Source organism: Rhamphochromis longiceps, linkage group LG12 (genome assembly GCF_057381845.1).
Source record: "Rhamphochromis longiceps isolate RC_006_pf linkage group LG12, R_longiceps_female_GT1.1, whole genome shotgun sequence".
Taxonomy (NCBI): Eukaryota; Metazoa; Chordata; class Actinopteri; order Cichliformes; family Cichlidae; genus Rhamphochromis; species Rhamphochromis longiceps.
Genome location: NC_140568.1, coordinates 35741757 through 35843762, shown reverse-complemented (window position 1 = coordinate 35843762; position 102006 = coordinate 35741757). Strand labels below are relative to the sequence as shown.

The following is a 102006-nucleotide window of genomic DNA, read 5'->3' as shown; positions in this document are numbered from 1 at the left end:
GAAGAAATCAACTGTAAATTATATAAACATTACTCTGAATTTGCAAGTTTAATTCCCTTAAAAGCTCAGTTTTACACTCTTTCTAAAGCCCATATTTAATCAGCATCAACTATTCATCAAATCACTGCCCAGTCAACCAGGCACAGAATCTCTCTGAATCAAATAAAATCCATTGGGGGTGGGGGGGATCTACCAATAAATAAACAAGGCTCAGCATATTAGCAATCAGCACTGCCTGGCAGAGGAACCTTGTTTGTCATCATTGCTTCGTAATTCTCCTAAGTGAGCTGTTAATACATTCCTGGCGTAAAACAATCTCTTAAATTTAATATTCTGTCATCAGGTTTTTCTCCTTATCAGCAGGAAGTTATTGATCGTGCTCAAGGCTGGTCTCACAACAATACATCTGCATTTTTCCATTATATATTTTTCTTATCATCAGGTGTATTTACATTTCTATGCTTGCTTAGTTCTTTATTATTTGGCTGCAACTGAAGAAAATATGTGCACCTATATGGTGTTGTTTCTTTGTCTTTTTTTTTTCTTGTCCAGCATAGAACAATAGATGACCAAGCCGCTGGGGTTTTCTGGGTACATTTATGTTGTTAGAGATGCAGGAGGTCTCTGTCTCGCTCTCTCTTTTCTCTCTGTGTGTGTTTTACTCCTTCAAGTCAATCTATGTGAAGCTGCTGCTGTCTCTAGTTTCATTTGTCGACAGGCCTGGCAGCACGGAGGAAGGGAGGGAGTAAGAGTGAGGGGGGAACTGGTGGAGAGAAGGATGGAGGTGGAGAGAAGGAGGGTGAGCAGTAATGTAAGAAAATTGGAGGATTAGACGGCGAGCTCTCTTCCTGTCTGCTGTATCCCCCTCACCACCACTGCCTCTCTCATCTCCTCCTCCTCCTCTTCCTCCACTCTTCTTTCTTCTTGTGCCTCCATCCAACCCTCAGACTATAATAACACAGTCTAACATAGCGATGCCCCCCCAACACACCCACAACACACCCACAAACACCCACACACATTCCTTCCTTTATCCCTACCAGATCTATCATCCCTTTCTAATTCTTCTAAACTTGCATGTCTCTCTTCTTACTTTGTCCTTTTCAGTTAAAAGCACTGTTGCCTGCAATTTGTGTATCTCTGCACCTTGCTCTATCTTTCCTACTCTCCTTCTCAGTTACTTTTCTTCCTCTCCCGAAATCATCAGCTCCGCTAATCTTAAACGAAGGACGTGAACGATCTCTATTTCTGAGGGTTAGTACGTTTCTTTGCGTGTGAGTAACAGAGGGCAAAAATCTGGCGCTGACACCACACGAGGCAAAGAAATAGTAGTAGTAGTGATGGTGGAGGGTGTGTGGGGAGGGTAGAGGGGTGAGCTATGAGTGAGAGTTTCAGAGTGTACATGGAGGGGTCTGAAAGAGTCTAAATGGATCTGCGATTGGACTCTCTGAGGTCGTCATCAGCCCAGATTGGAGGCCATTAGGGCCTATTTAAAAGAATTACTTCCAGGATGCAATCAAAAACCCTGATAGGTAATCAATGGCAACTAGATCAGGGCACAACGGCAGTCCATGTGTCTCAATCAGCCACCATTCAGTAGGACAGGGAGATCATTCCTTGCCACACGCTGCATTCAGTTGTAGTGTATGCCTGGACACAGAAGCTGCACATAATATACAATCAGGAGTACCTGAGACGCGTGTACGCGATCATGCACACAAGGGCGCAATGGTAAAATACTTGGGACAATACTGTGCATTGTCAGAATATCCACATGCACATATGCAACAGTAAGTTGATCTGCCGATGGCCATGTTACTTTTCACTGTTCTGCTCTGCTCTGCTCGCAGACAGTGATCTATTAGGAGGCGCATAATGCCTCCAACACCACCCTCTGAGCTTTAAAAGAAGAATTACAGGACATAAAGGAGGGAGCGATGGAGAGAGCAGAGAAGGAAGAAAGAGAGAAAGCAGGGAGCAAAAAGAGGACTGTGAGGAAGGAGGAGGGAGGAGTAATAGGGGGAACAGATAAGAGCAAAGAATGGGCGGAGGCTGTGGACAGACAGGTTGATTTATTAGACCTTCTAGTTAACGGGCCCTCTACACGAACACATCTTGTACAGACATCAGCACACACACACGCACAGACCTGCAGCATTTAGTGGGAGTGATGAGTCGGGAGAGGCTGGTAATGCTGCTCAATGATGCGGGTGCCGTTTAGTTCAGACCGAGCGAGCCCGTCTCGCCAACCGTGCAGGCTCCCAATATGTGCCGGCAGGTGGACAAAGAGAGAGACAGAGGGAGAAAGAGATGAGAGAGAAAGCGCCAAGGCCTTAAATTGGGTCAATATGCCTGGTTCATAAACAGAGCAGAACCCTCAATGCAGCACGGCATGCTGAGGGGCAAAATTAGCACCCACATGCGAGCTGGAGAGACTTCTGGATGCACGCAAACATGCACACATACATATGCAAACAGAGACAGATGCTCAAGAATGTGCAATAACGCGATTTATTAGGTTATATACACGAGTGCATATAAATGGAGAAATACATATACCAATAGGAACAATAATAGTCTTGACATGATAAAAAACTATCAGGAAGGGGATATGAAATACACCGCGCTCCCTGCAATAAGATTACAGGCTATCAGCCCTCAGTAGATTTGCCAGCGGGAGTCCCCAGTATAATAAAATCAGATTAAAGGACAATCATATTTATTTCTAGTATATACAATATATCAAGGCTGCTCAGCAGCTCTTATTGTGATAGGTTGTGAAAAGGCGAGCCTCTGTGTACTCTCCTTCTTCTAAGTTGACATTAGGCTGTGTTTAATGAGCTTCAGGTGTCAAGGAGTCGCGAATGTAACAGGAATTGTTGGCAAGGCTTATTGATTTATTGTTTTTCAAAGAAGTTTTTGTACTTTTGTTATTGCCTGGCTGTCACTGGTAATGTCATTTCAGAATCATTGCAGGTGAATAAAAGTTGAGGGACTGTGTGTAAATGTGAGCGTCTGCACCAGGATAAATTATTAGAAAATAAGATGACTTGGAGAGGTTAATATGACTTCTGACAAATAAATCTCCTACTCTGGGAATAAAAAGAGGTATGTGAACATATGCAAGGGTTTTAATTTATGGGGATTTAAAACAGTAGAAGATAAATGATAAATTGAACTTGGAAACAACAAGTCTTGAGTTTTGATTCTTCACTGCTGCCACGTCTGCTGACACCAATACACACGGTGCGACTGAGAAGAATATCAAATCACACCATAAAATTACTTGAATAGAAAAAATAAAAATAAATTGCTTCACCGGAAAATTTCTTTTGGGTGAGACGTAGATGGCAAGATTTGTATGGCTAGTGTGTGGAAGTAAGAATCTTGTGTGGATACTTCCACAAAAGGGATTTAATTAGGAATCCTATATGATTCCACTGCTTGTATAAATGTTACTGATTAAAATAGTTTTTGTCCAGATGTCCTTTCTCATTAATTACAACCACACAAGGCTACCAAACCAAAGATCCATCCATCCATCCTTTTTCTTCCACTTATCCGGGGCCGGGTCGCGGGGGCAGCAGCCCAAGCAGAGAAGCCCAGACCTCCCTCTCCCCAGCCACCTCCTCCAGCTTGTCTGGGGGAACACCAAGGCGTTCCCAGGCCAGCCAAGAGATATAATCTCTCCAGCGTGTCCTGGGTCTGCCCTGGGGCCTCCTCCCAGTGGGACATGCCCGGAAAACCTCACCCAGGAGGCATCCTCGTCAGATACCCAAACCACCTCAACTGGCTCCTTTCGGCCCTTAGTCCATGGGGCCCGGCCGGGTACAGCCTGAAAAAGGGACATGGGCCCACCTTCCTGCAGGCCCACCACTCGCAAGAGGTACCGTAGGGGTCGGGTGCAATGTGAGCCGGGCGGCGGCCAGGAGTTGAGGTCCTGGCGGACCGATCCCCAGCTACCAAGACCAAACCAAAGAACACTACAAAACTACTACAAAACAAAGGGCAGACCTTTACAAACCCAACGTTTATCATTATGCATGCTGTACAAAAATGTGCTACAGGAAAGCCAATAAACAATGATTGCATCATCTTCCTTTTTTTCTAAATAAACCCTGAAATACTGTCAACATATCAATACAGCAGTCAACAAATGTGCATGAGTATGAGTGCCAATCCCAGCTGGACTCTAATGAACTTATTTTCTTACTCCTGTTATTCTTGTGAAGGTAGATGTTTTCCTGTTTGAGAAAACAGCTCCTCAAAGCTACTTCACTCTGCATCCTCAGTATCAGATGGGCAAAGCTGCTACAAAGAGGCAGCCATTTCCCTTCAGAAGTTGAGAATGAATAAAATACTGCAAAAGAAGGTAGTTACAGAAATAGCAACTACTGGCCTTTTCCTACTAGTTTATAGTGTTAGTTCATCCATATCTGCACTGCAGGGTTTGCACTTAATTTCCGTCAGTGGACACCTTTCACTGATACCTCATTTTAGACCTGGGAGCTTTTTTCTCTTCATACTTTTGCTACCGCTGAGTACAGGAGGCCCCGTGTATCTGCCCCCAGCCTGCTTCGTGCTTATGCAACCAGCTGTTTGTTTTGCTCGTCCTGTCCAGGGAAAGCAACTGTCTAAACAACACTTGGATGATTGGATCAGAGAGCTTATTATCAGAGCCTGATAACACAAAAAAGGTTAAAATCCCAACTAGAATTGATTGATTTGACCAAAAAGATTATCACGTTTTTTGCAGTACTTAATAGGGTTTTATTTTATTAACGTCACGGCTAATCAATAGTCATCCAGTTAAAATAAATAAGATACTTCAATTAAGTAAGACGACAAGCTGCATCACTCTATGTATATTATATGGTGCTACAGTAGTGCTTTTATTTATTTTTTTAAGAAGAAGATGGAGGTGGGGGGTTGTAGTAATCTTAAAAAATATGAGCTCTATTCAGGGTTGCAACACTTATAAAGCACCTTTTTTTTCGCTTGGGTAATTTGCGGCTGTCCCTAATCACTCTAAAATAACCCCCTCAAATGTAGAACTGAGCGGTGGGCGGCTCAGACTTTTCAGTGGACCACTCGCCCACACGACTAGATGTCCCTTCCCTCTGCCTAAATGCCACACAATTATGAGTGACTCCAGGTTTGGCAGGCCAAGATAGTTGGGGGCTATTGAGGAGCGAGATTGCATGCGTGAGTGCATAAGCGTGTGTGTGTGTTTGTGCGTGTGTACATTGTGTGAACAGAGAAGTCATCTTATTTACCCACCTTGGTGTTAGGGGTGGCCATCGCCCGCCCAGCTAAATGCCATGCAAATGCTGCTGCTGCCGTCAAGCTGCCAATCACGCCGGTGTTGGCATTCACGGCATGCCGCCGGAGCATTTACAGCGTCTGTGATCTTTACTAAATGAGAAATAACCCTAGCCTGTCCAAGCTGGCCACGACGTTTAAACAACGCTATCCCCAAATTCCCATTGGAAAAGGCTGTGAAGTGAAGACATCATATTGTGTCAGAGGAATGATAAAGAAAACAAAGATGGTCGAGGGGGGTGGGTAGATGTGTAGGCGGTGAGGAAGGTGTCTTACTCCCATAGTACAGCCTCATTATGATGATGTGATTTGCTGGAATGGCAGCAGTGGCTCTCGTCACTAATACCAGCTCCCCTGAGCCACGAAACAGCGCTTTATTAAACTTTATGAAAGGCTTAGCTGCCCAATTTATGAGCCTGCCTGCTGAGGACATGAGCGTGCAGAGACAGAGGAAACACTGCAGCACTACGACAGATGAGATTACACGGAACAAAAAGTTTTACCCCTGACAGTAGCCTACTTTTTCCTCTCGCTTTATTCAGAAATGTAAACACAACACACAATGCTAGACTGTTCTTACAATAAGTGAAGGATCAGCTCTCAACTAAAATACAGCCCTACCATTACACATTTATAAAAAATATGCAAAGTGAAGCTCTAATAAAAAAAGCATTTCATTCAAGTATATTAAAAAACAGAAAAGTGGTTGTTAATGCGTTATCTGTTAGAGTGCTTTAGCAATACTATTTAAAGTTAAAAAAAATCTTTACATAGAAAATGTTTGCAGATTTTTTTTGTAAAACAGGTTGCAAACTGCTGTAATTACTCTACATAATATTAAGAAAGTATAAGCACATAATCCTGGATCTACTACATCAAATGTTAGTATGCAGGGAGGCAAATGTTGATTGATGTTAATAGTTGACGTCACTCATTCGCTTCAAATTTGCATCCAATTAGACAGCAAACATGTTTAAATTAAATACATGATTGGTCTTATTTTCTTAAAGTTGCGTGGCAACTGCTCCCTAAATTTTGAAAATCTTGAAAATTCACAGTGCACCTTGAAGTGAATTATTGGATAATGATTATTTATGTATTTTATTTATGTACATATTATATATGCTGGTTCAATCAAAAAAGATTCACAACCGTCTCTTGAAAAGGTAAAATTTGATCTCCATTCCTTTTAAGTTTGAAGCTTCACTGCAAACCTTGCTACATATGGATTGCTCCCTGGAAACACTATTCTGGCAGTGTACTACATCTCCACTGTGTTAAAATAGCAATGTAAGATTTAGTATGCTTTCATAACATTTTTTTCCTTAGTTTTCATTAATAGGAAACTAAAGTCCATGGTTTACAATTATTTTTTAAGTTCACGGTAACAGGTTAAAATTAGCCTTTCAGTTATTGTTAACTGTAGCAGACATTACCTTATCTTTTAAGTTGTTCCAGAGAGCATCAGGTGACAGGTCAGTACTGCCTAGCAGGGATAGTGACAGCTTGTCCTCAGAGAAGAAAGTTTCCATTTTCTTTAAAGAAAAATATCCATTTTGTTGCATGTGGGAGACATAATTTATATAGTAATTACCCAGTATAGCTCCACATTTATTAAATATAGTTAATGCAGGTGTATCATAAACTGTTTCATGTACATCTAGAAATGTTGTATTTTGTATTTGTCATCTCTTGTCATATAGAAGGAGCTCCTATCAAGGCACTGCTCAAAGATGTTGTTTATTGCGTACGTAGCAAATAGGCAGGTGTAGCACAAATCATGATGGCGCCATTCCCACACAGCCATGCTCTGATATAATTTAAGATTTTAAGGCATATGTTTTGTGTGTAATTTTAATCCTTAGTAAGTTTTCTAGGTAACACAATGATCATAATACATGAAAGTTCTCTGGGTTTAATTACATGTTAATATCTTGAAATTAAATTCATACTATGCTTTTATAAGTTGCTGTAGGTGCAGAAATGCTACTTGGGTCATTTCCCTAGGTAGCTGGTTGCTAGGTAACGTGATGACATAATAAGATCTGATATAGGTAGGAACCTTCAGGAGCTTAAGACCAGTTTTAGTTGCCCAACTTCTGATCCTGAAAGAGGAGTTCACAAACAAAGATTTTGTGCATTATAGTTAGATATTTTAATATAATGGGTTTTCTGTGTTAGCACTGTGTTTTATTAGGTGGGATTGCAGTTTATTCTGTTTATATTGCTAATGGTGTTTGTCGATGCCAATTTCCTTGAGAACAGAATTAAATAAGTAGGACTGCAGTGTGGTACATAATATTGCACATATAACTGAGATTTATTTGTGTTCATTTTTTTATTGTTGAAGAAACACACATCAAGAGACAACACTACTACTGTCTGGAAGTATTACGGTTACATCGAGTGCAGAGTTTAAAACGAAGTTCACTGATGACGAAACCACCTGGTGCCGTAGGGTGATCACATTATCTGACCACAACTTTAGTCACAGCCAAGTACACATCACTTAAGTTGATTTATTACAGGTGATATTTAGATGGAATTTCATTTTGAGGAAAAGGACATGGGGAGCCAAATCTAGCAAATATTGCAGGTGATGAATGATAATGTGCTTGCACATAATGGTACAGGCCACAGTTCAGGTCATTTGCACCTAAATGTTTTTCCTCAGCACTTTATAGTTAAAGTTGAAATTGACAATACTACCCTCGGAGACCGGTGCCTGCTCAGTGTCAGTAAAACATAGAACCAATGCACCTTCGTTAGACTGCCGTATGGTCTCCAGTTCATGTGTTGTCACCAGTAATAATAATAATCATGTAAATATGAAGATTAGGTTAATTTTCAGAATACATACCACACTATATGTGTTGAACAGACTAATAGTTTATCATGTTGATGATTAATTTGAGTATCCATTCTTTTACTCTACACCGTGGTTGCACAGATTACCCACAGCAGTCATGATTATACACAGAAATAGTGCTCACAGAGCTTTGTGCACCTTGTCCAATCCACTCCTCATGGCAAAAAAAGGCCTCATTAACTCTTCTGTCTTTGCTGACATTCTGTTATCACACACTGACAGGCACACACAGACAAACACATGCATTAAATATTCACTAAACTGTTTATATTGGCAGAGACGCAGCCGGGGACACACAGTATACACACACAGGTACACACGAACACAGATCCCCAGGCAGCAATTAGTCGTGCCCAATAAGAGTTCCCTCCCTCATCTCACTCAGCTGTAGGTGCAAATTAAATTTGTCTTAATGCACTGTCACTGGTCTTTCATCATACGAGAACATGTCAGGGTCACACGGAGACAAAGATAGGTGCTTTCATTTACTCACAGGCACAGTTACAGATTGTTTTTTCCTGCTGTAAGCTGTAGAATCGAGGAAAATAGCTCCGGAATTTTGATCGGTTACACATACCCCCCAAAATTGTATTCAGTTAGCCAGCTTGGAGCTTTTTTTGCAGCAGTGGTAGCACATTAAGCCTTTAAAGTTAATCCACACAATTATTTGAAGTGCACCAGTGTTTGCTGATAGCTTTAAAAATCCCAGACTGTAAAAAATTTGTGTCATAGTCTCTGAACCAATTATGGGCACTACATGTCTGGATAGAGTCGTATCTATTGCTAGCATAACTGTATACTAACACGTTGCCCGTGTAAATGTCCTTTCCTTTAGATGAATGCTAAAGAAAACCTATTCTCTGTCCTAAACACAATATTTTCTGGAAAGAGTGGAAAACTGACAGGAAGAGGTCAGGCAAATCTAAAGCCACAAAAGAAAGGAGGTTTCAGTCAGCAAGTTGGATGATGTGTAGCTTACAGGGCAACAGATTCAAGCACAGTTTAACATTGGGTGAAATAAGCAAGTATCAAGTATTTCGAATTTGTAGAGAAGGCTTCAAATAGCTGGTTTTACAGGTCAAGTGGGTGTAAGAAACCTAATGCTAAAATAGCAAAATATGAAAAACAGACTAACCTGTGCCATAAAGTACTGCCAGCTCCTTTCCTACCATGAATGGAAACCAGCAGAATAGAGGAGCTGAGAAACAAACCACTGACTTGCCTTTTAGCAGACAACCAGCTCAAAGTCCTGAGTCACAGCCGACACGATCAGCCCCATTTTCCAGCAAAACCTGCTTACAGGACCTTTCATGCTTCACTGGTTCTCATTGGCCAGACTCAACAAGGGAACAAGCTTTCAAGCCATGAGACGTGTGGAATAATGAAAAGTGTCCATTGGAGTGGATGTTTGAAGACACATTTGTGGCAAACAAAACATCTGAAAACGTGACACCAGGCCAGAGCAGAGACGTATTCTGCAGAAAATTGCTGTAGACTGCTGGTAACACAGATAACACAGCTAGCGAAACTTGAAAACATCCAATGCAAACTTGAAATAGAGAATACTCACCTTCAAAGTAAGCTATGTGCCTCACCACTGCAACTAACATGCTTTAAAAAGGGCTAAATGTATGCGTTTTCAGTTTGCATTGCACTTTTCACAGTTTCACTAGTGCTTGCCAAGCGTTTGCAGAGAAGTGTTTTTCACTTGGAACTCATCCACTGTATCAAATGGTAACTATTTAATTAGGATGACATTTTAGCAAAAAGGTTAAAGTCACAGGAAACTAAATCTTATTAGAGCATCAGGTGCTAGTGAGGCCAAAAAAACTCCTCTGAGGACACGAGATGTAACACTGAGGACTCTTTCACTAAAGAGTCCTCAGTGTCTGGGAACCGCCGGACACTGAAGTTAATGTTTGCTTTCTGCAGATAAATGCGGTAAGATCACAGATGGACATGAGGTCGTAGTCAGAGCCAGACTTCCAGAGAGGAAGTCTCTTTCAAGCTTCTTTACATTTTAAATTTGTGTATTTTTTTGTTTTGTTTTGGGGTTTTTATTTAACCTTTATTAGATGGACACAAAGCAGCTGTACAGATTAACTTAAAATGAAAGTCTAGCTTAAAAATGGGTATAGTCTGACCTATTGAGTATTGGAGAAAGTGGACCAGTGGGCCCATTCTTTTAATTTGTAATGTATTTGTAATTCACCATATGAGCTACCTTTACATATTTTATAATGACACAATATGTTCAGGGGTTTGGTTTTCATTGGTCTCTATTTGCACAATGTTATCACTTTGAGTTAACTTATGGTTAAAGAATTTATGGAAACCCGATTACCTTAGGTGTGCAGTCAAAGGGCAAGAGGTGAGGTACAGCTTGGAGAGATCACCATCTATCCTCAAACAGCTATTTGTTCATGTAAACTGGTTTTTGTTGTTTCAGCAGAAAGGTTTGGATTACAGTAAAGGAATAGGAAAAATGTATTAATTTAGAATAATCAGAATTTAATACATTCATAACCTGATTTCATGCATTACTATAACTTAATTTATCACAGTAATGTGGCTTCCACATATAGCGAGTGACTCAGCACAAGCCAAATGTGCATTGAGGCCATGCCATGATTTTGAATGAGTTAAGCACTTGCACCTAGGTGGTTCAGATTGGATGAATGGCAAAATGACAATGTAACACTCAAATGAATGGCACTCTGCTGGTAATGAATGACAAGGCTAATTGCAGGAACGGCTTGTTGCTCTTTGGTTTAGATAAATACTCCGACAAGTGAAGTGCTTTAATTATCCCCAGTGTGTTTGTGCCTGAGCGCCGTCGCCACTGCTTCACTGGAGATGCCTGCCGAATGAGACAAGCTAATTAAGAGTGATTTCCCCGCTCCCCACTCATTAATAACACAACAGCAATTAAGAGGAGCTAGCGGAACATGGCGCATTTGGTGCTAACAAGATTAGCCTTGTGGAGCAATGAGTTTACGAGGGAGACAGACATACACACACACATACACAGGCAAAGAAAATGAACGCTGGGAAGGAGATTCAGCTGAGACAGAAATATATTAGATGGTGTTGGAGGGAAGAAGAGATGGTGTGGATATGAGGATCTGAAAAGAAAGTGAAGAGAAATAAGACTACGATTAGGCAAGAGTAGGAAGGCAGAGACATGAAAAACAACAAAGGATTCTAAATAAAGAATGGACTAAAAGAAAAAGAAACTAAATGGACTGAAGACACAATAGTTAAAGAGAAAGAAAGGGAGGTAGAGGTTCTATGATGATCACTCAAGATGAGAGACATGAGATGTTGAGGTAGGCCTTCATTTTAACGGCAGCTACCTGAAGCGTTTCATGACAGCATGTTGCGTGGTTCCGGCAATATCGCTAAATCCATTTACAGAAAAACGTATAAACATTCATCAAAGCGTTTAAAATCATATTTGTGTAGTTCCTGGTACAGTTGGTGTCTCCAAGACCTCGTTTTGTTAAAGTAACAGACACACAAATTCACAAGCTGAAAATAATAACAGCCACGCTGTCACAGCTGGTAAAAATGGTGTCCTTCAGTTTCAAGTTTTTTTTTTTCTTTTTTAGTTTCCTTCATTTTCCTTTTCATTACCAGCGTGGCCTTTAAATTAACTGTTGCATAAAGGACATTCAGCTTTATGGGCTCACTAAATAATAACAGGCAGGGAAGAGACGTGCAGTTCTGGTCATGTTTAATTATCAGGCATGGTTGAGGCTGTAAGAGCAAGCTTATAGAAGTAATAAATAAATACAAGATGTAAAAAAAAGTCGTCCTGCATGTATTCATCAGATAGCTTTTTTTATAGGTAAAACAATTGGCAAATGGAACTCAATCTGCCAGTGAGTCACATGGATGTTGTTATACAGTAGAATGACAGGCTTCAAGGGATTTCTTTACTACAAAAGTACAAAGGTTCATGGTCTAAAGCCTTGATTTTTCTGCTGTTCTGCTCCAAATAAACAGATCTGACCAACCAGACCACTGCACTTGGTAACCATTACCCTGTGGCTTAAAACGCACACAAATACTGATTTATAAAAATATTAAAATAGTACTATTTTACCTCAGACAAATAGCTACACATCTGCTATCTGCTCACAAAAACGATTTCTCACCTCCTTGGATGTCGTCCCAACTCTGCCAACAAGAGTTCAAAATGTCGCATTGACATCCTGAAGTATGTATGAACGCATCCTTAATATAGCTTCAACTTCTGGACCAAACATCAGGACCAGCTCATTACCCCCCTAATCGTTTCTGTCTTTGAGGTTTGGATTGTTGTGTTTTGTAGGTTAAATTCTGAATTCCTGTGGGGTTTCTCAGAAATAAAGTTCAACCTGGTTGGGCATTATTTGCCTTAGCTGGCTGAACAAAACCTAAACGCCAGTCAAAGATAATCACAACAGTGTTTATTAGCTCTCTCCATTTAGGCGGACTTATCACTTCAGGCTGTGTGCAGTCTAACATAAAAATGGGTCATATGATTGCTAGCAGTGCAGGAATCATACCATAAAAAAGTGTAATTACTGCAATTAGCACAAGGAATGCTGGTACTTGGTGTCTAAAAGCTGTTTTAAAGAGTAGCCTGAAATCATTTAAACCAGGCTATGTTGGCTAAGTTTTAAGCCAAAAAATTCTAGCTCTGCTGCCTGTATCACCACCAGTCCCGTTACATTTCCAGTAGGCTAGATGCGGTGTACAGCGCACCTACCAGAATGGTGTCCTCATAACCACCCAAAATGTGCAGTTCAAAATGCTACCATGCAGCCAGTAGGTGGAGGATCGCTATCAACAATCGTGCTAGCTAGTTAACTAGCTAACTAGCTAAAAATGTAAACACGTGTGCAAGGCCTAGAAGTTCTTGAGACATTTCATCCAAAAACAAAAGGGATAATGGGAGTCATTCTAAAGCTGTAAGTACAATAGTTTTTGTTGTCGTAGTTCATTAAGCCACACATTGCTATGCCTTTAAAGTAACTGAAATTAAAAGAGAAAATACTATTTCCTCCTGCTAATTTATTTAGTTTGTACAGGTTTGAGGTCCAGGTTTGTTGTGCAGCATTAAAATAAATTTGAAATGAAAATCCTTTCTTTCTGTGGCATCTGAGTGGTGGCAGATGTCCCATTATCATCAAAAACCTTTGCCCAATTCAACATTACAGCTGCTTTCTGAATGTTGGTCTCAAACTCTGAACTTTATCATTAAAACACAAGCGTGTTTTGTGTTGTTATCAACCTTGCAGGAGCAATTTTGCACAAACTCCTTCATTTTAAATATGCAGACAATTGTCTTTCCTGTGAATTGCACTGGTGTACGTGAGAATCGGAAAGGAAACAAGAAAACAGTATGGCCAGTGTTTGAAATATTTCATTTAACCTTTATATATCAGTGTTGTTTCTTGAACTTATCACCCTGCCAAAAAAACAACAACAACAAATAATCAAAAGCATAAATACATACATAAAATCTCTATTCTGTTCTCTTCCAGCTATCAGCTACCTGAGCAGACTTTTTCTTCTGTGTGCAGTGTTGTGGCAACATAAATTCTGGGGAGAAACGCAATCTTTAAAATTGTACTAAAGGTTCTGCACTGCACACTGAGCAGATCCAAGGAAAAGGAATAAACTTCAAGTATACATTCGAAATTCAGCGATGTTCCTCTTAAGGCAGGCAGCATATACAGTATCTATAGAAAACAGATTCTGAGTGTGTATGTGTAGGTCTGACTGTATAAAGAATGTCAGTCACAGTAACTGTTCATGCTAGAAGCATGGAGCTCTTGACATGAGACTCAATCAGCAGCACTAAAGCCTGCCTCTGCCTCCTCTGCTGCTACCACCCTACTTTTGTGTCGACTAATCTGCACTGTAGGATGTAGAAGAGCCATTTGATATTGTCTTCCCTGGTGTTTTTCATTATCACCGTCTTACTGCAGCCTGCCGGCGGCATTACCTCGACATTAGTGGGCTTGACAGGACGAGAATCACCACACAATCCTGTCACAACCTCCCATCTCTGCTATAACCCTACTGGCATTTCAAAGCCCCTCTACCTCTTCTTATCTCTCACTTGCTTTTTTCAGCTTTCAGGTGGATCTGCAGCAGGGTCATGGACAATATTTTTAGGAAAATTACTGAGAGGTTTGGTATTTTGTCAGAATCTTTGTGGCATCTTGGCAGAAGGCAGAGTATAAAGAACTGTCACCTGATAAAGACAAAAGAGCAGAATCTTCACTGGAAAGACGATATTGTATAATGCTATGTTCTAGCTCAAACATCTCTTTTCAGATATAGTTTTACAGAGATATAGAAATGAGCTTAATTTAGCAACATGTAATACATTCTGGTTTTCGTAAAGTATGACTGAAGTAGTGTTATAGTAGTAGTATATATTTATGTATTCCTGTGGAAAGAAAATCAAATTAACATAGCTCATTTTAAACACTCTACACTTGCAATCCTAGAGTCCTACACAGAATATGTTGTATGGCTCAGCTTTTTAAACTAGTGATCCTGAGCTGAGATAGATAGATAGCATCAGTTTTCAGACAACTGGGGATACACTCACTGGCAACTTTATTAGGCTACATCCATATAACTGCTCATTAATGCCTAATTTGCCAGTAATTTGACAGCAACTCAGTGCACTTAGCTGAGTAAACATAGTAATATTGGCCTGCTAAAGTTCAAGGCCTTTATCAGAATTTGGCATAAAGGTGATTTACATTATATTACTTAAAGCTGTCCAGACACTTTTTTTCCAAATTCCTTAGACTACGATGACCTGGATGACTGAAAGCCTTCACAGACATAAATTATATTACATTATACTAATTGTTGTTTGTGTCAGGTGGGCTGGTCTAAATATTTCAGAAGCTGTTGATCTACTGGAATTTTCCCAAACAACCATATATAGGATTTACAGAGTGAACTGAAAAAGCCAAAATATCCCATGAACCGAGATGTCCTGATGATGTCAGAGGTCAGAGGAAAATGACTACACTGCTTTGAGCTTTTAGGAGGGCAACAGTAACTCTCATTGCAATCAAAGTATACAGACGTGTAATAGCACAACATGTCAAACTTGTAAGTAGTTGGTCTACAAGCAGAAGACCACACAAGGTGCAGTTTCTGTCAGCTAAGAAAATGAGCCTATGTGAATTCCGACTGAGGCAACTGGGAAAACTCTGATACTAAAAATATCTCAACTTTTATTGTATCACTCTGACAGAACAGTAAAAAAATTGGCATAAACAACATGGAAGCATGGATCCATCCTGCTTTGCATCAATATATTACGCACCATGTCGCAAAGCTCATAAAGATCATCTCAAACTGGTTTCTTCAAGATGACACTCAGTAGTCAAATGAGGACTGTTTCCTGCACCTTGTTGAATCTAAAAAATTACCTCAGTTCAGAAGGCCAAAGGGTGTCTGGATGGGTACCTAAAAACCTGTCTTGTGAGTGTATGTCCATCACTGACTGCGTTTACAGGGGATTTCAAGGGGAAATCCTTCTCATCCCTTTTTGAATTTACATTTCGGGATTTGTTTCATTTTTTTTTCCTAAAGCTTTAGTCCCAAGTGCTTTGCAAGGTTTAAAGGTCTCTTGGATTTGCAATAAGAGACCTGTTCAGTTTTTCATTTCGGAAACATAACTCATGTTGTAGACACACAAATACAGAAAGGAAATGTCTCTCACTGATCCCTTTGCATTATTTACACTACCTTTCTTGCTTCAGGCAACGGTTGATATTATTGTACTTGAGCCCAAACAGAAATTTAAAACCCAATCACATGGACTTTCAAATATTTCACCAAACGCTTGCATTATTATAGATATTCATATTTCCTTTCCTTTCTAAGCAAATTAATATCAATTTCCAAGCAAATCAGTAATATTTTGTATTTCAACCTCTTTTCAGCATCTGTTTGATAATTATAATGTTACTGTGTCTGTTTTTTTGTTGAACTTTGGTTATTTTTTGTTTTCTCTCTTACCTTGCTTGTCTGAGTCTTTTACACTTTGTCGTCATTTCTTTCCAGCCTTTTGTGTTTGTCTGCCCTGCCCGCATTAGTTTCCCCCCGTGTTGAGTCAATTAGTTTTCTGCATTGCCTATTTATAGCCCTGCCCTTCTCATCATAGTGTGTATGCTTACCCATGTTCTTTACCAGTGTTCTTCCTTGTGCTTGTTCTTATTTTTGTGTTTTCTTGAACTTTTTTCACCTCCACTAAATCAGCTTTACGTTAAAGCTCACTTTTGTTTTTGCAGTGTGGCCTCCTGTGTCCTGCATTCTGTGCTCATTTTTTCTTAATATAGCATAAACTTGATATACAGGCAGCTATGTGATAGCTTGCCATCAAAATTACTACATATCTTGATGTTTCATTCAAATGTGTGCCTCTAAGTTTCCTTTTACAGCCATTACCTAAGTAAAATAGAAATATAATCACACAATAAATATGCTGAAAACAAAAGTAGCCTAATTAAACACTAATCCTCATCCACCAAGTGTCAGAGCTTAGATGGCCTCTGCAATTAGCAAAAGTCAATTGATCTCTAGAGAAAAACCAGGATGATACCTGTAGCTAATGACATCATTACTGTGATCTTCAAAGCAAAAATTGAAAATAACTGTAAATTATAAAAAGCTGAAAGACTTACATCGTCTTAAGCTGCAGGTGGAAATGTAAAGAATGATTTAAGGCAGTTTCCTATTATACTGACAGGGCTGACTTAAAGCAATACCTCACTCAGGTAGATAATTTTTACCTCTCAGCACACAAACCTTAGCAGCAGGTCCAACATCTCCCACCCCGGAGAGCCACAGTCAACAGCAGCATTCAGACTTTCTCCCCTGCTTTTGGTATTGATATTTGCTAACAGCCAAAATTACTTTTTGGAAAGAATCACCTGGGATGTTATATAAAATAATAACTCCTGGATCAACTTTGCCTTGTGTTTCATTACATTTCAAAATGAAAGTAAGAAAATGGCAAGTTGATTTTTTTTTCAGTGGTCACCAGGTGGACTCTGAAACACAGCTTCAGCTCTTACACTTCATCCTCCATAGCTTTCAGATACGGTTCTGTGCAAAGGTTCTAGGCACTAAAACTAAAGTAAGGATGTTTTTTTTAAAAAAAAATGATGTTATAAAAATATATTTTTTTGGTTTTTGAAATTGACTCTGCATTAAAAATACAAATAAGAAATAGATTTAGACTTAAGAAAAAATTATTGTTTGTTCTTAAAAAATTTGCAAGGTGCGGTATATATTAGGGGTGCAACGATACACAAAATTCACGGTTCGGTTCGGTTCGATACTTTGGTGTTACGGTTCGATATTTTTTCGATACAAAAAAATGTTCATGCATTTTTAATTTGTCATTTATTAAAATTATAAATATATATTTTAACTCAAAAGTACAGTTTTTAAATTTAACCCTAACCCTTGTGCGTGTTTTTTATTTTGACAGCGAATGCGCACCTGCGGACCACTTATGTGCAGCCCTGGTTATTTAGCTCATCATATCGCAGCCACAGAAATTCTTTTGTCCATGAAACCATAAAGCTGCACTTTCTTTTTGCCTTATAGTCTGATTTGTCATAACTTCTCCGTTTTGTGGTAAGCTTTTCTTTGGCTGTCACTTCTTCACCCTGACCTGTCTTATTTGGCTCAGCAGAACTGAAATGCTTTTACATGCTCACTCACATAAGCTCAGCGATTCTCTGCGCGATCAACCTCTCACATGTTTAAGCTTGCTGCGGGAGATTTCACTTGTCATGTTTGCATAGTAAGCTAACGATTAATAAGACGATGTCAGAGGAATTGGTGCACAAATTATCATCACTCACAGATCAGTGCTGTCGCTCTCTATACACAGTTCGCACGATTGCAAAGTGAAAGCAAAAAAACAAGCGCAAATTCAAACGCGACTTCAATATGTCACATATTGACAGTGGCTCACCGATGCCAATGACATAATTACCCAGCTACATTTCTGAAAGAATGCAAAAGCATTGACATATATTTTTCCTACAATAGCCCGACGGGCAGGGAAGAGAAAGATTTTGGTAGCCCGACTGAAAAAATCGCTAGCTCCAGGACGTCGGGCTAGCGATATTGCAAGCCCTGTATCTGATTGAGGAATCACTCATCTTTGGAAAAGAGAGTTTATTACAGAGAAATGTCTCTTTCCAAAATAAAAGCTATACTATCCGCTTCTTCCGGGCTATATTCTCAGCAGCATAAGGAGAATCATGTGCTAACAGCTGTCTAAATGACTCGGCTAAAGTTAGTAGCATGCTTGTTGTTTTTGTCTTTGCACTAGGATGATGTCGGCGTAAATGTGCAGTCATATTCGTTGTGTTCCCACTAGTGCTTTCAGGTTAATCTCGTTGAAATGACCTTAACGCCACAACACGGCAAATCTCCGTTAACGAGCTACCGCCGATTGCTCCGTGCATGGGGCTAGACGGCCAACACGTTAACGAGCTAACTGCGCTAACACACTAGTTCACACCAATGTAATTGAGCATTGCATGGCACATCCAACATACTGTTTTACTTTAGTCCATGACTCGCTTACCTTCAGGGTCATACGTCACATGAAAACCAAAATAATTCCAAACGCCAGATCTGAATGAGGTTCAATTTGCCTGTTGCAAGTAGAGCTTAACTTCTGTCTCGCTAGCTTGCCCTGCGCTCTTCCTTCTGACTATGCTGTCTGTGTTGAGCGCTCAGTGGATCTGCGCTCGACAGTGCAGCCTAGGCGGAGTAGTCGAACACAGATTCACTGAGCGCTCAACACAGACAGCATCGTCAGAAGGAAAATTGATAAAATAAATTACAAATGTTGTATTGTTCGATACATATGCGTACCGAACCGAAAGCACTGTATCGAACGGTTCAATATCGATACGAATATCGTTGCACCCCTAGTATATATATAATACATAAAATATCTAAATGATCTTAATTTTACAAAAAGGAGTTTGCAGTATTGTGCACATCATAAGCAGGCTGTCTTTTGAAGTACAAAGATAAGAGTACATTATGTAATAAATGTAACTTAGAATAAAAGGAGAGAGAGTTATCCGACCTCCTGGAATATGAATTATCTTATGCATCTTACAGCAATAACTGTAAACTGTGATACACATTTATTGTGTCTAATACTGATGTACTTTTTCTTCAGGAAGCCCGGAGAACTTATTACTTTTTTTTATCCTGTCTTCCTTCTCTCTCCCCAACCGGTCGTAGCAGATGGCCCCGCCCCTCCCTGAGCCTGGTTCTGCCGGAGGTTTCTTCCTGTTAAAAGGGAGTTTTTCCTTCCCACTGTCGCCACAGTGCTTGCTCATAGGGGATCATATGATTGTTGGGTTTTTCTCTGTATGTATTATTGTAGGGTGCACCTTACAATATAAAACATCTTGAGGCGACAGTTGTTGTGATTTGGCGCTATATAAATAAAACTGATTTGAATTGAATTACTTTCAGGGTTCCAAGCACTCATGTATATATCTTTCTACGTAGCACTCTTAATTCTAATTCTTATTCTCATGTATATATCTCATGTATAGCTCATGCACATATCTTTCTACGTAGCACTTTTAATTCTTATCCCTACTTTTATTTTTTCATGTCTATTTAAGTGCTATTTATGACACTATGTTTGCACTGAAGCACCGCAGCAATTTCCTAATGTTGTAAACCTGCTCAACATTTGGCAATAAACCCCTTTCTGATTCTGATTCTGAAGTAGAGATGTATGCTTTCTTTCTTCAGCTGAGAATGCTTCACCTATGATGCTCAGTTGACCCTATGAGAGTAAACAATACCATGAACATGCATTTATGTATGCATGTGTTTGTGTCTAGACAGGAGAACAAGACTATAATCCAAATTCTTTTTCTGAGGAGATTACTTGTTTCAGTTGTCTCTATTCTTTTGTGCCACAATATCATACTAACACTATAATTTTTGTTGTGTAATATGCCAATCTTGGCTGTGTGATTACAAGATAACATATCACTAAAGACTAATAATTAAATGGGATGGGCAAAGCTTGAAAGACTCCATTCAATCATGCCTGGGTTATGCAAAATAAGTTTCTTGATGAACACTTCCACCTAGAGGATAATTGGTGCTAAAACATCTAGTTTTATTTTGTTGACGCTTATAGGGAGCAGTACACATGGGTGAGAGAACATATTAAGGAAAAAACACAGTTATTTAAAAATCTCTTCTTCCTTCCTATTTGAGATTTTTCTTCTTCTTTTTTTAGTGTTATAGAGTTTGATGGCTACGATATCCAGGGAGCATCTACGAGAACTACTCCTGAAATCTTTATCCCCTACCCTTTTGTAAGAGTTAATAGTACCAGTGGAAAGAAGGTCCAACTGTCTGCTTTAAACTTGGCCACTGAAAAATACTAGAATCTGTTTGTCTTAATGCTGAATCTGTTTAAATCAGTTTTGTTTTTATTCTTATACTGCAAATAATTTTTCTTAATGTGTTTTGTTTTTCCTCTCTTGTTTGGTGAGCTTTCACAGGGCTTATTAGGTCACAGTTGCTGTTTGCAGATTTTATGGATGGGTTAAAAAAAATCAGTCATAGTACATTCTAGCTTTGCACTGTTTACACAATTCATGTTCAACTAAAAATCAAGACTGTAAACCAAGACTACATTTAAATGTATTTTTAGTTGGCCTAAGGATACATGATACAATCTATTGCTGTAATATAATTCTCATTTTCCCCATAGGTCAAAGGTCAGGGTGAAATGCACTGCAGCGCCGTCCCGATAGACGTTAGCAGGGCAAAGGCGGCAATGAACAGGCCTCTGGACACCCACATGGAGCACAGTCTCTCTGATGCTGACACAGTCCTTATACAGACCTGTTAACTCCTACATACAGAGCTGCTCTGGCTTTCAGCAGCCAGTTAGTTAGTAGTACGTGACTGTTTAACCTCACAGGCAAAAGAGTAACTCTGCTTATGGCTGCACTGCACATTGTTACTTAAGAGTAAATTGTTGCAAGGTTAAACTTTTACTGCACTGTTTGACTGAAAATGTTAAGTCTGTTGCACCAGAGCACACCTCATTTCACTGCAGGGGTGATTCACAGCTGATTCTTTCCTGGCTAATATAGCTTATGTGTGTTTATGATATCATTTTTTGTCCTTAATCTCTCACTGATGAAGTGTAAAAAGATATAGGCTGCCCCTGGTTAAAACTTTTTAGATATGCAAAAGGTTAATTTGCTTTATGTACCCAAATTTTCTGTTTCTGCTTTCTCCCCTGAACATTCATCAAACAGAAAAAACATCAGCAATGCAAAGCAGTTTAAAAAAAAGTAGCTTAAAAAAAATAAACAACAACTGCAAAATGAAAGTAATGTCAAGTTAATTTTTACTGGAATGTAAGTACAGGTTTTACAAATAACAAGATTCACCTAGAACATTTACACATATAAGTCCTGTTAGAATTACTATTTTTAATTCGTTTACTGGCTATGTTACATACATATATAACTAGCAAAGGCAGTAGCTTATTAGGAACAATGCCAGGTTGTTATAAAAGGCATGTAAAAAGGTGCAACTTTCCAACGTGGATCTCAACGAGATTAAAAGAAGAGTTACAAGTTGTTGTTTTTTTCCCTCTTTGAAAAACTGTATTAACATAATGAAACTGCCCCTCTGGGATCAGGCAGCATTCAGTAGGAGAGGCTTCATTGGTGATCTTTGAGGAACTCCTTCATGTAGTCAGCGAGTGCTTTAGTGTCCTCCAGTGTTACAGCGTTGTAAAGTGATGCGCGAATTCCTCCAACTGACCTGCAGGGTGAGAAAAAAAAAAAAAAAGTGTGTTTCGTACTCTGCCTTCTCTGTCTTTACAAAATTACAAAGCAAATCCAACATCTGTGCTCCTGGCTAAAGTTATTGTTTCCACTTCCATCCATGGGGTCTGCTTGATCCATCCTAGTAGTTATGAGGTAAGAGTCAGGCTTTACCGTGGACAGATCACCAGTCTATTACAGGGCCAATACAGAGAACCATTCAAATCATATTCACACCAACCACCAATTTTGAATTGTCAGTTAGTCCAGGTCCCAAGCACCAGCACTAACCAATGTGCCACCCTGTTTCTATAACCTTAAAAGGGAAATTAATTCTACTAGGTTGCAAAATCTACATCTAAAAATCAGATTTAATTGAGCAACACTATACACACAAAATGTTTGTCAAACGAACCTGTGTCCTTTCAGTGAGATCATTCCACGTTTGGAAGCACCATCCAGAAACTCCTTTTCCAAGGCTTCATCTCCCTCTTTCTTCCCCACACGAAATGGTACATTCATCCGGCTCCGACAGGCTGTGTCTACAGGACACCTGAGCAGGTGGACACATGTTACAGCTCGTGGCCATAAGAAGTCTGTGTGAGCTGCTGTGTTTCTGTCTCTTTACTGTGTCTTAAGACTCTCTGCAGATCCTTCCCCTAATGAAGAGTAGTGAGCTGCTGATTGGACCATGGAGCACGTGACTGCGTTCAAAAAGCCGCTCTGACAGCTGCCGGGAGAGAGAGAAGCGAGCGAGCAGTTTTTGACTGCAGACATGGACCTGGCCCTGGTTTCCAACTTTTTGGGTTACTTTGTATCTGTGTAAGCATGCTTGTGGGTAAACTCAGTGCTTATGCGTGCATAGGCTGAAGCTGAAGGGGTGAGCCGCCTTTTCTTTTGAACAGTTTTCTCCTGTTTCTGGACTAGGAAGCGAGGGATAGTATTGTCATTTGTTTGTTTTGTTTCGTTCTTAGGGTTTAGTTAGTTTCCTCTGGCAGGACTTAGTTGGTTTTGTTTATTATTTTGGCCTGGGTTGACCCTGGAGCTATGCTTCCTGACATTAAAGAAAATCACCTTTTTTTTACTCATAGCCGGTTTCGGATGTTAGGTTTGAGACCCAGGGTGGGTACTTGCTTCTCTCTCCTCAAATCTTATGTGCGTCTCTACATGCCTAGACTCGGGGCGTAACAACACAGCACACAGCTCTGGGTTGAACTCCTTATTGCACTCCTAATATGTAGGTTTGGTAGAGTTTTACTTCCTGACCCATTTGTTCATTATCATTTTGCTTTTTCCTCTGAATTCTCGTATTTAAATGCCGATGTGATACTTACACATAGAAACCATTAGAAGCATTGATGATGTCATAAATCATGGAGGACTTCTGCTTGTTGAGCATCTCCATGGCAGCACTGCCGCCATTGTTCTTTATCCACTCCAGAACCAGGCTCATGATGTAGATGCTGAACCCAGTGACGAAAAAGATTAAAGTTTGTGACAAATTGACATATTGATCATCTTCAGTCTGGAGGATAAAGATTAACTTCTTACACTGGTGAGTTTTTACCTGAAACATGGGGGTGTGTTGTACAGGGAGTTCATCTCAGCCTGGACCTTGTAGTCCAGGACAATGGGACACTCTTTCAGAGCGTGACCTAACAAGTCCTCCCGCACAATGACCACGGTTACACCGGCACAGCCCACATTCTTCTGAGCCCCAGCGAAAATGAGCCCAAACTGCAGATTGCAGGAGAGCACAATAAATACAGCCTTGCCTACAACTACGGGTCTACTTTGAGACAAAAAAAATGCCTTTGATTTGGCGAGAGGGAACTTATAAGTTCAAAAAGAAGCTAAGAACTTTTGGACATGTTCCCCACTCAAAATTCCCCGGTAGCCAATATGGCAATACAGAACTTAAATACATATTTAAGAACAGGGTCCCAGAGGCACAAGAGTTAAATATATACATTTTTCAGTCGCATTTTTCCAGCTCACCTTAGAGACGTCCACAGGTCGGGACAGGAAGTTGGAGGACATGTCGCTCACCAAGACCACCCCATTTGTTTCTGGGGTAAAGTTATATTCAACACCATGGACTGTCTCATTGGAGCAGTAGTACACGTAGGAGGCTGAGGGGTTCAGGGTCCAGCTGCTGGGGTCAGGGATTTCTACACACACAAAACCCAGCATAATAAAATCAAAACAAGACTTAACAAAGCATCTATAGCCATGCTAGCAGCACAGTGAGAGCAATCAAAAACTTAAAATAAAACTTCATGGCGATAGCATAATGTGAAGAAAGTCGTATCAGGTAAGAAGGCTCTTAGGCAAGCTTTCTTGTAATTTTTTCAAGTAGTCTTCAGGTATAGTTCTCCAGGTTTCCTGAAGGACATCCAAAACTCTTTTTTGGATGTTGGCTGCCTTTTATTTTGCTCACTTTCAAGGTGATTCCACACTGCTTCAATAATGTGTGTTTGGGAATACTGCCATGCTGAAAAATGAAAACTACCTTTCCACTGTATCCATTTCTGATGATGCTTTGGTGAACAGTGATCAGCTGAAGGGCCAGATGTATCTCTTGAACCTCGTTTCAGGTTTTTGTTTGATTTTCTGCCATTTATTGAGGTCATGACTTTCAGATACTATTTTGCTGCTGTAGATAATTTTTAGGCCTCTTACTTCTTTTCCTAGATTTTTCCAGTTTCCTCAAATTTTTTAAAGGACACACTGCACACCATACCGAGATATGCCAATATCTATATTGGTAGCGAGACATAACAATATAATAGCACTTTGGGAATCAGCTTACTGGTGCAAAAATACAATTTTACATCTGTCAAACAGTGTTATCTTTGTCTGTGAAGATTCTCACTCATCCAGGTCATCGTAGTCTAAGGAGTTCGGAAAGAAAATCTTCTGGACTTATTTAAGTTTCCTTGAAGATGTTTCACCTCTCATCGGAGAAGCTTCTTCAGCTCTGACAGCAATTGGTGGAGAGTCCCAGATTTTAAGCCATATGGGAGTGTCCCCAAGAAGGTCATGTTATCTTTGTTTTTTCCCATAGATTCAATTAAAGAAACGGGAGAAAATGTATGTTTGCAATATGCAGATAGAGTCTAAATATAATTCAATTAAAATTGTTCTTTGTCAGCTTTTACTACTTTGTGTAGACGCAACACTGGTTAATCCCTGGAGTTACATGGCTTTTTTAAAGTTTGAATGATTAACGCCTCTAAAAATGGTCAGGTGGAGTAACTGAATTGAAAATAAGTGAAAAAGTCGCCAATTTAAAAAAAAAAAAACCTTTGAAAGACCTTCAGAAAGCCTGAAAAACTACTTCTCAAAACCGCTGCAAAAAATTAGAAGAAAGTCTGTTTTCCTGGCACAAAATATAAAGAAATGAAGGGTGGCTTAAGACTTTTGCACAGCACTGTAATTCAAAGCACCGTAGCGTTGATTCTAAATATTACGCCCAACCATGTGGAAATGACCACTTGCATACCAGAGTCTTTCACTGGTGCTTGGCTCTATTGTTTATTATGCAACCGCCCGGGTACACAGCCAGATTTTGTAGACTCACTGTCCTGATGCAGTCAGAATAACAATTACTGACTATTTCAGCTTATACTAGTTTTTCCTTTTTTTCCTGTTTTAATGTCATGGCAGGAAAAAATAAATAAAAGAAAAAACTTGCCAGTCTGCACACTTACTCGTGTAACTATCCAGTTTTGGGTGAACAACATTCACTTTGCCATATTTTTCCGCTTCCTTTGCTGCTTTGGCCGACCACGTGCCCGTCACCAGGTAATCGGCACACCTATCCTCCTTAAGACCAATCAGGTTGAGAGGAACACTGCTGAACTGTCCAGACCCACCACCCTGCAGGAACAGCACCTTGTAGTTGTCTGGAATATTTCTGAGAAAAAAAAATACCAGTGTGTGTTAAAGGCAATCCAGACATAATCACGTGCAGATGTAAACTTACAGGAAGTCTGATTCTTAAACCAAGCAAAGGTACAGTTTGAAAGCAAAAAGCATCTCTTTACTCAGCTGAGACACTAGTGTGGTTTAAATGTGATAGGTAAAATATGCAGCTATCTCTTGTACATCTCTGCCTCCATCGGATTGACAGCAATGTGACTGTCTAAGAATAACTTCGAAGAAAAGGTGCACAACCATCTCGTTTGACCGGTTTGCCTGTCATTAGCGCTGTTGTACAAAAGAGGAAAAAAGGGTACGAGTGTTTATGCATTAAAAGAAGTCTGACTATGATTACAACACGTTATGTACTGTCAGCTGAAACTACAAGAAAAAAAATGAACACCTTTGTTAGGAGACGTGATTATAGTGCAGCATATCTGAAGAAACACAACAGAGCAACAAAAGTTACTTACAACAGCTCTCGCAGGAGGCTCTCTGTTTTGTTGATAATTTTATTGAAGTCTGATGATCGGTGACTCATCTCTAGTACAAAAAGAACATTTTGGGGGATTTTATTTCACTGTATATGACGTACACACACCTTTGATGAAAATGTGATATTTGTGATGTTTAATATTTCACAGATTCCAGAGACTGAGGAAGCAGTGATCAGCTATGAAATATCTGGACGTATGGAAATCTCTCAAGGTTTATTAATCTGGACACAGTACAGTAAACACACACTCTGTATGAAATGTCAGCTACAGGCCACAATTAACAAGAGGTCACAAAGGATCCATCTCAACAGAGTCATCCTTTACTGAAAAATCTAGAGACAATACATTAACATGTTTGTGTACTGATCTGTTTTTCTACTCACCGAGGACACTGATGCCAGTGCCGCTGTAGTTTAGGAGCTCATTCTGAGCTTGAAGCAGCACCTGCAACACATCGTGTAAGTATCTCTTCAAAACGTCTTGATGCATTCTCAATCATCCAGGAAAGTAGATCTCCAAAAGTTGATACTGTTCATCTGGACGTAGCGTTTTGTGGGAGAAACGTTTCGTCACTCATCCAAATGACTTCTTCATTCTCCCCAAACTTCCCCAAACAGTACATTTGCATAATGACTGAAACCAGCCCACTGAGGAACAATGGGCTGGGAGGTCAGTTCCTTAATCTTAGTATAATCTTACTAAGATCTTAGTAAGATCTTAGTATAAATCTTATAAAGCATAATCTTTATAAGATTTGGGGAAACCTGCAGTCAGCTAAGACTGAAGAAGTCGCTTGGATGAGTGACGAAACGTTTCTCCCACAAAACGCTACGTCCAGATGAACAGAATCAACTTTTGGATATCTCTTCAGAAACTATGATGGTAGCTGAACACGTTTTTTTTTCATTGCACTAAAAATAAAGTTTGGACTGCAACAAGAAAACAGCTGTTAATGAAACCACATAGATGTTTTTGGTATTTGTTACTAACCAACATGTTGGTTTGTAAATTAAAATTAAAAATGTGTTGCACCTCTGATCACTATCTTATAAATAGGACTGCTATTAATAACTAATGAATACACATTTTAGCTCCACAAATCTTATTTGACCTAAAAAATAAAAAATAAAAATAAAAATCATACAATGACCAACTGATGCTCCTAAACGTAAACTTTGCTATCACATTAAGGTTTTTCTAGTCTAGAAAAAGGGCTTTTAGTAAATGACTAATGCAGAGTCACTGCTAAGAGAAGTTTGTACATGTGTTTTGTATATATGCTGTTTCTGGCCATTTGATAAACTCCAGTGTTTTTAAGCATGAGTAAATTAAACCACATTTTGAAAAAATGTTGGAAAGCCAAAATCTTGGTGGGCTGCAAAATAGCAAAAAACAAACTTGCCTAAGCACTAAAACAGTCGATAATCAGAATTGCGACTGTACACCGGTGAGTTTACTTGTCAGTCTCTTTCCGTTTCACAATTTTTTATTTTGTTTTGACCATTTAAACGCCTCATGACTAAATCCTTACAGTTCATTGGGTTTATTGGGCTCTACAAAGCCCCGCAGGCAGCAGTACAAACCACTCAGAGTACATTAAGTCTGCAGTCAACCAAAAAGACCTCGCGGGAGGCGTCAGTGTTATCTGGGAGCTGTGATTTGTTCTCATCTAAGCGTGTTTCTTCTGCCATCTAGAGGTTCTCTCTGCCGCTGCCAGTGAACCACAAAGGAGCAGGTTTCCACATGAATGAATGAGGCTGATGCAACTCAACACACTGTTGACAAATGCCAAGCTGACAATGGCATTAAACCAAAGTCCTTTTCATCATACAGTGTCTCTCTTTACGAAAATGAAAGGAAAATTAGGCCATCGCGTCCGCGACCCGCCTGCGGTTAAACAAATTATAAAGTGGCAATTTGCTTTAAAGCAGTTTGCAATTAGCTCGCTTTTTTTCTGCACATTATTAACGTTACACAAGCAAGAGAGGGATACCAACTTACAGAGGGGGGAAGTTTTGCAGGTCCGGCTCCAAAGTTGATGGTTTGTTTGTGTTCCATGGTGTAAAGCGAGCTCGAAACTCCGGCTGGTGGATGCTGTCCCTGCCTGCTGTCTCTACCAGATTCAGCGCTGTGAAAGCCTCAGCTTCGGCCGTGTCTTTGCTCTCCTCCTCGAGCACTGGTTGGCTTGGATGCCAGTTATGTATATAGCATGTTGCGTTTGGGAACGCCACGTAAATTTGTAGCCTCAATTGACAAAATAGAGTCATGCGATCTAGGTTACAATGCATAGTTGACCAAGTAAGGGAGTATTAATGCATGATGCATCCTCAAAAAGTTGATTCTGATCATATGGACGCAGCGTTTTTGGAAAACGTTAACTCCAGTAATTACTGATTATAATTATTTTTTAGTAGTTATTGTCAATCGTTCAAACAGGCGGATTAACCTTTTAGGCTGTCCGAGTGGATAAGCTCCAATTCAAATATTAAACAATTATTTTATATATAAAAAAAACCTCTGTGGCTCCTGTTTTAAATTGAAAGCATAATTAAACATTGTTCTCAAAGCACCTTGTACTCAAATGTTCCCCTAAGTCAATATTAGAGTAAGAGTACTCTGGGTTAGTGTTATTATATTTAAACTATTGTGAAATAACTACTGTGAAATTTTCCCAGACTGTTTTCCCTTTGATCTTAAGTACCGTAACAACTTGATTTTAAAAGATTTACAACATTGTAAAATATTTAACTTAAATTATTTATTAAATTAGATCATGCAGAAACTTCTTAACTGAGATCAAATTATTTTTTTCCTCATTTCAATTATTTCACATATATAATAAACTATACATTGATCTTACACTTGCCTCTTTTTTTTTTGACCAGTTCACGCCAACGAAGTTACTTACTTACTTGGCAGCACTTGAAGGCACCACCAGGACCCAAACTAGGACCCGTTGTCACGTGACTGGCTGAGTGCACTAGTGATGGGATTTCCGGCTCTTTTTAGAGATCCGGCTCTTTCGGTTCGACTCACTAAAATGAGCCGACTCTTTCGGCTCCGAACCGGCTCTTCAGGTTGTTTTGTTGCTTTAATTAATTTATTATTCACAATAATATAAAATTATGCACAAAAGGAATTACTAACGTAAAAAAAAGTGGTTTTATTTATATATGTTTATATATAAATATATGCGGTGGCCCCTAGAGACAAAACACGTACAAACTCCAAAACACATTTCTAGCATGAACTGAACTTCCAAAGCAGAGCTACTAGATCACTTAAATTACACAATTGAAAGCATGTGTGTATTGTTTGTGTATTTATACACAGGCACTCAAATATATTCAAATAATTTAAAAAAAAGTTCATCTACCTGTTACTATCACACACCAAATCCGGTCGTTGGTACTTGCTGGCTTGTGTAGCCACAAGATAACAAAAGCTCAACACTGCGCCCAGCATCCTGGAGCACTTCTGTTGTCTTTTGTACGTGTTTTGAGTTTTTATGTGCTTCTGAGTTTTTACGTGCTTCGGAGTTTGTACGTGTTTTGGAGTTTTTTCGTGTTTTGGAGTTTGTACGTGTTTTTACGTGTTTTGGAGTTTGTACATGCTTCAGAGTTCGTACGTGATTTGAAGTTTGTATGTGCTTTGTCTCTAGGGACCACTGTAAATATACTTTTATTTATTCACGCCACATAAAATGTAATAAATAAATCATATAATACAAAAATCAACTATTCACATTTCAACTTTTAACTATTTAAATTTTCAGCTGTTTCCTTTTACAAATTTAAAGTGAAAACAACACAAAACACTGCAAACCACAACGCAATTAAATATAAATTAAAATATGAAAACAAAAAGAAGATGCACATTCTCTGTCATATGGGCCCGCATGAATCCGCACTTTCTGAATCCTTTATCATCTGCAACCGAAAATAGTTGTGGATGATTACTATACCTTTCTAATGTGACGTTGTTGTCCCTGGCTCTCTTTCTCTCTCTCTCCCTCTGGCTCTGTTCCTGTGCTACTGAGTGTAACTACCGCCCCTCCCCCCTCTGCCCAGCGTAAAGCACAAGGCTCGCGTGCAGAGTGAAGCGGAAAAAAAGTGCGAGAGAGAGGGTGAGAGAAAGAAAAAAAAAACCCACGTGACGGCTCGCGATAAGGAGCCGGCTCTAGTCGTTCACGTCAAAGAACCGGCTCTAAGAGCCATTTCGTTCGCGAACGACCCATCACTAGAGTGCACCGTCACGCCACCGAAAATGTGAGCGAGCAAAACTTCAAGTCTCAAGTAATTTGAAAGCACTTTACACGATAGCAGGAAGAGCACTGGTTGCTCTTTCGCAGTATCCTGTTTATTCAATGATCAATTAATCAATGCTGCAGGAATTTGGAATATTGCTTGCCAGCATGAATTGATTCTGCAAAGTTATGGCATTGAGAAGAGGAGGAATAACAACATCCCATAGAGCTTATATGGAACCTCTCATATTGTGTCTGTGCCTGGATAAGAAAGAAAGAGTTTCAACATTTAGACACATTTTGATCAAATGTTTTCTTATTATCCTGATAGCTTCTGATTACTTTTCATAGAACTATGTTTCAGCGTTCTATTTTTTTCCTATTTTGATGTATTGTGTCTAACTGCACACTATAGAAGGAGAAAAACACACTTTCCACTTATAAATACCACTGAACAGATTATTTCCCCCCACAACAGCAAAACATCTGAAGAGCAGAATATTAACGGGGTTTAATGGAGACAAGTCGCATGCGCTCACAGCTGCTTCCTCAAAAAGTCAACATCAAAAGAGACTACATAGGGTAGCATCGTGGAAAAAAAACAAAATATAATATATCCGAGCAAACAAACGCAACATATTGTGTTTTCCTTCAGATTTGATTCTGTCTAATATCTGCAATGATAGAGAAAATGAACATCCCACAGTGTCTTTTACACATCTGCTCTCTGTAAGGATGGACGTAAAGACGTAAATGCCCTTCGTCTGAAGTCACTCTCACCAGTAGCTGCACACTGTACCACCTTGTCACACACAATTGACAAAAAAGACACGGTTTTCACTATTTGAATCTAAACTTTGATCTCTTCTTAATCCTAACCAAACTCAAACGCAGACTGATATGTATTTGTTATATATTTGTCCTCAAAATAACAACATTTCCCACAGTCAAAGGTGGAAGTGTGAACATGAGCATTTTTAAAAAAGATGAGATGAAAGTAAACAAACGTTTGAAAATGTAAGCACAACAGACTAAATTGAGTCAGTTTGAGTGTTTACTGCACAGTATTGCACAGAGTGTTGTGTTACCAAAGATTCAGCAAGACAATTTTCTATCAAATGGAAATAGTCCATTGCAGTTGCTGTTGGCACAGTTTGGGTTTTTTTCTACGAAGTTGTAACAAAGGTAAAACCAGAAGCTCTAGCAGTCAGGCTGACAGCATTAATTTAACCGTAACTTAGAAAAGCGTGACAGAGATAATTGTATTTCAGCAGCTCGTGAAACACACGAGACTCGCTTGACCGGTTTGTCCCTTTTTAGAGATCACATGGAATTATACAATGTTTCAGTGTGTGTGTGTGGGTGTGTGCATGTCCAAGCAAACATACACTACAGTGATCAGACTGCTCTCATCTCAGGAGAAAGTATAAATAAACAATGAGTGCACCGTGTCCAAATGCTCAGCATGGCCTTTAGGGGCCAGATGAAAGAAAGTGCATCTCTGCTTCTCCTTTGGGTGCCTGATGATCCGTCTCTACTCCTTCCTCTGCGTCTGTGTTTCCCACTCTGACTCTCCCTCTTGAGCGCCACAGCAAAATGGCAGGGAAGGCATGCTTGAAAGCCTTTCTAAAGTTGTTGCCCGTGAAAGCATACACAAACGGGTTTACAGAGGAGTTGGAGCAAGACATGCAGTGACCCCAAATCTTCAGCTGTGAATGCAAAATTAAGGCGCACTCGATTTTCAAGTTTTTCAATTCAAATCACAACACCAGTCAGCTCAAGGTGCTTAATATTGTAAAGAACCTACAATAATGTTGGACTATTGGAAGGAAAAACTCCGTCTTAACAGGAAGAAACCTGTGGCAGATGAAAATAATCGAACGCTGTCGCTGTTTTTAAAGCGACAGCATCGGTTTCTGTCATCACAGTACTTTTGTTCACTGTCACACCTTTAAGAGCTACACTAAGACTGTATACTCACCTAGTGACACCCTGAAAATGACACTCCCTAGCACTCCCCACCCCTGGCATTTGATAGACATAGATCCTGAGAAAAAAAAGTAAATTCTGGGTGTATTTGACTTTGTTCTGAGGTTCTAGCGAGGAGCCAAGGGTTAGCTGCACCAGCGATGACACCTGTTAGGGGTTTTGCAAACTTCCCTACATCTGGATCTTCTTGTCATTTCTTGCTAGATATTTTCACAACAACAAACTTCAATGGGATAACCAAACATCTGAGTAATAGTTTTGTAGTTGTAGTTTTCCCAAAACCTTGACAACAATAAAAAAAATTGCGGTCTTCCTGTTAAAAGGGAGCTCTTCCTCCCCATCACCCTGCTTGACAGCTGGTTGTTTGGGTTTTCTTTTTAATACTGTAGGATATTGATTTTGCATTTATTGTATTGAGCTGGTGTTACATATAAAACAAAAATGAAACGATGACCATCTAATCAGTAATAAAAGAGATCACCTTATATAGGATGTAACTCTGGAGGCCAAAAGCTTGCAGGAGGATGCAAACCTGGATCGGCCCCCAACAGACGAGGAATAGAGACACCATCACCACCACCATGCGAGAGACTCGCGCCCATACTGCTACTGCACGATTTAACTGGAATAAAGGAGGCATTGCCAAGTCTTTGTAATTAAAAGGAATATTTGAAATTCTCTGTGGATTTAATATGTGAAAAATAAATAATTTCCTACTTGGTAGCCACTGCCAATGGGATTCATGCTGGGCTGGCCCATCCGCTTGAGCATGATGGCATAACACACAGTGATGGTAAGCAGGGGTAAGAGGTAGACAGCTAGAAAGCTGTAGATGGTGAAAGCTCTCTGGAGATGGGCAGAGGGAAAAACATCATTGCAGTATGTCTGAGGACCGAACCAGCAGTATCCCACCTCCAGCGACAGGGATGGACAGAAGAGGGGACATGGCATGTAGTTTCCCTTCTTATACTGTGGCAAATAAAAAATAACAAGAAGCACTCAGAGAAGTGCAAACCTTCGCGAAGGCAGCTCACTCTCTGGACAGGATTTACCTTTGAGGGAACAGTACTGCATTTTGTGTATATTCATTTTGTTGTATTTGTTCTTTGAAATGTACTTTAAGATGTTTGTAATCCAAGTAAAATCCTATAAGTGTAGCAGATGTTTGTTTTGATTACACAAACCTTATATAGGAGAAGATAATGGATAATAGGTCATCTCTTTCCCGTAGTATATTTTCATTCTTTTCTATCCTATAAGATGTTTTGGGGTCCTAAATTATAAAACTTTTTGACAAAGTTTTATCAGAATTAATTAAAAACTTTTTGAGAATGGTGTTTATAGACAGAAAAACAAGCACACACCAATTATTGGATAATTAATTGTCCATTAAATTCATGGATTAAATAACTAGAGTCCTATTTGTGATGTGGGTGCACATGTGTGCATGGTATGTTTGTATGATACCTATTCAGATAGACAGGGAGATGGCCAGAGCCCTCCGAGGCGTCCGATGTCTCAGAGATTGCAGAGGGTACAAAGTCACGTAGCAGCAGTCGACACTCATTGCTGACAGAGTGACACATGTCGCCTGTGCAGTCACCTGAAAACCAGGAACACAAGGTATGTCTGTTACTAGGCAAGGCAAGGCAAGTTTATTTGTATAGCACAATTCAACAACAAGGTGGTTCAAAGTGCTTTACAGAGACATTAGAAACAAAAACAAATAAAAAGCATGATTTAAAATTGATTAAAACAAGCAAACAAACTAACTAACTAAATAACAAACAAACAAAACAGTATGTAAAAAAAAAAAAATCAAAACAGATAAAATCAGAACAACAGATAAAATCAGTAGTTAAAATGTAAGTTTTGAAGTTTAAGCTTAAAAGTGTGGATTTGGTGTTACTATCACTGTGCAACAAAACATTTTTAAATCTGTGGTGTCTGGTGTATTTTATTGTGTTATATCTTGTAGAAAGTGAAACTACGAGAAATATATGCAATTAATGTGTTGGGAATTTTGAGTATTTGTGTTCATACAGGGAGTGCAGAATTATTAGGCAAATGAGTATTTTGTCCACATCATCCTCTTCATGCATGTTGTCTTACTCCAAGCTGTATAGGCTCGAAAGCCTACTACCAATTAAGCATATTAGGTGATGTGCATCTCTGTAATGAGAAGGGGTGTGGTCTAATGACATCAACAGCCTATATCAGGTGTGCATAATTATTAGGCAACGTCCTTTCCTTTGGCAAAATGGGTCAAAAGAAGGACTTGACAGGCTCAGAAAAGTCAAAAATAGTGAGATATCTTGCAGAGGGATGCAGCAGTCTCAAACTTGCAAAGCTTCTGAAGCGTGATCATCGAACAATCAAGCGTTTCATTCAAAATAGTCAACAGGGTCGCAAGAAGCGTGTGGAAAAACCAAGGCGCAAAATAACTGCCCATGAACTGAGAAAAGTCAAGCGTGCAGCTGCCAAGATGCCACTTGCCACCAGTTTGGCCATATTTCAGAGCTGCAACATCACTGGAGTGCCCAAAAGCACAAGGTGTGCAATACTCAGAGACATGGCCAAGGTAAGAAAGGCTGAAAGACGACCACCACTGAACAAGACACACAAGCTGAAACGTCAAGACTGGTTTTTCTAAGGTTTTATGGACTGATGAAATGAGAGTGAGTCTTGATGGGCCAGATGGATGGGCCCGTGGCTGGATTGGTAAAGGGCAGAGAGCTCCAGTCCGACTCAGACGCCAGCAAGGTGGAGGTGGAGTACTGGTTTGGGCTGGTATCATCAAAGATGAGCTTGTGGGGCCTTTTCGGGTTGAGGATGGAGTCAAGCTCAACTCCCAGTCCTACTGCCAGTTTCTGGAAGACACCTTCTTCAAGCAGTGGTACAGGAAGAAGTCTGCATCCTTCAAGAAAAACATGATTTTCATGCAGGACAATGCTCCATCACTCACGTCCAAGTACTCCACAGCGTGGCTGGCAAGAAAGGGTATAAAAGAAGAAAAACTAATGACATGGCCTCCTTGTTCACCTGATCTGAACCCCATTGAGAACCTGTGGTCCATCATCAAATGTGAGATTTACAAGGAGGGAAAACAGTACACCTCTCTGAACAGAGAGGTGTACTGTTGGTTGCTGTGGTTGCTGCTGCACGCAATGTTGATGGTGAACAGATCAAAACACAGACAGAATCCATGGATGGCAGGCTTTTGAGTGTCCTTGCAAAGAAAGGTGGCTATATTAGTCGCTGATTTGTTTTTGAATGTCAGAAATGTATATTTGTGAATGTGGAGATGTTATATTGGTGTCACTGGTAAAAATAAATAATTGAAATGGGTATATATTTGTTTTTTGTTAAGTTGCCTAATAATTATGCACAGTAATAGTCACCTGCACACACAGATATCCCCCTAAAATAGCTAAAACTAAAAACAAACTACAAACTACTTTCAAAAGCATTCAGCTTTGATATTAATGAGTTTTTTGGGTTCATTGAGAACATGGTTGTTGTTCAATAATAAAATTATTCCTCAAAAATACAACTTGCCTAATAATTCTGCACTCCCTGTAATATCGAGGAGCTTATCTGGGCACTAAATAGACCTTTGCTCAATGTGACAGTCTTCTTTTCAGATGAAGGTAAATTTGGCATTTTATTTGGAAATCAAGGTCCTAGAGTCTGGAGGAAGAGTAGAGAGGCCCAGAAACCAAGGTGTTCAGCATGCTATGTCGTCTTCTGATGTTGTAGCTGGTCTCAGCCAGAAGAACATTTCATTCTTTGATCTGCTAACAAGCATTATGGAGATCCAGTTTTCCTTTTCGAGCAGCACCTGCCCACAGTACTAAACATCTAATAACATAACATGCTGACCATGTTATTACTGCTTGATTTGATAGATAACTGACCTGACCTGGCCTAACTGGCCTCACAGGATCTATGGGGTATTGTCAGGAAGAACGGGAAAAATATACAACCCCAAAAAAGGAGCCGAATGCTGCCATCAAAGCAACCCAGGCTTTAAAAAAAACACAGCAGTGCCACAAGCTGATTGAGCCGTGCTATGCTGCACAAATGGGGGTTATATGGTAGGATGTTTCTTAACAAGTGGTTCAAGCGGTATAACCTTATTTACAGCTATGATTTACTTATGTAGTTTAATCAGATGCCTCATGTGTAATCATCTGATGTGTCTTAGAAAGTTGGGGATGTCTACAGATAGTAATGCCATTGCCAAAGAGACTGGATGGCTATGCTACATAACTGATAGTTATGGGTATTCATTCAGTGGTGATTCTGGGCATTTTTCAAAGACAGAAGGAAGTTGAACTAACAGGCATGAAGCTGTGCTCCTCATCAGCTTGTGTAAGTAAAGAACTTTTAAACTTGAAAAATCTGTCAAGGAAGACTTATCTTTCACAGAAATTTCAACTGCATGAGCAACACAAAGGACATAAACCAGGAATTTTTAATGTAACTTTGACAGCCTTATTTATTATTTTTATTAATTTGATGTTAACCTGGATGTTATGGCAGTGCTTTTTTATTAGCAGTATTTTAATTTTAGCCAATTATTAAACTGATATTGTGTACCAGCTATCAAAGTGCAAATTTTTTTTTATTTTTATAAGTGTAAATTCAAAAAAGTATTTTTTTTTTCAGTATTTTTCTTTCTCTTTTTTTTTTTTGCATTATTTGGAAGCTGCACATTAGTTATCTGATGTACTTTGTATAATGAGCTAATGTCTCACTGGACTTTTCAATTATATTATTATTGCAGAACACTTACATGGTGTTTGAATTAACATCTGTTGAAGTCATTAACATCATTAATGTTGAACAGTTAATGGTGACTGATATTCTGTTTCAATTCTGTTGCCACTCTCATTTTTCCAGCCTGTCATAGTTTCTGTGTAGTGTATCTCACTTGCTGAAGAAGTCTTTTACATGTCTTAGCATTTATTTTTATTTCATTGTTAATGGCTTTTCATGGTAAATATTTAAATTAAAGGAATCAAAGGGACAGAACAGCAGAGTTACTGTTTTGTTTTTTTATTCAATCATATGTTAAACAAATTTTTGTTTTATTTACATTTGAAAAAATAAAACATTTCATGGAACAGTTAAAACAAGCAAACATATGAGAGCTTCTTTCTAAAAACTGCAGTGTTTCAGAGATATTTACCTATAAAGAAATTGGCAACAGTCTTCATCTTCTGGTGATAACATGGATCACTAAAGAGTTCCCAACTAGACCGACCAGCATGATGAAGCCAAAGAAAGTGGGGACCAGCCAGGCATTAACCAGCACCGGTGGCCCTTGGCCTGTCAGAGTTGCAGACTTGTTGCATACAGACAAACACTCTGGACCGTGATCAGAGTCTGATTCCACCATCATCTTCACGCATCAAAGCCAATGATATTTCTGCAATAAATATAAACATATCAGTGTATAATTCTCAATATAAAAGCAGAGTGCAAGAAACGCAAAAGAACAAAGACAACAGAGATTTTAAATCAAATAACCAAGACGTGAATGAAAACTATCAGCTTCAATTTAGGTGGTTTAACAAAAGTATTAGATGACATGTTTTGACATTTGAGATACTTTTATACATTTGTATTTATTTTTAGAAAACTGAAAATAATTGGACAGGACTGTATGGCATCAAGTAAAGATAAACTAATATATAAGCAAATTTAGTGATTTTTTTTTTAACAATAAGCTTCTCTTACCTGTGATGTGCTTATTTGCTTCGGCAGTGCTCCTCTCTTTGCGTTCTAAACCAAGGTGCAGCACTGCTGTCGATGGATTCTCTGCAGGTCTGACATGAAAAGACTGTTATACACCACTAGACCTGGTGGGTTGGCATGTAGGAAATGATGGGCGATTTGTTTTGCTTTGCGTCATTTATGTGTGTGTGTGTGTGTGTGTGTGTGTTTGTGTGTGTGTGTGTGTGTAAGAGTGAGAGAGACTCAATATCATTACCTGTAATTAACCAGGACTGGGTGACCTTGTAAAAGCTAAAATTGTTTCTATTTCCTCGTCAGGTTAATGTTAATAAGCTGTTGCCTCTGTGCCAAGTGAAAAGAGTCACTATGCTCAAAATTTGTGTCTTATGAGCAAGTCTGTTGAGTCCAGATAAGTGGAAGAGAATGGATCTATCATTATCAAACTTTCTGAAAGTCTTTCAGAAATGTTATTTAGATATTGCCACACATTTTCAGTCAAGCTGATAAATCTGACCATTTTCAGTTTTCTTTTTATTACTAATGTTTTCAAACCACTAAACACTGACCTATGAATCATTCAAATATATAAAAATGGATGAAAAAAGTAATTTGCTTCTACATACAATAGATAAGTACAGTTTTAAATTGTATCTTTAGGTTCTTTGTTATTAGCAGCCTACTGTAAAAGTACATAACTTGTTTCCAATTCATTAGTTAAATCTGCAAAAACATAAACGATAATACAGATTGATAGTCAGTGTAATATTACTTATTCACCAAAAAGTTGATTCCTGAAGAACTATTAGCTAAAAATGTGGCATATATTGGTGTGGTGTGTACTGTGCTTAAAATAACGGACAAATGGAGGACAAAAAGAAGCAGGGCTAAAAAAACAACAACAAAAAAACAAAAAGACCCAGAAACGTTCTCAGGTGACAGGTGAGTATTAAGAAGCCACTCTTGAGGAAGGTAAACAGGGAGACAATGCTGAGGTACGCCACTTTACACAAGATCTGCACAGCTTGATCTCTCGCCACCTCCGGTACAATTAACTGTTATTGGAGCTCTCATTAGAACCTTTGAAGCCTTGGCTGAAAAGTAACAAGTAAACCTTGCCAGTTTCACAATGTCATACACAGAAAAAGATGCATTTGAGTATATAATCCATGTCTGTTTTTGTTGTTTGACATATTAACCTGGCCACTAAACACTTAAAAATTATTTTTGCATGAAACAATAAGAAACATGTTTGTGCTGAGATGTCTTTATAAATCTGCATATTTTATTTTTACTTTTTGGGTGAAAAAAATATCTAACTTTATTCCCTGCATATCTAATAATGATTTTAGTGGATATTTCATATTATTAGGACTATGCTTTTCAAGTCTCAGAATGCTTTATGGAACATGGTACCATTCTGACACGTAATTATACATTTCTTGCCTCAATGACCACTCTGCCACTGAGTGTTAGTGCTAGTTTCATTTGCAGTTTATTTCTTCTGTCAGTCTTGAACTTTCCTAAGCATTAAAGAAGAACATTCTGACTGGTGGTGTGAAGTTTTCCAAGGTGTCTGAGATTTCCTCAGGGCTCCAGATTTCTTTGAGGCACCCAAAAACAGCTTCCTCTGGAGGTCCAGTAAATCCTTGAAGAACCATTTGTTGGTTGTCCCTGAACCAGGATGAAGCAACAGTCAGTGAAGGATCTATCGCTGATCTAGTAATTATATGTATCAAAATATTTCCAATTTTTATTAAAAATTTTTCTGATTTTTTGATAAGTCTGGAGTTCCATCATGTGAATCATCTCCCATTCTTAATCTCACTGGGAATTTACAAACATTTTAACATCTCACATTTATTATTATTTATTATGATTTTCAACAAATATTTGCTCATGAAAAATCCATGAGAAACTAGTTTTCAGATCTTAGATATTCTTTTGTCAGTTTCAATAAAGTATGCATCTTTGCCTAGGTTTGTGGCTAACCAAATGTATGTCAGTGTATGGAAAGTTATAAAAACTGCTCTCCTGCAGTTTTTCATTAAAAAATGGAATACTCAAAATCTAGATGTCCACCCAACTAATACTGATATATAACACACTTAACTAAGCTGTAACTGCATAATAGCCATGGCTACTACTCAACCTTAGAGCAGTTAAGAGCAGTGAACTTGTTCAGCCTAGTTCACCCTAACCTACATGTGACAGTTGCAGCTACAACTGTTTACTGACCAGTTTGGGGAAACTGTTTAGGCAGCAGACATTGTGGTTCACGTTGCTCCCGTTTCCTCCAAGCCTGCACTCCTAGGATGTACGGATATATCTCTTGCTTTTCAAGCTGTTCTGAGTCAGAGGCAAAGATCTCTGATTTTTCCACCAGGTGTGCAAAGAGGACTGGATCTGGGAATGATAACGTGGGTTGCTTTTGTCCCGCCTGAGATGCAGGGATGCAGGCAAGAACGAGTACCGGAGCACTGAAGCTTTCTCTCAGATGATCTTGCCTCTCATACTGACACGTGGACAGCTGACAGAGTTTTTTTAGGGAGGACAGCTCTAGATCTGAAGTTCCCATGGTTGTAAGAAGTTCCTGGCTCTGTGATGGAGAGGCTGATGTTAGCATGAATGCTCTCATTGGGTGATGTTTTCCTCTCAGCTAAACCCTTTAATAACTCTGAAATCTAAGACACACAAAAGACACTGGTACATGAGGGGTTTCACAAAAAAAAATGCACAAGGCAATCAAATATTTCAGCCATCATTCATGACCCATAGCTAGAGCCTAGCCCAGCTACTGTTCCAATTCATTTGTGATGTAGAACTTTACTGGGAGCTGTTCTTGAGTCTTTCTGACAAAGAGCAGTTGTTTCCTGATGAGTTTCAGAAATTCTTTCAGTGTTCATGTTATTTTAAGTAACACTTAAGACTAGGACCATTTAGATTTGGCAATGGTTAATGAAAAATCATGGACTGATGCTGGTGTTTGGGAAACACCTCAGAGAAATCAGGGGAAACTAGAACTAGATAAAAAGGCAATCTTTCTACACATACTGATTTTTAATACCTTGAGCTCATAAGACTCTCTGCTGCCATCCTTGTTTTGACTGTCCATGACTGTAGAACACCTACAATATAAGCAACAATAAAGTGAACTGAAATTGCATCATTTCACTGTTAAAGCTCTAAAATAGAGTTGAATCTTTCACAATGACAGTACCTCCCTCTCTGTCTCCAGCCTGGCTACAAAATGTAGGCAAAAAAAAGGCCAAAGGCAGGTGGGCAGCAGGCTCAAGTAACTGGACTCTGTGGCACAGCAGTGACACAGAATCACATCTCCATGACAACTGTGATGATTCTGACAGTAACAGGTGGTCAGAGTCCTACATGCAAACAGAACATGAAGCACAGGCTGCGGTGTGATCCATTTAATCTTCTTTCATATATACACTGACATATTGCACAGGTTACAAATCTTAAGAGCATCTATACAAACAAAATCCTGGCTTTCATCAAGCAAAAAGAAAAAACAGAAACCTCATGTTTCACTTGAGGGATGCATATTTTGTGCGGGTTTTTTTGTGCGTATATTGTTGTTGTTCAAGGGATTTAAAATCTTAGTTATTTACACACAGAGATAAATACATACTTTTCAAAAAGCTTTTACAAACTGATAAAACAGTTTCAAGACACTCAAGCTCTTCCACTTCTGCATACTACTGGTACATGACCCTGGATAATAGCACACCTTAAAGGCGTGTTTGTCAAACAGCTGATTGTTGGCTTTCTGCAAGTTTTGGAGGACAGATTCAAACGTTGAAACATCATGCTTCATCCTTTTGTTTAACAGTGTAAATCCCATCTGATCTCAGCTTTAGTGAACATGTTCTCAGGACATGTATCATTTTCTCCTCACACAAGCCATGGCAGGACCTGACTGAATTTATGAAATAACATAGCTTTAACCTAAAAAGTCATTTCTTTTGAGGTCCTAAGAGATTTTTTTTTTTTAAAGTTGCAGAGCCGAGTATAAACAGTTGTCTACATCAGAGGTATCTGAACCTAAAAATCGTTTTTGTCAAGATGGTTCTGACTACATCAATTGCATTACAATCTTCTAAGCATCAATATGCATACATGGATTTCATGACTACATATGCACGAGTGGTTTGCAGGAGAGCAGTGGTAGTAACTCAAGGATGCCCACATCTCAAAGGTTCCCTTACATCAGACTTCCTTGTCAGTCTTTATCAGTGAGACAGGGTCTGGAGCAGGGAAGGGGGACTGAGGCTCCATAGTGCTCATATGTTGAAGCTTTCTCCACAACCACATGTGCCTTTGATGTTAGGGTTGTTGAAGACAAATTCACTAGACAGCTTTGACTCCACAAAGTCCATCTCAGTTCCCAGAAGGGTCAGCTGGGCCTTCTTCGCTATAAACACTCTTACACCTGAAAAAAGGTCAGAACAATGTCATCACTACTATCAGGTTACAGCCTTATGGTCGGCCCCTATCTAAGAAGTTTAGGGTTGGATTGTTTACAGGCAGTGAAACACAAATAGTACAATCTGTGATAATGTTACAGAAATGGTCTTCTGAAAATGCTCAACTTAACCTAATGTAGATTTCCCTGCATCTCAAGAAGGAAAGCTGTGGAGTTGATGTTAACCAGATTAACCCAGGTTAATATGGCTAAAAGAAAAAATAAATCCTTTGTAAATGACTGAGTTGCTGCCATGCACCACAGTCTGTGTGATGATTATTCACACCAAATTTGGATTGGTTTGAAACAGAAGTTGTACGTGGTGAAATTGGAGTGTGCACAGTACAAGTGGTCAAAATGGGACTTTCATTGAGAGACTTACAAACCAAACTATGCTGAAAGGAGTCGAGAGGGGTCCAAGAAGATAAATGGGAGCTCAATGTGAGATCATCTAAATTTAGTTTTGGTTTTTTTTTTTTAATCTTATTTTTAATCCTGGAACATTTTAAAAATTGCACTTGCTGAACCTGGAAACACACAAAAACCTTAAACTTTTTCAATCAATTACCTTACCCAAGAACCTAGTGTGGCAAACACAATCAGTCTTACAACAAAGTCCTTTCTCAGCTTGGATTCATTATAAAACAAAGCTTACCATCCTGTACTACTTCCTCGTCAGACTTTTCTTTCTCCTTGGTGTAGTCCAGTGTGTAAGTCAGCCCATTACACCCACGTGTTCTCACCCCAACCTTCAAACCAATCTGATGGAGAACCAGATATATGTTAACAGACTTTCCCCCCCCTATTTTTTTGTAATATATGCACTAAAGGAAGGATGAATGATACAAGAAAAAAAATACATCTTCATAGTTTTATTTTTAAACATTATTATACTTCTCAGTAAAATGTTGCAGTTTAATTAGTAAACCGTCTTGACACTACTCATATCTCAAAATGCTTCTTTTGTTCCTGTGAATTTAATGGTAGCAATAATACTTTCTACAGAGGCAAAGCTCACTCTGAATGCTTGAATGTCCCTGTTTTAATTAAATAACTGACAGTTTGAGCTGTAATTCAAAAACCAATTTGCTGACATTAGTAGTCTACTCCCCACAGATATTCCTTATAACATTTTTAAATTTAATTTCAAGTCAAATGATTCATAAAAAAAAGAAGGAAACTTTAGCAAATGAAAAAATAAGGTGAACATGTTGCTGTTTAATCCATACAGACAAAGCTCATTTAGTGATGGGGGTGTATCTATACTGATATGGATTGTGTGCGGTGTTAGGAAGAAAAGAATTTCACACAACATGATGGATATGAAAATTAGCAACCTACAGAAGACTGAATTCAAAGACACCCTGAATATCAAAGTGTAAAAGTTATGCGGCAGGGTAGCCCATTTGGCTGAAATTTCATTGCAGCAACTCAAAATGCTGCTCAGTAGTTTGTATTGCCCCCGCAAGCTTGTATGCATGCTTGACAACGTCGCGCCAGGCTCCCGGGGATCTTATCCCAGATCTGGACAGGGCATCACTGAGCTCCTGGACAGTCTAGGATGGATGTGCCTCCCCAGACAATCACTAACTGACTGCCAAACCGGACATGCTAAAAAAGCAGCATAATGCTCTCCATGGTTTCCTCAAACCCTTTTACATCAGTACATATGTTCAATGAACATACTGAAAAGCACGGGTGGAATTGGGTATGCATTCCTATTCTGTTGCAAATGCCAATCAGTGTGCACAGCGCCCAACAGACGATGTTGGGTCCACCCTCATGAAGTCTGTTTCTGATGGTTTGATCAGAGACATTGACATCAGTGGCCTCATTTTGTAGGGTTGTGGCCATGCTCAATCTGTTCCTCCTTGCACAAAGGAGCAGATACCCACATTGCTAATGAGTTAAGAACTTTTTAAGGCCCCGTCCAGCTCTCCTAGAATCTTATCAATCCTCTTGAGACTGTGCTGGGAGACACTGCAATGGCATACATTAATGTGCCATCCTGGAGGAGTTTAACTACCTGTGCAACCTCTGGAGGGTCCAGGTATATCCTCATCACCTCCCCACTAGTGACACTAACCCTAGTCAAATGCAAAAGTAGTGAAAAATTGTCAGAAAACACGGGAGGGGGAAAAAAATGTCAGTGGACTCCACCTATAAAACTATTCCTGATTTGGAAGTCGCCTCATTGTTGCTCTTCTAGTGCACCTGCTGTTAATTTCATTAACACCAAAGCAGCTGAAACTGATTAACAACCCTGTCCGCTACCTAACTGACTAGATCAATATGACAGAATTTTATTTTATTTGGTGCTATAATAAAGGAACACTTTTAATCAATGTATAAAGAAGCTTTGACTTCTTAATTGGATGATGTTTTATTGGCCATATTCATTACTTACATATTCTGGTCTGTCCTGCAACAACAATCTGATCTTGCTCACTGCTGCTGGAGTCTAAAAGGAGGCAATAGAAGGTTAAAATGTTACTGGCATCAGCTACAATTTACACTGCATTCAGATGCAAACAATTCATTTGGCAAAGGATTGTTTCTAAAAACAACAGAGAAAAATAATGTTTAGCTGCTGTTGAAATAAAATCCACTCTTTACCCCCCCCCCCCCCCCAAAAGGACAGCAGTGTCATAAAATAACCAGAACTTCTGCAACCTCAGCTGTAGCAGTAGTTGCTGAAAGTATCAATGCCAGTGTGTGAGTTCTAATGTGGAGGCATTTGTGACACAAAATACCAATTTCTGTACGCCATTAAATTGTGATCATCTGCATGTGTTGCTGTGTCACAACCCAGAGTTCTTTTAAAATACAAAGTTATGTACTTATAGGTGTATTTATTGTGCTGGTGTATTTATTACCACACCAGCACAAGGTTAAAAATAACTCATCGTGCCATAGTAATGTATACAGTAAAGAGCAGTGGTAGTAACTCAAGGATGCCCACATCTCAAAGGTTCCCTTACATCAGACTTCCTTGTCAGTCTTTATCAGTGGGTTTTGTGGGTAACGGCAGTCCCCTTATGTAAGGCACCATTTGCAATTGCATTACTGAAGGATGTCCCACTATTTTAAGTACACTTCAGTACACTAATGTTATCAGCAGAAACCACCATGCAAGTACATTATCTTGCAACAGCACTGTTACTAGAGCTCATCAGCTGAAACACCAATAGCTGAGCATATTCATCCCACCCACGAAAACAAGTAATGACTCTGGCCTGTACTGAGAGCTTACTACACGCCAAGTGCACTCTCAGAATTTTATTTACATTAACATTAAATATCACACTAGGTACTTTAAATTTGTCATACATTTATGTACAATTACCTAGTCTGGGAACCCACCCTCCGCTTTGGGGGGATTTTGGTTACAGTATATAATGCAAGCAAAAACCAGAACATGAGCTAAATAGCTATAAAATTGCAATTATTTTGAAAACTACTTCAAAATAATAATTTTACAAGTAATATAAAATTTGTTAACTACTTAAAGTTTATTGGCCAAAAACAGCGAAACCAGACTCGACCCATCTATTTTCTGAGCATGTAGAGTTTACACAGCAAACGAACCAGTGTTACCATTTGGCTTATGGGAAATGTGTCCACTGTTCTTTAGGACTGATACGGGATATGATTCGGGGTGGTTTTTATTCACTGGCGATGCTGCCAACTCTTTGCGAGCCTCAATAATCAAACCTGAGGCTGCAATCAAACCTGTTACAACTTTTACTCCATAATCCACAACATAATAAGGCCAGACACTTTTTTTTCTAAATCCCAAAAGAAGCTTAACTTTATACCGTATGACTTGAAATGGTGACTCTGCTTGATATTACGAACGTCCGGTTTGCTGTCAAGGTACAGAAACTTCAGCAGCACACTAACAAAAGGCGTCTTGACTAGCCACTTATCAGCGTTAGCATCTAGCTGAGCCCAACGTCGTGCTTGCAGAACCGCCACAGTGTTTACTCTAAATATTGTGAATGTCAACGCAACATGAAAAAGTGCAGCGTTACAATAAGGGTCAAGAAAAGTTGATATTAAGTTGATCTGCGTGTAACAGATGATTAGCTAGCTTAGCCAACTTACACAACTAACATCATACCGGACGCAGCCGTTAACCCCAGCCTTATTCGAGCACTATGTACTCACAGCACATAAAGTGCTTCACATGCATGTATAACCAAAAAATTATTAACATACCAGTGTCAACGCCGCTTTTGTGGCCAGTATCTTTCTTTTGCTGACCGCTCGAACGGTCGCTCGCACCACGGATGCAGACATGTTGCTCGCAACTGTAGAAATCACAACATAGGATTGCGCAAGCGTATAAAAACTTAGCAAACGCCCCCAAAGAAATATCCGTCCATCTGATTGGCTACTATTGCGACGGACAGTTGTGGCTGCAAACAGGCTTAGGGGTTAAAATGACAGGATGTCACTGTTATGCAACCTTCTCTTACAGACACGAGCCTTGTGTAAAATCCATAGGTAATACGTACTTCTGCGGCGATGCTCATGCGTGGACAATTTTCACCTTATTATTTACACCCATTGTTATTAAATAGTTATTTGTACCGTCAAACAGCTTGGTTTTCCAGGCTTACTAGATTTTCTAGAACTTAAGTTGTGGGGTGGTACTACACAAAAAGGGAAAAAGTGAAATTCTTTCATCGTTTTAAACTATTTCAGCTTTGGTGACACCTGCAGGATTTGCAGTATAGGATCTAACACATTTTGAAGACTCCTGGCATTACTGCTTCATATACTTTAAATATTTTGAGGAGGAAAGGGGAGGGGGGGATAAATAAAAAAAAATACATTTTAAAAAAAGCACACTGGAATTTGACTTCAGTTTAATTCTTTGAGACAAACTGGACAATGAGCAAACCTTTCCTAACACAATCAGGGGTCCCTGACACCAAATTAAATCCTCCATTTAATCCTAGTAAAAATAAAAATACAGCTGGTATTAAAGCAATTAAAGCACACATCCTTTAAAATAAGAAATATGATTACAATACCAACATTTATTTTTATTATAAAAATCAGTAAGAGTAAGATATAATAAAGCCAGACACCCTACATAAGTTGAATTATAAGCAGGCCTTTGAGACATTAGCAGCAACATAATCCAAGGGCCTGGACACCCACCCACCCCACAGTGCAGCTACCAATCTGTGGCAACATTACAATGAAATGAAGCCTTTGTGGCAAATAAATACATTTCGCTCTCCAATGAACTAACTGAGATTACCTCTAGTTGGAGCGCAGTGTGTGCAGCCAGCCAGAACAGCTTTTCATTTTTTTCCCCTTCTTCCTTTTTAAAATATCAATTTTAAGAGTCTGCACAGGAAGTTTTTTTTTACCCAACTTCCCTCAAGCATGTGATCCTCTACCATCGTTACAACACATCCTAGCAGTGTGAAGACATATAGAAAATTGAGAGGTAATGAGCTTTTACCTTCCCTCTACTAACATCTGCAGGCAGTTTTAGAGCAGTATGTATCCATGAAGCTTGAGTGGACCAGCAGTCTAGGAATAAAACTGTGATCCTGAGAAACATATCTACATGGTGGTTTCTCTAACAAAAAGGCACACAAACATGGAGACACCTTGCAGGTAGTTCTGTCTTCAAGAACACCAGAGACATGGACAGATGGTCATCAGTGCAGAGGACAAACACATGATTTTATAATTAAAAATAAAATAAAAAATACAGATCCAGGCCATTAAAAAGGTATACTGCCATTAAGAAACATCTTTTCCCCAAATCTCTAAAACAACACTTAAGGGAAAAAAAAAAAGAAAAAAAAAAAAAAAGAACGCATATGAATTGAAACCTTTTTGGTTTAATGTGAAATAGCCTTGACGTTTTGATGTTGAGTAGCAGACTAATATCATAATCAGTTTATCATTTCAATCTGACTCACAGCTGTAACAGTGTTTATAAACGCTGGTCTACCAAATTAAAGGACGGTTGAACCTTCAAGTGTCCACCAAAACAATTAAAAATAAAATTTAGCATTAAAGATACAGTATGATGTCAAAAGATACCCTACTGGGATCTAAGCTATTAGTCGTCTAGGAGACTGTTATTTACATTCCAATTTTAAGAGATTTTACACCAAATTTGCAGTAATATTGCTTTAAATGTAAAAATTTTATATATACAAAAAACCAAACAAAAAAAACAAAACAAGGGAAAACCTCTTGACTGGCAAAGTATTTTAAGACATCACATGCATCACATGCATGCTTACTTGCTTATTTTCTTTAAATGAAAGCTTTAAAAAAAAAAAAAACCCTCTCAGGAGGAGCGTTTTGGGGGGAGAAAAAAAAAAAAACAACCCAAAAACAAAACCCACAACAATAAAAAGGCCCTATTTGGCTTCAAGTCAAGATGTCCTGGCTTTGGCTTTGAACGGGCTACTATTGGCCCAACAGTACCATTCAGATTTAAGGGTTTCTGGACTTTGGGTTGCTGTCTGCCTGGACAAAAGTAGAATCTGGTAGTTTTTTTTCTTTTTTTTTCTTTTTATTCACTTCTCATTCCACTGGGCTCTTCCTCTGACCAGAGCGACCCGAATTTCGGCAGGTTAAACTACCTGAAACAAACCAGAAAGCAGTCATCAACATTTATTACAAACACAATTTTCTAACTCAACAGCAGCATTAACACCCCCCCAATATTAAGAAGGTGACAAAACTAAGCAGACTGCTTGATCCACACAAACTGAACATTGCTTTATTGACCAAGAAAAAACAAAAACGCATTCAGGCAACAATACCAGGTACAATAACTCAGAGAATGTGTTCTAAGACCACATGGAAAACAACAGATAAAATAAGGACCAGAATGCTACATTTGAGGAAAAAGATCAGAAAGTGTTTGCTCCAGAGTCCAGAAAAAGATGGATGAATCTGAGCCTGCTGCATAGAAATCATGTCGTCTCTCATTATGAGCCCTAGACAATTGACCCAATGCAAAAATACACTGTCAACCAAGTCTAATTTCTCTGAAAATTGAAATTGCACTTTGTCTCCATAAATTACAGATAATTCTCGTTTAAAAAAAATAAAAAAAATAAAGTTGGCAAAATGTGTGCTTTAGGGATGGAAATACATGGTAAATGGCCTGCATTTGTATAGCGCTTTTCTAGTCCATAGGACCCCAAAGTGCTTTACACTACATTCAGTCATTCACCCATTCACACACTGGCGATAGCAAGCTACATTGTAGCCACAGCTGCCCTGGGGCGCACTGACAGAGGCGAGGCTGCCGGACACTGGCGCCACCGGGCCCTCTGACCACCACCAGTAGGCAAACACGGGGTTAGTATCTTGCCCAAGGATATTTGGCATGCAGCCAGGAGGCAGCCTGGGATCGAACCACCGACCTTCTGATTAGTGGCTGACCTGCTCTGCCACCTGAGCTACAGCCATCCCACATGTTGGGAAAGCATCACTTTTAAATTGGGTGCTAATTGTACATCTAATCAAAGGCTCACTATAGTGTTACTATACATGACTATGCTGGCTAACAATCCACAATTAAGTACAAATGCAGTGTAACTAAACTTAATGAAGACTTAACATAATAAATAGCCGTATGCTTATCTGTAGTTGCTATGATTATTTTGGACTAGTTGGGCCCAAATAGTTTAAATTACTTTCAATTTACAAACAAAATAAATCAAATACATGTTAAAATTAGCTACATAGTGCTAATAGTATAGGTTTGAGACATCTGATTCCATGCATAAAAAGTATGGGAAATTAAATTACCTGCTTGTGGACTTAATATCACATTTTGCTGCTTTCTCTTCTTCTTCTTATCTTCTTGTATAGGTATGCCCTAAAATAAAAGACAGCTCAAAAGATGTACACTTCTACAACTGTACAAAGCAGAATTAATTATAATTTAGGTTGACTGAAAACATACAACATACCTGTTTCTCTGTTTCTCGCAAATTCCTAAAGTGGGGTGAAGAAGAATAATTCTCCATTTTCACATTACCTGCCAAATGACAAGTGAATATTGAAAGTAAGTGACTTTTTTCATACTTCAAAGAATGTAAAGTGACCTTGCAGGTACTTACCAGCAGGGCTTCTGTACAGCTGGCAGTCCTTCTTGATGTGGGCAGTTGATCCACATAGGTAGCAGCAACGAATATCCACTCCATCCCTTTTCCGCCAGTGTTCACTTTTGTGTCTGACCTGATCCTTCGATTCCTCTGCTGTATCCATTTTGTCTTGTGGGTACTCTGGCCTTCTCTCCGAGTCCCTTCTATGTTTAGACCTGGTCCAAAATCATTGACGATGTAACATCAACATTAAGGCAGGCACACAAGGTGCTAACAGACTTAAGTAAATATTATGACAAAATACTTGAGATTGCACCCACTTCTTACGCAGGGGGCAGTCTTTCATGAAGTGGCCAATCTTTCCACAGATGCGACAGCAGCGATCATTGGGAGCCACTTCTCCTTCAGTAAGTACTTCAGGATCAAAGAAATACTCCTGGGAAAGATGCAGGTAAAACACAGTTTTAGTGCTGATTGGATAATATCACCACAATAAAAAAAAAAAAGTAATGTTCAGACAACAAATACAGACCATCTGACTGGGATACACAGGAGGAAAGTATCTGATGGGTGTGCCAAACACTCTTCTGCCATTGATAAAAGCCTTCATGATGAAATTTGTCACTGTTTTGATGACCAAAATAAAAACATGCACATTTTAAGTAGTGAAAAGTGCAAGAAAAATCATTGAGATGTTAGAAATGGGGAAAAAAAAATAAAAATAAAAATCTATATCCATCTTACTTTTCCTCGAGAGACCAGCACCCAAATTATGATTGAGATCAAATGGATCTGTGACAAAGAAAATGAACTTGAAAAATCTTCAAAAGCAGACATATACAATTACTTTGATTCAGCAAATAAAAATTACACATTTGATTGTGGATAAATTAGTTACAATACACTGCAGCAATAGTCTCACACAAGGCTACCTTCAATGACTATGTATTTGGATGTCCACTGCTTGTTGAAGGTGGTGAGGCGGGCATGCTGTCGGATACAGACAACATGCTCTCTGAAGTCAAAGTCCTCAGTGTAAAAGCGGAGTAGGCCGAGCCACAGCTCCCCCACAGTCTCGGTGTTCTTCCCATAGTGTGGCCAGTGACTGGGCTGAAGGTGGAAAGAGACGATATTGATGAGCTACTAAGACACAGTCTTACATTTATATTAACCATATTGTTTAGGCACAAATCAAATACAAAACACTTACTAGTGCTTTAAAATCATCAAAGAAGTACACATTCCAACCATCTACTAGTACTTCAGGCTTCTTCCCATCATGGATCTGCAAGAAACCAAGCAGTCAAGCTTGACACACGATATTGTGAAATACTTTAAATAACTACTACAAAGAGACTTGTTGACAAATTCATCCAAATGGAGGTATAAGTTTGTTGTTTAATTTAAGGGGATAAATGTATTTGAGACAACACTCACATAGACAAATCAACACATCTATGTGCAACTTGTAAAGAGAATACAATTGGCTCTTCTTTCAAACAGACATCTGTACCTCTTGCAGCACAGGGATAACTGGTGGGTCTCTCTGCTGAAGGAAGAACAGCACCATGAGGGTGTAGGCATATGACGAGAGGCTACCACGTGAAGCATCTCCAATGTCACACATCTGTAATGGAAGTGGAAACAACATTTTAACGTTGAACAATACAATAGCAAGAACACTTAAAGATGTCTTAGTCACAAGTCTGTAAAGCATGTTCACCTTGGCAAAAACCTTCATGACGTAACAGAGGATCTTCACTCTTCTGTCAATTGCAGCATACGTAGCTAGTAGGTGAGTGTTGTGCAAGGCCTGAGAAAAAAAACAAACAGAAACTGCAAATTTCAAAAGGTGCACATTTTCTTATTTTCAAATACATACAAAGACAAAAAGAGCCCCACCAGTGTGTTGTAGAGGCTTATATCTCCCTCCAAGCCAGTGCGAACATGGTAGAACTTCACAATGGGTACTTTTGCTGTAGTGATGGGAAGGATGTTCCTCAGACCTGATGTGGATACATAATGACATTACAGGCACTTATGGGGAAGATTAAGAACTTTATTCAATCATAATTTATTTCAGCTTAATGCATTTCTCATTAATGTAAATGGGTAAGTAACATTTTGTTTAAGGTGAATTATTTTAAAGATTATATTAGAACTTTAGAATCTCTTAAAACCAGAACAGTTTGTCATTTGATCAAAACTGACAGTTGCTGGTTGCAGACAAAATAAAGTGCATGAATGTCAGTTTCGTACCACAGCTACTATGTCTTACCTGGGTGTTTCTTTAGCGATCTTGCCAAGCTTTCAATGATGTTGATGCAGTTAATATCCTATGATGGAATGAAGGCAAAAATGATTTAATATAAGCTCCTGCTAGATAATAAGTAATTCAACCATAACAATGAAAAGGAACAAGGGCAACTTGCCTCCAAGTAAAATAATATTACCAATGTATTCTTCAAGCATATTGGCAGATCAAATACGCATCAACTTCAAGTCGTCATTAGAAGCTTGATAAATCAAGTTGGTGTAAATTAAAGATCAACTGCAGCTGGTTCCCTGATGAACAGAACCAAAACTACATGGTAAAGAATTATTGATAACTCACATCTATGGTTTCTTGTCCTTCCAACACCATGCAGATGTCCAGGTCACTCTGTCTAAATCCAAAGCCATTTTTGGATGAGCCAAACAGTTGTAACTGAGCACCTGTGATTTAAAATAAATAATCAACACATGATTTGTTAACCAAATCATTCAGATGCATCATCACGCCAATTCAATTTAAAAAAAAAAAAAAAAAAAAAAGTTAAAAGATCAACTTCACCAGGAAACTGTCTTCTCACAAAAATCTCAAGGTCTTGAAGGATGTGCTCTCTTACACCCACTTCCAGTTCATCTGGGGCGAAATCACCTTAAAAATGAATGAATGATATTTAGTGACCAAGTAATTTACTGGACACAAGCACTATTCCACCAAAAGTGGTCTTAAATAACTGGCTTTACAACAGGACTCAGGAAATAACGTTATATGAACATGCCAATTAGACATATTATGATAACTAACTACAATTAACAATCAAGTTGTTGATTAATATCAAAACAACTTGAAACAACTTAAAAAAAACAAACAAACTCAAAACTGTTTTTGGCTCATTTTTGCCTGTTTTATATTGTCCGTTTTACCTTTTTATCATTTGTTATCTTATGTGCAGCACTTTGACTGTCTAGAAAGGTGCTATATAAATAAATAATTTTATTTATACAAAATTTTGTGAAACAGTCACATAAGCTGAGGTCCAGTGGATGGTATACTACACTTTTCATGCACCTGCATTAAGCTCTTTTTAGAGTTGTGTACATTTTAACACTTTAAAGTTTAACATATTCTCATCCCACATGTTAAACCATAAACTCACACAAATTTTACCAGATAAGCCTAAAACCACGGATACAGCTGTGTTTTCTTCCAAAGCACTTTTTAAATCTTACATAAAATTTTGCTTAAGTGCTAATGATTAGAACTCAAAAAAACATGAACAGGTGGACTTCATTAAGTTGAAATGAGGAACTTGCAATAATTAAGAGTTTGTTGAGTCCAACAGTATGAAAATGTTTGCATGAGCCTCATTTTTAAAACTTGTTCATACCATCGACAAAAACAATTTATTTCTCAACCATTTGAAATACATTTGTATATTTTTGTCATTGTATGTATTACTAAAATTTGCAAGAGTAGAAATATGACATCACAATGCAGGTAAGGGTTACATGTCCCATAATACTCACTGTAACACTGCTCACAGACTTTGTTGAGGACACTGAGAAACTCTGGTGTTACTGGGGGCAAGGGGTCAAGCTGCACTTTCTTGAAATCTTCTGGACAATCTTTCTTCAAATGTCCATCACGTTTGCACAAGCTGCACACGACCATGTGGGACTATGTGATATTGAAAGGAGTTACACATATAGTTTTCCTCACTTACAACCTAAATCTTTACCATACAACTTTAAAATTTTATGTGTTCTTTGTTTAATCAAATTACACAATTGCAAATGCTGCCAGTAACTGATGACAAGTGAAGGCAAACTTACCTTTCCTCTGGTGAAAGCTTGCTTGGTGAACTCATAAGATGGTCTGCTTTGTTTTTCATTTTTATTTTCTGGTGTTTCATCTTTAATTTGAGAAACACTGACAGGTGCCAAATCCACTTCCTCCTCCTCTTCCTCATCCATTGAACCAGGTGTGTCCAAATCTGGACCCTCCTCATCGGACAAAAGCTCCTCCCCTGAGATCTCGTCCACTAGGAAAATCTCTTCATCCTCTATGGTGAAGCTGTCCAGGTGGTCTCTGTTATGCATGTCGACATCAATATTTATGTCATCATCCTGCTCGTCTTCATCATCCTCATCCTCCGAAAGGCTGCTTTTGCCCAAGTCCAATTTTTCTTTTTCCCGCTCTTCATCTGAGTCACTGAATTCTTCAATTTCCTCCTCTTCCTCAATAATGCAATCAGAGTCCTCAGGGCCATTTTCTACAGATTTAGATTGGCTCGTATATTTTGAATGAATGCTGAGATTACTGAAATCTGACAAGCACACACTCTCGTCATTCAAAGCCTTAGCATTGGCCCCTTGAACATATCCTCCCTTCAGTCCTCTTTTGTGATTAGCAGCTGGTGTATTGAGTGACTGTGCAAAGTACTTGTATGTGGTTTTGAGGCAGTGGAGGATGTACTCGTACATTTGCTGGCTGTTCACTGTGCGGGCCACATTTCTCTTCACGGCAAACGGGTCTGAAACAGAACCATTTGTAAACATTAGAACACATAAAAGAAGTCTCTTCATCACAGTGGTTTATAAACGCACCTTAGCCACTGCAACTGGACACAAACAACCAGGTTTGGGGAGGGGGAGGTGGGGGGTTAAATTGAATTAATAACTTCGAAAAGGGTGGGATAAGGGGTATACAATAGTTTGTTGATTATTTTGCACTGAGCTTTAAGCAAAATTACACTTTAAAATAAAGTATTACAAGTAAAACTACAATTAATAGTTAATGACTGATAAAAAAAACAAAACTGTGGGTTGTTAACTTTTCCAACGTCTGAAACGGGGTATGCAAGAAAAAGTATGAGAACCACTGCTTTAATCCATGAATCAAACAGAAATAAAAATCTAGGTTTGGACAGAATCAACAGAGAAATAAGCAACATTAAAACAGATTCTGTGTGACCACTTCTCCTTACAGAAGTATCAAGACATGAAAATGATTCAAACATAACAAAGCTTCTGACCCTCTACAGCGATCCGCTTTTTAGGCCAGTCTTTCATCTCTCTGGAGAGGACAGCACCAGTCCGCACACTGATTATATTGTCAGCCATGATGAACTCCAGGGAATAGAAGCGAAGCATTTCGACCCAGAGAAGTCCAACTTCCACTGGTGGATGAGGACTTTGAAACACCAGCGGAACCTGCAAGACAGCCTGATATTACTAAGAGTCTGAAAAATTATCACTCAAGTTTTCAATTTATTTAACAGCCTTTTAAAAAAAAAGAAAAAAGAAAAAAAAAAACACAAAACAAAACAAAACCTGTCTCCAAATACAAGTCAAAATTATATTTTCTGTTCTTTGGAAGTCTTTCAGTTTATTTATGTGTGTCCATCTTCATGATTACCTTCCCCTTTATGGAGTTGCCTTCTGCTGGTTGAGATGACTCCTTGGAGGAAGGGGTGTAGGCCCAGTGTAAATACCCATCCTCTGTATGAGTAAGGTTGAAGTCTGACAGCCGGCTGAGAGAAAACACTTTGATCTAAAGATGGGCAGATGTTTGCATCAGTTTATTCCAAAATAATCCTAAAAAGAGTCAATAATGAAAAGCAAAACTAATATGGTTTTTTTTTGTTTTTTTTAAGGATGGAAATGAAAATAAAGACTTACATCTTGGTTGAAATAGGTAGGCAAGAGAGGTTCTTTGCGCTTCTGTAAGTAGAAGATAACCAAAAGGGCAAAGACATATGGTGGTAGACTCCCCTCTTCTGCGCGATCAATTTCACAGATCTTAACAGAAAGCCAAAAATGATGTTAAGAACAAATGCAACTTTGAAAAAAAGAAATGAGTGAATAGTTTTGATGCCTTTGCTAATGTGAGGAACAAGTCTTTGTCTACTAGAAACATACCCGGGCCCAGCGTCTGAAGCCCAAAACCAGTGGCATGAGGAGAGGCTCCTGAGTCGCCAGGGCAGAAAGATATGTGGTGGTTTGGAACGCGTTTTCATTCCCTGCACTAACTTTGCAGATTAGACCACTGTTGAGGAGGAAGGGGGAACAAAAAAATAAGTTAATTTTAATTTGGAGTTTTATGCTCTTGTGGTATGAGCACTGTTAATATTCTCTTGTCACATGCAATAAAAACCCATGTAACTGCAAATGATACAGACCTACTTCTCTCTTTACAGATGACCACAGGCACCCTGGCATGAAAGTCCGCCTCCATCTCAACAAACAGAGCTGAGAATAGCACAACACAAACAATTTAAACTTTCCATGACACTCAAGCACATGACTGAGTTTACCATGTCTGAAAGATTTCTTCAAGACTCTTGAGTCTAAAATGAAAACAAAACTCACAGCTCACAGAGAGGCACTCCTTAACCAACATCAAGACATCTGGCTGATGCATCTGTGAATACATTCCATTTCAAAGCCTTTATACAGCATAAATATAATATTAAAAAGAACATAATTATGGTGCATGCTACAAGCACAGCATACGCAACACAACTTGTGAAATCTAAAATCAAGTGAAATTATATTTTTCCCGCCACCCACACCACCACATCTTACCTTTGCCATATACTAATATTTTTGCTGTCATCTCTTGTATTTGTTCCCTTAAATAATGTCACCCTAAACCCACGTAACTTGTAACATATACATGCAGATGAAAGACTTCTTCCCCTAGCTATTATTCTCCTAACAGGCCTCCAGTTTTAATTTTTAACATTAATATCATTATAAAATTAACATAAAATACAATAAAATTGTATCACACATCATGAACTCACACTGTGTTACTCACGTGAGTTGGATACTGAATGTCAATGTTGACATCAGAATCCTTGAATCCAAATTTAGTGCAAGATGATCCATAAAGCCTGAGTCGGACCTCTATAGATGAGAGAAAGCAGGTAAATATTGCTACGATTTTAATAACACTGAAAGAGCACAGTTGTTGTATATTATGAACTTTCCTCTTTATGTGTCTTACCAGGCAGAACAGACAGGAGGAGATCTTGCATGGTGGAGACAACACACCGTCTCTTCTCAACGTCCAGGTCGTTCAGACCATGTTCCTGGACAACAGCATCTAGTACTGCACTTATAGCACTGATCTGCTCTGGACTAGGAGGCAGGATCTCAGTCAGCATCAGCTGCTCTTGTCGCTCCTATAAGTCAACATGCAAATACAGGAAAGGGGTCTTGATCACAGCCTTTAATACATAAAAACTACTACTCCACAATAGCAACACAGTAATACAATCTATATACGGTAAATGTAAAATAACCTTGGCCCTTCTCTTGTGCCGTTTGTCCCGAATATGCTTGTAAGCTTCAGACACAGACTCTAGGAGAACATCACACAGGGCACAGTTGTAAAGAGCAGCAGGGTTGCTGTGGGACCTCTAAAACAATTGTACAACACACACAAAAAAAAAAAAAAAAATTACACCGTTAGAAATATCTGTAAATCACCTACACCAACCAACTCAAACATTACATCACCTCTTACGGCTTTTAGGGTCTGTACCTTCTTTAGGCTGTAGATCTCGTCCCTGTTAAGCCGCCTCTCTGCTTGCCGTAGGTTGCGCAGCTCTTTGTTTGAGAGTGTGGACTCTTCAATCACAAAGCCCCTGTTCTCTTCAGCAAAAGCTTTCTTCTTGTTTCTGTTACGCCGTCTTTTGCCTTTGAAAATGAGAAATGCAGGGGGAAGTATGAATTTCTAGTTTGTTTTCAACATAGACTTTGTGATAAAGCTGAAAGTGTTTCATTCCTTCTGCAGAGACTGACTTCCAGACATTTACCTGATTTTTGAAAACCATCATCCGTGGCTTCTCTCCTTCCCTGTTCCCTGTCCTCCTTTGGACTTTCTCCTTGCATACCCCTCCTCCAGCTCTGCTGTGGGCGCTCTCTCCAGTTATCTTCCTGAGGACCTGAGAACCACCGGACATCATCTCTCTGTGAGGGGCTGTGGCCTCCTCTTAATCCACCAGGAGAGTGGCTTAGGGGCCCCAGTCCTCCCTTCTTAGGGCTGGCCCTGTAAGGCCCACCTTGATTTTTCTTGGCCTGCTGGCCTCCATCTGATCTGAAGTTCTGTCCTCGCACCTGGTCCTGCATCCACCAGCTTTCTCCCTTCTCTGCCGCTGCTGCTGCCGCCCCCCTCTCCCTGCCGCCTTGCTTAGCCCGGTAAGGCCTGCCAGAGTTTTCCATGATACACTGCTGTGATAAAACTGCAAGATAAAATGTCCAGTTAATGTGGTAATAGTCCTTATGTAATCAAAACAGCACTAACACAAACTGTGTTACAAGAGACCTGCCAAACGTCTGCGTTTGGCAGAAGTCCCTTGTTTGAAGAAGCAGTGTCCCATTTCAGTTCATTTTATTTTGGCATGTAGAAAAACGTATATTGGTTGTAACTGCTCACAATTTTCACAACTTGCCATGTAATCCATACCAGACTGTTGCACAATTTATATAGGCGATGCCGCATTTTTATTTTTCAGCTCAGCACCTACTCGAAAATGCTGAGCCAATAGGTAGCGGGTGATAAAAACGGTAATATTAACCTCTCTAAAACACTGGCTGACTTCTGCAAACTCGGGTTAACAGTTAACCCTTTTTCAATGGACATGAACGCTGACATTCCTAAAATAAAAATTAAAAAACAAAAGCTTGTTTTAAATGTCAACATTTTTACGTCACTATTTTTAGTATAACACAGCCGCTTAGTTAGCTGAAATAGTTTGCGCACACACGTAAAGCCTAACCCAAACTACAGGATTGTGAGATTATGACATGGTGAAGACGTTAGCTAGCTTACCTAGCTTCAGCAGCGTTATTATTTGACTCTACTGTTACTTCTTCTACTTCCTCGAGCTGGTGGTTTATAACTTTGCCACCTCAGTGCCTTACAACTCGTCAACAAATAAGTGCTAGTAACCGCACTTGTTAGCTCCTGCTGCAACACAGTTACAGCAATGCTAACGCTAGCTACACATACTTAGCTTGCTAGCACAGGCACTTAAGGGTAACAGCTAGCAGCGGCTTTCGTCCCTGTTTCTTGCAATTTTTTGTCGAGCTGCCCAGCCTACAGCTGAGATAAAGGCAGCCATTAATTACACGCTAGCTTGTACTATACACGTGTATTATTAAATAAATCAAAATACCTCCCGCTAGTGCACAGAGGACATAGTTGAAGCCTTGTTCAGTTCTGACTTGGCACGCTCTCTTGTCTTGCACTAGAGTTTGAAAGGTGACATAGGAGCCGTTTATTTTCTAGTCGTCAGCGGCCGTGTTCCGCCCACCGCAAAAAAGAAAAAGAAACTGATATATTGCACAGAAATTAAATTTTTAATACTTATAAAAACATCGTGAATATTAAGAACTTTATACACTGCTCACATTTTTGTAGTATACTTGAAATTATAATGTTGTTATTATTGTTAATAATTTTCTGATGTTAGCATGATTATAGGAAGAACAAGAAGAAGAAAAATACATGTATCAAATCTAAACTATTTCATATACATTTCACATGTGAACATTTCATATGTAGGCTTTCTATAAAATAATAAGCCCAAGTAATTTGATGTTTTTTCTGCAAAAAGTTAAAGGGCAAGGCATCTATTGTCTTTTAATCTCTCTCTCTCTCGTGACTTAAGAGTATAACATAGATGGTGCCAGTGATTGTTTAGCTTTGGTTGCCCGGGGTCACAGGAGAGCCGTGAGCTGCCTGAGCGGGGAAGACCCCGCGAAAACTGACGTCATCAGAGAGAACTCCCCACTAAATCCAGAAACCAGCATCCAGGAGACTGCTGCTGTGGACTCACTGCTCTCAGTAGCCTAAATACGCAGTCGCTGGCCTAACAGCGTGTGTGCAAACCGGCTCTAGTCAGACACTGGAGATGGTGTCTTTTGAGAACTGTGAAGGTGGTTTCGACAGTGTTTTCAAAAGGAGCCGAATGAACGTCGCCTCTCCTTCTCCAGAAACTCTCACGCTGGCTCAACAGCGCCAAACTGCTCGGAATAGAAAACAGAAACTCGTGTCCAAATTAAGAGACTCTGGTTTTGAAGAAGATTTGGCATGCTCCCCGATTTCATCCCCAGCTAAGAATGAGATTTCCCTGCTCATGTCACAAAAACCTGTTGCAGGGCAACTCTGCAGCTGGTACCTTCAGTACGGAGACATCGGGTTTATGATCCAAAGGGAGAAAGAGGCGCAGTTTCATCCCTGCAAAAGCCTGGCACGCCAACCGCAAGTAAGACACTTACAGCTTGTAACTAAATGAACCGTGTTAGACGTATATTTATACTTTTTTGACTACTTAAAAAAATTAAAATATATTTGTTGTCATATAAATTGAACTGGTAATTCACTCCTTTTGTTTAAAGGCAGATAGTTAAATGTTCCAGTGAGAGTGACTTCCAGATATTAATTAGTTCTATTGTTCAACTAAAGAAACACCTGAGATGCAGAATACATGACGATTTTAGGACCATTTACTGATAATATGTAGGGTACTGTACTGTGAAATGCCAGAAAATATATACCTTGTTGTACATTAAGAGCACATCACATTTAAGAACCAAGGTCACTAAAAGTTTTTATTTTGATGAGTGTGTGTTTTACATACAGTTGACCGCAGAGGCCCGCTGTAAGCTGGTCAGCTGGCTCATCCCTGTGCACAAACATTTCCGTCTGTCTTTCGAGTGTTGCTGCTTGGCTGTGAACATCATGGACAGGTTCCTGGCCTCCACACCTGTTGCTGCTGACTGCTTCCAGCTCATTGGTGTCACCGCACTTCTCCTAGCCAGTAAACAGGTTTGTGTGGTATGCTCGTGGAGCAGACGGTTTGTGTTTTTGGATATCATTCTACTATCCTTTTCTTTGTCCTCTGCAGGTGGAGGTCTGCTCACCACGAATCAGCCATCTCTTGTCATTGTGCTGTGATGTGTTCACCAAAGAGCAGCTCTGCAACCTGGAGTGTCTCATCCTGCTTCGTCTTAACTTCCGCCTCTCTGCACCCACCCTGGCCTTTTTTCTAGACTATTACACCAACTGCATCGAGGCTTCACAGCTAGTGACTAGGAACAAAGGTGATGACAGGATTTCAAGGATGAATCCTGACCCAAAAATGCCCAGGCAGTGCAGCAACCTTGCACAAAATGTTTGTGAGCTGACTCTTGCAGACTATGCTTTCAACAAATACCCTCCATCACTGACTGCCAGCTGTGCACTGAGAGTAGCTAGTGAGTTACTGAAAAGTAAACAAGGTCTTCCTGAGCATGAAACCATCCATTCACACGAAGTTCAGTGGGACAGTTTTGTGGATGAACTATGCACACAGTCAGTTTCTTTTCAGCCAACAGGCAATTCTCAGCATTATGAGGGAGACTCACTAGCAGTGAAAGATGACAGCTACAAACAGAGTCTAGTGCAGGAATGCAAAGACAACCTGAAGCTGCTGGTGTCATTAAACCTGGAGACATTGGATGTGATGTCTACTATGTGACTACATGAGTGTGACTATTTTGATAACAGCAATTTAAATTCCCCTTTAATTGTGGGTTATAGTGTTATATCTTAAACAAAGAAGTGAGGATAAGATATCTATTTGGGGGGGTTTTGGTGCTCAGAATTCTTGTGTTTATGCAGACCTACTTTTACTTATACATACCTCATAGACAGTCAACCGTTTACAGCTACAGGATGCTTATGATTTAGCATTGCTTTTTATTTATTTAAGATAATTTACTATATAATTATGAAGTATATTGAAATATAATTTTTATTTTTCATTATTTTTAACAAAAAGTCAGAATCCTCTGTATGCCAGTTTATTTGTTGTGGGTTTATGAGTTTTGTTAGTTTTGGAACATCTTTAATGAAGAAAAATGTGTTGTAATGAATTGATTGCTACAGTTAATTAAAATCATCTTCAAACGCATTTGTCCCGGTTTCTAAACTTATTGTGATTCATTGCAACTTATGTTTACTGTTGAAATAAATCAGCTATAAGCAAGATGTGCCACACGAAGTGTGAGCTACCACAAAGAATGCAGCTAAAATAATTTTGACTATCATATGAAACAGAATAAAATTAATTAAAATGACAACTTAAAGAATACATGTGAGTCAAAAACATAAAAATCTGCCTTGATTACATGCATAGGTAATCATGACACCTGAGAAAAAGCAGTTGAATGTCTGTTTGCAAATTCTTTGTATTTTAATAGACGTGGAAGTGGAGTCTCAGTTTTCACAGCACTGCAGTATTAAATGACTGATGACAAAATGTCACCCCAGAAAGCACGTTTTTTACAAGTATAAATCCAATACCCCCCACCCTACACACACACACACACACACACACACACACACACACACACACACACACACACACACACACACACACACACACACACACACACACACACGACCATGAAAGTGCTGTAAATGTGAGGATAAGACCTTGTGTGTAACATTACTTTCTTCAATGTACTGACTCTTGTGGCTCTCCAACACGGGCTATTGTGCTTGTTTGTCTGGAAGTCCGTTTACCCTCGTTTTTTGTTTACCCTTGGCTATATTATGTGAAACCAAATTGTGCCATCCCAGTTTGGTCAATCGAGGGGCTTTATCTGATAATCCATTACGCGTGGCAGCTCGACCTGCTGACACAGTGTCGACCACACAGGTGTATTCAGCGTTAAGGGTACTCTTGTTTGTTTACTAATAGAGGCATTTGTCACGACTGTTTACTGAGCTGTCGGCTGTAATTGCCCTTTTCCTTTTCCCCTGCTCTTTAACTGTAGCAGAAGGATTGTACCTAAGCTAATTAGATATTTTACGCACAGTAAGATGGAAATTACGCACTGACTGTTATGGTCGCAAACATGCTATTAAATAAATTGATGAGGATTTATTAATAAATACATAAAATATGTAATAATTATTACGATATATAATTATAAAATAAGATATTTTGGCGACTTTATTTTGTGACGCTCAGCTTGCACAACATCTGTTGTTTATGTACGCCATACAATACATGAGCCTAAGGCATTTTTCTAAACATTTCAGTATGTCCAAAAGAAACCATAGCCAGCATCTGGCACAGGGACTAGCTGAATGCTCAAGGAAAGCAGGTCTGAGGCAAGGAACACCTGCTGTAGCCTAATGGCGCCGTTACGCGCGGCACCACTGTTACACTTCAGAAAACCGTTAGTCTGCACCCGTTTAATCTCCGAGGACGCTGTTACTCCCTGGAGACCAAATAGGTGCATTTGATTGGGTCGAAAGTGTGAAACCGCGGCATGAAGAAACGCAGACCGGGAGAACGTCGAGTATATCAGCTCTAAATCAAATCATGCCCTCCTAGTTCTGCAGACGGAGCTTAGCTCATCGAGATGCAAAGAGACGGAAAAACGTTTGATGGTATTTGTCCCAACCAAGTGAGGCAAAAATGGACGAACGCTGTCACAAACAAAACGGTTTGAAATATTTGTCTTTTCACAAAACACAGAGCTTCTTTGTGCAGTGGGAAAGACTTTTATAGTGTTTTCTACCCACAGGATAAAGTGTTTGTGCCAAGAAGCAGCAGTCCCGTCACTGTGTATGTTGAGTTTCCATGTATCATCGAACAAGGTAAGCTCAACCTGACACAATGGGTGAATTTCAGGATTAGTGCCTTTAAGTCACTTTGAGCTCATAAATGCATTCAGGGGTCCCACTGTTTTCTTCTGTCGCAGCTTTCTCAACAATTGCATGGGATGATTTGGAAGAGGGTGTGCCCTCTATGAGACAGGAGAGAGACTCCTTCGGCTGTCAGGTGAGAAAAAAACACCGAAGACCAATGTTCTTTTAAAAAATGGACATCAGTTTTTGTCACATCTCCACGTAAATGGCATATCTTAAACGTAGCCATGTAAATCAACCCCTTTCCGACGGATGGAGATGTAGGATGGTGAGCAGAGCTGCAGGTCTGGATCACTCTGTTAATGTTTGACACGATGTGCTGGAATCCTACACGAATGTCATTGTACTTAACTCATGACACACACGCTAGAAAATGGTCCAGTCTTTTTCCACGAGCTGACACAGACAAGCGTAAGCTCATAACGCGACAACACGAAAACATATTGACTGAAATGTCAACTAATACATTTTCTGCTTTAACATCGTATTGCCCTGATTTTTCCTGGTGGGATTTCCAGGTAAAACTGCTATGCACCTTTTCGTTTTTCTTTTTCGTTATTTTAAATCGAATTGTTTATATGAAATACTGATAAATGCTGATCGTCATTTTTATTTCCACACAGGAATTGGATGCAAATGACCAGGATTTTGGAGAATATGGGCTGGATTTCATGGCAGGTGAGAAAACTAAACCTTCCACACCGCTGGGGTGCTGCTCATCGCTATTGTTACTTTTATATTGACATGAATACAGTTAAAATCGTGCACCTCCAAAATCACGTTGGCTAAGTCCTTGGGTTCTTGTCTTCTCTGTCAGCTTCGCCTACAACCCTGGAGAGCAGTTTGTCTTCAGCTGAGCTGGTACCTTATCAAGGATATGTTATACCTCCCCTCACCCCTCAGCACAACCTTTCACCAGAAGACAGTCTGGTTAACTCATCTGCAGAAACAGGCAACCCACCTGCCCAGGATGGAGATTCCTGGAAAGGGATAGCAGAGTGTCATGGAAAGGCACTGGGACATAGCATAGCAGTCAACAAACAGGTAAGGTCTTATGGAGCATTACTGCACAATGTAAATGATGTACCGTAAATGGTGATACGAAGTTTGATGTAATTTGGACTATAATGGATCTAAATTGTGAAATTATAATTGTTAAAAATTATAATTATATTAATTATTTAGTTATATAAACCTATTTACCTGCTATAACATCCAAGACCTTATCCTGATCAGAACCCCGTTTGGTTTAAAAGGTATACAATGGAGATTTTGTGGAAAACCTACACGTATAGGTAAATTACACGTGCATTTGAAATAACTGTTTGTCCACATCTAAACACAAACTTAGTTATGCCAACATTAAAAAATAAAATAATTATTAAAGATGAACACATCACAGAAAATATTTTGCTTTGTGTGCTTGCAGCTCCATGAGTCCCTCCAAAGTCAACAAGATGAGATTGATTCTCTTGAAGAAAGAAACGTTCACCTCAGGCAGCTGGCTAATCGAGCAAAGCACCTAGCCTCTGTGCTTGAAGTAAGTTCAGAACTGTGAGAAGTCAAATCAGTATTTATCATGTATATGATGTAACCTCTTGGTTGTATTGTCATAAATTGTGTTTCAAACTTTTTAATCTTTAAACTTTTTAGTCTTTAATTTGGATCATTTTCTTTCAGAAATTGATGACAGTCAGAGACTCAAATGTAAAAGAACCAGTAATGCCTTATGGTGGTGACAAAACCTCACTGAGTCCTTGTAAGCGCCAGCGACTGGATGAAGGATATGAAACTGAATCCTCTGACTCAGTGGAGGACATGTTGAGGGATATTAGCACACGCTGCAATGCTGTACTTCACAGCAGCTCTACAGAAACAAGGCTGCAACAGGAATCAAAGACAATATCCATGTATGGTGCATTCTCAGGCCTGCAGACATCCATAGCTAAAGACAGCAACATGACTGTGGATGCAGCAGAAGCTGGAGAGAGTGTCTCATCTTTTAGGACCTCTGTCAGAGAACACAGCACTATAAGAACTCAGGTCTTTCCTCACGGACATGCCTTTACCTCAAGGACTCAGCAAGGAGGATACCGCTTTCGCTGGGTTCCCAAACAAAGCTGAAATGAGAGATCAGCAAATAAAGCTGGAGTTGTTATGTGGCTCTGATTAGTCATATGCAGATGCCCTAATTCTGTTGGGTGGACAGAAGTGTATGTGTGGGCTGCAACTGTTAATGCTTAACTTATAATCTATAGTGATATCTGTAAGTGATTCAGTGATGTCTTCCTCAGGTAGCTTGAAAGCTAATCATTCAGAGAAGAGGTGCTTAACAAAGGAAATTAAACTGCCCAAGCTGTTGTTTACATTGCGTTTTGGTTTACATAGTTTAATATTTGTTTATGTTTGCATCTCGCTATATATTTGTTGTCCTGGAAAATGCCAGTGATTTTACATATTTGGAAATAAAAATGTTTTTAAAACTGTAAAACAATGTGTACATTTTCATGTAGCTGACTCAAGTTTTTTTTTTTTTAAGATGATAAGGGAGCTTAGGTGATAATTAGGCAAATGGAAATAAACTGTGAACTTTCCTTGTTTGAGCAGTGAAACAAATGTAACCCTATGACCTGCTTTAAGAAGCAGGGGCTTTGTCTCTGTCTGAGTGACTGTGTGGCCTGAAAGAGTGGACAGAGCATTGATGTAGTGCAGCCAACATCCTTGTTTATATCCTTTTTGGAAATGTAAACAGATTCTCTCTTTTTTGGGGGCTGTATTTCCTGACTTATCACTCTTATGAACCTGACTGCTAACACAATAGTTGTATAAACAGTATACCCTGAGGGAAAGACTTTAGCTGTGTCATCTATCTAAAAAAGCAAACAAACAGAAAATCGGATTTAACACACAAAAAACAAACCCAAACCACCATAAACCAGGCAAAAACAAAACAAAAAGGAAATTAAACCAAGAAGAAGAGATTAACTTATCTAAAGAGGATGTTACCTTTGAAAATCTTTCTTCCACCTCACTGTTGAAATCTTTAGCTGTAAGAACCTGGCTGGTACACAAGACATTTGGACAATCTCAGGTCAGGCACCTGTCTAAACTTCCACAACCAGGGCCTGTTTGTTTTACAGCAGTGAAGGCAACAGTGCAGACCCTTGACTGGGGACAGTTTACAGTACTGACACTCCTGCTGTCATGAACACCGCATTTAACACAGCGAGTGCAGATAAGAAAAACCTGATAGCGAGATGGAGAACTGATTAACACAGGCCTGACTATTTATTTAAAGACCATGGAAAGTTACACCACCAAGGGAAGTTGAGGTGCATTTAACCGATAAATAACTCATAGCAAATTTATACTTAAAGACCACTTGACTGATGTTTTTTTTAAATCCAGCTTTATACTGGCTTTGCATTACAGAGAAACTTTTTAAATCAATTTAGTCATTGCAAAAGAAATGTGGTGTTTAACTTTCAAGAAGAAACTTAATGATGAGGAGAGTGAGGTGTGGCAGATTCTTACATCTGACCTGTCCAGCTGCTTCTAAATAGATGCAGATAGCCCAATAATAATTATCTAGTTAAACCATCCTACTTCCCTTGTTACATTCTGGCCAACCTTGGCCACAATCTGATGCTTAATGTCAAATTTCAGCCACTTTATTATAGAAAACATCTGCACGTGTGCTGAGCTCGACATCCAGCCGGGCCTTGAGCCACTTTTACAGCAAACAAATGCTTTTGTATCTGATCAGCACCGCTGGTGAGAGCATGGCACAGGGCAAAGCATTGTATAAGCTGGCTGTGACACTTTTGACCTGTTAAGCTACCGCCAAACTGCGGGGAACAATGCGGGAGGAGAAAGGAAAATACAGACACAATGCGTTTCTAAGGTGACTAAACTCAAACCTGGAGAGAGGCTGCAAGCCCGACGGAGTCCAGCGGGAAAAATACGTATTGTTCCTGTGGTGGGATACAGACGTGTAAGGTTCTGGGCAAATGAAAGCTAATTCACATTTAACTCATTTAAAAAACTTAAATGAACTGGCTAAATAAAATATTACATGAAAATGCCGGCTGTTTAAATTTGATACATTTTATACTGATGAAAAAAACAAAACCAAACTAGTTTAACCATTTTTATTTTATGAATGAGAACTGGATGGATTTAGATTATAGTGCTATGTGGTAATTTTGTTTGCTCTGCCACAGATTTGTGAATTTTCCAGGTTAAAAGTAAAAATAACAAACACTGAGCCGTTTGTTGTTGTTGTTGTTGTTGTTGTTTCTGTTGGGCGTGATGATAAATTAAAGGTTACTGTGGGTTATCTTGAGAGCTTAACCTTTTATGTCTATCATTTGGACTCTATGACAGCCCGATGGAGCACCTGGCGCACTGTCCCGGGCTCGCACTCGAGGTGCGAGCGCATATGGAAGTGGCAGGTGGCAAGAACGTGCGTGCTCTCGCGCCGTTCGGCCCACTTAGCGCCAGAGCAGCTCCTCATTAAACGGTGTGGCCCGCGGATACAGGGCCTTTACCCGCAAAACACGGCCACTGATTGCCCACCAGAGGAGCTGTTACAGGTTTATGACAACGCATTAAATCCAATCAGTAAAATCTGCAGTTTGCGGAGTGTTTATTAGTATGTGTTGTCAAAATTTGCTGATGTTTGAATTCACTTCCAAACATCTAAAACAACTTATTAGGCCTACAATTTAGCAATAAATAAATATTTAAATAATAATAATTGTATTTCTTAACATGCTAAATATTTAAGGCTATTCGGTCTCAGTTCTCGTTTTGGCATGTTTTCAGGATTTGTAATTTATGATTTACTTACAATAAATTTTCGTGTGCTTTAAAGGTGCCAATCTGCACGATCCTACCTCTTTCCTAATGTAACTAGCCGATAATCATCATTAGCCTTTATATTTAAAATTATGCTTTCTTCAGCGACATAACAAGCTGAATATAAGCCTGCATCTGTAAACCATGTGATTAAGTGTGCAAACTGACACCACCCTAAAGAAATAAAGGTGAAGTAGTTTGTCCTTGTCTAAGTTAGGACATCAACTGATAACACGCAGCCACCTCCACCTTTATAACATTACCGCGTTGTTCTTTTCTTTTTCTTTCTTTGTCTGTTTGTTTCCATTAGAAACCAGGACGCGAAGGGAATCCCTGAATAGGAGCGAGTCTATAGGCCGCTTAATTAAAAACAGGGGGGAAATGGACCTAACTGCCAATAGCACAGCAGAGGACTTTGCTTCCCGCTCCGGCGTCCGCCCAGTGAGAGTATATAGGAGAGGAGACAACAGGTGCACCAGGCATGACCGGTCAGTGTCCTCACTTGGGCTGAGATAGGGAGGACTGAGATAGTGGGGACTGGGGCATGCTTAAATGAAGGAAATGGAAGATGCGCCTGAAACGCTGGAGTGAAGATTCACGCAGATGGGTAAGTAAGTTATAACATAGTTGCGGGCAATTAAAATAGCCTCAGTAGAGTAGTCAAGACATGTTATATGTTACTTAGGATCGGTTGCTGTTGCTGCTACCAGGCAACTCAAACACTAAACACAGGGACTCTTCCTATTTGGGTTCTTCTAACCACAGCATGTGCTACGTATAGTGGTGTAGAAAAAACAAACAAAAACCCAAAACACACAGTCACTTATATTAATTGCAGCATACTTGAAATAGTCCTCACCTTGGTGAATAACTCTTTGAAAGCACAGACTAAGATGTTAGAAACTAGTTTCACGTGATGATGAGCTGAGCTTGTGGTGTTTTTGTTTTTATGATCAGGAGGAGGATGTTGCGAGATTTTACAGGAAAGCGGCACTTTCCCTTCAAGGTAAGAGGGGGAACTAAAGTGAAACTGGCATTAAAATAATCAGAAATGTTCCCGCTTCATTTGTTGGGTGCCTCCTTCCTCTTTCTGCTGATCTTGCAGTGTCAGTGCGGCAGTGTACTGCTGCTGGCTGTGCTATTTGACTGACAGCTGTCAGCTGCACTCCTCACTGCTACTGTCAACTCACCTGAAACATGTTTGCCGACACTGCCACGTAACCCGCTTCTTATTATATTATAGTATATAATAAGAAGTCAGCCGAGAGTAAAGCTGGGAGACAATTCTACATTTTGCATACTGATAAATGAGCAGCTGGACGTCGGTACAGCAGTCAAATCCACGCATTTGCATTTACATGGACAGATGTGTTGTGACTGGTTGGGTGGCAGTGTAATGTTAGCTGACGTTTCTTCAGCCAGCTCACACTGCTCTGCTACTTTAACAGTTACATTTCACTGTGGGTCACACTAATGGCTCAAAAGCCATTCAATATGACTTTTAAATGTTTGCAAACTCTGCAAAGAAAATATCATTTTTTTTATTATAAGGACAGAAGGTGAAGTTGAATTGTGGGTGGCTGGAAGGCAGTGTCTTGTTAGCTGGTAGTTTCTTCCTGTGCCAGCTCACCTGCTGCTGCCCTCCAACTGTCCATTTAATCCACACCAACAGTGATGTCTGTAGTCACCCTTCACTGCAATCAGTACTAAGATGCGATTCATTGATTCTATTGTCTATTTTATATTATTTTCTCATAGCCATAAATATTCAGAAAAATCAACTACAGCACCATATTTAAGGAGATGGCCTTAATATCAATGCATTAACATTAGCAGGTAATTTGTAATGTGATTTAATTATTCAGTTAAGAAAGACGCTTAATACCCACAACACAGGACATCTAAATGAAAAATCTTAAAGTCATTAGTTAAAACAAATACTTATGAGAGCTTTTTATTGTTTGATAGATGCTGCACAGTTTGCTGGGCTCAAATCAGTCAAATCAGGCTCAATTAATTTGCTTCCTCTTAAAAAAAGATTTTAATGTAAACACTGGAGAGATGAAAAGAAGGAAAGCTGAACATTTCAAAATGCCAACAACTGAAAAGCTAAATAACCACTGCAGCTGCAGCAGTGGTCATTTTAAGAAATGCTCATCACTGACCACAGGATAAACACCCCCACATACACTCATTTACACACACGCACACACACTCTGACTTGCATTGCATCACGGTGATTGCCTGATATTTTCATCTTGCATCTTTCTGGAATGACAACCCTCTCCAAGCAACACTCGCTGTCAACAGTTCAGTCCTTCCTGGCTGCCACAGCTCAGGAAACACAGACATAAAGCAGTGCTATGTCCAGTACCGATCACTAGGGGCCATCATAGCTCCACTCGTTTCTTTAGGATGATTTCCCGCACCATCGCTGTGACCTCTTCTCTGATGCTTTCCATGGGCTCGTCTGTTCGCCAGAATCGAACCACCTTCCCTTCTGGGTTCACCAGAAACTTCCAGAAGTTCCACTTTGGAATTTTCTTCACAGAATCTGAAAAACAAACAAGATGTCGCAGAACAGTCGTTAATGCTACATTTCTTTCTTTTTAATTTATCTTATTTTTAAGCAATCTTTAAAGTTGTTTGCCCAAGATGGGCAGCAACAAGTAATTCAGTTTCCATATAGTGAAACAAACTATTACACACTGAAGACAAAAAAATGTTCCTCAAAGGTAAAACCAGGATAAAACAGAGACAGACACATCAGGGTCTAAAATATGCTTAAAAACACTGACAGTTAGGTAGATTACAGGATGCTAAAATACCAAATGCCTTAATTTAATAACTTAATAGCAGAGTACCACGACGACAGAAAAAGTTACTTCCTAACAGAAGTGGACACTATCAAATCAAAATAATACATGCATAAAAAAAATTATATTAAATAAATAAAATAAGAATAAAAGAAAATACCTACACAAGCCTATAGTATCATTTCAATATTATATAATTTGATAGTGCAGTGAAAAATGTATGTGTTGTAACTGAAAATCAAGTGAAAACCTAATACTAAAAAACTCAAATGTGCATACTTATGTTCATATGCTGTAATAGCATTAATTCAAATGATAAATTCCCCTTGGCTACTGCTAATCATTATAGCTCACCACGACTGTTGTGTTACTGTATATTAATAATATTAACTGTAACTGTAAAAATACAGCTAATTAATAAAACCAGATTCTAATGCATGGAGCAGAATGTCAGTTCTGCTGCTTTACAAACATAAATGAAGTTGCTACTTAGCAGATATGACACTGAATTGATTAAATTTTATACCATCAAGTCTTGTAATCACAGAATAGATCAGAACCATACTTTATATTCCAGTTACCTCTGGAGTTCATAGACTTGTTCTGCAGGTCTTCTTTCAGGTGCATCATGTTCATAAAAACTCATTAAATTACCCTGGGGTGATTGAAAAATACAAAACTTTACGTTCAGCTCCACATTTTACAACAGTAACAGATTATTTTCCTCTCAGATGAAGTAAAAGTAGGCTTTGCCTAATCTTGTTTGGTTTTAGACTATCAACACTTGTACCTGGAATACAGGTGAGACCAATTGTTAAGTATTTGAGGTTTGGTGACAGCTCCAAATTTGACTTCCTTCCATCATTAAATACATCCTGCACTTGGAGCAGGTATAAATATGTAATCAGCGTTTCTGTGATCTCACTCAGTGATCCCACAGTCATGATATTCGTTAAAAGTCTTTCTCCCAACCTGTGAGGAATTTGAAAGCAGGGTCAGCCTCTGATCCCATTATTTTGATCTTGCTGAAGAAAGGAAAGGTAACACCGTAGGCTGACTTGGCGAAAGCCTCGATGTCCCGGCTGGTTCCGGTCTCCGTATCCCCGAACTGTCCGCAGGGAAAGGCCAGGACGTTGAAGTGAGAGGTGCCCAGCTCCCGGTGGAGCTCCTGTAGAGACTTGTAGTTCGCCTCCGTCTGCTGGCAGTAACTCGCCACGTTTACAACTAAGGACGCCTGCAAAAGAGGGGATTAGGAGCAGTGCACAGTTATTTTAAAAAGCTCTTAAAAATACGCACTCTGCAAATAAATCAAGTCTAAACTGACACGGGGAAAGTTAAACAGTTAAACGGGTTTATTCTCAGTCTGAAACGACGGCTGATGATGTGGACATACTTTTCCTCGGTACTTCTCCAGAGAAATCGTCCTGCCCTTCGCGTCCTTCACCTCGAAAGAATAAAAATCCTTCGGTTTTCTGGGTTTCACCAGCTGGGTCTGCAGAAGAAATAAACACCCCACACCCACCGTCATGCTCAACAGCACAGTTAACTTTTTCGCTTTTGGGTTGGAGGACCTGGTAGGATAACCTCCCAAAGCCTCCATCTTGGAGGGGAAAGAGCAAACCGTAGCTTGAACTGGGGCTCTCCTTCCAGAAGTTCTGGGGCGGATCAGAGGAAATAGTCGCGTTAAGCTGGACGGAGAAACGGTGAAAGCGACTATACCGGAAACTCAGCAGCAAAATAAAACTAATAATAAGTGAACTTTACATGTAAATACTCGACTTTCAGCTACACTACAGAATCCTATATAGGCCGACTACAGGGTCAGCTGAAAATATATTTTTTAAAAACAAAACAAAACAAAACAAAACAAAACAAACAATGCCTTATGTTTTAGTTTTGTTAGGTGTGTTCAATATAAAAAGCATAAGACGGAATTAATATTGAGACTGATGTCTATATCACTTGTTTTTAATGTTGGAAAACATTAAAAACAGAAATCGGGAACTTATTATTATTATTATTATTATTATTATTATTATTATTATTATTATTATTATTATTATTATTATTATTATTAATAATAATAATAATAATAATAATAATAATAATAATATCATCATCATCATCATAATCATAACAATAATAAACATGCCTGAATGCTCAGTGCAGATTATTAGCACTAGAGGAACCTCAGCAAACACTTAACCAAACTTTCCAGTGGTTTCCTCAGTAATCACTGTAAAGCATTTAAATAACTACAGAATCTTCATCTGCTATGAAAGGTTTCAAAAAATTAAGAGGAAGTTAGGCTCTTAATAGATTAGTTTCTAATGATATAAAGTTACTGTTTAGTACATTTTAAATAACCTTATTTTGAGATGGTATTAAAAAAAACAATTGTTATTTGTCTGCTCAGGGACAATACGAGGCCCATGAAGTCACATACAAATGCTTCAGGAGGCGGATCATCCAGAGGCGCTGCAGAGAAAGCCCTGTTGCAAGTACCCCACTGGCCCCTGGGCGGCAGTGTGAGCCAAGCTTCGAGTTTGATACCATCTGTCAGAGGCTGGAGCTCGATTCTCCACCGAGAAAGCATGAACCGGGACAGGGAGTCCTACCAGGAAAAATCCAAGGTATTAAACAACACACAGAAGTTCAGTAATAATAATAATGCAATACTGATGCCAGGCATATTCACATAAGTTAGGTCATTAAAAGTGTGATTAAACTCAAAAATTACCCGAAGTCAGGTTTTAAACGACTGATTTTTAGAAGAGGGGAAAAACGACTGATTCAGGATTTAAAGCATAATGTGTATGTCATAAAAATGCAACAATGTTTGTGTAATTTGGATAAATATTTTGGTTTAAAAAACTCCAACCAACTTTATCCTGCCACATGAAGACCCTAGTCACCACTGGGGACTGTACCCAAGCTGTTGGTGTTGCACTTGAACAGCATATTTATGATTCAGCTGGGTAACACTGTTCTTATATGACACTGCTGATTTTAAAATGCACGGGCATGCACTCCCCTAGGCCCATATCTAGAAACAACATTCATTCTTTTTAATCTTCACCAGGTGTATCATCATACTGACACAGTACATTTTTACCTGAGAGCTGTTGGACGTTTTCTATGATGTCATTTGATTTCACCAGAGGCAGCACTGGTGGGAGGCTCGTCTCACTCTGAGTCTGTTAAGTTGGTGAACACAGAGTGCACGATCGCTGCAAAGACACGGCCTGCTGCAGAAAATGCCCCACAAGAGGTTTGTTTAAGGAAGCTGCACTTCCTCGTTTGTGTCTGTGTGTGGTTGTGATGCAGTAGTTTGAGGGGGATGCTAAACTGACTTCTGCAAGTCATCGTCTCATACACGAACATAGAAGTTTTCATTTAAAAGTGAAAAAAGTCAGAGAGTTTTGTATGTGTGTGGTTTCCAAAAGTTGCTCGAAGTGAAATAAAATAAAAGAACACAATCAGTTTGATATAAGAATAATAAAATGTTATTATCCTATCAGAGATGGTGGTGTGGTGGCTAGCTCATCTGCCTCACAGGATGAAGGTCCTGGGTTTATGTAGAGTCTGGGGCCTTTCTCTGTGAAGTCCAAAGACATGCAGTGGGTGATTGGTTATTCTGAATTGATTTTAACTGTGAATACTTTTTCTTGTCTTGTGTTATGGCCCTGCAACAGATCGATGTATAAAGCATATAAAAAAGTAAATCTGCATATATTGCTAATGCTAACTTTCAATGATATGCTAATTTTAGATATTTTTGAAACCTGAATAGTAATAATTCTTTTCCCTTTTTTGGTTTTGTTTTACAGCGATGGGTATGGAGACCTGCAGTTCAAGAACCTGAAAATCTCAATCGCTCAGGTAGATCATGTTTCTACACAGCAAAATCTCCAGTGTTAATTTAACACTGGAGATTTTGCTGTGTATGAATGATTGTGTGAATGATCTCTGGACTGATACTACATGATGTCATACTGGGGAACCCAAATACATACTTTGATCACGCTGCAGTTTTTTTTCCGCTTTGTTTTTTGAATGCTGGATGATGTAATTATAGGTTTACTTTATCAGACTGCACACCAGTTTTTGAAGTCTGGAGAAATTTGGTAGCGTACAAAGACAACAAAGATAACATCTGGAATAGCAATAAGGAAGAAAAGTTTGAAAGAAATCACGTGTTAAATTCTCTTGACACTTTATTCACATTTAGGCACTTTAGCAGTCATCACTAGTTTCAACACGTTCTAGTTTAATGCAACGAGTGCTTAATGCACATCAATGTGGATGCTTGCTGCAACTATTGATTCATGTCAAAAACACGACACAACAAAGAAAGTGTTTGAAAATTAATGGATTAACAGCAGATGTACAATGTATGTTTTGTAACAATATCTTTTAAATTATATTTTTATCATTGAAGGTTATGATGAAAGAAAATATGATCTTCAGCCATTTGCCACTCTGAACAAAGCCACTCTGAGCCTGCACGGGAAGTCAGTGGTTAAGTTGGGTGCACCATCACTGCTGAATGATTACTGTAAGAGAAAATGAAGCCCTAAATGACTTTTACAAATACTGTTTTTTTGCTTCTGTACACCACCACAGTAGATGTTTCTTTCCAAGCTCCTTAGACTACAATGACCTGGGTGACTGAGAACCTTCACAGACACCACAGTAGACTGTAAAACAATCCAAATGTGGCTGAAATGTAGTTTTCAGCTTAAATTCATTGGGGTTAATAATGCTTTGCATTAGCTGTTTAGGAATTATAGTCACTGTTATAAATAATCTAATTTTTAAAGGGTCAGAAGTAATTGAACAAACTAATAATCCTTTGCATTGCATTAATTCTGCCTGAAGTCTAGAATGCATGGACATGATTAAAGGTGGTGCTTCCTCCCTTGAGATGCTCTGCTGGGCCTTTACTTCACCACTGTTGGTTGGTGCTTATTTGTGGGCTTATTTGCATTTAAAACTGATAAGCATGCTGTTCTGGATTAGGATCAGGTGACACGTCTTCTTCTATCAGTATTGGGCCATTAAGAAGTTGTACATCTACGTGCTATAACATTTCCATCATGTTTGACGAATGATGGTGGTTGTGTTGGGGTGTGCTGGTGAAATTTCATTATTTTAAATAGCATAGCCACATGGGCAACAAAAATACAACCTGGAACATCTGCTACTTGTTTTTTTTTCTGAAAAATACTTACTGAAAACACTTTGGTGGATATAACAGATTTAACAAAGAAAAAAAAATGTTTATAATTAAGGCTCATCCTGTTCATCAATAATTTATGCCTACGATATAGTCCTCTGTAGTCCTTTGTTTTTGCAACTTTGTCATTTCAGACACTAACCTTCTCGACTGCAGCTGTAGTGGCATGGTTGCATTAGGACTCGGCTCTTCAGTTTACATTTGGAATTCAGAAACTCGTGGTCTGGTTGGACATCTGGACCTGAGTCCACAATCAGGATGCCGATATCGTCAGTCGGTCTCGTCTCTGTGCTGGAGCACAGATGGAAGAGCCCTCAGTATCGCGACTAGACGAGGGGAGATACAGGTAAATGAGCTCATAGAGGTTGGAAACTTATTCAAACCAAATGTGGTATGGGGGGCTCTGTGAGAAGGGAAGTGTCATATTTACTGAATCAGCAGGATGACTGTTTGTGGTGTCTTTGTCTCTCTTTGACTCTTTAGTTGTGGGATGTCGAACACAAGCAGAACATGAGGTTTCTGCTGTCACACCTGGCTGTGGTGAGAGCGCTTTCTTGGAAACAGCAGTTACTTAGCAGGTACCCATTTGGTTTGTTCTGGTATTTAAAGAAGGTGCTGCTTAATAATGAAATGGAAAAGATTGACCAATTTGGAAATTATGCTAAATAAATGAATCAATAAATAGGATAGATAGGCTTAGGATAAGAGCTAAAGGCATACAGCTTTATCTCTTTAATAGAAGAAATGTAGATGAATTAGTCACGGACAGGGTAGGAGACACTTAATCAATAAAAGTGTCCATAAAAGCAGTGTTTTTTCTGACAGTGGATCTGTTCTTGGACATATCTGTCACCTTGACCCACGGGCTTTCACACCTCTGGTAGGTGCAACCACCCAGAGGGAGGGGGTCTGCAGTCTGCAGTGGTCACCAGGAGGCAAATGGCTGGCCAGCGGCTCCACAGAAGGCCTTCTCCATATCTGGGATGATGACATCATGGGAAAAAAAATGTCAAGTCAGCCAATAATGACAGTGAAGCAGCCCAGTGCTGTGAAGGTCTGTGTACTTGGATTTGGAGGCTAAAAGTAAACTGTTTGGCATTTTTAAAGGCTGACACAGCCAGAGTTACAGAGTTTGAGCAGACGTCAAAGCAGTTAAATGTGAATAAGAGGCTAATGGTTTTAATGTGTAAGGATTTTGGGTTAGTAAACAGAGATTTAAAAATGCTGTTAATGTATCCACCTTTGTGTGTGTTATTTTGTTAGGCAATGGGGTGGTGCCCATGGCAGGGAAACATTATTGCTACAGGAGGGGGATGGAAAGATGGTGAGCTGAGAATCTGGGACACACAATCAGCATCTTGTGTTACTTCTGTGCAAACAAATTCACAGGTGCTTGAGAATTACAGTATTGTGGATATTTTTGTTTTGCTGTATTTAAAAATGCTGGATAAACTATTACTATTTACCCTCATTTGCAGATCTGTTCTCTACAATGGGCTGAAAAGAAGAGATATCTGGTTACAGGTCATGGCCTACCTCATCACAAAGTCACATCTTGGGTGTGGGAGTTTCACTCTCTCAGCCCCATTTACCAGTTCACAGGTTAGAAAACCAAAAAACACACAAGGCTGTTCTACATTACTATAACCTTTTTATTAATAAAGTAAATAATTCTGTTTAATGCAACGTTAAATTGTATCAGCACTGCTGTCTGATACTATCTCAACTTAGTCTCAACACATTGACAACACACTCATAGGAACAAATGTTGTTGCGTCAATAACACAGTGAGTAATATTCTCACAGAAGCAGTTGTTGTCAGTGCAGCAGCTCTGTCACCTACCACTAATGTCTTTAATGGCCATCGTGTGCTGAGTGATTCGTGTTCTGGGCTTCCCTCTAGTGAATATGAAACTAAGGTTGCTAGTTTTAATATGAGCTGTCTCACTGTCCTGTAGTATTGTGAGCTGGTGTTAGAAAACCAATACTTACGGCTTAAGGGGGGAAAAAATGAGAAATAAACCGCTAACAGAAATGCTAAATTCCTGTTTTTTCTGGTCAGGAGGGCTCAAACCAAGCATTGAATGCAAAAGACACTTTTACTGAAAACCCACTAATATGTAATATTGAATAATTTTACTTAATAAAAAAAATGATCAAGTAATTTTCAAAATTTACTTTTTTTAATTTAAGTTTTTTTGTACTTTTATATTTTAAATGAAAACTTGACGGTCATTCTGCGCTATTTTTCAGAAGTGTAATTACTGATATCAACCCTTGTGGTAAAGTCCTATTCCCATAGGAATACTGGTTATGATAAGATAGGGAAATTGACTTGTTTTCATAATGGAAAAAAACAAACAAAAACAAAATAGTGTAGCTCCCATTGAGTTGCACCAATGCAGGCCGTTATTCTGTAGGCAGATTTTTAGTCACCATTTTCTTGGTTAACCACAGTCATAAAGTCCCCCTTCTCATTTTTGCCAATAAGGCTCTGATTGACTCAGTTGTACTGGCAAACAAGGAGAAGTTGTTACTGAATGAGATGCTTGTTTGAATCACAGACAAATATGTGCGAAGTGAGGTTTGGAACAGAGTGCTTATATTGTTTAGTTTTTGGTATTATCTATTTTTTCCATTTAACTTCACGTTGCTTTTATTTCATTATCTCCTGAATCCAAGATGTCTGTCAACTTTTCTTTCTAATCCTGGTTTTTGATGTGTGATTCCATCAAAAAACATAAAAATGTAAAAAGGCATTATAATCAAGGTAGTACAATTCAATATTAATTCCCTGTTAATGTGGCATTTTCTTACTACTTATAGCAACAACAAGAACTGATTTTCAGTTCTTTTAAATAATAATTTTTTTTCTTTTTCTTTTTTTAACCAGGTCACTCTGATCGAGTCCTTCACTTGGCCTTAAACCCTGACAATTCTCAGATTTTCTCCACCGGTGCGGACCAGCGCTTTCACATCTGGGATTTGTAGTAACCAGCGTCATGGAACCGTGACATTCATATTGATAATAAAGTTCTTTAGCATCTGGTTAGAAATAGGTATACAATTGATTACCACATAAGTGCACATTGCTGCTTTCTTGGCAATTGTGTCATAGAGACCACACATTTCCCTCCCATGATGTCAACCACAATTCGAAGCCAGTTTACCACCAGCTCACACCTTTTGTCATGCATCGTGCATGCCGGTAGCACAGGTTTCCTGTTTTAATGGCTAGACGACATGAATCTTTTGTATAGTTATGATATGACAGATATGCCATACTGACTACTATCATATGAAAGGTAACAAAAGACAGACATGGGACATGTTTTAGTGTACACATATATGAAATAGCTCAGCACCAACAGTTGAAATCTGCTGCTGCTGACTTAAGGCTCATCAGCATTTATTTGTTCTGTATGTGAGTTCACTTTGAGTTTGTTGTGTTTTTATTTATATTACATTTTGATATGTCTTCATTGTAAATTTTGACTTCCTGAAATTTTTTTTAATTATATTTTGCACAATGAAATCAAATTTAGGAACCTAATAGTAGAATACACTCTGTAGCCTAAGGTAGCTTTTATTCTTGCCCCAATGATATGAAACATCCCTACTACCTATTTTACCTAGAAATAGAGTGAAAGCTTTGTGGTTTGTTTTAAAAGTTATGTGTTTAGTAGTTAAATCACTTAGACTTAAGTTAAATGTAAAATGAAGCAGAATAGATTTCTGCTAGAAAAGACTTTGTGTGTGAGCATATGCGCTGCAAAATTTGACTTGCAAGAGTGTGACCAGAGAAGATTTAAGAGAACAGTTTGTGCAAAAGCACTGTGGTGAAGACTTCCTTTATAAAAACAGAGCAAGACCCCCCCCTCTACATGAGTTATTTCTTATAGGTTATATGTTCACAGTCACACTGAGATGTCGGAGCAAACGTGCAATGACTGAGGTTGGTTTATATAGTCCCTGTAACCTCAGATGTCTGCAAAGTCTAGCCTACGCTGTTCCACTTTTGACTAAGATAAGGGTCAAGATGAATAATGTCAACACTCAACTGAAAGCAGCAACATGCCTCAAGTGCAGTCTGAAATGAAGCCCAGTCAGCAAAGAAACTGAAATTTTAAAAAAAGAACTGAGAAGAAATCTGCATAAGTTGTGTTTCTCTGTGAGCTTACTGCTTTACAAATATGCTGGCCTTTAATGCAAGGTCAAAGTCATGATGGCTCCACTCAGCTGAAACTGGCGGCACAAAAAGGGTCAACATATTCTGCGTCCCTTATGTAAAATGTTGTACACTGAAAGGAAGTAATTCCTAATTGACATACAGTGGCTTGCAAAAGTATTCGGCCCCCTTGAACTTTTCCACATTTTGTCACATTACAGCCACAAACATGAATCAATTTTACTGGAATTCCACGTGAAAGACCAACACAAAGTGGTGTACACGTGAGAAGTGGAACGAAAATCATACATGATTCCAAACATTTTTTACACATAAATAACTGAAAAGTGGGGTGTGCGTAATTATTCAGCCCCCTTTGGTCTGAGTGCAGTCAGTTGCCCATAGACATTGCCTGATGAGTGCTAATGACTAAAGAGAGTGCACCTGTGTGTAATCTAATGTCAGTACAAATACAGCTGCTCTGTGACGGCCTCAGAGGTTGTGTGAGAGAATATTGGGAGCAACAACACCATGAAGTCCAAAGAAAACACCAGACAGGTCAGGGATAAAGTTACTGAGAAATTTTAAGCAGGCTTAGGCTACAAGAAGATTTCCCAAGCCTTGAACATCCCACGGAGCACTGTTCAAGCGATCATTCAGAAATGGAAGGAGTATGGCACAACTGTAAACCTACCAAGACAAGGCCGTCCACCTAAACTCACAGGCCGAACAAGGAGAGCGCTGATCAGAAATGCAGCCAAGAGGCCCATGGTGACTTTGCACGAGCTGCAGAGATCTACAGTTCAGGTGGGGGAATCTGTCCATAGGACATATGTCTGTGAAGGTTCTCAGTCATCCAGGTCATCGTAGTCAAAGGAGCTTGCAAAGAAAAGCGTCTGGACTTTTTTAAGTTGCTTGAAGACGTTTCACCTCTCATCCGAGAAGCTTCCTCAGTTCTAAGGTCAAATGGTGGAGAGTCCCAGATATAAGCCTAGTGGGAGTGACCCCCCACAGAGGGACAAAAGGACCCCCTGATGATGTCAGGGGGTCCATAGGACAACTATTAGTTGTGCACTGCACAAAGTTGGCCTTTATGGAAGAGTGGCAAGAAGAAAGCCATTGTTAACAGAAAACCATAAGTCCCGTTTGCAGTTTGCCACAAGCCACGTGGGGGACACAGCAAACATGTGGAAGAAGGTGCTCTGGTCAGTTGAGACCAAAATGGAACTTTTTGGCCAAAATGCAAAACGCTATGTGTGGTGGAAAACTAACACTGCACATCACTCTGAACACACCATCCCCACTGTCAAATATGGTGGTGGCAGCATCAGGCTCTGGGGGTGCTTCTCTTCAGCAGGGACAGGGAAGCTGGTCAGAGTTGATGGGAAGATGGATGGAGCCAAATACAGGGCAATCTTGGAAGAAAACCTCTTGGAGTCTGCAAAGGACTTGAGACTGGGGCGGAGGTTCACCTTCCAGCAGGACAACGACCCTAAACATAAAGCCCGGGCAACGATGGAATGGTTTAAAACAAAACATATCCATGTGTTAGAATGGCCCAGTCAAAGTCCAGATCTAAATCCAATCGAGAATCTGTGGCAAGATCTGAAAACTGCTGTTCACAAACGCTGTCCATCTAATCTGACTGAGCTGGAGCTGTTTTGCAAAGAAGAATGGGCAAAGATTTCAGTCTCTAGATGTGCAAAGCTGGTAGAGACATTCCCTAAAAGACTGGCAGCTTTAATTGCAGCAAAAGGTGGTTCTACAAAGTATTGACTAAGGGGGCTGAATAATTACGCACACCCCACTTTTCAGTTATTTATTTGTAAAAAAACGTTTGGAATCATGTATGATTTTCGTTCCACTTCTCACGTGTGCACCACTTTGTATTGGTCTTTCATGTGGAATTCCAGTAAAATTGATTCATGTTTGTGGCTGTAATGTGACAAAATGTGGAAAACTTCAAGGGGGCCGAATACTTTTGCAAGCCACTGTATCTATAGCTCAGGATACTCACTACAGTATCCACCACTCGGCAAGTGTGTGAATCTAGATGTGACTTAGGGGGACTGTTTACAATTCTAGTGTTTGCTTTATGTTACAAAAACTACTATGTCTGTGATGAAGTGCAAACATATGGGGGGAAAAATAGAAAACATTTTTTTAAACAAATTCCCATTGACTACAGTAGTGAATGTATACTTCAACCTTACGTCATTCTTAATTTTTTGCATAATTTTCCATATGGGTAATACAGAGACCTGACAGACAAGAGAGTCTGAAACCTGAATAATGTTGTTTGCTGTTCTGCAAATATTTAATCGGGCTCATATTTGAAAGTCAAAAAGTACACTAACTAACAAATTATCAACCAGGCTGTTCTAAAAATAGACTGCAGGGTGGAGCTAGTTACGCCGTATTTTTAACCCCCTTATAAAAGCTAGGCAGCTTTCTCCCAGTCTTCAGTTACAGTGGCATTGTTGAGCTTTTCCAGGCGCTTTTGTCTGCCAACAAGCACAATCTTCTGTTTTCCAGTAGAGATAAAAAAAAATTCAAATAGCAGTTAGTAAGCAGATTGTAATGTTTAGGATATTTGATACTGGAAAGGTTTAGGAAAACAAACAATGTAAAGCAAATGCATTTATAGATTTTAATATCTTGTGTAACTAATTCCTGAAAACGTCCTCATACAGGTAAGCACTGAGCTTTAGACACTCCCATTTTTTCACCTCTTGCATCACCCTGAGGCTTTAGCTGGCTTTATAAATTTACACACGAACAGAGTCCGGGGCAAATGAGAAGGAGAGAGTATGGGATGACTATAGGGAGCACTTGAGAAACACCAGACAGCTCATGGTCAGCTGTCTGATGGGAATGAAATAAAAACATATATATCACCTCCCAGAAAACTACACGGATTCTACTTTATGTCTGGCAATGAGACGGCAATTCTGCATCAGCTGGCGATTTTAGGTAACATTTTGCAAAACTTCTTTAACATGAGTCAAGCATGTTATCATTCCATGTTTCATTGTCCGTAAATGTCAAAATGAGTCTAGCATCTGATGCAATAAGCTTTTTATTAGTACTTATGTTCTGACTGCATACTCTAGCTGGTCAAAGGAGCTTGCAAAGAAAAGCGTCTGGACTTCTTTAAGTTACTTGAAGACGTTTCACCTCTCATCCGAGAAGCTTCTTCAGTTCTAAGGTCAAATGGTGGAGAGTCCCAGATATAAACCTAGTGGGAGTATCCCCCCACAGAGGAACAAAAGGACCCCCTGATGATCCTCTAATCCCCTGAGCCAAGGTGTGAAACTGGGTGTGGGTCCCAATCAGCCAGAGTTTCGGGTGAGTTCATTGTGAAACCTGGCCCCACCTTATCATGCGAATTCCTGAGATCAGATGGCCCAGGATGTGAGTGGGCGTTAAGGCGTCTGGGAAGGGATCTCAAAACTGGATTATAGATGGCAGAGAGTTGGTGTCGTAAACCACCGCCTCTGTTCAAAGATGGTCGCTCACAGTGGACATAGATGGCTTCTTTCACTCCTCTTTCAAACCATCTGTCCTCTCTGTCCAAAATGTGAACATTGGCATCCTCGAAAGAGTGTCCTTTATCCTTAAGATGCAGATGGACTGCTGAGTCTTGTCCTGTGGAGGTGGCTCTTCTGTGTTGTGCCATGCGCTTGTGAAGTGGCTGTTTGGTCTCTCCAATGTAGAGGTCTGGGCATTCCTCACTGCACTGTACAGCATACACCACATTGTTAAGTTTGTGTTTTGGCGTTTTGTCTTTCGGGTGAACCAGTTTTTGTCTGAGCGTGTTGCTGGGTCTGAAATACACTGGGATATCGTGCTTGGAGAAAACTCTCCTGAGTTTTTCTGATACACCGGCTACATAGGGGATGACAATGTTGTTGCGTCTGTCTTTCTTATCCTCCCTCGCTGGTGTCTGATCTTCTTTTCTGTGTCTCTTTGCTGACTTTAAGAACGCCCTTTTAGGATAGCCGCACGTTTTGAGTGGGACCCACACCCAGTTTCACACCTTGGCTCAGGGGATTAGAGGATCATCAGGGGGTCCTTTTGTCCCTCTGTGGGGGGGATACTCCCACTAGGTTTATATCTGGGACTCTCCACCATTTGACCTTAGAACTGAAGAAGCTTCTTGGATGAGAGGTGAAACGTCTTCAAGTAACTTAAAGAAGTCCAGACGCTTTTCTTTGCAAGCTCCTTTGACTACGATGACCTGGATGACTGAGAACCTTCACAGACATACTCTAGCTGCTGTTAATGTTAGCTAAAATGTGACTTAGCTGCTCACGAGGACAGATTATTAGAGGGAGAAGACCCTTGGCCCCCTGTTCCATGCTCTTCTACAATGACATACAAATGTAGTCTCAAATCTCTCAGTTGCATTTTCGTCTTTAAGGTTAATGTCTGTCTTTACAACTTGGGCATTTCTGTAGATTGAAAAATGGTGGCTATACTTCAGTATTTATTTAACACTTGTACACAGTTATTCTACTAAATACTGCAACACACTATTTAAATGTATATAATGAAAACATGTCTAATAGATTATAACACAATCAAACAACCAAACATAGCTATTGTTAACTACTCTGCCTTCATCTATGTTTTTTTTCCTTATGCAGTGGTATGTCATGGCTTAGCAGTGGGTCAGATCTCTTCTTATTACTTCCTAGTCCAAAGACCTATGCCATGGGTCAAAGCCCAGGAGTTCTGTCAGAAGTACTATGTGGACCTTGCTGTCCTGACCACAGAGGAGCAGTACTTCAGTGTCCTGAATGCTACTCCTGCCACAAAAGTCAGCTTTTGGCTTGGTCTGAAACGCCAGAGTGTCTCCAGTGACTGGCAGTGGGTGAATGGGGAACAACTGGGCTATGAACACTGGTACAGGAGAAACAATGAAGGCTGCTGTGCAAGTTTAGAGGCCATGCTGGAAAAAGACAAGAACCTGTTGGCTCGCTACTGTAAGGAACCACACATGGTTGTCTGTCAGGGTAAGTAATGCATTTTTTGCTCTTTTTGGAGTTAGAAACTGACAAATATAGTAACTACAAAGTCTAAATATGATACTCAATAAAGATGAGGCACACAACTAAAAAATGCAAACAGTCAGATTCACTGAAACACGATGCAGTGACTAAAAACCTGTTCTACCTGTCTAAGGTGAGTGTGTTGCCACAAGAAAATGATCCCATACTCTACTGGTTATGTTATGGTGCTTTGTTTATATCCTGCATCCACCTGCCTGTTATTATTTATAACAGATTAGTTAGGTAGCAGTTGAAAAAAATCATTATTAAAATAGTTTTGCTGGTTTAAACCTCTAAAGCAGGGCTCTAAAACTCACAGCCTGGGGACACTTGCAGCCCGTGTCACCCCTACTTGCGGCCCATATGTTGAGGTGAAGAAATATAATGCAATTTGGCCCTTGAAATTACTCTTTTTGTTAGGGAGGATTTCTTTCCTGTTGTTCCTTAAAAAGTTCATTAAAAAGCAAAAAAATATTTAATATGAAGGCAATATGAGCAGACAGTACAAACATGTTGGCTGCGTTAGTTCAGTGAGAAAGTTATTTGTAAAGAAAACATTTTTCACTGGCCGTAAAAAATGAATGTGTACACTTATGTCTGCATTTTTATTTTGTTAAATATGAACATAATGATTGCAAAAGTGCTGCAATGTGTCTGGCCAGAAAGAGTGTACCAATTTATTTATTTGGTAGTTCAATGAAAAGCTTCAGTTAGTTAAGAGTGAGAAAAAAAATTGTTGTTATACAATATTTATACAATATTTGAAATAATACAATGAGATGACAGTGCCAGCAGTGGCCCGCAGCTCTCTGAAGTTGGAGATCCCTGCTCAAAAGCACAGTAACATGAGACAGTACCTCCAACCAATTTAGATAGATGAACTAGTCCACCGTAGTTCATGCTGGAGTTCATTTTTTAGTATTTTACCAGGATTCTCCTGTTCCTCCCCACAAAAGAGCAGATACTGCTTCTGCTGCTGGCCCCCTCACTGACCTATCTAGCTCTCCTCATATAATAACCCATCACCTGGTATTTAAATCTCTGTTTTCTCCATCATTTTTCATCAAACCTATCTGATAACATGTTATTTTTTATGATCCATACCTGAGCTCTTACTTGACTCTGACTGTTTTTCTTCCCACAGGTCCACATTCCCCTCAGTCGGTGACAGTGGACTCAGTGGGTGCGGAACATGTGAATCTTAGTTGGAATATCTCTGCCTTTATGCAGACGACACCACACAGTTACAATGTGACCATATGTGACAGCAGATGTGAGACAGTCTTTTACTCCTGCACCAATGGTTCTGCAGCGATGAGCATCAGCATCTCCAACTTAACATCAGGCACAAAGTATTTCCTACATATCTCTGCCTTTGTTGTTCGGCCTGACAGTGTTACTGGTGGAAACATCATCCTGCAGAGTAACCCTACAACAGTAGACGTTAAAACAGGTGAGGAAGTTCTTGTTTATTTTTGTGTCATGGCTTGCTTCCTAGATACTGTGTACAATAACTGACAACAACTTAAATTAAAATATTCTATTATATTCAGCCCATTTACTCATCATTGTAAACTGGTGCTTGCCTCCCTCTTTTGTATCTGTGTCTCTGTATCCTCTCTACTTCGGTAGATCACGATATCATCTTTGCTGTTTTGATGGTCATTAAACTGATGTTGCTTGCTCCTCCACTGTGGATTCTTTATCATATCCTTAAAAAAGGTAGGTCTTCTTTCTCCAGTAAAAAATCTATATATTTAAAAAAAATCTCCATAACATATAACATAATTTTTATTTTTATTTTTTAAACAGCAGGTCGTTTTGAAGAATCAAATCATTACATCTCTCCAGTGTTGCTCTCAACTGAAGACACAATTGTTGATCTGGTCCCTCAGAAAACTCCAGGCATTGGTTAAGACACGGAAAAAACATAGTCTAGACATTTGTAGAAAAATCTCTTCAAATGAAAAATGCCAACACAATGAATATAGAATACATGGAGACAGATTCATTTTTTAAAAAAACTGCTTCTCATTTACAAATGAATCGTTAACCAGTGTGTAGAAAATACTACAGTTAAACCTTCTTTTTTGAAACATGGTATGACCAACTTTTCTAAAATACCTTTCGATTTTTATTAAATTTGATCCTAAATGAGTGACTAAGACCACGAACTCAACAGGATTGTGTTTTCCGTTGCCGTTTACCCACAGACTCATAGTACCGAAAGCCTTTACGCAGCCACAGATATTGCATTGTAGCGGCCCTTCACATAGGATGCAGGTTTAAGGCACTTTCACATTGGCTTCATCTTTATAAACAGACATCTACACTGTTGTTTTGTATTGTATGGTTGTACCATTGGTCATTCAGATTAGTGAGCACATGTGAAAATATGTGACCCTCAAAATTTAAAAAAAGTAGTCCCTGGAGTATTTGTTAAAAGCATTTTATGCTTCTTTTTTTTTTTTTTTTTTTAACTAAAACTACCTGTTAGTCATTTCCCACAAAATGTGTCATGCTGTAACTCATCACAGTCTGAGTTATGAAGTATTAGCACAAGTCAATGCAGTGAAGTGTCAGATGGACCACTGTAGTATCACTTTTTACCTCAAGATGAAACCGTCATTTGATTTTAATGAGCAGTAGGAAGAAATCACATATTATGTATTATGTTGTTTTGTTTTTCCACTTTTTCTTGATGTACTCACCTTTAGTTTATTTAAAAAAGCAAGAAAGTCAGTAAATGTGAAAAATGAGCGAAGAACAATATATTTCATCCAGTGCTGCTAGAAGTTATAAGTCATAAAAATATAAACTATTAAGAGGAACAAAAAGAAAAATTTAAACTGTAAAATTTAAAAAATGTTTATTGTTGTTATTCTTCACTTTTAGGATTTCTTTTTTCTTTTATATTTTTTAGTGTTTTTTGTTCATTTGTTTGTTTATTACAATATTTTTTTATTACAGGGCCCATTGATATTGGACGAAATATTATAAAGCTTCTTTCAAAATGTACTTGTTGCTTTAAATTAGAATTAGACAAACATAACTTTTAGGGTCTTCTCAATAGTTTCAGATAGTGGCAGTGCATTTAATTGAATGTCATGACCCAAATGAAACATTAGCATTTCAAAGATGGAAAATAACATTACCAGTATTCTTGATTGAGAGTGAGATATTTTTCTTGAATCAAACATAGGTCAAAAAAGTAGTGATTACACAAACAAGCAATGTGTTTTACATAAAGACCTTGCTGATCTCATGGTTCTCAGGCCTTTAGGTGTATTTTTTAAGCTGCCTTTAGGATTTATGTAGCGTATCAGGAAACAAGTTAACAGTAACTGAATAGCAGTATAAACAGTTGATTACTTACTATACTCTGCTGACAAGCTTATTTACAAAGAGTGGCATAGATACAAATATTCAATAAAGTTGTTGGTTTATTGATTATTTGCACACATTTAATGAAAAACAAAGAAAAAAGACTTTGGGATTGTACCAACTTGTTCTTTCTATAATTTCTATAATTTTTTATATTAATCTTGTTTGTTTTTTAATCCTGTTGTCTACTATTTATATTTGTTGGTATGGAGCACCTGTAATTTCATTGTACATGTACAATGACAATAAAGGACTATTCTATTCCATTCTGTTCTTTTCTATTCCTGTTTCTACAGGAAAGTAAAAAGGTATGTAGCAGCCATGTGCTGCTAATGCACTTGATTAACTGATCATCAGCATGTGTGACCACCTATATAAAAGCACAGGTTTTGGCAGTTTGCTGGTCTGGAGCACTCAGGTGTCAGTGTTATAGAAAGGCATACTCTCCCCTGGAGTGTATGTCAAAGCAAATTCACCCTAAGGTCAAACCATGAAGTGCTAAGAGACATTGCAAAAACCCCAGAGCTACATCTCAGACTCTACAGGCCTCAGTTAGCATATTAAATGTTAAAGTTCATAATTGTACGATTATGAAAGTAGAATGTGAGCCAGATTTCTGGAACAGTGTTCTCTAACGCACAGTGCCACATTTGGAGAAAACCAAACTCAGTATATCAGCACAAACACCTCATACCGACTGTCAAACATTAAATAGTAGTGGAGCTTTGTTGACCTGAGTTTGTTTTGCAGTCACAGGATCTGGGGACCTTGCAGTCATTGATTTGACAATGAACTCATCTATATACAAAGTTAATGCAAAGTTAATGTGAGGCCATCTGTCTGACAGCTGAAGCTTGGCTGAAACTGGGCCCTGCAACAAGAGAAAGATGTCAGGCATACCAACAACAGCAGAATGGCTGAAAAAAAAAAAGGAATCAAGCTGCTACGGTCATCTAGTCAAAGTTTAGAGAAGAACAGTTGACCAACATTCTGCCACAAAAAGTGTTAAAGTAATACAGAATATGAGAGCTTTAACTTATTGCTGCCCAAGGTGGTTCCACAAGGTGTTAAATCAAGACCTATACTTACTTTTTGAAACCACTGCATAGTGTTCAGTGGAATAAATGCTACGCAGTGCTATGACTATGTTCCACCAACTTACCGACTCAGTCATTAATTTTGCTCAACTTCCAGTCTATGACTGGGCTAGACTGAGGGGAGAGGGGGAGGGGGGGGGGGTGGCGGGTAGGTTTTCCTGTGGTTTTGTCTCAATTCACACAGAAAAAAAACTCAAAGTGAACCAAAACATGTCACTACAAACCACATGAGAACATTTAGTCTGCTTATTGGTCAGATGTGTCTGGGGCTGGAGCAACAGATGCAAATACAGAAAGAAGGTGCTCTCTTTATAGCATTGACTACGCTAGCTAGTCAATGCTATAAATTACTTGTATAGCTAGTTGCTATCCCACACTAACCATTTGGGTACTCTAAACATGAATGGTATTTTGCCACATCACAAAGGATACCTGGCTAGAGGACGATGTTTCCAACCTTGTTCACTCTAACTTCAGACTCCAAATAACTGAAAAGCCTACAGACTAAATACTAAGCTCCATACTTATTTTTAGAGAAGATTCCTTCGGGGTATATCTGTGGAGTCCCAGCTAACATACATGCTTCACTGACTCTCAGTGACACTAGCTGCCAGATGAAGCTGCTCCAAAGTCACATGTCTGATAAGAAAAACAGAAAAGAACCTTTACAGAGAAAAAAAAGTGACCATAGTGACCACTACCAGTCAAAGGTTTGGACGCACCTTCTTATTTGATGGTTTTCTTTATTTTCAAGACAATTTGCATTGCAGATTCTCACTGAAGCCATCAAATATATGAATAAAAATATATGGAATTATGAAGCACATATATGTAACTAAATATCTTGATGCATGCTCAATAATCCAGGTAAGTAAATCTCCAAAAGTTGATTCTGTTCATCTGGATGTAGCGTTTTGTGGGAGAAACGTTTCATCACTCATCCAAGTGACTTCTTCAGTCTCAGCTGACTGCAGGTTTCCCCAACCTTATAAACAATAGGCTGGGAGGTCAGTTCCTTAATCTTAATAATTCTAATTCTCATGACCATTGATCAACAACCACTGACCAAAGCCCACTGATCAAAGACCATGAGTACCATTCACAGAGAGTTGGTAAATGGCTGCAATCACAGCATTGTAAGATGGTGAAAGATGTAACCTCTGTAAAGGAAAAAGGGAAAGACCATCTCTGAGTCGAGGAGGGGGAACGCTAGTGTTACAGGAAGCCGGGATCCACACCAGCCACACCCAGCTGCTCACACGGACCATGACAGATGGGCTTTGTCAGGGTTCCTTTGTGGATTTGCTCAAATAGATACTAGGAAGCCGCTACTAAGGAAAAGCAACAAGCAGAATAGATTTGTTTGGGACAAGAAACATGAGGATTGGACGTTAGACTGGAGAAAATCTGTGCTTTGGTCTGATTAGTCTAAATTTGAAATCTGTGGTTCCAGCCACCGTGTTTTTGTACGACGCAGAAACATGCATGATTCCCACCATGAAGCATGGAGGAGGAGGTGTGATGGGGTGCTTTGATGGTGACACTGTTGGGGATTTATTAAAAATTGAAGGCACACTGAACCAGCATGGCTACCACAGCATCCTGCAGCGACACGACATCCCATCTGGTTTGCCTTCAGTTCGACCGTCATTTATTTTTCAACAGGCAATGACCCCAAACACACCTCCGGGCTGTCTAAGGGGTATTTGACCAAGAAGGAGAGTGATGGAGATCTGCACCAGATGACTTGGCCTCCACAGTTACCTGACCTAAACCCAATCGAGATGGTTTGGGATCTGATGAACCACAGAGTGAAGGCAAAAGGGCCAACAAATATTCGGCATCTCTGGGAACTCCTACAAAACTGCTCATCGAGAGAATGCCAAGAGTGTACAAAGCAGTAATCAAATAAAAGAGTAGCTATTTTGAAGAATCTAAAATATAAATATGTTTTGAGTTATTTGTTTACTACAGAATGCCATATGAGTCTACAATGTAAATAGCTATGAAAAGAAAGAAAAATCATTAAATGAGACGGTGTGTCCAAACTTTTGACTGGTAGTGTAGTTCTTGTAAAGGACTTATTCTTTCAACATGAATAATGTCTTCCTCCAACTGTTTCACACTAGTCCATGTATTGACACCTGCACCCACTGATGACTTGCACTGTGCCACACAGATCATGAGATTTACTTGTAAATCGGATCACTGGCTTTGAAATGAATGCATCCTCACCTCATGCTTGCGACCGCTTTTCATGACACATGAATTTCCATTTGTCAGACCACTTCCTCTGAGCTCACATAAAGGCGACTTTGTGCACCATAGTGTGTTTCAGTCTATTTAGATCAAAGCGAAACAAGAAGAAATGCTCTGCCTCAGGGGTTTCAGTGTTTTCCTCTCATGTGTTGTCCTTCTCATTGTTCAGTCAAGTGAGTTATTTCATCTGTTGTGCATTTGTTTATTTAATACTAATGAATTAATTGATGTAAATATGCCTAAATCATGGTAATGTTTCTGCTTGTTTCTTATGCTTTGTTTAGTGTTGTGCATGTAGATTGTGTGATCTAAATGTCTTTTAGTTTTACAAAGGAAAGTGTGAAGAGAATTTATCTGTTCATCTCAATGACCTCTTTGAATATTTGTCACTTTAGGTCGTGGTTCTGAGATCATTGGAGGTAATGAAGTGCAGCCACACTCGCTGCCTTACATGGCTCTGCTGGAGAGTGACAAACCGATATGTGGAGGGGTACTAATTGATCAAGCATGGGTCCTGACTGCTGCACACTGTCCTAGGTAGGAATCTTTCCCATTAACATTTGAAAATTGCAATCTTAATTCTTGTTGGCTCTTGCAAAGATGTTGCACTATGATTATTCAAAATGCCATGCTAGTCAGTAACATTTCCTCTTTATGATGCTCCACTCAGCATTCATTATAGCAGCTATAATCTGGCAGATAGTGACTAAAGAAACCACAAGAGCTCAGGGGTTTGAACACTTCTTTACAAGGAACAAGTGCTGCTCTGCATCACTGTTACCATATTTGTCACTTTCTTAATCAATAAACCTATTCCATAACTGAACTGTAATTTAACACTGCACCGTTTTTGCTCTTACAGCATTAAGAAGGTGTTGCTGGGGGTGCACTCCATCAAAGCAGATGAAAAAGATTTCCGACAGGTCCGAAAGGTGAAAAAAAGTTTGCCTCATCCCTGCTATGATGGCACGGACAAGGTCAATGACCTCATGTTACTCAAGGTAATGTGACTACAAAAGAATGGAAAAGTGATCCAAGATTGCTGATAATTATATTTAGAGGAATTTATAGAAAATTTGTTTTTGTTGAATTTTCTCAAAGTCAAAATTATACATATAAGCTCAAATATATACATGCACTCTCTCAAATATGATAAATGTGTGTGTTTTGTTGTTTGTTTTTACTAAAAGCAATGATGAACCCATTATGGTTAAATAAGTATTATTTAAATTTCAGCTGGACAAGAAAGTGAAAAAAACCAAAGCTGTAAACTGGCTCACGCTGCCCAAAACCAGTAAGGAGCCGAAAGCTGGCAGCGTCTGTGTGGTGGCTGGATGGGGAACTACTAAAAACAATGTCAATCGAATGTCAGATGTCCTGAGGTCTGTCAATGTTACAGTGATTGACAGAGTGACGTGCAACTCAGCTGATTATTACAGCCTCAATCCTGTTATCACCAGCAGCATGATATGTGCTGGTTCGAATGGTAGGAACACAGCTGATACCTGTCAGGTATGTACGCCTCACCGTCCACTTCGCTACTTGAACCGTAAACGAGTCGAAAAATAAATGAAAAAATGAACCTCATATTATTGCTCTCTTTGCAGGGGGATTCAGGAGGACCTCTCATGTGCAATGGTGTGCTAGCTGGAATCACTTCCTTTGGACGGATGTGCGGTCTCATTAAAAAACCCGGAGTTTACTCTTTTCTGTCAGAAAAACAACTCAAGTGGATCAAAAATACAATGAAGGGATCTAAAATAGAATGAGTTCTCTGAATCATTCCTGCTTCCATCTTTAAATTAAAGAGGGATACTAAGTTCAGTTGTGTTATTTTGCCACCACGAGTCTACATTTATATCTGTCTATATTTATGATTTTAGGGATGATGTTAAAGCAGAGTGTTACTGAACGTTTGTTGTAAATCAGTGGTTGTCAACCTGTAGAAATATGGTGTGAAATTCAGTTGACTGATAGAAGTGTACTTTTCTGTAATGTACTTTTGTTTTGCATTAGTAACCAATGGTCTGGGTTACTAAATGTAGAAAAAGCAAGCACACCAAGAATCAGATGCCATATTGAGATAAGAGTGTCTAGATAAATGTCTTGCAAAGACAAAGTTATGTCCTGTTTATGTACTTTATGGTTAAATGTATTTCTGTTTTTATATTACTGTGAAGCACTATGTGGTTTTTACCCTGTGAAGAGTGCTATATAAATAAATTGAATTGAATTGAATGATGGTGGTTAGGATTATCCATGATGCATTATAATTTGTTTAGTGACCTGACCTAAGTTTGCAGCTATTTTGAGCTACTACAACTTAATACACAGTAAAAAACAAACAAACCACTAAATCAAAAGTTGAAATGAAGCTGAAAATGATGAATATTCCACAATCACGAATTGAAAAAGTTAACAGTAAATATATGTTAACTTTTTTTATTATACTTCTTGTCTGTCAGCGGTTAAATATATATATATTAATTTAAGAAGACACAGAACAACCACTTTAGTTAGTGTCTACTCTTTTTTGTCAGAAAAACAACTCAACTGAATCATGAATAAATTAAGCAAACTGAAATTTCATGACTCCAGAGGCATCAACATGATAAACAAGATGGAAATCTTTGACGTCTTGTTGTCATTGCGGTCTCTGTCGGGTCCTCTATCAGAGGCCTGGGAGCTTGAGGGTCCTACGCTGTATCAAAGCTGTTCCTAGGACTGCGCTCTTCTGGACAGAGATCTCCGATGTTGTTCCTGGGATCTGCTGTAGCCACTCGCCTAGCTTAAGAGTCACCGCACCTAGTGCTCTGATTAATACTGGGACCACTGTTACTCTCTCCCTCCACATCTTCTGCAGCTCTCCTCTGAGCCCTTGATACTTCTCAAGCTTCTCGCGTTCCTTCTTGTACACACATGTGATCGTAGTTCTGCTGTGGCTAGCCATTTCCACTGCAGGAATTGAAGTCAGATGAGTCAAATATTTGCCTTTGTGGCCGTTCTGTTTACCAAAAATGGACACAGCCACTGTGATAGGTGATGGATTACAATTTAATATTTTAGATGCTGTCACTGCAGATTGCACATATAGGTTGACATGTTAGCTTTGAGACATGAAAAGCCAGACCTATATTCTTTCTATTGGCCAACAGAGAATTACTCCTTTGGAAAAAACAAACAAACAATCACCTAGTTCCTGCAGTGGAAAATGACATATTTACTCCTTTTCCCCTCATTTTTTCTTTTTTGTGAACAAAGATGTTTGTTAATTTAAAAAAAATATTTTCTCTTTTTGCAAATTACATAAAATGCCAAGAGAAATATAAGTGCTCCTGTTTGCTTCGGTCAATCACATTTGCTGGAAACACATGAGATAAAACACATTTTTTGTGGACACACAAACCCCATGAAAGTAAAACAACAAAGTGAGATTATTCAACCTGTCAGCCAGAAAGATTCACCACTTTCCGTATTACAAGCCTTAAAAAAGAGAAGGCTGTGAACAACTTTTTCTTGCACATACTGTCTTCTCATTCTGAGTAGTATTAATTACAGTAATGTCAACATAGAAAACATCCACTTTATGACTATACATTCAATTAAGTAATTAATTATTAATAATTTGAAAATAATCAGTTCCTTCTTCTTTTGGGCACTACCTTTGAGATGTTTCCTTCAGGATGTATCTGTGGACTGTCTGCTGACAGACATGCCTCATTGTCTCTTACTGGCACTAGTTGACAGGTGAAGCTGCTTCAAAGCTACATGTCTGATAAGGAAATAATCTCTACACCAACTGTAAAGTTATTATAAAGTGCTTTTTCTTTTAACATCAATACACTCTTCTAGCTTTTTTCATACAAGTAGATTTATGGACACGTACACTCAAGGATGACTCATTGTACACCAGACAGAACAAACCTCAGCAACGACATAGAAAAAAGACATGGTTACTGAATGAATACTTGTAAATGCTACCACTATCTTTGAAACAAATGCATTCCCACGCCTTGCTTGAGCCCATTATGCTGAATTTTCAGACCACTTCCTTTAGGCTTGATACATAAAGACGAGTGCGCACCAGTGTGTGTTTTAGTCAAAGCCAAATAAGAAGAAATGTACTGCTTCGGATTTTTCAGTGTCTTGATCTCATGTGTCGTTCTTCTCATTGTTCAGTCAAGTGAGTCATTTCTTCTGCTTTTGATTTATTTAGTGGTTAATTAATGTACATATGTCTAAGTCATAGTAATGTTTTTCAGCAAATTTGTTATGGTTTCTTAGTTGGAGTGTAATTTCACTTTTCCTGATCACTCCTACATGGATTTTAAAGGTTTCATAAATGTTAGAATTTGTATTTGGATGTGCTTCCAGTATTTTGTGTATAGATTCTGTGATCTGTGTCACATAGATGTCTTATAGGCTTACAAAGTAAGTTGTGCAGAGAGTTTTCTGTCTTTGGTTTAAGCGCTTGTCGACTCATTTGTCTTAGTGATCTCTTTGAATATTTGTCATTTTAGGTGATGGTTCTGAGATTATTGGAGGCAATGAAGTCAAGCCACACTCACTGCCTTTCATGGCTCTGCTTGAGGGTAACAAGGGCAATTGTGGAGGGATACTAATTGATGAAGCATGGGTCCTGACTGCTGCTCACTGTGATAAGTAGGAATCTGAAGCATTTGTTTATGTTTTTACTGGATCACAAAAAAATCCATGTCATCATGGGTATTGAAAATATCATACAAGTCAACATGTTTAAGCTTCATGATACTCCAATCAGCTACATGCCACATCGTGACCTTAGTAAATTTTTTTTTATCATGTAACCACTCAGTAATCAGAGAGAAAGCAAATCTTCATTTCTTCTCTATTTGACACTTTCTTGGCCAGTAAACCTATGCCATAATTTAACTTTAATTTAACACTGCATTGTTTTGGCTCTTTTAGAATTAAGAACGTGTTGCTGGGAGTGCACTCCATCAGGAGAGATAAAAAAAAGCAGATCCAAAAGGTGAAAAAAAGTTTTCCTCATCCCTGTTTTGATGCAAAAGACAGGGTCAATGACCTCATGTTACTCAAGGTAAGGTGACTATAACAGAATGGAAAAACGATCCTTAGCGATTTCTATAAAAGTTATGTTTGCTGACATTACATAATACATGTTAAGCAAGAAAAGCAAATGTTTATTCAAGATAAACACAACTGCAAAGCCAGGCTGTCACTTATGATTATTTAACTTCAGATGTAAAATAAGGTCTTTCTCATCTTCCCATCTGTTCAAAATTCAACAGCTCAAATTCCACCTGAGACCAGAAAGAGAAAGATGCTTTTCTGCAAAATTTAGATAATTTTTCTTTTTTCATTTAATGTTTGTACGACAGAGCATCAGGGCCGCATTAAGAACAAAAGTATTACTAATCATTTTGAGAATAAAGTGGAAACTTCAAGATAATCTTTAAATCTTGAAACTGTTTTTCAAGAAAAGAGTGGGAAAGTGGAGATTACAGTTGTTGTGTCAAGACACATTGCCACATTTGTCATGCCCTCTTGGAAGAGTGGATTTTGTATAGGATATAACAGTAAGTGTAAGCTGCACAATCCTGAAAACTTCTGGTATTTTGAATTTTTTGTTCAAAATAGAATTACGACTTTAGTCTCTCAATTTTGATTGTGATTAAAGACTGACTTCATGTTGAGTCGGCTTAAGTAGTTTCATTTAAAATAAATGTGTTTTTTTTTAATTGTTTTTATTTTATCTTATTTATTTATTGTAAAAATTCTATTAAGGCAATGATGAATTCATTATGCTTAAGTAATTATATCTTAAATTTTAGCTTAACAAAAAAGTGAAGAAAACCGAGACGGTTAATTGGCTCAAGTTGGGCAACGCTGTCAAAGATCCTGCAGCTGGAAGCATCTGTGTGGTGGCTGGATGGGGAGCAACTAAAAGCAAAGCCGAGCAAATGTCAGATGTCCTGAGGTCTGTCAATGTGACAGTGACTAACAGAGTGAAGTGCAACTCACGTGCCTATTACAACCTCGACCCTGTTATCACCAGCAGCATGATATGTGCTGGATCAGAGACAGCAGATACCGGTCAGGTATGTATGCTTGATAGTCATTTTTACCACTTTAACTGTTAATGATCAGAAAAAATAAACTACTAAATAAATTCAAGTCTATTTCATTCTATTTATATCACAACAACAGTTGTCTTAAAGCATTGTAAGGTAAAGACTGTACAATAATACAGAGAAAACACCAACAATCAGAAGACCCCCTTTGAACAAGTACTTTGGAGACAGTGGGAAGGAAAAGCTGCCTTTTAACAGGAAGAAACCTCCAGCACAGCCAGGTTCAGGAGGGGCAGCCATTTGCCTCGACCAATGGGAGGTAGAGGGAGGAGGACAGGAAAAAGACATGCTGTTGACGAGATTATTATGGGCAGAGATTATTAATATTTTATAATTAAATGCAGAGTGATGTATAAACACACAGTGAATGAAGAAACACTCAGTGACCATCATATTATAATTTTCTCTACAGGGAGATTCAGGAGGACCGCTGTTGTGCAGTGGTGTGTTGACAGGAATCACTTCCTTTGGACCTAAGGAGTGTGGTAACAAAACACACCCTGGAGTGTATGCTTTTCTCTCAGATAAACAACTCCAGTGGATCAAAAAAACTATGACTCAAAATTAGATCTCTCTCTGAGTCTTTTTCCTTCTTAAACCTTTACTATCTGTTAAACATTTGTTTTTGTTGCATAAATTTAAATACAAATTTTTGTCACCAATGGTCTGCATTTATATGAGTCTATATTTTGAGGTTTAAAGGATTTTGTTAAAGCAGATAAGATTTCTCTAAGAGTCTTACTGGACATGAGTGTTCTCAAACAGTGGAGCAGGCCCCACTGATGGGGCACAACGGGAAAATATCGGGTGAAATTAAGTTGAATCAGTATGACTGGAAAGCTGTATTTTTGCTATAAAATTCAGCATTTTTTGAATATCTGCCAAAAACTAGTGGTCTAAACGTTTTTAAAAAATAGTAAAAGAAAGAAATGGGATTGAAATGAACTCAAATAAAGCTGCTGAAAATGAGAAGTGCATGATTCTTTGCTAGATGTCCATGTTTTGAAGACAAAGGTATGTCATGTGATATGAAAGATTTCCTCTTTCTATCCTCGAGTGCCTGTCCAATAAATGGGGGTCTAATGATAGTGGTCAGGATCACCCACCATGACGGTTTGTGCTGTGACCGCACCTCAGCTTCAAAAAAGTGACGTTTGCACGCATTTATATGAATGGTGATATGTCACCACATGGTCCCGCACTTTATTCACTGTCATCTTGGAAAGTGTCAATAGAATTACAGTCTCGTCCTCTTCACCATTTAGCCATCTAGGCGAGCAAGTGTAACTGGAGTTAATTTTTTTTTCTAGACCATCAAACACAAATTCAAATAGTCTATGTGCACTTGCCTGTTTAGAAAACAAGAATAAACGAACTGTGCATAAGTCCAGCATGTATATGACCGGTGACCGGCCATATTTATCATATTGTTGCCAAATTTGCAAGTGATGTGTCAAATATGATTGTCAGTCTTGGTATATATTAACATATAAAATTAAACTTTAGTAAACAATTAAAACACTGCTGCCTGAAAAACCTTGACCACTGGATCCACCATAGAGGGTTCATTTTGTGTCATTGCACCCGTTGAGTTTATGATAGACACAAATATTTGTTAAATTTGTGGCCCTTACCAAGTACCTCTCTTTACTATAATTCGTTGTATTACTTGAGTAATTCTGATAACACGATCCAAAATTAGCATTTGTTCAGTTTCACCAGGAAGATGAAAGTTTTGTGTTGACCATTAACCCTGTAAGACTCATCCCATTCAACCCCAACCCATTTTTGGGGGGAACTTAGATGTTTATTAACCCTTATAACAAAATACACTTTTTTTTTTTGCTATATCATGTTGTTCATGACATATTTTTATTATATATTTATAATTTTTTTTTTTTGTGTCGCATTTGATACATTGGGCTTTTTTTTTCAACGTTTTGTTAAC

The 102006-nt window shown here is 39.0% G+C and overlaps 11 protein-coding genes across 15 annotated transcripts; 6 read left to right on the top strand and 5 right to left on the bottom strand.

Moving 5' to 3' along the window:
• Positions 1 to 21636: 21636 nt before the first annotated feature.
• Positions 21637 to 28681, bottom strand: psat1 (phosphoserine aminotransferase 1). Its single transcript, XM_085426106.1, has 9 exons — positions 28500 to 28681; positions 26882 to 26942; positions 26475 to 26544; positions 25791 to 25996; positions 24076 to 24248; positions 23645 to 23814; positions 23412 to 23540; positions 22493 to 22630; positions 21637 to 22075 (listed from the first exon to the last, which is right to left on the bottom strand). The coding sequence occupies exons 1-9, from the start codon at positions 28554 to 28556 to the stop codon at positions 21973 to 21975; spliced, it is 1107 nt and encodes a 368-aa protein (XP_085282232.1). The 5' UTR covers positions 28557 to 28681; the 3' UTR covers positions 21637 to 21972.
• Positions 28682 to 31908: 3227 nt separating this feature from the next.
• On the bottom strand, positions 31909 to 41762 carry kiss1rb (KISS1 receptor b). The gene is given in 11 exon segments (XM_085426789.1): positions 31909 to 32453; positions 33215 to 33355; positions 33451 to 33652; positions 33654 to 33693; positions 34201 to 34336; positions 36651 to 36679; positions 37928 to 37966; positions 37969 to 38167; positions 38479 to 40146; positions 40711 to 41156; positions 41540 to 41762. Coding segments are annotated over 8 exon segments (996 nt in total). The 5' UTR covers positions 38141 to 38167; positions 38479 to 40146; positions 40711 to 41156; positions 41540 to 41762; the 3' UTR covers positions 31909 to 32216.
• Positions 41763 to 41899: 137 nt separating this feature from the next.
• isca1 (iron-sulfur cluster assembly 1) lies at positions 41900 to 47310 on the bottom strand. Its single transcript, XM_085426105.1, has 4 exons — positions 47177 to 47310; positions 45363 to 45416; positions 43611 to 43716; positions 41900 to 42922 (listed from the first exon to the last, which is right to left on the bottom strand). The coding sequence occupies exons 1-4, from the start codon at positions 47255 to 47257 to the stop codon at positions 42774 to 42776; spliced, it is 390 nt and encodes a 129-aa protein (XP_085282231.1). The 5' UTR covers positions 47258 to 47310; the 3' UTR covers positions 41900 to 42773.
• A 2179-nt stretch (positions 47311 to 49489) lies between these two features.
• On the bottom strand, positions 49490 to 60666 carry tut7 (terminal uridylyl transferase 7). Of its 2 annotated transcripts, none has more exons than XM_085426100.1 (29): positions 60516 to 60666; positions 59154 to 59579; positions 58880 to 59034; positions 58638 to 58754; positions 58340 to 58517; positions 58151 to 58239; positions 57700 to 57751; positions 57510 to 57579; positions 57250 to 57376; positions 57010 to 57129; positions 56747 to 56881; positions 56364 to 56541; positions 55162 to 55862; positions 54856 to 55006; positions 53894 to 53980; positions 53675 to 53775; positions 53339 to 53396; positions 52963 to 53066; positions 52784 to 52873; positions 52574 to 52687; positions 52271 to 52345; positions 51993 to 52170; positions 51805 to 51852; positions 51593 to 51684; positions 51381 to 51496; positions 51076 to 51275; positions 50926 to 50993; positions 50762 to 50831; positions 49490 to 49581 (listed from the first exon to the last, which is right to left on the bottom strand). In XM_085426100.1, exons 2-29 carry the CDS (start codon positions 59557 to 59559, stop codon positions 49523 to 49525), a joined length of 3939 nt encoding a protein of 1312 aa, XP_085282226.1. In that variant the 5' UTR covers positions 59560 to 59579; positions 60516 to 60666; the 3' UTR covers positions 49490 to 49522. The 2 variants fall into 2 exon arrangements, with proteins under 2 accessions (XP_085282226.1, XP_085282228.1); XM_085426102.1 differs by lacking the exon at positions 60516 to 60666 and adding an exon at positions 60170 to 60363.
• On the top strand, positions 59405 to 63563 carry ccno (cyclin O). 2 transcript variants are annotated; one of them, XM_085426104.1, is made up of 4 exons: positions 59405 to 59535; positions 61501 to 61607; positions 61985 to 62170; positions 62250 to 63563. In XM_085426104.1, exons 2-4 carry the CDS (start codon positions 61545 to 61547, stop codon positions 62859 to 62861), a joined length of 861 nt encoding a protein of 286 aa, XP_085282230.1. In that variant the 5' UTR covers positions 59405 to 59535; positions 61501 to 61544; the 3' UTR covers positions 62862 to 63563. The 2 variants fall into 2 exon arrangements, with proteins under 2 accessions (XP_085282230.1, XP_085282229.1); XM_085426103.1 differs by having other exon boundaries at positions 59410 to 59535; positions 61011 to 61607.
• A 1195-nt stretch (positions 63564 to 64758) lies between these two features.
• Positions 64759 to 67907, top strand: mcidas (multiciliate differentiation and DNA synthesis associated cell cycle protein). The gene is made up of 7 exons (XM_085427040.1): positions 64759 to 64842; positions 64924 to 64996; positions 65101 to 65180; positions 65671 to 65725; positions 65865 to 66091; positions 66477 to 66587; positions 66728 to 67907. Exons 1-7 carry the CDS (start codon positions 64759 to 64761, stop codon positions 67169 to 67171), a joined length of 1074 nt encoding a protein of 357 aa, XP_085283166.1. The 3' UTR covers positions 67172 to 67907.
• Positions 67908 to 70269: 2362 nt separating this feature from the next.
• LOC146657777 (cell division cycle protein 20 homolog B-like) lies at positions 70270 to 84876 on the top strand. 3 transcript variants are annotated; one of them, XR_014914096.1, is made up of 12 exons: positions 70270 to 70514; positions 70865 to 70913; positions 75140 to 75356; positions 75887 to 75994; positions 76554 to 76605; positions 77165 to 77281; positions 78097 to 78308; positions 78446 to 78540; positions 78788 to 79016; positions 79226 to 79286; positions 79441 to 79564; positions 80856 to 84876. XR_014914096.1 is itself a non-coding variant. In XM_085426098.1 (12 exons), the coding sequence occupies exons 2-12, from the start codon at positions 70872 to 70874 to the stop codon at positions 80951 to 80953; spliced, it is 1422 nt and encodes a 473-aa protein (XP_085282224.1). In that variant the 5' UTR covers positions 70283 to 70514; positions 70865 to 70871; the 3' UTR covers positions 80954 to 84876. The 3 variants fall into 3 exon arrangements, 2 of the variants coding, with proteins under 2 accessions (XP_085282223.1, XP_085282224.1); XM_085426098.1 differs by having other exon boundaries at positions 70283 to 70514; positions 75885 to 75994; positions 79226 to 79351; XM_085426097.1 differs by having other exon boundaries at positions 79226 to 79564.
• gpx8 (glutathione peroxidase 8 (putative)) lies at positions 71939 to 74389 on the bottom strand. The gene is made up of 3 exons (XM_085426099.1): positions 74117 to 74389; positions 73696 to 73957; positions 71939 to 72461 (listed from the first exon to the last, which is right to left on the bottom strand). Exons 1-3 carry the CDS (start codon positions 74321 to 74323, stop codon positions 72298 to 72300), a joined length of 633 nt encoding a protein of 210 aa, XP_085282225.1. The 5' UTR covers positions 74324 to 74389; the 3' UTR covers positions 71939 to 72297.
• A 1921-nt stretch (positions 84877 to 86797) lies between the features above and the next one.
• LOC146657776 (uncharacterized) lies at positions 86798 to 89686 on the top strand. The gene is made up of 4 exons (XM_085427039.1): positions 86798 to 87148; positions 88329 to 88637; positions 88817 to 88906; positions 88997 to 89686. The coding sequence occupies exons 1-4, from the start codon at positions 86842 to 86844 to the stop codon at positions 89098 to 89100; spliced, it is 810 nt and encodes a 269-aa protein (XP_085283165.1). The 5' UTR covers positions 86798 to 86841; the 3' UTR covers positions 89101 to 89686.
• Positions 89687 to 94033: 4347 nt separating this feature from the next.
• LOC146657775 (granzyme A-like) lies at positions 94034 to 95693 on the top strand. Its single transcript, XM_085427038.1, has 5 exons — positions 94034 to 94097; positions 94320 to 94461; positions 94787 to 94925; positions 95161 to 95436; positions 95532 to 95693. The coding sequence occupies exons 1-5, from the start codon at positions 94034 to 94036 to the stop codon at positions 95691 to 95693; spliced, it is 783 nt and encodes a 260-aa protein (XP_085283164.1).
• A 2350-nt stretch (positions 95694 to 98043) lies between these two features.
• On the top strand, positions 98044 to 100626 carry LOC146657774 (granzyme A-like). The gene is made up of 5 exons (XM_085427037.1): positions 98044 to 98107; positions 98445 to 98586; positions 98872 to 99004; positions 99759 to 100025; positions 100471 to 100626. The coding sequence occupies exons 1-5, from the start codon at positions 98044 to 98046 to the stop codon at positions 100624 to 100626; spliced, it is 762 nt and encodes a 253-aa protein (XP_085283163.1).
• The last annotated feature ends 1380 nt before the right edge of the window (positions 100627 to 102006 follow it).

Excerpts from the sequence above, each read along its gene's own strand:
- gpx8 (XM_085426099.1), bottom strand. The coding sequence starts at position 74,323 with ATGGAGGCTTTGGGAGGTTATCCTACCAGGTCCTCCAACCCAAAAGCG. Across the intron at positions 73,958-74,116 it reads TGGAGAAGTACCGAGGAAAA|GCGTCCTTAGTTGTAAACGT; the intron begins GTATGTCCACAT and ends CCTCTTTTGCAG. Across the intron at positions 72,462-73,695 it reads TGCTTTCAAATTCCTCACAG|ATTCTGTGAAGAAAATTCCA; the intron begins GTTGGGAGAAAG and ends TTTGTTTTTCAG.
- LOC146657775 (XM_085427038.1), top strand. The coding sequence starts at position 94,034 with ATGCTCTGCCTCAGGGGTTTCAGTGTTTTCCTCTCATGTGTTGTCCTT. Across the intron at positions 94,926-95,160 it reads ATGACCTCATGTTACTCAAG|CTGGACAAGAAAGTGAAAAA; the intron begins GTAATGTGACTA and ends TTTAAATTTCAG. Across the intron at positions 95,437-95,531 it reads ACACAGCTGATACCTGTCAG|GGGGATTCAGGAGGACCTCT; the intron begins GTATGTACGCCT and ends CTCTCTTTGCAG.
- psat1 (XM_085426106.1), bottom strand. The coding sequence starts at position 28,556 with ATGGAACACAAACAAACCATCAACTTTGGAGCCGGACCTGCAAAACTT. Across the intron at positions 24,249-25,790 it reads AAAACTGGATAGTTACACGA|AAATCCCTGACCCCAGCAGC; the intron begins GTAAGTGTGCAG and ends TTGTGTGTGTAG. Across the intron at positions 23,541-23,644 it reads AACACACCCCCATGTTTCAG|CATCTACATCATGAGCCTGG; the intron begins GTAAAAACTCAC and ends CACTGGGTTCAG.
- mcidas (XM_085427040.1), top strand. The coding sequence starts at position 64,759 with ATGCAAAGAGACGGAAAAACGTTTGATGGTATTTGTCCCAACCAAGTG. Across the intron at positions 65,181-65,670 it reads GAGACTCCTTCGGCTGTCAG|GAATTGGATGCAAATGACCA; the intron begins GTGAGAAAAAAA and ends ATTTCCACACAG. Across the intron at positions 66,588-66,727 it reads ACCTAGCCTCTGTGCTTGAA|AAATTGATGACAGTCAGAGA; the intron begins GTAAGTTCAGAA and ends ATTTTCTTTCAG.
- isca1 (XM_085426105.1), bottom strand. The coding sequence starts at position 47,257 with ATGTCTGCATCCGTGGTGCGAGCGACCGTTCGAGCGGTCAGCAAAAGA. Across the intron at positions 45,417-47,176 it reads CAAAAGCGGCGTTGACACTG|ACTCCAGCAGCAGTGAGCAA; the intron begins GTATGTTAATAA and ends GCCTCCTTTTAG. Across the intron at positions 43,717-45,362 it reads TGCAGGACAGACCAGAATAT|ATTGGTTTGAAGGTTGGGGT; the intron begins GTAAGTAATGAA and ends GTTCTCCATCAG.
- tut7 (XM_085426100.1), bottom strand. The coding sequence starts at position 59,559 with ATGGAAAACTCTGGCAGGCCTTACCGGGCTAAGCAAGGCGGCAGGGAG. Across the intron at positions 58,755-58,879 it reads AGATCTACAGCCTAAAGAAG|AGGTCCCACAGCAACCCTGC; the intron begins GTACAGACCCTA and ends CAATTGTTTTAG. Across the intron at positions 55,007-55,161 it reads AAGCTTTCACCAGAGGAAAG|TCCCACATGGTCGTGTGCAG; the intron begins GTAAGTTTGCCT and ends AATATCACATAG.
- LOC146657774 (XM_085427037.1), top strand. The coding sequence starts at position 98,044 with ATGTACTGCTTCGGATTTTTCAGTGTCTTGATCTCATGTGTCGTTCTT. Across the intron at positions 99,005-99,758 it reads ATGACCTCATGTTACTCAAG|CTTAACAAAAAAGTGAAGAA; the intron begins GTAAGGTGACTA and ends CTTAAATTTTAG. Across the intron at positions 100,026-100,470 it reads AGACAGCAGATACCGGTCAG|GGAGATTCAGGAGGACCGCT; the intron begins GTATGTATGCTT and ends TTTTCTCTACAG.
- LOC146657777 (XM_085426097.1), top strand. Across the intron at positions 76,606-77,164 it reads TGAAAATCTCAATCGCTCAG|GTTATGATGAAAGAAAATAT; the intron begins GTAGATCATGTT and ends TTATCATTGAAG. Across the intron at positions 79,017-79,225 it reads AGCAGCCCAGTGCTGTGAAG|GCAATGGGGTGGTGCCCATG; the intron begins GTCTGTGTACTT and ends TTATTTTGTTAG.
- LOC146657776 (XM_085427039.1), top strand. The coding sequence starts at position 86,842 with ATGCCATGGGTCAAAGCCCAGGAGTTCTGTCAGAAGTACTATGTGGAC. Across the intron at positions 87,149-88,328 it reads ACACATGGTTGTCTGTCAGG|GTCCACATTCCCCTCAGTCG; the intron begins GTAAGTAATGCA and ends TTCTTCCCACAG. Across the intron at positions 88,907-88,996 it reads TTATCATATCCTTAAAAAAG|CAGGTCGTTTTGAAGAATCA; the intron begins GTAGGTCTTCTT and ends TTTTTTAAACAG.
- ccno (XM_085426103.1), top strand. The coding sequence starts at position 61,254 with ATGGTGTCTTTTGAGAACTGTGAAGGTGGTTTCGACAGTGTTTTCAAA. Across the intron at positions 61,608-61,984 it reads GCCTGGCACGCCAACCGCAA|TTGACCGCAGAGGCCCGCTG; the intron begins GTAAGACACTTA and ends TTTTACATACAG. Across the intron at positions 62,171-62,249 it reads TTCTCCTAGCCAGTAAACAG|GTGGAGGTCTGCTCACCACG; the intron begins GTTTGTGTGGTA and ends TGTCCTCTGCAG.